Source organism: Antechinus flavipes, chromosome 4 (assembly GCF_016432865.1).
Source record: "Antechinus flavipes isolate AdamAnt ecotype Samford, QLD, Australia chromosome 4, AdamAnt_v2, whole genome shotgun sequence".
Taxonomy (NCBI): Eukaryota; Metazoa; Chordata; class Mammalia; order Dasyuromorphia; family Dasyuridae; genus Antechinus; species Antechinus flavipes.
This window is the reverse complement of record NC_067401.1, coordinates 48,645,685-48,789,863: the sequence shown is the minus strand read 5'-3', so window position 1 is coordinate 48,789,863 and position 144,179 is coordinate 48,645,685. Positions and strand designations below refer to the sequence as shown.

The 144,179-nt window shown below is 38.1% G+C and overlaps 4 protein-coding genes and 1 long non-coding RNA gene across 13 annotated transcripts in view; 1 reads left to right on the top strand and 4 right to left on the bottom strand.

The window, feature by feature from the left end:
* Positions 1–13,212: 13,212 nt before the first annotated feature.
* On the bottom strand, positions 13,213–43,787 carry AMPD1 (adenosine monophosphate deaminase 1). 2 transcript variants are annotated; one of them, XM_051992958.1, is made up of 16 exons: positions 43,687–43,787; positions 36,859–37,039; positions 33,772–33,937; positions 31,178–31,343; positions 28,434–28,653; positions 26,983–27,112; positions 26,319–26,513; positions 25,927–26,058; positions 24,864–25,027; positions 24,414–24,540; positions 22,510–22,673; positions 21,447–21,567; positions 20,691–20,864; positions 17,217–17,327; positions 13,606–13,774; positions 13,213–13,453 (listed from the first exon to the last, which is right to left on the bottom strand). In XM_051992958.1, the coding sequence occupies exons 1-15, from the start codon at positions 43,706–43,708 to the stop codon at positions 13,616–13,618; spliced, it is 2,232 nt and encodes a 743-aa protein (XP_051848918.1). In that variant the 5' UTR covers positions 43,709–43,787; the 3' UTR covers positions 13,213–13,453; positions 13,606–13,615. The 2 variants fall into 2 exon arrangements, with proteins under 2 accessions (XP_051848918.1, XP_051848917.1); XM_051992957.1 differs by lacking the exon at positions 13,213–13,453 and having other exon boundaries at positions 13,588–13,774.
* On the top strand, positions 22,681–24,403 carry LOC127559284 (uncharacterized). 4 transcript variants are annotated; one of them, XR_007953098.1, is made up of 4 exons: positions 22,681–22,951; positions 23,220–23,491; positions 23,628–23,764; positions 23,900–24,403. It is a non-coding gene; the product is annotated as an uncharacterized LOC127559284 (long non-coding RNA). The 4 variants fall into 4 exon arrangements; XR_007953096.1 differs by having other exon boundaries at positions 23,220–23,560; positions 23,696–23,764; XR_007953097.1 differs by having other exon boundaries at positions 23,220–23,560; positions 23,628–23,695; positions 24,035–24,403.
* Positions 43,788–62,136: 18,349 nt separating the features above from the next.
* Positions 62,137–70,425, bottom strand: NRAS (NRAS proto-oncogene, GTPase). Of its 2 annotated transcripts, XM_051992953.1 has the most exons (7): positions 70,330–70,425; positions 69,988–70,115; positions 68,534–68,712; positions 67,012–67,171; positions 65,781–65,904; positions 65,322–65,365; positions 62,137–65,223 (listed from the first exon to the last, which is right to left on the bottom strand). In XM_051992953.1, the coding sequence occupies exons 2-5, from the start codon at positions 70,096–70,098 to the stop codon at positions 65,785–65,787; spliced, it is 570 nt and encodes a 189-aa protein (XP_051848913.1). In that variant the 5' UTR covers positions 70,099–70,115; positions 70,330–70,425; the 3' UTR covers positions 62,137–65,223; positions 65,322–65,365; positions 65,781–65,784. The 2 variants fall into 2 exon arrangements, with proteins under 2 accessions (XP_051848913.1, XP_051848912.1); XM_051992952.1 differs by lacking the exon at positions 70,330–70,425 and having other exon boundaries at positions 69,988–70,184.
* Positions 70,426–70,608: 183 nt separating this feature from the next.
* Positions 70,609–125,464, bottom strand: CSDE1 (cold shock domain containing E1). Of its 4 annotated transcripts, none has more exons than XM_051992947.1 (21): positions 125,356–125,464; positions 109,036–109,443; positions 100,253–100,408; positions 98,300–98,498; positions 97,677–97,786; positions 97,215–97,307; positions 96,521–96,618; positions 95,595–95,676; positions 94,661–94,789; positions 94,441–94,566; positions 93,335–93,547; positions 87,846–87,986; positions 87,578–87,742; positions 81,857–81,964; positions 80,552–80,727; positions 80,167–80,279; positions 78,644–78,763; positions 76,027–76,205; positions 75,690–75,853; positions 72,290–72,422; positions 70,609–71,907 (listed from the first exon to the last, which is right to left on the bottom strand). In XM_051992947.1, the coding sequence occupies exons 3-21, from the start codon at positions 100,397–100,399 to the stop codon at positions 71,860–71,862; spliced, it is 2,544 nt and encodes an 847-aa protein (XP_051848907.1). In that variant the 5' UTR covers positions 100,400–100,408; positions 109,036–109,443; positions 125,356–125,464; the 3' UTR covers positions 70,609–71,859. The 4 variants fall into 4 exon arrangements, with proteins under 4 accessions (XP_051848907.1, XP_051848909.1, XP_051848908.1 ...); XM_051992949.1 differs by having other exon boundaries at positions 100,253–100,371; XM_051992948.1 differs by lacking the exon at positions 97,215–97,307.
* Positions 125,465–132,426: 6,962 nt separating this feature from the next.
* SIKE1 (suppressor of IKBKE 1) overlaps positions 132,427–144,179 on the bottom strand; it is a 23,301-nt gene continuing 11,548 nt past the window's right edge. The window contains exon 5 of the mRNA XM_051992951.1: positions 132,427–134,484. Within this exon, the coding sequence (XP_051848911.1) occupies positions 134,383–134,484 (102 nt within the window). The 3' untranslated portion in view covers positions 132,427–134,382. The remainder of the gene's footprint in view (positions 134,485–144,179) is intronic.

Genomic DNA, 144,179 nt, shown 5'->3' with positions numbered 1-144,179 from the left:
AATAATCTCGGAGGGGAAGACCCTCAAAGGTTTCTGGGCAGAACAGAAACAATCGCTAATTTATAGTCACTCCAAACAATCAGGGCCCAAACAATGACCAAAGGAGGCTTGGGCTGGGATTAAAAACATAAAAACAGCCCAAGCCCCATCTTCGGGAGGGCCCTTTCCTGATCCCTGCAGAGGTTACTGCCCTTTCTCCCAAACTACAACACACACACACACACACACACAATACACGTAATAAACAATACACATGTGTACACACATCTGTGCGTGTGAATTTGTACATGTGAATGTGTATTGTAGGAAGCTAAATTTGAACTGAGATTACACATCACCGAGAAGCTAAGTGACTTCCCCTATAGTGACCCAGCCAGTAAATAAATGGCAGAGGGGACTGGGACCTCCTCACTTAAGACTGCTCTCTCTACACCTTCACACTGTCTTTCCCAAAGACAAATACTATTATAAACTGGGCTGGTTTTTTGTTTATTTGTTGTTGAGGCAATTGGGGTTAAGTGATTGCCCAGGGTCACACAGCTGGGCAGGTTAAGTGTCTGAGGCCAGATTTGAACTCAGGTCCTCCTGGCTCCAGGGCTGGTGCTCTATCCACTGCCCCACCTGGTCACAATAAACTGTTAAGAGATCCACATGCACCTCCTCATTTTACACCCTAGGAAAGGAATTCAAAAGCAAACTGTCTTACAATGAACTAAGGATGATCATTACAGGTGTTACATACATGTGTGTGATTTATATACCTGCGTGTATGTTACAGATGCACATACAAATAGTATATATGCATATATTATGTACACATGTATGTAGTAGTATTTATAATATATTTTTTGTAAATACACAGAGACATGTCCACACACACAGATTGATTTGAGATTTACGAAGCATTTTACATCCTTTGTCATCTCCGGACAACCTGTGAAGAAGATATTTCAAGCACTGATCTCCCTGAATGACCCTACCCCTTGACAGCAGTGACCGTTTCTCGCCTTTCTTTGCATCCTCAGCACATCGCACCCAGTAGGAGTCTCATAAATGCTTACCAACTGTCTTGATTTCTCAGCACTTTAGGCCAGTTAGTTGAAGACCATGAGTTGCAGAAGTGCAGAGTAGATACTGACCGGGGATGATAAAAGGGAGTTTCCTCACCAGGAAGTTCTCTGTACTAACAGAATCCTGTGCCTGATCCTATTCTGTTTCAGAGATGAGGAAACAGGCTCAGAAAGACTTACCAACCTGCTCATGGTTGTCCAACTAGTTAGGACTCTATGTAGAATTTGAACCCAGGGCTCCCAGACTCCAAGTCTATCTACTTTCCCTACTATATCATATTCTCTCCCTGATAAAATACAAATATGAAATTGCACCTTTTAATTTCTAAAAAATTCAGTTTAATTTTGCTGGAACAATTTCTTGTTCTTGAATTAAATTCACTGTAATGACCTCTCCTTTTGAGAACAAGCAGATTGTTCTCCCTCTCATCCCTTTCTCCACCTAATCTTCAATCTCTCAGTAACTACTGCCTGTGACTCCTACTGCCCTTGCCGCTCCTATCACCACCGCTAGTTCTTGTCCAATATTTCTCCTCCTCTTCTCAGCAAAGCTCCTTGAGAAATTCCTCCACAAAAGTGCTTCCACTTCTCCCCACTCACTTCCAAACCTCTGCCATCTGGCTTCCAGCCCAGCTTCAACACTCAATTGAAATTGCTTCTCCACCTAACAATGAGCTCTTAATTGCTAAATAGAAGGGCCTTTCCCTCAATCCTTACTTATCCTTCCCAACCCTTCCAGAACATCTGACCCTGAGAGTCACCATCAGAATGCTCTTTCCTTTCTCTCTCTTTATGGATCTCTTAGTGTTTCTCCTATCTGACTGAACTTTCTCAGGATCCAATGCTAGTTTCTCATTCATGTCACATCCACTGACTGTGGACATCCCCCAAGCCTCTATCCTGGGCTTCCTCCCCCTTTCGCTCTGTACCAGGAGTTCTTCTGCAAGTCATATATTTCAAAGTAAGAGACCTAACTGCCAAACTGCCATCATTGACAAAAATGCCATGTTTCTAGAGCCAACAAATATCTGTTGGCAGCACTCATCCGAGATAAATAAATCTTACCAAAAAATTAAACATATAAATGTTTATACATTTATCTCCATATATATCATCTCTCTATATAGTATAAACACACACATTTATTTTGTGTGTATTACTTATTTTATTTATTAAATTAAATTTTAAGTATTTATTGCTTAATGTGTTGTATTTAACATATTACATAAAATAAATATATTATAATAATATTAAACATTAAAGTATTTATTACTTTTTGTATTTTATATATTATATTTACATATATTTTAAAAGTAGGGACTACCTAGAATTGAAAAGGAAGAGAAGACTGAATTATATTTTAGAAATGTATTGTATCTTTAGCAATCCCAAGCTGTTGTTTGAAAAACAAAACAAAACAAACAACTCCCCCTCCTCCCACCATATAACAAAAGACATATTTTTATCAGCACAGTTTTTCCCAGTGATGTTCTATCATGGAACAAATCATGAGACACCATAATTTACAAAAAATCAAAATTTCAGGTAATGGAGAGACTCAAAGTAAATGCAGGTACATTATCAATAACTACTTCAGCAAGCGGTAGAAAAGATAAAATCCAAGAAATATGCAATCTGGAAAAGAGATGACTCGGTCATGACAAGAAGAAAGGATGACAGATGGATAACCCAGACGCCAAAATGCTACCCATGAAATCCTAAAAATATCTAAAGAGTATAAATTCAGGCCTGTGTGTATTTTTATTTTTTTTAAGTCAAATACATTAGCAAGACTTGCACAAAATGGGTTAAGATCAGCATCATTGGAGGGAACAACCAAACTGTCACAAATCCATCTGACTATTAGATTACCCACCTATAAAATATTTACTCTACACGTCCTCTATGTCCAAAGCAAAGTATAAATAGTAAGAAATACTGGTAGAAAAGACCAATGTGGTTTTTTTCCCCCTTTATGCTAGGTGATATTTTGGCCCCCCCCCTTTTTTTTAAACGATGTAAGTATCAAGTCAGTTTTCAAAAATTAAAAACAGGCCTTGTGCACTGGAAAATGGAAGATTTGGGAGCAGAAGGGCCCACAGCACAAGCTGCCAAGAACAAAACTACTGCACATTTGCCTGCAAAAGCCAAACAATGACTGTTCTCCTGAAAATTCATCTTCACGAGACAGCTGGGGTTGGCTCCACCACAGCAGATACTTGATGACTTTCAGCCCTGTTAAAACTGAGTCATTCCATGACTGATGTGCATTGCTTTATTCCAAGGGAATGGCTTGTCTCAATCTCCTCAATGATTAATGTGACTTTTATGACCCAGAAAAAGATGGAATAAGACAGTTTTAGAAAGAGAGATACTGTAAGGCATTTTGTGGTCTATAATACTTCCCTGACCAATACTGTTTTACAGAAGTATCGTTGCTACGTTATAACTTTCAGTAAGTTGTACATTTCAATGGTAACATTCTTCCACTAATGGTCCACATAATAGAATATTTCTTTTCATCAGGACTTCCCGACACTCATAATTCCAGTCCCTCTCCTAGCCCTACATCCTGTCACGTAGTTGGAGCTTTGAAGATGGTTGGTGATCAACTGATCTAAAGTATCTAAAAGTAGATGTCTTGGACTGAAGAGCTAATAGACTAAAGTTAAAAACTGAAATCATATGTTAGCAGCAGGAATCTTAATATTTGTGGGTACTTTTTCCTCCCCCTTCAGATTTCTTATGTCTCTCATTAGATATGCAAATATATATATATATTTCTGCTGAGGCACTTGGGGTTAAGTGACTTGCCCAGGGTCACATAGCTAGGAAGTGTTAAGTGTCTGAGACCAGATTTGAACTCAGGTCCTCCTGACTTCTGAGCTGGTGCTCTATGCCACCTAGCTGTCCCCTAGCTAGTCAAATATTAAAGATCCTTCTTTCCCCTCTCCAAAAAAAGTGCACCTTTATGCATTAAACTACACTCTCACTTGTGTAAAGTCATTTTTTGTACCTAGCTTAACCTTCCTACTAAACTTTACATTCCTTGAGGAGAGACATAATCTTTTTTTCATTTTTGTATTAAAAAAAAAAAACAAGTTGGAGGCCTAGCACACAGTAGGTGTTTAATAAATGTGTATGGCACTGAATTGATAAACAGAGAAAAGGGGACAGAAGTGCAAGATGAAGAGGCTTTTGTATCACATAGATTTCCTCAGTTAACAACTATTAATTTATGATGATGTATTTAACATGTATAGGATTGCTTGCCATTTAGGGGAGGGGGTGGAGAGAGGAAGGGGAAAAATTGGAACAGAAGCAAGTGCAAGGGATAATGTTGTAAAAAAATTACCCTGGCATGGGTTCTGTCAGTAAAAAGTTATTATAAAACAAACAAACAAAAACCTTTAAACAGGGAAAAAAAAATGTATGATGATGTTAGAACTTGGGCCAGAGGAGAACGTTTGGAACGTTGGGAAGAAAGTCTCTAAGAGCCACTGAGGCATGAAGTTGATTTTTAAACGGCAGAGCAACGCCAGCTGAAGTTGGCCCACGTTATTTCATAGTATTTCAGACTCTAAAGTTTTACATTTTCTTCCAGAAGCACTTGACTTGCAAGAAATAGTACAGAGGGTGGACTGGAGGGGTGATGGGAGATTTGGGGAAATGGTGTGATTACAAGCCCCATAAATCAGGTGGGCCAACAAAAAAAGGCCCTGGAGTGTTGGGGAGGGCAGCCCTGAGTGAATACCTATGAGAACTCACCTCATTCGTGGACAGAAAGATCAATTCGAGTAGGAAGGGTTAGAATCACAGTACTCTACAGGGTGTTACAAGCTCATCTTGTCCAACTTCCCTGGAACAGAGGGCTTGGGGGTTAAAAACATGGGTCAAAGGGAATGGGAGATGACAGGCCGGGAGACTGGAGTGTGCAGGCTCACAGAAGGGAAGAGGAATAAACGATAAGCAGAAGGCAATGTCCTGGTGATTTTACTGGAGGGAAGGGAAGCTTTAACACTGCCCTTCTCATCTTCTCTTACAGAAGGGCAGAAAGCACCAGCCTTGGGATCAGGAGCTTCAGATGCTTCATCCTTCCTAGCTGTGGGACCCAAACCCACCTGCTCCACAAGGACACACAGAAGATATAAGTAGGATAAAGGGGGACACGTCAGAGGGAAGCCATGAAAGGCCTCTTGCAGAAGGTGGGATTTACCTGGCACTTGAAGGAAACAAGGAGATAAGGAGTCAGGAAGGAGAAAATTCCAGGCCCGAGAGAATGAAAGCATCGGCGCTGGGAGATGGGGGGTCTTGTCCATGGCGTAGCCAGGAGGCCGAAGTCACTTGATGGGGGGTCAAGTAGGAGGGGGCAAGGTTATGAAGGGCTTTAAGAAGCGAGCTGGAGTATTTTATATTTAATTCTAATGAATTTGAAGCAATGGACAGACTGGAGGTTGAATTAACTCTCCAATACTGATAAGCTCAAATGAATGTTCTCTCCATGATCCATCTATGCTTGACCATCTTCCGTCCCATGAGTTTGACACAGAGCCTCCACCCAATGGATGGAGGCCCTCCTACTTTCTCCTGCCATTGTAAGGATGCCTGTGAACTTTGCCCTATCTCCTCTTCCTATCATCCCTTTCTTTATGGTTTAATTTTAGTATATTATTTCATTCCCTACCACCCCCACCCCCAGCTTAGAAACAAAAGAAAACCAGTCATTCAACAGAGAAAAATATCCTTATACCTATAAAGTATAATTAAGTTGTAGTTTGAACAAGTCCTAACCTACAGCCTGGGAATACCAGTTTCTTTCAAAGACAAGTACTTTTATCACCCTCCCCACTAGTGGAATAAAGGCGAGGGAAACTAGAGAAGCACCAAACTCCGATTGGTAAAGTAAACAAATTACAGATCACAGCAGAAGGTATAGAAAGGGATAACTATAACTAGTGTTATTTCCAAAGATCTGTGATTTCATAGGTGTGGCTACTCTCCCCACCGACACAGATGACAATCCCTCCACCCTTTGGTGAACCACCTTTGTCATCAGCCTTTATGCACTGAGCTAGGCTCGTCTTCAAAGGAAGAGACGGTCTCCTACACTCTGCTAGCAAGACTTCTGAAAACCCCAGCTGCCTCCCCTTCCTGATGAGGCACAAGAGTAGGTCTTTATTGGAGTGTTATTAACTGGATTGGCTGCTAATTAATGCCATTACATTTTTCATCTTCTATTAAATCATTTAAAAATGCCTTTTTAAAAAACCCATTAAAGCATTTAAAACTTTACTAAAATTATCATTTGCCAAGAATTTTATCACAGTTCTCTCAGTGTGAATGAGCTAAGAGACTCTTGTGTATATAACACCATTTTTCCTCTTAGGTTCCACTACACACAACATTATCCAGGAATCATTTTAAAAGAAAAATTAATATCCCTTCCTTTGTTTCTAAATTTAAGCATTTCTACTGTGACATCACAAAAATTAATATTTCTTCCTTTGTTTCTTCTGTTTGAAAAAAATCCTATTGTGTCCACCACACAAAATAGTAAAAGGTCGTGAGACACAATTATTGTTATTTCCTGGTTTCTGCCTGTGAAACTACTTCAAACACATCCATGAATGTCCCTGATAAAAAGTCCACTACAAATTTCTAATCCCTTCTTGAGTTTTCTTTCTAGCAGCATAGATCACAAATACAGAAACAGTCTAAAACATGTTAGCATATTTGGCTTTTTCCCTTTTTGGTGGGGAGTGTAGAACTCGATAACAAAACTTCTTAAACCACAGATTGCCCATATGGGGTCACATATCTGAATGTGGGGGTCATGGAATTATGATTTGTTATCAGTAACCAAACGGTTCGTATACCTATATTATACACCTCTATACCTGGGGTCCTGTAAACAATTTCAGAATGAAGAGTCATGAGTGGTTAAAGTTCAAGAAGCATCCTCTATAAGCAGCTCCTCTGAGCTCCCAGAGTGGGTGTGAAGATCCTTCCTTATCTCTTTCACTCATTCTGCAGACCCCCAACTATTCCTCCATGGACATCCAGCCAGTCTTGTTGTCAGGGATTTCCAGGTTGGGTCCAGCCTCTGACACCTTCTAGCTGTGTCTGAGCAAATCATGGGGGTGACTGAGCAAATCATGAACATTGGCTCCCTTATCTGTAGTATCTATCTACCTTTTGAGGTTCTCTGTGAGGCTTAAATAGGATAATTTCAAAAGCCCTTTAAAGCACTTTTTAAATGTCAGTTTTTAATTGTTGGCATATATTACACCTGGCTACAGCAAACAACTAATGGAATACCAAAGGTACTTGCTGTTATCCAGGATCTCATAAAGCTATTAGAATGGACCATATCTCAAATAAAGGTGACTGCTACATATGAATATATATTCACTAATTGCACTAATCCCTGCAGGCCTCACTTATTGACTTAGAAAACCACATATTAACATTATCCGATTCCATTATATTTTATTTACTTTGATAACTTTCCCAATTATATTTTAATCTGGTCGGGGTGTTGGATGTCTTTGGAGAGAGCACCTAGGGAGCTTGCCAAACAAAAGGAAAAGTTGTGGTTGAGAACTAGAGTGGGGTGCTCCTTCACAGACTTTGTTTCAATGTTTATTCAAAAGCTTGACCTCTGGCAGGATTTAAAGCCGGGACTTTGCATCCTATTGGCTTGATTTTCTGTTAAGAACCCCAAACCCACCGCCTCAAAATGGTATCTAGATTCTCAGGTCAAGAGAAAAATAGCACCAAGTTAGGTAATCTCAGGAATAAGGCAGCCCGTCAGGGTCAGGAAAGCCTCCCTTGCCTTTTTTCCGCTCCTCCCCGAGTTGCCCTCTCCTCTGCTGAGGGACGAACTGGTTGGGTCCCCGCGCTCCCAGACCTGGTACTGCCGTCTCCCTCACTCTTTGACAAAAAGATCTAGTTCCTTAGGCCATTTGCTGAACCCCAGTGAGAAACCCAAGAGCTTTACGGGGTTTCACCCATCCTTTGCAAAGCTCAGGGAACAAAAGCCAAACAGCGAATCCGTCGGCAACTCACGAGCTGTTTTCTGAGTCTGGTTTTCCACTCGGCTCACGGGCCAGGGCAGCAACACGGCTGAGGGTGGAGGGGAAAGGAGACATGCAACAGGGCTAAGGCTCGCAGACAATCCACCTCCTCGCTCCCACAGCCTGAAGAGCCAGTTCTAACGCGTCTGGGCTGGGAGGAAGGGCGCGCACCGGACCAGCCCGGCGCGCCTTGGCTGTGATGCTGCTTTTCCGGAGCTCCCAGGCAAGGGCAGGGGCAGGGGCAGGGGCAAAGGCAGGGGCAGGGGCAGCGGCAGCGGCAGGGGCAGGGGCAGGGGCAGCAGCAGTGGCAAAGGCAGGGGCAGGGGCAGCGGCAGGGGCATGGGCAAAGGCAGCGGCAGGGGCATGGGCAAAGGCAGCGGCAGGGGCATGGGCAAAGGCAGAAGCAGGAGCAGGGGTAGGGGCAGGGGCAGAGGCAGCGGCAGGGGCAGGGGCAGAGGCAGGGGCAGGGGCAGGGGCAAAGGCAGAGGCAGGAGCAGGGGCAGGGGCAGGGGCAAAGGCAGTGGCAGGGGTAAAGGCAGCGGCAGGGACAGTGGCAGAAGCAGAGGCAGTGGCAGAAGCAGAGGCAGGGGCAAAGGCAGAGGCAGGGGCATAAGAAGGGCAGTGGTAAGGGGCAAAGAAGTGTCAGGGGCAGGGGCAAGGGCAGGAATGGGAAGCCCCAGTCCGGCCAAATGGCATGCACAATCCGGAGTCCCAACAGCACGACTCGTGCTCCAGTTCCTTCTACTAGACCCCCCGGCTCCGTCCTACCTGTCTTCAGCTGCGGGACTGCGAGGCTCCGCTCGGGCCCGGGCTGCTGCGGGTCCCAGCTCCCAGGCAGTGGCTGGCTCAGCTGCCCCTCCAGCCCCCGCCCAACCCCCCGCCCTCGCCTGCTCTGCCCGGGCCGGGCTCCAGGTCCCGCCCTGTCCCGCCCCAGCTGGGTGGCTCCTGCCCCCGCCCCCCGGCTCTGCTCCCGCCTCTCGGGATCCAGAGTCCGGAAAGGACGGCTGGCGGGCGGGCAGCGGTGCACCGACAGCCCCAACGGCCGCTCCGATCTCGCGCCCCGGGCCCGGCGGCCGCGGCGCCTCCGGGTCCCCGCGCCCGAGGTCGTTCCCCCGCTTTAGGTCTGCCCCCCATCCTAGCCACGGAACCCCAACAACGGACCCTGAATGACCCTTTGCGCAATGGAGCTTTAAAGTTTGCAAAGCGTTTCACACTAGTCAGCTCATGTGTGAACATTAATAAAAGCTAACATTTCTGTAGCGCTTATAATGCCGGGCACTGTGCTAAGCGCTTCATAATCAGTACCTCATTTGACCCTCACAACATTTTTAATAACTATTTCACAAAATTAAGGCGAATGCTTCGGAAAACTTGAAACCCCAGTAAATGTGGCACCAGCACTTCCCGGCTGCTCTTGTGGGAGCGCGCGGGGAGTCTGGGGCCAGCCTGAAACAGCGAGGGGATGCAGAGTAACACCTTAGGCTCGGAATCCTGAGGGGGCGGTCGGGGGGCCTTTGATCCTCCCAGCCCCTGGATTCCGCAGCCCCGCCCAGCCGGGTGACACATCCAGAAGGACTCGGTCTGCGTTAGGAGAGGCACTCGGAGGTAGGTAGCATGGCACCGTGCCCGGAGCCGGCGGTAGCCCAGTTTCACCACAGGCTTAGGGCCAAGCATGAGTTGGGCACAGCTTCCCGAGAAATCCCTCTGGAGGCACCCGGCTGCCCCCCGCCCCCATCTAGCTCCCTCACATCTGTTCACTCACAGGCCCCACAACAGAGAAAGGCCAAATGGAAAGGTGTTTGGTTTACAATTAACAGATGGCTGTCACAAAACAGCCGGATCAAGCAAGAACAGCAGGGAGTGGGGAGCTGTTGAGAAAAGCGGGAGATCTCTATTTCTAAAAATAAATGTGGCCCATTTATCACAACCCAATCAAAACAACACTTGAATGAAAATAATCTGCGCCTTCTTCATGAAAAGCTGGGCGCAGTGACAAGTCTTCCTTAAGAAGGAGAAAGCAGATCTTGAGAGAATGAAAACAAACAAGGTCTAGGATGGGATGCTATTGGAGTTTTCTCCTAGTTACCTAAAAGGAAATTTTGCACCAAAACAGTTTGCTTTGGAATCTACTCCTATGAACTTTGCATTCAGGTGGTAAAGAGGAGATTGAATGTCAGATACCTATGGAAGATGATGAATCTCTCTGAACCTCAGTGTCTTCCTCTGTAAAAATGGGATGAATACTAAAGTTCTCCCCAGCTCCAAATCTAAGAAACCAAAGGCTGGATGGGGTCTCTGGGGAGGCAAGTCTTCTCTGAATGTGTCCTGTACTGCCCTCTCTTGGGTAAAGCAAAAACATTCATAACTAGGAAAATGAATACCTCCCTCCTTTTTAAGGCTAATTTTGGAACATCTCATTTGTGACAAGTTGTATTAATTCAGATATCAGGAGAGGCTTGGGTATAAATAAGTCCTCAGGATGAAGGAAATCATCTTCTCTAAGGAGGAATAGCAGAGTTGGTCCTATAGGTCACTAAAATGTCAAAAACCACATGGAGTGGTTTAGAAGGCACCAGCAGGACCTTCTAAAAACAAAGTGAAAAGGTCACACCTATGTTTAAAGGTTTCTTCAGAGTCTGGAGAAAGAGGCAAGAATCTCCTCTAAATGTTTTCTATCAGAAATTCGTTTCCACCCTGAGATGGAGTTCTCATTTTGGAGTTAGTGAATGTATAATATCAGAGGCTAGAAAGCTGTGTCTGACATTATAGAAAAAGCCAGGGGATTTCTACAATAGAATATAGTAAATCAAACATTAGGAAAATATCAGAATCAGACAGATGGATGTGACAAACAAATATGACCCAAAACATAAAAATTGATTTAAAAAAATTTAAGTACTCTTAGCCAAAACAATAGAAATTGAATGTCATGATAGTCTAATGACCAATTTTGGCTCTAAAGAAGAGATATGTGAAAGGATATGTCCTCTTTGAAGAGATGGAGGAGGTAGAATAAAATGTAATGTCATATTTTTTTCAATATGCATATTATAAGTTTTGATGCATTAGTTTACTCTATTATGAACTCCTTGAGGACAAGGACTGAATTTTCTTTTATTTGCATCCCCAGCATTTAGCAAGGTGCCTGGTACAGAGTAAATAGTTGATAAAATATATCTTGACGTGTGAACCATTCCTCTCCCCCCCATCTTTAAGATTTATTTGTTATAGGAGATATCGATGGGAGGATGTCGTATTGAAAATCGTGGGTGATTTGAAAACAAAAGATTGAAATAAAATGTATTTTGTTATTCAATCATGTCCAACTCTTTGTGATCCCAAGTGGGGTTTTTGGGGGCAAAGACATTGGAGTGATTTTCCATCTCTTTGGGTTCATTTCATTTTACAGATGAGGAAACTGAGGCAAATAGTATTAAGTGCCTTGCCCAGGATGACACAAGTAGTATCTGAATTCAATTTGAACTCAGATGGGCTTTTCTGATCCCGGCCTGGTACTCTATTCACTGTGCTACCTCGCTGCCCAAATAAAATGTATGCAAAGTATAAAATTGTAATTAAAGAAGATACTTCTGGACCTCCATTTCACAAATCAAGGGAGAAAAGCAGCTTATTCACAAGGAAATTAATACAAATAACAACTTGTAAAAAATGCATGAGCTCTTAATAGAGAATGAAAGGCAAGTTGAAACAACTCCAAAGTCCTGCTTTATACATGCTAAACTAAGAAAAGTAAATGAAAATGGCTGTGGGGAAATATTTATTTATATTTGACACTAACAATTGATTCAGTCTCTAGTAATTTCCTAATTTGTACTTAATTTAAAAAAATCTATTTACATATCCCTTTGACATGAGAATTCCACTTTGGGGAAATTTATGGGACTCCTAGTATGGGAATTTCCTGCACTAAACCAGATTTTAAACCAGTGTGACTTGAGGACTAAGTTCTAGGGCATTTTTGTAAGGCGTAATCAGGAGACATGACTTATCAAGAATTAAAAAGACATTTAAGTGAAGTCTTTGAAGTCAGATTTTCCTGACTCCAAGTCCGGTACCCCATCCTCTGTGCCAGCCTGATTGGGTACAATTTGTGTGTGTGTGTGTGTGTGTGTGTGTGTGTGTGTGTGTGTGTTTTGGCTCATTTGGATCTTTGATATCCATAGCTTTGGGGATCTCCCAATGTGAATCCTAGCTGCAAATTTTCAATTCATCTTTAAGTTAACATTTGACAGTAAGAAGTGACTTGTCCATGAAAATACAGCCATTATATGTCAGAGGCAGAAAGGGCAGCAGGCTGTCATTTGTACAAAATGCTTACATCTGAATTCTTTAAGATTGAATTTAACCAAATAGCCAGATGGATATATTAACAAAATGAAAAACCATGTAACTATGAGAAATGTGGGCTATGCTGATGCACGTAAATATGTATATGAAATAATGTTAAAGGGAAAAGAGTAGCTGGATGTGATGCTCCATGCTTGTAGCCCCTCATACGAAGTAGGCTGAGGTTGGTGGATGGCCCTCATGAGTTTCCAAGAGGCTGTATTTCTGGACTTTTTAATGGTGCCCTACATTCCATGAGTGGCCATTGTACTTCTGACTAGGGTAAGAAAGGGAGATCCAGGCTCAGAAGAAAAGAAAAGAAAGAAAGGAAAAGGAAAAAGAAACAATCCAGAATACTGTTAGGGAAATAATATCTTACACTATTCGAATCTGTTTTTTATGTAAATTAGCAAAGAAAGATCGTAAGGATGTTTGTAGCAATTTCAATAAAATTTAAACAAATTAAAAACCCACTTAGAAAAGAAGGATTTTAGGCTCTGCTAATCTTGGATTTGAGCTATTTTTTCTGCCAGTTCTATTTATCCATCCTACCAGTAGATGGCAACACACTTGTATGTGTGGAAAGGTAGCTATGGAAATAGAACACAAAAGTGCTTCATTTAGTCCCTAATAGTGACATAGAACCTTAATTTAGTCAATCCAATAATTTTTGGTGCATTAGTAGAGTTCACTATCACTGCAGAAAGAAAATCTGTGGATGAATTTTTTTGAAACAAGATTTTATCATTTATGAAGTAAATTGTCTCCCAAATTATTTTTTACAATAATTATAAATATTTCTTTTGTAAGTTCAGATTTTTGCTCACTGGATTTTCTTAAAGGAGGCACACCCACATTGCACTATAAATCCTGTTTCATAGACCAGCACTGACAACTTGTCAAAAAGATGACTTTTCATGGGTGATACTGGAATGGGTGGAGTATTCTTGGGTAGATTTCCTAGTCAATAAATAGAAAACAGAATTAAGAAGAAAATTATCCTTCCAATTAGAAATTACTTTTCAAGTCTTGTTTCTTATTTTTCCAGAGAAAGAACAGGCAAGCACCACACAGAATCTACATACGACAAATGATCCAAACAGAATACTTGCTATATTTATTTTAATCTGTTGCCTTTAGACCCTCGGCAATTAGGTTGAGTTCATAACACCAGGTTTCAAAGCGATAGGCCATTCGGATCTGAGCCACATTGGTTTTCCGGATGTCATTTCCATCAGGGCCTTCCTCAAGATAATTATCTCCGAGAAACTTAGTTTTCTCCTAAAAGACAAAAGGAAGCAGAATGATGGCTGTTTATTAGCCCCTCGATATTATTGTATAATAATTACTTCCTCCACAAAATCCTTTCCTTCTACTCTCCCCTGGCAACAGGAAAAAATAAACCTTTAAAAGGATTCATCCAGTGCTTCCAGGAGGGCCTGATGAAAAGTTTTGGCCAAAAGGCATGTCCAGACAGACAAAACAAAAACTTGCATGCAGTGGTTAGACAGGATTTACTGGGCCACTTCTTCCCTTGTGTTACATCAACCCATTTATATAATCTTTCTTTGGAGACTTCAGTGCCCTCTTTAATGATCTAACTCCCTGTCTTCATAGCTTCTTGAACTCTGCACCTCCCATGACCTCCATCTCCTCAACTATTTTAGCCCAAGTAGCCATCATTCAAACCTTCAAGATTCTGAACTCTGAATTTTCCTTCTCTGACCCTAATTTTCTGTCTCTCTACTTTTCCCACTCCTTTCCTCCTTCCATTTCTATTATATTTATTTCTTTAAATTTATTTACAGATTTAAAATTATAAATAAATTTTATAAATTTATATTTATGTCTTTCATTGTGACCTCCAGGATTTTTCTTCCTCCTTGTTTTGTCAATCTATTAAATCCTGCTCTGGCTTCAATTCATTTCCCAACTCATTCCTGACCCTATAGTCAGCCATTTCCACCTTTGAATCTTCCTTAAATTTCTATTGATCTTGCTCTGCTGATTTTAAATGGTGAATAAATCTTGTCAGCTGCTTCTTTTGTCCTCTGGCAGTGGACAAATCTTGATGGAGGAAATCAAGAAACCGTGCTGATGCTGTTCAATACAGATTTACTTGATTAACGTCAGCTGGAATCTAAGTACTACAGAGCAGTCCTTTTATTCATCTTCTATTAAAATAGAATTCATATTCTTCATATTCTATTATACCACACAATTCCCATTATCCACCAAGTTTATTAAGCACTGGGGATACAAATGCAAAAGTTACTTGCAACCCTCATTTCTCAAAGTCCCAACTCCATTTACCACATACGTGAAGAACATTAGTTGTTAAGCCTGGGGATCTGTGTTCAAATATCAGCCCTGGAGAACATAGGACAGAGTTTTCTAATCTCTTAACTGAAAGGATGAAACTACATAATCTCTAAATTTCTTTTTATCTCTAAACTGGTGATCTTCTACCCCACATGACAGGTAATTTGACCTCTGACTTTATTGAGATGAATTCCATGTGATTTAAACTCCCTGAACTCCATAACCCTCTTAAAATCTTCATGAAGCCATTTGTCCTTCCTTCCACCTGTAACTTAAAGCCTACTTCCTTCCTTTCCCATGGTCTTGCTCTCTCTTAGCTGGCTTCTTTCCCCTTCCTAGAAGCATGCCTAAATCTCCTGTATCCATTCCCAAAACACTTCCTTCCACTCTCCCTCAAGTCCTCATCTTATCTCTTTCCACCTCATCACTACCAGACTTCTAGGAAGAAGTTCTCTCTGCACTCTCTGCACTGCCCAGAGAGCAAGAAGCTCCGGCTTCTTGCTCCCTGGTTTCAGTCTTTCTGTCCCATTAAGAGAAGCTTTCTTGAAGGTCATTAATGACTTTCTTCTCTCTAAAGAATAGTGATTTTCCTCAGCAATAGCATTTGACATTGCTAACCAAACTAAGTAGGGCTGTGGATACACTGTTGAACTTGGACTCAGAATAACTCTTGCTCAATCATTTACTAGCTTTGTAACATTGGGTAATTCATTTATTTTCTCTCATTGCTTGTTTGATCCTCAGTTTCCTCTTCTGTAAAATGGGAAGAAGAATACCTATAATAAGAATGGTTGGGAGGCTTAGATGAGATCATGTATGTAAGTAGTTTTGATAACTTTAAAGTGCTATGCAAAAACTGGTCATTATTATTTCATTGTTGGTAAAAGGTCTGATTTTTGTCTACTTAAATTAATCTTGGGTGGTTGAATTTGTCTCTTAATTTCTATTTCAGGACTTTGATTAAGGTTGGGGTTAGGGGAATTAGATATCCTAAAATGTCCTAATCTGGGCTCATCTTCCTTTCAAATCTTGCATTTCTCCCAATTTTTTCATTTTTGCTGTTGACACTCGTAACCTAAAAGTTACTTGTGATTCTGCCATCTTCTCCCTGTGTATCTAAGTAGCTGCCAAGTTTTGTTGATTCCAACTCTGTAAGATCTTCCCCTCCTTCTTGGTCCTGTTGTAACCCCTACATTTCAGGCCTTTATTTTCTCTTGCGCAGATCATCATATTAACCTCCTAACTGGTTCTCCTGCCTCCATCTAGCTCCATTGCTAGTTGTGCAAGTTGTACACCATAATGCTTTTTCAATCATCTTCCTAATGGACTGCTCTCGTCCTATCATTCAAAGTCTTCTGGGGCATCCCTCTCTATTCTGCCGACCAGTAGGAACTCCTGATTTTGGCATTCAAGACCTCCCACAATTAGGCTCTAATAAACCTTTTCAGTTCTATCTTATCTATTCTCTACTCTCTGTCCCTTGTTCTTGTCTTACCTTCTTCTCCCTCCATTCCCTCACTCATGCCATTCCCCCATGCTTGGAATGGTCACCCTATTCTTTGCATATGTTGAATCTATTCGAAGATGGTAAATGCTTTTCAATTCTGGTGAATATTTAACAACTTGGCTACCTGGAGGAAAAAGCATTCATGGCATGCCTTTAAGTTTAATTTCCATTATTAACATTTTCTGTGGTATTTTCTTATTATAGACAATCAATAAAACAATAACTCAAACCCTGATTTGTAAATACTCACAATGGAAGTTTAACTATTAGGACTCACAGATTCAAGCTGGCTGCGACAAATCTTTGAATAACAGAGGAAGCAGAAAGGTACCATGGGGAAAGTACTGAACCCCAGACTAGGAAACAACTAGTTTTGAAACCTGCCTTTCATACTTCTAGCTAAACCCACTTAACCTCTCTGTATCCTTATCTGAAAAGTAGAAATAATCATACTTAATAAGTAAGAAAGTTTCCTTATCTATAAAGTAGAAATAATCATACTTGTAATATTTCCCAAGATGGTTGTGAGATTCAAATAAGATAATGGATATTATGTGCTTAGCACAGCTAAAAGTGAGAGAAATGTCGATAATGATGGAGATGAAAGTGGCTTAGCTGCCACCTCCTCCAGGGATCTTCCTTGATTCCCCCACCCCCAAACCCTCAGTGGTCAGTCCCTATTTATAAATTGCTTGGACCTTTCAGATTTATAACCTCTCTTGTGGTAGAATTATTTGCATCCATGTCTTTTCTCTTCCTATTAGAAAGCTCATTAAGAGGAGGATCTATATTTGTATCCCCAGAATCTCCGCCATATTTGGTGAAGTAAATGGAAATTTCCCATCATATACAAATTTGTAGAAGTGGACATTACTGAAAGACAAGCAAACCTACCACGTGGGACAATCCACATTGCAGGACACTATTTCTTGCCACTTCACACATGTCACAGGTGCTCAGTTTGAAGACCTGGGCAGCAATAGCATATTCTTCCATCAAGGGCTCCTGAAATCATTTACATACATGAAACAAAATTTGCATGAATTACCAAAAGAAATAAACACATATCCTGCACAGAAAGGGGAAAAAAGAACCATGGCAAAATTTTGGGATGTTAAATAAAATTCTACAAGCTCACCTATAAAAATTATCTCAAGAGATATTACTAAAGTGCTTAGTACAATGTATATCACATAGTAAGTCCTTAATAAATGCTTTTTTCCTCTCTCCCTCTCTACTTATAGAAGTCATCTTTGGGATGACTTTAGTAGCAGACAGAACCACGGGGATGATATGTCCCTCATTGTAATCCTGCATGATTTTGATTTCTTTCTGTTTGAAGACTTTTCATTTTGTGCAGCTTTGAGATTATGAATACTGGATATAGCCACATTTAGTAAAAATCGTGTTCTTAAGTTTTTATAGCTCAATATATCCAAGTGATTCTGGTCAACAATTTTATCTGCAATTATGTTCCAGTTTCCCTACAATTGGTTGTTGATTTCTCTGGGATCATTTTTAGTCCATATTTACAAGAATGGGTATTTATTATTGTTAGTTTATTAAAGATAGTGATATTCTTATGTACCAGATTGTGTCTTAATAGGTGCTAATTTTTCAACCTGAGGTGGTGTATTGTATAATCTCTATACATTTTCCTTGTAGTGTGTAGGTTGATCAGTGTTAGGTCTCCTTAGAAATACGTCTCCTGCGATTTCTGAGGGTTAGGCTGATCCAGAATTGTTAACATAATCCATCCTGAGTTGTAGGCACAAATCTGCATGGAAGCTCTTGATTCAATGCTTCTTTTGATATGTTTTTGCGCATTCACTCATGGAGAGGTTTTGATTGGATTGTAGCCTTTTCATGGACTTCATTCAATCATACATCATTTTGGGCCTATAAATCCTGAACCACGTGCCTATTATCAGCCTACATTATTGGGGAAGTGGGGAGAGGAAAGGGAGGGAAGAACAAGCATTTGTGAAGTGCCTGCTCTGAGCCAGTCATTGTGCTAAGAGCTATACAAAAATCATCACATCTGATCCTCATTTGATGTTGCCCAATGAAGGGATGTCCGTTCCCAAAGTATTTCTTTTGTAAGTTTTTAAGCTGTTTATCATAATTATTGTTGCTGTTACTTGTCACATGTTCTGAGAACATTCAACTTCCAATGGGGGCATTACTACTTCTATAGCTTTTTTAGGAGTAATGAACCATATATTTCATTATTATAATTCTTACTTTCATTATTAAAAATCATTCTCTTATTTGATGGGATTCAGATACAAGTATCCTGGAATACATTTTGCAACTTATTACACAGATGTACAATTGCTTTTTATGAATGGATAAAATGATCATCATTATTAATGTGGGTATTTCCTTCATTGTTGCAGACTCTAACTTACCCATACTTTTTTTTTGGGGGGGGGGGGCGGGGGGAGGAGGGCCACGAGGCAGTCAGGATTAAGTGACTTGACCAGAGTCACATATCTAGTAAGTGTCAAGTATCTGAAGCCAGACCTGTAACCTATACACAGGTTACTATATATTCTTGTCCGTGTTTCTGGATATCTCCCTGTAGGGCGTTTTACAACCTGCAGGGTACTAGTGCATCTAATGAAAATCTGTCAATAATAAACCTTTTTATACTGGGCTGGGCTGGTCCTGAATGGGGCTGTGATATGGCATTTAACTTGAGTTGAATGACAAAAATAGCCAAAAAAATGATGAACTCAAAATTGGTATAGTTGCAAAGAAACGGGCATTTTAATGGTTGGTGGAACTGTAGGTTGGTGCAAATATTTGGGAGAGCAATATTTGAGATGCAATAAAAGTAACAAAACTGATCATATCTTTTACCAGCAGGTTCCTTTAAGCAATAAGCATATGGTCTTAAGTTTCTATGACTTCAATTGAGTCGAATTCAACAAGCATTTGTTATACTAAAAATATTTTAAAATGTATTAAAATATACTCAGAGATACAAAAATCTGGCAACAACTTATATGTTGAACAAATTGAAAATAACTGAGAAGCTCATGTATATGAATGATATTATGATAATATAAAAATGATACATGAAAGTGAGAAGTATCTGTGATCCCACCAATGCAGAGAATTCTTAGTACGGGAACTTCTTCCACTAACCTATCTATTTCTTACTACTTATAAGTCCCACAGATTTATCTGAGGCACAGAGCAGTAGGTGACATATAGAGCTTTAAGGTTTGCAAAATGCTTCATATTTATTATTTCAGTTGAGTTAAGTGGCTTGTCCATGGTCAGAGACAGGATCTGGACAAGGGGTCTGAGAGACAGCATAGCATAGGATCCAGAATCAGGCCCCTGGATTCAAGAGTCAGGGGAACCATGTGAATTTGAACAAACTATATCACTTCCCTCAGTCTCAGTTTTCTCATATGAAACATGGGATGATACCATTTCCCTTAGAGTGTAATTAGGATTAAAAATACTATATGAATATGAATTTATTTTTAATCTAAGTATTTCTAGTTCCAAGCCCAGCACTCTACCCACTACATTGTATTATCTCCATAAAAAACAAACATGACAAATATAAAAAATCAAGAAAATATAGGAAAATCTACATGAAGATCATGATCCCAAATAAGGTCAGTGGAACCATAGTTGCAGATATAAGGACTATAAGTACATGGAGAGGAGGGAAGGAAGGAAGGGAGAGAAGAAAAAAAGGAAGGAAAAGAGGAGAGAGGAACAAAGGAAGAGGGAAAAGAAAGGAAGGAAGGAAAAGGGGGAAAAGAGAAGAAAGGAAAGGAGAGAGAAAAATGAAAGAAAGAAAAAGAAAGGAGGAAAGAAAGAAAGAAATGTAAAATGAAAAAGGAAGAAAAAAGAATGGAGAAAAGAGATGAAAATAAAGGAAAAAGGAAGGATGGAAAGAAAAAGAGAGAAAGAGAAGAAAAGAAAGAGAAGATGGGGGAGTCGAATGGCAGTTAACTTCAGAGAGACTTGAAAGAGACCACAAAAGAAATGCATTTTTTGTTTCTTATTGACTATTAATTAATTTGTCTGGTCTTCACCATTAAATGTTAAGGATCTCATTCTTGATTTTGCATGTTTATTTACTTCAGATGTTAGTTATTCCTATAATTAAAAATGTAAAACATTCTGTGTATGATGCAGTAGAAAGAATGCTAGTTCTATAATCAGGGGTCTGTGTCCAGCTCCACCTCTGATTCTGGGCACGTGACCTGTGTTTCCCCATCTGTAGAATGAAGGAGTTGGACCAGATGGCCTCTGAAGTTCCTTCTAGCTCTAGATGGAGGATTCTAGGACCAGACACAAAGGGAAATGGTGGCCCCCACCAGCAACTCATCGCTCTACCTTGGTGAAGTGGAACTGCATGGGGTCATCCGTAGAGAGGGAAACCATCAGTCCTTTCTGGAGGAAGTCGAGAAAAGGATTCTTGGCGTATTCTAGAAAAAGGCTGTTGTTACTTAGAGGAGACATAGCGATGGGAATCTGGGCTAGGAAAAACAGATATTGTAGTACAGGACTCTAAAAAGCAAAGAAGAAAAAAGACATGTGAGTATAATTTGGTGAAAATAAAAACCATGGATTTTTGGTTAAAACCAAAGAAGGCCCACTTTCATCTTTAACATTCAATAAAACAACCAGATTGGATTCCTCTTTCTCTTTCAGGAAATACCTTTCACAATACAGTAACTTCAGCAAAGCACATAGCACAGGGCCAGACATCATAAGCAATGAATGCTCATTCCTTCCCAGATCTCCACCCCCAATCTCGCTTCCTCCCACCTTCTGGGCATTTAATGAAGTAACAAGTCAAACCCATGTGGATACTGGGAAATAATTCTCTTCTGTAGGTTTTCTGAGCCAAGCAGATGGCTCAGATACATTTTCCCCCGTACAGGAAGGCTCTGACTCCCAGAAAAAGGTATGCTAATGCAAGCCACGACAGGAAATAATGGTAAAAATTAGACCAGAGCATGTGAAAGCTCTTCTAGATTCTCAGCAATAGGATCTGTTTGGGATGCTATAGAAAGAAAAATAATGATTTCCGTAACTCCCCTCCGTGAAAACTTCAGCAGCTACCCCTGAAATGCACCTCCAACTCACCTTTTTCAAGTTTAGGCCGTGAGAGATATTATCCGCTGTCATGAACGCTGTCATGAGGTGTGTGAGGGCTCCAGCCTCCCCACAGTGAGGACGAAACAGAAATGTGTTCATCCCTCGGGCCCTAGAGAAAGAGAATCACCCTCTGGATTGTGGACTAATGATAGGACATCATCAGAACCACAACTAAGGCAAAGTGGCTGGGGTTTTGCTCTAGAACACCATGTGGGGATGGGGCAACTGTCCTTTTGCCTGAACTTGCCTCTGGCCTGAACCCTTAGAAGCAGAGGAAGTCATGTCTAAGGAGGAGAAGGAGAGCAGAAATAGGGTCATGGGACCAAAGGGAAGAAAAGTAAAGGAGAGGGAGGGGAAGGGCTACCTTCTCTCCCAGAACAACCGTGCAGAAAGCCAGCCCACGGCAACTACTGCCTCCAGATGAAACTGCCCTAGCTTCCCTGATTCCTACTCAGGGATCTGCAAGTTGTTTAATGTTTGTCTCTATTTCTGTGCTGAGCAGGGCATGCAGTAGGTGTTTAATAAATGCTTATTGGTTGTTTCATTAATTGGAAACTAGACCGTCACAGTCGATCAACAAGCATTTGAGAAGAACTTACTTTGTGCTAGGCTCTGAAGTAAGTTTTGGGGACACAAAGAAAGGCAAAAAGTAGAAGTCCCTGCCTTCATAAAGCATACAGTTAGTGCATTCTAACAAATGTTGTTGTAAACTGCGTTGGGCACAGTGTGATTTACAATTAAGTTCAGAGAGAAAATCAAGATGGAGATGATTGAAGACCTTGGTTAAGTCCAGTTACTGTAAATCATAACCTTAATTTTCATGCTTCTTCAAAAAACCATCACCTCAGTGGCGCAGTGGATAGAACATCAGCCTGGAAGTCAGCAGGACCTGAGTTCAAATCTGGCCTCAGACACTTAACACTTCCTAGCTGTGTGACCCTGGGCCAGTCATTTAACCCCAATTTAACCCCAATTGCCTCAGCAAAAAACAAACAAAAAAAGAAAATGCAGGAAGGAGAATCTGCCAAGTCCCTCCCTCCCCAGCACTCACTTCCGCAGGTTGTTGAGCACCAAGAGGTTCGCATACATGTAGTAGGTGTAGTACGTGTAGGACGGATTATTTGGCATCGTCCAGTCCTGGGGCTTAGGACTTTTAGAGGAGAACATGTGGCCGCTGTGTTTGGACTCATCGTCTACACTGTCAAAGCCGGTGATCTGCCAGGGCCAATGACACAAAGTGATTAAGAATTTAAGCACCTACTGTATACTGAGCATCCCAAATATAAGGCAAAAAGCAGAACACCAGTTCCTGCCCACTATCAGCTTGCCATCCCCGGGAGAAAGCGGCAAAGTCTATAATACATACATACAAAGTCTATAATAAGTAATGGTGGGGGAAGTAACTAAGGGTGCAGGATGAAGAAGGAATTGGATGAGCCTTTATATAATGAGTAATGGTGGGGGAAGTAATTGGGGGAGGGGGGATCAGGAAGGTCTTGGATGAGTCCTTATATAATGAGTAATGGTGGGGGAAGTAACTAAGGGTGCAGGATGAAGAAGGAATTGGATGAGCCTTTATATAATGAGTAATGGTGGGGGAAGTAATTGGGGGAGGGGGGATCAGGAAGGTCTTGGATGAGCCCTTATATAATGAGTAATGGTGGGGGAAGTAACTAAGGGTGCAGGATGAAGAAGGAATTGGATGAGCCTTTATATAATGAGTAATGGTGGGGGAAGTAATTGGGGGGGGGGATCAGGAAGGTCTTGGATGAGCCCTTATATAATGAGTAATGGTGGGGGAAGTAATTGAGGGAGGAGGGATCAGGAAGGTCTTAGATGAGTCCTTATATAATGAGTAATGGTGGGGGAAGTAATTGGGGGAGGGGGGATCAGGAAGGTCTTGGATGAGCCCTTATATAATGAGTAATGGTGGGGAAGTAACTGAGGGTGGGGGGGATCAGGAAGGTCTTGGATGAGCCCTTATATAATGAGTAATGGTGGGGGAAGTAATTGGGGGAGGAGGGATCAGGAAGGTCTTAGATGAGTCCTTATATAATGAGTAATGGTGGGGGAAGTAACTGAGGGTGGAGGGGATCAGGAAGGTCTTGGATGAGCCTTATATAATGAGTAATGGTGGGGAAGTAACTGAGGGTGGGGGGGATCAGGAAGGTCTTGGATGAGCCCTTATATAATGAGTAATGGTGGGGGAAGTAACTGGGGGAGGGGGGATCAGGAAGGTCTTAGATGAGCCCTTATATAATGAGTAATGGTGGGGGAAGTAACTGAGGGTGGGGGGGATCAGGAAGGTCTTGGATGAGCCCTTATATAATGAGTAATGGTGGGGAAGTAACTGAGGGTGGGGGGGATCAGGAAGGTCTTGATGAGCCCTTATATAATGAGTAATGGTGGGGGAAGTAACTGGGGGAGGGGGGATCAGGAAGGTCTTAGATGAGCCCTTATATAATGAGTAATGGTGGGGAAGTAACTGGGGGAGGGGGAATCAGGAAGGTCTTAGATGAGCCCTTATATAATGAGTAATGGTGGAGGAAGTAACTGGGGGAGGGGGAATCAGGAAGGTCTTAGATGAACCCTTATATAATGAGTAATGGTGGGGAAGTAACTGGGGGTGCGGGTCAGGAAGGTCTTGGATGAGTCCTTAAGATGAGATGGAAAGAAATCTGAGGAGGGAATGAATTCCAGACTTGGAAATGGGAGATGAAATGTTAGGTGCCAGAACAGCCTGTATGGAGTCTGTGAGACTACAGGCCCTATGGCTGAAATGCAGACGTCCATCAGGCTCCAGAAACAGGCTGGAAGCAGACTGAGGGGCTTGAAAGGCCAGTCGGCGAAGTCTGACCACAGCAGATCTCTCGCTCTCTCTTGTTCTGGCAAAAACGAGCAGCCGACAACATCCAGACCTGGAATAGTTTGGGGGGTGTCAGGGGACAGGCTTACACGCTTGAGAAAGATGCTGAGGTCTGGGTGGGCCTGGGGATTGACAGTAGCCTCAAACACCGGCAGGAAGATGTTTTCCAGCATCTTACCGAAGTGTGGAAGGAAATTCTTAGAGCGGAACACGTCGCTGTGGATAAAGTGACGAATACGTGAAGGCTGGAGCCGAGAACACGGGTGGAAAGAAGGTCTTCCCACGGGGGATTCATCTGGCGAGCATGCACCGGTTCCGGACCAGGGAGGACCCGGGGCAGGTGGGCGACGCTTCTGGGGCCCGAGGGACGCGGGCCGTTCATGCTCCCTGTTCTTGGGGCCCCTCTGGGGCAAAGCGCAGTGATTCGGGGCATGGTTCGGCTAACGGGGATTAACGGGGTCGCTTCCGCAGGCAGGCGGGGGGCCGGCGTGGGAAGGGGCAAAGGCGGCCTTTGAGGGCGGGGTTTGGCGGACACATACTAGATTCTGGGGACCTGGATCATCCAAGTCATGTTGGGACAGTTGATGCGGTTGCTGACGAACCAGGCTGAGAGCTTGGTCCACTCCTCAGGGCTGCGGCCATAAATGGACAGCCGGGGCTCCGCGTGCTGGTACTTGGCGTCCTCCAGGTCTGCACCTACTTCCTGCAAGGCCAAAATCCGGGACACTCTCTCAGGGCAAAAAAGCAAGGACGGGGAGCCAGGCCTTCCCTCAAATCCCTAGGGCTTGGGCGCTGAAGCAGAAAACTGAAGCTGAGAAGGGCGGAAAAGATACGGGATTAATGGATGTGGATTAATAGGATTAATCGGAGTGAATGGGGATTCAGAGCAGATGAAGACCTAGGATTTCAGCCCTGGATTTATGATTCCGTGATCCAAGAAATGCAGAAAGCCTGAGGAACTAAAAGGGTTATAAGTCTAACGGACCTGCTTTCACCATTACTCCCCGGCGTGGGGGTAACATGAGGGCAGTGAGAGAGACTGATCCTGCCTCTTTGTGGGGGGCTCCCCTCCGGGCTCCAGAAAGGATGTGTATCCAAGTCCACTCTCACCCCTGAACAATCTGAGGGGTTGCAAGAACATTTCCTCCAAACAGAAGAAAATCTCATATTTTTCAAAACCCAGACCACCAGGGCTTCTCCTTTAAGCCAGAATGGCTGCATGAAAAGAGATAGAGACATAGAAGGAAGGGCCTTTCCTGTGTTATTTATTGGATTAATGACTTTGGACATGACACTCAACTATTCTGAGCTCAGTTTCTTTATCTAAAAATCTGTGATAATGATTTATTCCCTACTTACCTTGTGGCTTTGTAGATGAGAGAGAGAGAACGTACATGGCAGTGCTTTGTAAACTATTAAGTATTATATAAATGCAAGGTACTATGATTATTAATGGCTACTGAAGTGTTTATTAAGTGCAAGCTATTATTATTATCATCCTCAGTAATGGCTGCCCTCTCCTTGATTCTTCCTCAGCACTAGACTTTGGCCATATGGATAGACCACATTATCTCCCTAGAGACCTGCTTGCTTCTTTCTCACCTTGATGATGGTAGCAAAATATTCTCCATTAATGTGATTGTCTGTCTTCAGGTAAAGATCCCTTAGTTCACTGGCTCCTACAGGATTGTACTTATCATTGAACTTATCAAAACGCTGGAAGGTCTGACGACCCTGGGTCAGGAAAAAGAAGTGATATTCAGCTGGGGGCGCAGAAGGATTCATTTCTGAGGGGTATGGCAGGGGTGAAGATCGAGTTAATGGGTTTCTACCAAGAAGCCCAGAACATGAGGGCTGCAAGTGAGTTCCCAGAATAGCCAGGTGTGCTCCCAGACCCCACAGACAAAGGATGGACCCGGATCCAGAGGATCCTAGGGGAGAAGGATCTGGGGAGAAATGTGTTCACGCCACGATGGGTCACCCTTCCAACCTACAGCATGAACATCCAGAGAATCGACCGTCAGGTCATAGGGATGCATGTTCAGTTTAGTGAAAAGTTCCTTCAAGGTCAGAGTTTTCTCCTTGGTGCTATAGACCACTCGGTCAGCATCCACCTGGTAAGACTTCTTAATGAAACGCAGCAGATGTTTCTGGTTCATACAGGCAGCTGCATGGATATGAGTATCTACCTATATATTAACAGAAAAAAATAACCATCATCTTCTGGGCAAATCTTCTATTCAATCATAATAATGAACATTTATGTAGTGCTGTAAGTGCTTTCATTTGATCCTCACAATATTTCCATGAAGTAGGTACTATTATTATTCCCATTTTACAGATGAAGAGCAGCTAGGTGGCACCATACTGGATCAGTCCATTGCTGATATTTCCCCCCCCTCAACATGGGCACACTGAAATCTCAATTCAATTCTTTTTTTTTTTTTATCTTTTTGGAGGCAATTGGGGTTACTTGCCCAAAATCATACAGCTAATGAGTGTCTGAAGTAGAATTTGAACTCAGATTGTCCTGACTTTGGTGCTCTATCCATTGTCCACCTGGCTGCTTCCTCAATTCAGTTCTACTATCAGGAGTTCTTAGGGTTTTTTGGGAAGCCATGGAGGGGCCCGGGGCTCCCAGAATCCTCCCTACTTTACCTTCCTGCAGTTATAGAAGTCCCGATGGGGGTTGTTCTTCAGTTCCTTTAATTCATCCATCTCATTGAGCATTTCATGGACCTGAAACTTGGATGATAGGAACTTCAGGCGTCGGTGGGTATAGGTTTTGCTAACAAAAACCAAGATGAGAAAAGTATTATCGATTATATTTTAAAATTCCAGCATATCTAGATATTATTTAAAATCTTCAAGATCTAACTCATGAATAAATGAGAAAAAAACATTCTTACAGACATTTCCATCTATGTTGTGTCCTGTCTGTTGGAAGCACTGACTTGGTTAGAGCACAATGCTAATGATGGATCTGGGCCATGGTCTGAGAGTTCACTTCCTTTTGAGAAGCAGCATAGTACAGCGATCTAGTTTCAGCTTGCTAAGGAAATTATTGCCTTTGTGACTTTGGATGAGCTGTATAACCGATCTTGGTCTGAGTTTTCCTCCATCAGATAAAGGTGTTGGCCTGGATGACTCTTAAGGTACCTTCCATCTATGATCCTGTTAGTCTTTAAGTTTTTATTTTTCAGAAAAGGAAGGCATGCTAATGTCACACAGAGTCATAAGTAGAATGGGGCAACTGTGTCTTTGTTCCAGGAGGCCATATTTAAGAGTACTGATAGAGCTAGCATTTTAGCATTATAGAAGTACTGGAGCTTGGAATCTTTTATTTTATTCTTTGTTCTGGACCTCTGAACTCACTGGTATGGGGCACTTCCTATGAAGGCCTCCCTCTATTGATGTTGTTATTGTTTTTTTAGTCATGAGCATCTCTCCATGATCCCATTTGGATTTGTTTATTTTTGGCAAAGATACTAGAGCAGTTTGCCATTTCCTTCTCCAGGTCACTTTACAGATATGGAACCTGAGGCAAACAGGGTTAAGTTACTTGCCCAGGGTCATATAGTTAGTAAAAGTCTGAAGCTGAATTTGAACTAGAGACCCTCTGCTCTATTCATTATATCACCCAGCTGTCCTCTCTCTACCAATACAGATCTTCAATTTCTCTGAAACTGAAGGAGTCTGAGAGTTGAGATCACCTGGTCACTACATCTCAGAAACAGGACCTTCCCCCAGCTTTTCTTGTGAATACCTATTGTACCACTCCAACTTTCTAGCACCTCATCAATAAGATTAATTAGGTAAGACAGGAAGTTACCAGGTGCTAGAGTGAACTTACCTGAGCCACCTGCTCCCAGCCCTTTGGTTGTCTCTCTTACTGAAGGACAGGGTACTTACTGGCTTTTGTCCCTCCACAGAGAACAACTTGAGTTATTGGCCCTCCATACGATTTGTGCCAGTGACCCAAGGGCAAAGATTCCTACTTACAGCTCAGATAAGATAGATGGAGTGGGCATTGCGCTAAGTGCTGGGAACACAGATGGGACTGGGGAACATTTTTGTAATCAGGAGATGTCTAGGTGAATTACACTTACACAGGTCCTTGGGCAATTAAAGCGAGTAAAAAATTCATATCATCTAAGAAAGTGTCCAGATTTGGATAGGGGAGAGGTACAGGCTCCTCTTTGCTGGCAGCGGCTTCATTAGCATAGCAATAAACAACACCATCTTTCATCTTGAAATGATAACCCAGGTTTTCAGGAAGATCATCTTTTTGGAAAGGGTCTTCTCCTTTCTTCGGGGGAGGAGTAAACACTTTTTAATGAAACACACATAAAAATATACCATCAGCATTAATGACCATGTAAGAAAGATCATGAGATTAAATAGAGTAAAGTCTCCTTTGTATGGACCTCATTCACTCAGAATTTGGTAGTATTCAGATCAAAGTTGGGTGAAGATGACATTCAAGTAGATATGAAAAAAGAATGAACAAAGTTATTTTTTTTTAAATTGTATTTTACCTATTTAGGAAAATAATTTTTTTTGGTTGTTCAAGCACTTCAGAAAGACCTATTTAAAAAGCACTGATATGTTCATTACAAATAATTTCTATATATTCATCAGAACATGTCACAAAGGACTGGTTTTTTGTTATCCTATCAATTTAATGTATACCTTTGAAATTAATAAAATTATCTTCTCAAAAGTTCAGATTTTTAAAACATTTTAAATTAGTTTTCCTCCACATTCATTTAAATTAATAAGGTTTTAGCTAAAAGGTAAAATATTATAACCTTCTCTAGTTACGATATCTATAAACATCTGTTCCTACTCCTTAATTTAAAAATTATTTTTTTTCAGGGAAGGAATCTTCTGTTTAATTTTATTCTTGCCCAAGGGATGTTTCCAATTTCAGAAACTGACATGATACAATTAACACCATAGAAAGAGATTTAAAGATTTTAAAGTAAGAACCTTTAAACTTTTTCCAGTTTTAAATGTTTCCTTTTCAGTGTTAAGTATAAATATGCATACATTAGCTTCTTTATAAGATTATATTATAGTTAGAATTACTAATGAAGATTCATGAAATAGAAATTATTTTGGAAGATAAATTTTAAATTTCTCTGTCCTATACTGTAAAATCCTATGGGAAAAATTACAATCTTTTGTGAATAAAATTATAAATCTATATATGTATATATATACATATATATATAATCCCCTGAAACAAAAGACCTCATATAGTAACCATGAAGAAAATCAATGAGTCTTTTTTGACTTCAAGCCCCACACTACTCCAACTACCATTGTTATTGTGTGGGTGTTCAATCCTATCAGACTCCTCGTGACCTCTTTAAACTTTGTCCCATTGGGTTTTCCTTGGAGCAGATCCTGGAGTTATTTGCCATTTCCTTCTCCAATGTGTTCCCATTTCAAAGATGAGGAACTAAAGTTAATTGAAGTTAAGTGAAGCATCACATAGCCATTGAGCATCTAAAGCCATGTTTGAACTCTGGTCCTCCTGATTCCAAGGCCAGTGCTCTATCCACTAAAGAGAGGTACAGGGTAGCATTAAAAAAAAAAAACTATTAAGTTTTCAAAAGTCCCATTCTTATATCTCTTAAGAAAGATCATAGTAATAGATGTATCTCTGTTAAAGACTGAGAGAAAAAAACTAATATGTTAGAAACCAATAAAAAAAACTTCATTGTTAGAAGGAGACACAAAAAAAGGAGTTTGTTTAAATTTTTCATCAGAAAGTCTGCAGAAATATTCCAGGTTGGGACAGCTAGCTGGTGCAGTGGATAGAGCACCAACCCTGAAGTCAGGAGGACCTGAGTTCAAATTTGGCTCAGACACTTCCTAGCTATGTGACTCTGGACAAGTCAGTGAACCTCAATTGCCTCAGTGGGGGGAAATATATATATATATTCCAGCTTGGTCTCTGCGTGGGATATCAACAAGTGGTTCTAGAGAAAAGTGAGTAAATTAATTAAATGACCTTTCACGGTCTTTCCTGACCCCTGGCTATGATCTGTCAAATGTTACTGGGGCTCAAAGCCTATTTGCATAAGACTCCCTTCTTTGGTGGGCACTGCTCAGTGTTCCCTAAGGAACTGTTGAGAAATTACAATTTCCACCAATGAGAAAAGTCTTATCCAAATGAGTTTGAACATCCTGGCTACATAGGCACGAATGCCTTGGAGGATTATTTAGGAAATATACCACATTTTGCCAAATGTCATTTCTCATCTTTTCTTGAGATGTACTATACATTGACTCCAACATACTGATGTCATTTTGTTTCTTTTTGAGAATGAAGGACGACAACCACCAAGGGAGATCCCTGAGGTAGATGGAATAGGAACACATCTGACTGGAGGGCTGGTTCCGTGAGCCTAGGTGACTGGTACCCAGACAGAAAGCTTTTCTAGTTTATAGATGTCCATAGTTTATAGAATTCCTACAAGGAATATGGCTCACAATTTAAGATTTGATTTCAATAATGTAATTCAAGATGAATTTATGACTAGTATCAGCTAAATCTAGTGGTTTTCTCTTCCATACTCATTGAAATAATACTTAACATTATAGAATAGGAGGTAGAGCTCTGGATTGGGGATGAGGGAGGCCTGGGTTCAGGTCTTGCCTCTGACACTAACTATATGATGCCATGGTCGAGTGACAAAATCTCTCTGAGCTTAAAGCAACTTTTCTAATCCTAAATATATGAAGTTATGGATGGTTTTCAATTTGCAGGTGAAAAGAGGGAGTTCTCACATGGACCACATCATGAATCCATGGCATACTGACACACAGGAGAATCAGGTACCTGGATAAAAGCTTTCATCTGCTTTCCAATGAGTCCCTTCAATGTTCCTTAGATACTTGGAAGGAGTCTTGGGGAACCTCTGAAATGACTGCTGCATATATTTTTCCCGTATACATAGTGCCCGGTACAAACCTCTGCAGACTTCTTCAAAATCTTCTACTGTAACCTAAAGACAAAATCTCTTAGTATTAGGATCAAAGCCCCATCCAAATTGGGAAGTAACCCAGAGTGGTGTGCTAGTAAATGCTTAACAACTAACTTTTGGGGCTGGGGTGAAGGGTGTGAAATGAAAGTACAATACACTTTTAGTTTAGTTTGTATTATTAACATTTTTTCTATTAATTTTTAAAGTCTGGACAGTAAAACAATAAACGAATCCCTGATTTGTATCATTTGCTGATTTCCAGGGTGTAAATGCTCATATTGCAATTTTAATAGCTTTCAGAAGAATAAACTCCACATACCCCTGGATATAGGTAATGATTGTGTTCTGAGCTTATTCTTCTGCTAGTGTTCCCAGTCAAAATCTTGGCTACTTGACTAGTCCATCTTTTCTTAGTTCTATCCTGTTTCAGCCTTCAGTCAACCCTATATTGTTTGCTTTTCTCCCTCTCTTGGCTCCCCCATCTCTTCTGTCCCCTAAATTCTGTTTGCCTTTTTCTGTCTGTCTCTTGTCTCTCTTCCCTTCTCTTTGTCTCTCTCTTTCTCCTTTGTCGGTCTGTCTCTCTCTCTGAATGTCTTTATCTCTGTCTTTCCTTCTCTCCCCTCCTCACCTTTATGATTACAAAACTAAGATGAATCCCTTTGTCTTAATTCTCTAATATTCTACACTAGTTCAAATGGAACAGAAACTCAATCAATTAACAAGCATCTATTAAATACCTATTATATGCCAGGAACTGTGCTTAGCACAGGAGTGAGACAGTTTCTGGCTTCAAGAAGCTAACATTTTACACTCCTGTTTTTCAGAACAGTATACTCTTTTTATCATACTATTCTCTTTCTCCATATAGGATTCATTAAGTCCCTAAGACATAGGTCTCTATGCCTTTACCTTCTTTCCTATTAATCCATCCTCACACTTTCCCCATTCCACTTTGTTCTCTGGTTCTTCTTCTCCTTTGTGGGAGACACCTGTTTCTAAATTTATAGGATTATGAGATCATAGCTTTGGAATTGAAAAGGACCTTGGACATCCAATCTAGCCTCCTCATTTTACAATTCAACTGACTGAGACTGTAAAGTTACATGAATCCATTTAGCTGGACTTTGGAGATCTTGAGTTGGGGGATCTCTGCTTCCCTAAAACAAATCTACTCTTAATCGCTTAATTCCATTTAACTATCCCATATAAACCAACCAAATTCATCCTTGCCCCCCAATCTTTCTTCTCCTCTATGAACAAACAGTATAATGGGGTGTGTTTCATCACTAGGACTCCCAATTATCTTTTGTGTATGCTCCCCTGAGCCTAATAACAAAGAGTTACATGAGAAGAGGCTTTGGGGCTGGTCATAAAAACTATATTTAGAGAGGACACTGGCTGCTGAACTTTAGTTTCACCAATTTGCTGATGGTGATCGTCTAAGTGACAGAGATTTATTAGTAGGGCAACTGTTTTGGGCTGCAGAAATAGGTCAGCTTCCTTGAGCCAAGAATTCACCCACCCTCACATCATATTAAATTCTGTTCCAAGTAGCAAATGTTTTAAGCATCTCCAGCAAAACAAGGGAGGACTTTCTGTCAAGGAACAGAAGCTTCGATTCTCTCTCTGTCTCTGTCAATTTTTTTTTTTTTTAATCCTCAGCTCATCCGATTTCTCTGTTTTCTTTGGAAAGTTCTCTATAATGACCTATATCCAGAAGGGTAACCAGCAATATTGTGCTTGGAGTAAGCACTACAAAATGTACTCAGAACAAGCACATTCAACATGGGGAGGGAAATCTCAGGAAGAGGGCTTGGACCTTGGGCCACATATCTCACAAGTGAGAGACTCCAGGATATCACCTTTTGTATGAGGGAAAAGCAAAAGGAAGAGACAGAGAATCACATCTATTAAGTGCCTACTATGTGCCAAATACTGTGCTAAGTGCTTTCCAAACATCTCATTTGATTTTTATTTTGAACAAGATCCAAGAAAACTTTTAAGTTTTGTTGGTAGGAAGTCATGACTGGGTGAGAAGTCAGACCCAAACCATTCACTCACCTATGGTCAGGTGTTTCAACCTATCTCTGGCCCCATATCTCAGTGCTGCCCATTCCTATCACCCCCATTCTTGCATCATGTCTCCTTGCCAGAATCAGGTTGCTTGCTGCTCCCAACGGGATATTTTTACTTTACTGGTATCTGTCTATAGTCTTCTGCCAGTCTACTCTGTAGAGCTGCTCCTACCCAGTTTTCTCCAGGCAAATGAATGAAGATATGTAAAATGTTTTGAAAAACATAAGACATTACTCAGCTCTAAACAATACCACAATATCATGACCCAGAAGTAGAGCATCAGGACAGAAAGGAAGCCAAAGTAATAGGGACAGGAAAGAAAGGGGAGCTGGGAGAGAAGCACCAAGGAACCCATGAAGAAATATCAGCTTACCCCAGAGGCATAGTCTCCTGTGATCTGTACTCTCTGGAAATCTGGCACAGTTTGATAGACTGGAGATGAAGAAATATACTCCTCAATGTTAGACAGTTTGGTTGATGATGTTTCACTATGTGGAATGGACAAATTAACTGTCTTCCGGCCCCGGAAACGCTTCTTCCTATTCTTGGAAGAAGAAAAACAGTCTCAGCTTGCTTTCCTTTCATTAGAGACTCCACTCTGGCAAGTCTAAGTTTTTCTACAAATATTCATTTTGAGGCAAAAATCATAAAACTTAAAATGTGGGAATGAAGTTGGTTTGGCAGTCTCTAGCTCTCCAACTTCTCCCCAATCTCTTAGGCTTTGTCCTTGATTCTCCTCTTGTGTCTTTCCCTTTATGATCTCATTTAATCCTATGATTAAACTTCAACTAGTTAGTCAGTCCACAAGAATTTTTTAAGTACCTACTATGTTCCTGAAACTGTGCTAATCTCTGGGAATACAAAGAAAGGTAAAAGGTCGTCCCTGTCCTTGAGGACCTCACAATCTAATGGGGAAGACAATATGTAAATAAATATGTACAAACGACTACATATAAGATTCAGAGGAAAAGAGCTCACCTGCATATTGAAAAAAGATGGACAGAGCCAGATAATAATACAGAAAATTATAATACTCATAAAGAAGATGAGATTGTATATTGTTAGCCCCCAAAATCTGAGGATCATCTAAATCAATCAAGTATATCTTGGTTACAGAAGAATATCTGAAAACTTCAGCTGATGAAGTAGGATTAAACCCAGTTGTAGGTTGGGAATGGAATGTGATAGGAGACCGTGGTCCCCTGTGACTGTCATAGCCTAAGCTATTTAGCAGCTCAAAGCTACCTTTAACTGCCACTGATGGTAATCAATGACCAGACTAAGAATATCAGAACTATTACCCCAGTGATTAATCTTAGATGCATGAAGTAAAAAAAGGAGTTGCTCACAGACCCAGATAGTTCTGTGATAACTGACTGAAATCAGATAGGTTTTACAACTGCTAGAAGCTCACTGGAAGAGTTGAATGTGAAGAAATGTTTGAGCTTATTTCTCTCAAGCACCATTTATAATATAGCTTGAAACACGGAAACATTTCAGGGATACTTGTGCTACCTTATATTGTCCACTACAGATTAAAATAGAGACAAGGGGAAAGATAGCCTTTGCAGTCCTTTTTCTGAAACCTATGCTTAGATAAAGAGTGCAACTCTTTCTCAGTACCCTAACAATGATATCTATGTGTTAAAAGACCTGGACACTACTTCCGCAAGGAAGCAGTTTTGCTCCAAAAGAGAGTTGTGAGAAGGGGAAGCAGATAGAAGGGAAGTAATTGTGTCCAGCAGGTGGCACGTGATGGACGGTTTCCAAAGAGAGCTAGAACATCAAAGCTGGCAGTCCAGAATCAAGAATCATCCGGACACACAAGTTATCCTACGCAGAGATCTTCCTGGTAGGTTTCTTTGTGTGTTCACTCTTTCTACAGGTGGTTGTGGGAGAATGTGACCCAGGTTTTTAGGTGAACTTAGTCAATCAGTAGTAAATGTTATACTTATTATCATCATTATTATTATTTTGAGTTCTTGTTTAGTTAATTTTTCATATTTAAGAGCTAATGGTATTATCATGATTTAGTATAAATGGAAGCACAACAATGAGGGTTCAGGAACTATAGAGGTAAGTAGGACAAAAGTACTCCCATCCTCCTCCTGGGATTCTTCCCAGAGAGAGGACCCTGGGAAAGTTTGTGTTGTAGTAATATAGTCATGGCTGTGACTATAGTCCCCTACTCCCACTTTGGGGCAAAAAAACCCCAGACCTGCTATCATGAGGACATTTTGGAGACAAGTAAGCTTCCAGAGAGAAAAAGGAATGAGTAAAGATGCTGTACTAGGTTCCACATCCAATCCATACAATTTCTTTTCCCCTAAACTTGTTCTGCTGTCTACATTACATCTGCCTGTGGTACTATCATTAACTCTGTCTTCCATGTCTTCCATTATTCTAACCTCTTCCTTACTTCACATTTTCAATCAATATATTTTTCCTATTCCTTCCTTCTTCTTTATCCCAACTCCTACTTCCCTTGTACAGACCTTACCACCTCTCCTTACAGAATATAGTTACATAACAAGCATTTAATGAGTGTTAATTGATCATCTTGGGTTATTATCATGATTTCTTAGCAGGTCTTCCTATCCTTCATACCGCTCAGTCAGAATCATCTTCCTTATGAATATATTTAATATATAGTGATTCCATATCTGTTAGTGGGACTCTCCAAACCCTTCTTTGCAATCAAGGCCCTCCACAATATCCATCACTCTCTTTTTAATATTATATCATCTTACTCCCTTCCACAGATTCTATGTTTCAGTTAAATTAAATTTTGTCTATGAGGCTTCCTATATCTTGATTGTTCTCCATCTCACTCTTTACTTACCTTATCCATCCTTCAAAACCCAATTCAAATAGAGCTTCTCCAGGAAGCCCTCCTCTGTTGCCCCATTTGTCAATGACTCTTTTCTTCATATAGTAATCCTGTGGAATGCGCTTACTGTGTAAAATTACATATTACAGCTACCTTTGTTTCTGTTTTTAATCTTTCCTAGGTTACAACCTATACAAGAGCAGAGATCATGTCTTAGCTAAATTTGACATTTTCTCTAGTCTTAGCATAATGTTCTGCATACAAGAAGTGCTAATAAATTTTAATTTTTGTTGTCATTGATAAGCTCTGTGGAAGAAGAAAATGAACTTGAAAATGTTATCTCAGCCCTCAAAATGCTTAAAATCTACTTTGGGAAATATTTACCTATATTGCTATGAATGTGTATAAAAATCAAATGATCAGTACAAGATAAGTCATTAAGTGTCTGTCTTGCTTAAAGAGATCTTCTAGGTACTTACAATTCTGATTTAATTTGAAAAACAATCCCTGACTTCTAGCAGCTTACATTTAAGTAAATACAAGTAAATGCTCTGTTATTTGATATGCAAGTCCACCTATCCGTTCATCAAATATTTATTAAGCTCCTACTATGTACAAATCACATTTTACCTCTTTCCTTCAGTGGTGATGGATAGGGTCTCCAGGTGAAATATGTGTTCTTGCATCTCTCGTAGAGAAATTGGACAGATCTCATCGACATCGAATGGTGAAAGCTCATGGCGGCCTCCCTCATTTTTGACTTCAGAAGCAAAAACTTTTTCTGCAAAGCTTCGTGTTGCATCATCCATTGCTTTAAAAGAAGTTTTCATGTATTAATGTGGTACTCTCCCAGAAATCTCTACCCTTGGATGTTATGAGAATGGCAGAGATTCTGGAGCACCTTCACTGGGGCTGAGGAGGAGACTGGTGTCTAAGGCATATATTTGGTTGACACAGAATGGCATCATAGGTCAAGAAACTAAGAGGTCAGGGTGTTTGAAAAGGGAAGAAGTTGGAGTGGAGAAAAAAGATTAAAAGGCATTATTTCAGAGGAGGAAGAATAAGCTGGATGTCTTTAAATAATAATAACAAAGATCAAGACATCAGGGAGTGAACTTTATTGGAGAAGTTGTTGCTGAATATTGGTGGCAAAGAGAGGGATTGAATATAATACTGGGAAGTACTAGAAGGGACTTTAGAGATCATGTAGTTTTATATCATTTAAAAATGGGGAAACTGAGGCTGAGAGAAATGAAATGGCTTTGAGCCAGGATTCAAAAACGATTTCTCAAATCCTAAATACTGCATTTTCCCTCTGCTGTACGGTAGAGGAAAACTCTTCAGGGTCCCGTGGAAAGAAAAGAAAGGAGAGGAGAGTGACAGGGAGGACTAAAGCTGTTTAACCAAGAGAAGGGAGGAGGCAGTCAGTGCAGCTGGCAGAGAGCCCCTTCCTTCCTGATCCTTGGGCCAGGAGACACCTGGAGGGAAGAGAAGTGAGGTGGGGGAACTCCATTCTGCCTCAGTGGGAAGGGGCCCTGGGAAAGAGTATGACAGTTTTGCAAACTTGGGGTGAACATGGGAGCAGTTGGAAGGAGAAGGTGGTTGAGCACATCCCCACACAGACTGCCAGATAGGAGGAATAATGCAACACCACTCCCATCTTCCCTGTTGGCATCCAAGGCACATTCCTCCAGACACCCTATGCTAGTTCCAAGTCTGGTCATGGTGCAAGGCAAAGGAATTGTTACAGGGGATCGACAGCTTTCTGCCTGGGGCCTGAGTATACTCTCTACTGTTAATATTCATCAATCCTTTTAAAGCTGAGGTACTTTTCTATGTACTACAGTTCACAGGCTTTTAAATCTCAAAAGTATTTAAGAATAATCTAATTCAATCTTCCCATTTACAGATAACCTAATGGAGGCCCAGAGAGATAAACAGTATAGTCCAAGCTGGAGACTGAACTAGAACTTGAACCTTCTGATTTGGGATTAGGATGTGCCTAATTTCCTTGGGTTCTTAATCCACTGGGGCTCCTCCACTGTGAAAGATTTGAAAGTTGCTGATCAGGGGGCCTCTTGGCAATTAAATTTGGTCCTTCCTCCCTTTGTTCCAGATGGGGCACTCCTGGCATTCCTCAGCCCTCAGCACACTAGGGATGGACTGGGTTCACCGTCCAAAACTCAGAGCCAACTTCTCTGTGCTGGGTACAGACCTAGAGGAGCCCAGAGTTGGGGCTTTATGCTAATATTCTTGATAGGTGACTTTGACAAGTCAATTTCCTTATAAAAGACTTGATTTCCTCATTCTTAAAATAGGGGAGGAACATTAACTTTGCAAAGGATAAAACCAAGGTCCCTAGCAATCAGATCTGATGGATAAAAGGTCCCACAAGATGATAATTATAGGCCATATCTGTACTAACTGATTTTGAAAGGTCTCATGGCTTGTGCTGCTTGAGATCTACAATTGACTTCTCTTGTGGGATCATACATTAAGAACAATATACTTAAAGGCTTTTAGAGATCATCAATCCAACTCACTCATTTTACAGAAAGGGAAATTAAGAACCAGAGTGGTGATATGTCCAGTCCAAGTTCACGCAGAGGATTGGAACAAGGTCCTTTGGTTCCAAATCCAAATCCCTCCATCTGTTTATTTTCAGTTTTATTCATCCCATTAATAGTTCATCAATAGCCAGGGACCTTGGTGCTTGAAAGGCTCTATATCAAACCTTTCTTTAGAATATTTTCAATAAATTGCTGCTTCTGGTAGAGGTGGGTAGCAATGATGAGAATGACAGACAGTGAGTTAGCTGTTATAACAGATTATGGAGAAATTGCCCTCACAATGAGTAAGTAAATGATAAAAATGGCCAAGGAGACATACCTCCTAGCAATGTTTATGCAGCCCTTTAGGAGGTTATAGCAAAAGAGCCTAGGAATGTTATATAAAAGCCTACTTATTATCTGCTTTTCCACTTTCACTTCTAATTTCTTTGTCCATTAATTATAACATTCAGTAGAGAGAATCAAATCATATTCAAATAAATGAAGAAAACAATGTATTTGAGGTAGTGGTAGACAACTTGCATTGGAAGGTATCAGCAGAATAATGGGTCCGTGGCATGACAGTAACCAACTCTAGCTTCACTCACATTTATGTTCAGTTTTGATCTGCCCTGTGGTCACGGCCAAGTTAATAGAACAGATCAATGTTTTGGCTGCATTTCTATAATCTGTTTATTTCATTTTTTTTTCTTTGTAGTTTCTCTTATAGAGAAATTCCAATGTAGAAATTCTTTTTCCTGATACATATCCAGCAATTCCTCAATAACTTATAGTCTTAAAGAGTTGCCTATGGGCACCAAAAAGGCTAAGTGGCTTGTACATGGTCCCACAATCAATGTCGGAGAGAGGGGTTGAACCTAGACCTTCCTGACTTTGGGGCTGACCTATCCATGTCTGTCTGTCTCTATCTCTGTGTATCTCTGTCTCTGTCTTTTTTTCTCTTTGTCTCTGTTTCTATCTCTGTCTCTCTGTCTCCATCTTTCTCTCTTCTTCTCTGTCTTTTTCTTGCTGTCTCTTTGTTTCTGTCTCTGGATCTCTGGATCTCTGGGTCTCTGTCTTTCATTGTCTCCCTTTCTCTGTCTCTGTCTTTCAGTCTGTTTCTTAGTCTTTCTCTGTCTCATTCTGTTTCTGTCTGTGTCTCTGTTCTTGCTCCTTTTTTGCTTTCTAAAGCTCAGCAATTTCAGGCATTGAAAAAGTTTCCACAAATCCAAGCACAGCATGCAGAAATCCCCAAACAAGGAGAAAACAGCTTGCAATTTTTTTCAACTCTCAGAAAATACAAAAGAAAGTAGATTTAATGAAAAAAGAGAATTTCCAATAGGTTTCCCCAGGACAATGCAAATCCTACCATATCATTCCAAAGCACATGCAAGTTGAACAGGAAGTTAACAGATATCATGGATGTGGTATGGGACATTAGTAATGTGGTGCAGATGGTTTCTCATGCTGGAGTAGTGCCTGAGTAACAAAATTTCCTGACATAACAGAAATAGACCCTGCACAAGTGTCAGATACCAAACTACACTTTGGGCAGTTGTTGATCCTTCTCACATAGTCAGCTCTTCCCTGACAGCTATACTTATAAAAACATTTCAAGTTCAAAGATTATTTTACACATCTATATCCATAGAATGATACTCTAGTCCAGGGATCCTCAAACTTTTTAAATAGGGGGCCAGTTCACTGTCCCTCAGATTGTTGGAGGGCCAGGCTATAGTAAAAACAAAGACTTTGTTTTGTGGGCCTTTAAATAAAGAAATTTCATAGCCCTGGGTGAGGGGGATAAACGTCCTCAGCTGCCCCATCTGGCCCGCGGGCTGTAGTTTGAGGACCCCTGCTCTAGTCTATGGCATTAGGAGAAACTTAGCTATCCTACTAACAATCACTAGAAGGTCAAAAATATGGTTTAACTGATAATTTTTTTTTATGAACTTAACTGATTGTTTTGGTGGATTATACACATGATCTTAGCCTTGTTTTTTATTCAACAACTTTCCTTTCCTTTCACAAATAATTCTAAAAGAGACAGTACACTGGCTATAGGATCCTTAGAGAAAAGAGATCATATTTGATTCAGCAATCAGCATCTCTACAGATGCTCCAAACATGATCTCTATAGATTCAGGATGATAAGGTTATTTTTCAGCAGTAGTTATTAGCAAATGAGTGAAATTAGTATGCAATATGGCAGAGTTCTGAATCGATCATTTGAGAGCCATAAGGAACCTTAGTGATCACTTAATCCAACCAGAGAGGTCTAACATCACCCAGCTATTGGCAGAACCAGGATTAGACTCTCAGGCCAGTGCTTTTCTCACCAACCCACAAATCTCTTAGCTTGAGAAACTGAATTATAGGGCTACCACCTATATGGAAATTCTTAACTTGGGAATAGTCAGTTTGGAAGGAGATCTCCAGTAACGTGCTCTAAGACTCTGCCCTTGGTCCTGTGGAATATTGATTTTTTTTATCAGTAACTTGGTTAATACATACATAGCCTGTACAAGAAATTTGTGACTCTAAATTAGAAGGTGTAGGATGACAGTCTGAACAGGCTCAAAAAAAAAAAAAAAAAGCACCTTGATAGGCTAGAGCATTGGGTTAACTGATAAGATGAAATTGAATAGGGATAAGTAGAAAATCATTTACTTAAGTTAAAAAAATCATCTCCACAAATACAGGATGGAGTTAGTTAGATAACAGTTTGTCTGAAAAAAGATTTGGGGAAGAGGGGTGGGGATTGGAGAGGCTGCAAACTTAATGAGTCAGCAGTGCGATATGTCAGCCAAAAAAGGTCTGGGGCGGTGTTAAGAGAGTTCGAGCTTTCTGGGGCAAGAAAGGAAGAGACCCTCTCGTACTTTGTCTTGTGAAGACCCCACTAGGAATATTATGTTCGATTTGAATGACGCAGATTAAAAAGACACTGACAAGCTGGAGGGTATATAGAGTGACACTTGGGGGGGCGAAGGGCTCTGGACCCATCCCGTGTGAGGAGAGGCTGCAGGTTTAGCCTGGAGATCCAGAGGCCCATGGTCCTTGCATTCTTTGAAGAGGATGAATCTTATCCTGTTGGCCACTGGAGGGCAGCACCAGCAGCCATGGGGCAAAGTGACCAAGAGGCAAATTTAGCCTTGATAGTGGGAAAAAAAAGAAAAAACAAAAAAAGCTCCCCAAATTAGATACATTTAGAGGCGGGATGGCCTGCCTCAGGAGGCAGTGTATTCCTTCTTTTCTGAAGCCTTCGAGAAAAGCCTGGATGAGTCTATGTCATGAAAAGTAAGAAAAGAGTGGAGGAGAAATCTTTCTTTACTTTCATCACTTGGGTGAGATGATTCACTATAAAACAGATCAAATAAAAGCAATTTGCAACTAATATTAGTGGAGAGCTAGTTAAGATGGGACCCAATTCACCCCTCTTTTATGTCTCTTATTTTAGATGAAGATGGTTTCACTTTGCAATATCAAATCCATCTCCCAAGCAGTTCACTTAAAATTTTCCATTTTAAGTCACTTGCAAAATATCCTGAAAATTAATGCCATTATTTGCTACAATTTGTGATGATTATTTTCTTTAATACAACTTGCCAGCTGCTGTTTTATTTTAAGTAAGGAACCAGTGTAACACTGATGAAAAAATACCCATGATCCTGAATCAGGAGCTTGCAAAGGCTCATTCATCCTGTTGGGACTTCAAGTCAAGGGGGTAGGGATGGGGAAGAATCCGTAATACTCACGTTTTTCTTTAGCTGTTAGAAATAAAATAAACAAACAAAACAAATTGGTATGATCAAGTTATAGAAATCACAATTAGCGTGGTCACTCATTTCTTTGGAACAAAGACCCGGGTAGATTGGTACAATAAAGAATAGTGGAATTTACTCTTGCTCTTTATTTCCTCTGCTTGTTGCCAAATTGCTCCCTCTAGACAAATCCCCCAAGTCTTACTCCGATGCCTCAGCGTAGCACATAAGCAACCCTGAGTTCTCAACTGCCGTGCCAGAGGAGGGTAAGCTCTGGAAGGTGCTGCCATGCTAGAAGTACATCCCAATAACAGGCTAGGTCTGCTTTTGGAGCACCAGCCTCCTAAGAGGGGACTGGGAGGCTCCTCATCCCGTAGGCAGGCTAGCTTCTTGGGATGAATCCATTGGCTGTGGCAACTCATGAAATGAAAAAAAAAAAACAACACAACAAACCATTAAATAATTGTAGAGTTCCCTTAGAACATGACGATCAGGAAGCTGCTCATCATCCATCTCTTCCTCTTTAATCCATCTCTTTAAATATCCCCCTTAGACCTCCATTAACCAGTATAGGCTAATTTTCCCACCATCCTTTCAGCCACTTGTACTAAAGACATAATCATAGAATTGGAAAGGGCCATGGAAGCCCTCGTTCTGTCTCCTTATACTACCATCATAAAATCACAGGGTTAGAGTTAGAAGGAACCTTTGAGGTCATATAGTCCAATTCCCTCGTTCTATAGATGAGGAAACGGAAGCCCAGAGAAATTAAGTGACTTTTTTGTGGCCATCCAGCACTGAAGTGACAATGACTAGAAGCCCATCCAGGTCTCTTGGGGCCACATCCAGGACTCTTTATTCTGAAAGCACACAGTTTTCTCTAACTCGAGCATCAGGCAAACCTGTGTAGGACATCTGGTACCCGATCCAGCTCTAGTCCTGGGATTCTCAATCACTCTTGGTCCACGCTTGGAGCACATGCTTTGTCCTTTTTCAAGGACTTGTTTGCCCTTGCAGCCTATGTTATCAGAACAATTGTTGAGCACCCAACTCGAAGGTTATCAGAGCTATCATGAACAAGTAATGGAAGATTTTTAAACCTTATATCAGTGCAAAGCAGATTCCTTGGAGACCCTTGGCTCACCTACCTGGAATTTTGAACAGTGGCATTGTTGCTGGGGACCCTGATTCCTGGGTAGCACTAGAGAAAGGCACAGCAAATGGAGGGAGGACAGACTGAACCCTTTAAATATGCTGACATTCATTTTAGTATTTTGTCTTGCCTCCTGTAACCTGACCCTCTACTTCTAAAAGAAGAGGGATGAGATCTGGGCCTATTTAAAGAGTTAGGCAATTGACAGAGAAACAGGTGAAGTGGGAGGATCTCTCTGACTTTGCTCTGGTGCCTGTGAATGGCTAAAAATTAAGTTGGATTTAGACTACAAACCTACATATTTTTTCCCACTGTTTAAATGTGCTTTGAATGTTTTTTCCCCTTTTCTGAGTATTTTAAAAATATTTTTATTTTATTTTAATATTTTGACTTTATATTTTAATATTTTATTTTAATAAAATCTTTCACATTTCTGAAAAGTTTAAGATAACAAAATTCAGGGTCCTAAATGTTTTCCAGCATGAGAACAGGTCACAATGCTAGTTTGTGTGTGTGTGTGTGTGTATGTGTGTGTGCCAATATATTCGCTGGTCTTTAAAGTGCATTCGGTTCTCATTATAGGTGTTCTGTCTTGGCAGGAACTTCACTTGGCAAAATCTTTAGTATAAAGAAAAGAAATTTGCCCCCCAAAATAACATTTCCCAACTGGATAGAATCATCTCTGCTATAAGGATTAAGAAAGGGTGCTCAGCTTGGCAACCGTTTTTATTAGATACTCAATTCAATCCAATTCACATTTATTAAGCATCTACTATTAGAAGAGGTGCTGGAGGCTAATATTTGACTTTTATGTAGCCCTTTAAGACTTCAGAGTGTTTTACAGGCACAATCTCATTTGATCCACACAACAACCCTGTGAAATAAATGCTTAGGGATTGATTACCCCATTTTTATGGATGAAAGGATCAGAGAGATATTTGCTTAGGGTCCCACTCAAACCCAGACACCAAGTGAGATGCTTTTCCCACTAAATGACAGTCTTAGCACTTTGTCAAGCTGAGCAACTCCACACAGACGTTAACCATCAGCTTAACCAACAGTTAAACACTGAATTGACAATAAAACTCCCAAACTAGGCACAACCTGCTAATTTGTTGGTTGCTATTGGACATTAAATATTTTCTGGACAATTCTCAGTGGCTACCAGGGTGACCCATAGCTTTACATACTGTACATACTCCTTTCATGTCTTCAGTTGAACTCATGATCTTTCTACCTCCTGTCTTCCCTCTTACTGTAGAGGGCACTCCCACTCCTCTTCCCACAGGCTCACAGACTGAACCATCCTGGACTCCTCACTATCTCACCATTTCCCACGCCCCTTCCAATATGATGTTAAGGCTTTTTGATTTCATCTTTGTTATATTTCTCAAACACGTTCCCTTCTCTCCTCTGACACCATCACCACTCTGCTTCAGTACTCATCACTTTGCACCTGGACTATTGCAATAACTAGATGAACCTGGGCAAATTGCCTAACTCTATTTGTCTCGATTTCCTCAACTGTAAAATGAACTGAAGAAGAAAATGGCAAACCAATACAGTATCTTTGCCAAGAAAACCCCAAATGAAGTCATGAAGAGTCAGACGTGACTGGATTGACTAAACAACAAAAGAACAAGAAGTCTCTCCCCACTCCATCTTCCTTTCAGCCTCCAAATTGATTTTCCTAAAGCACTCCACAGTTATATTCCTCAAATATTTTCTCTGGCTCTCTCTTATACCTGGAATTTCTCTGGGAATAGTAGAACATAGTTTGTGGGTAGGTCTCCACTGAAGTGGATAGATGGGTTCTCAATTCTCATGCACATTTTCAAAATAATAATGCTTAAGTCAGCCTTTATTTTACTAAACAAACAGAAGGAAGAAAACACAAAGGTTTTCATGGTAGTCCATAATTAGTAGATGGTTCCTTTCTCTTCAGAGGTCCCACCTTCATGGAATCATCTTGCGGCTTAGCATGGTCTTGAAAGAGAAATACACTTAAAGTTGCTAGAGTGGCAACTCCCTCTAGATTCTAGTAATCATATGGTACTGCCTTAAGTGTGTGGGCATTTAGCTCCTGAGAAGGAAATGAACTTGGGGATCCCTGTAGAAGCAATTTCTTTCCTATCTGACCAGTATCATGTATTAAGATATTAGGGAGAAACTCCATTGTCCAGCGCTGAGGCCCAGGAAGTAAGCCATGATCTGAGTTTGTCACATAACAACAATCCTTTGTGCTCTAGATAATTTCAGCCACAGCAAAGTCCTAGAATTGGGATTTATGAATCTTACTAATTAGCTTTATTTCTTAGGGGATCCTGGTCTCAGAGCAGAAGCTACAGCTGACAGAAAACGATCAATCACATCTTCTGACATTCTAACAATTCCTGTTCTTGTAACTGCTAAGTGAACCAAAGCAGGTGCTACCCTCCTGTTCCTACCATGCTAACTTTGGTTCTCTACCTCCACTGAATGATCACAAGGCTCAACACCCCTTAAGGCTTGAGACAATCAGAAAGCTCAACAATTCTAATAACTTTGAGACAGTTCATATGTCCTATTGTGGGAGCTGTTTACTCAAAACCTAAAAATGATTGTGTTGTAATTCTACCTTTTGTGGTTTTTATGCTTAAAAAACCCTTCCCTGCCATAAGCCTAATCCCTTCCTCTCAGGCAGCCCTTTGCTTGTAAGCATTTTCCTAACTTTGAAATTAAACTTCTATTTGATTCTTGACTCTCCTGTCTTTAGCCTGCTTTGTTTGGCTCTAGTTGCCCACAGGTTAGAGGCCAGTTCCATCCTACTGACACATGGTACCACCTGTACCAATGATTCATTGCTGTACCAAATTCATATTTTAATTTCTCAGCATGGTGGCTTGGTCCTATGTTGCTCTTATATTTTCAGGCTGAAACTCCTCTCTAGGAGTTCTGTCCAAAAACTCCTCCATCACTCTCAAGAAGTCTAGATTCCCCAACTCTCCAGGACATCAACATTATCCAGGGATAATCCTTCTTCTGTCCATGAGATTGGCCATGTAGCTCTACTTTCTGGGAACCGTGTAGTTGAGAAACTTTGTCCTTAGCTCGGACAGTCATTAGTGGCTGAGCAATAGCACTGAGCAATAGAAAAGTCTTACAAATGAATAGGCTTTTCTCTTCATCCACAGGTTCCAAAATCTCTCCAAATAAGGGCTGAGTCTGTGACAATCCCCCTGGCCTTTTAAAATAAGCTAGTATTGAGATGGGGAGAGGGACAGAGACTTTCCAACTTTCCATTTGCTTCACCCTCCATGACCTTTACCCCCAGCCCAGTTGCTTGTATATATATTGCATATAGTTTGTGAGAAAGGCAGCAAGGCGTAGTGGATAGAGATATAGAGCTACAAAGAGCTGGGTTCAGGTCCTGCCTCCAACACAGACTGGCTGTGCGACCTTAAACAAGTCACTTCTCAATGTTCCAAGCAATTCTATATGACAGTAAATTTGCAGAGAAGGGACAGATCTGCATTTATAGAGGGCATGTCCTCACTTGTGCCAGGGACATTGGCGGTCCAGTTCTTATTCCTATTTGTTTATGCATATGTATTCTTGATAGAACAGAAGCTCCTTGAGGGCAGAGATTGATTTGATTTTGTATGCATCTACCCAGAATCTGCCACAGGGCCTAGTATGTTGTAGATGTGTAATAAATTCTTGTTGACCGATTGAATATTTGTTGTAATTTCAAACTTAACATGTCTGAAACTGAATTTGTTAGTTAATAATTATACTAATAATAGCCCCCAAATTAACTCTTCTTCCCCCTAACATTTCTATTCTTGTTAGGAAATCAATCATCTACACACATACACATACATGTGTGTATGTATGTAATGCATGCATGTATGCATATTCCCCAATTACATGTTGAAGAAACTTAACATCTGCTTTTTGTAAAAAAAAAAAGTTTTGAGTTCCAAATTCTATCCCTTCCTCTCTCCCTGTCATTCCCCTTCCCTGAGACAGTAGGCAATTAGAAATAAGCTATATATTTGCAAATATGTAAAACATTTCCATATTAGTCATTTTGTACAAGAAGACTTGAATAAAAGAAAAGAATGAAAGAATAAAAGAAAAATTATGAAAGTGAAAAGTAATATGCTTCACTCTGCATTCACATAGTATCAGTTCTTCTCTGGAGATGGGTAATATGCTTTACCCTTAGTCCTTTGGGATTGTCTTAGATCATTGTATTTTTTTTTAATTATTAAAACTTTTTATTTCCAAAACGTATGCATGGATAATTTTTCAACATTGACCCTTGAAAACCTTGTGTTGCAAATTTTCCTCTCCTCCCTGCCCCTCCCCAGATGACAAGTAATCCAACATATGTTAAATATGTTAAAAATATATGTTCAATGCAATATATGTATACATATTTATACAATTATCGTACTACACAAGAAAAATCAGATCAAAAAAGAAAAAATGAGAAAGAAAACCAAAGGCAAGCAAACAACAAAAAGAATGAAACTGGCCTGAACCACCTTGCTGTTGAGAAGAACCGCGTCCATCAGAATTGATCATCAGATAATCTTGTTGCTGTGTACAACGTAGATCATTGTATTGCTAAAAATAGCGAAGTCATTCACATCGAACAATGTTGCTATTACTGTGTACAATGTTCTCCTAGTTCTCTGCTCCCTTCACTTTATATCAGTTCATGTAAGCCTTTCCAGGTTTTTCTGAAAACATCCTGCTTGTCATTTTTTATAGCACAATAATAGACACAACCATATATTACAGCTTATTTATCCAGTCCCCAATTGATAGACATCCCTTTGCTTCCAATTCTTAATCACCCCAAAAAGGAGCAATAGTCTGGGTTCCAGTGCTGTCCCTGACATTGACTCATTGTATGACCATGGACAAACCACTTTGTCCTCTGTGAACCTCAGTGTCCTTATCTATAAAATGGGGAAATTTTCATCGATAGTACTTATTTCACAAGGTGGTTGAAGGGCTTAAAATAAATAATGTCTGATAATGCTGTGCAAATATCACAGTGCTAAACAGGTTACTATTCTCTCGGGCACCTGTGCTTAGAACTAAGCCTCGCAGAAACACTGAGATCAGTTTGAAATGTCCTAGTCTCTGACCTCAGTTCACAAAGTGTGCGCACAGGGTGTTCCTCTCTCCCTGACACAGTTAAGTTTCTCTTGGTCCTTGAAGTTTCAGATTCTTAAGGCTATTGTGCTGATGTTTCTTGCAGCTTATGTAGAAAAGAAACAAATGGTTGCAAGGCCAAGCCTGCACAGAAAGAGACATGATAAAACAAAGAAAGAAGACTTCTAACACATTTCTCCCACAGGAAAGTACATTGAAAGAGATTTCAATGATAGTTTTACTGTTTGAGAGATACTTATAAAATTCTAGCACAAAGACAGTTTTCTGTCCTCCCCACCTACATCTGATACTTCTGGCTTGGAGAAGGGGTTGCAGAGCACTTACTTCTTCTGTGATTCTATGTATCTCTCTCTCTCCCTCTCCTCTTCCCTTCTTTTTCTCCCTCTTTCTGCATCTCTCTCTGCCTCTGTCTCTCTCCCTCTTTTCCTCTTTGTCTCTCCATTTCTCTCTTCTCTCTCTTTTTCTTTCTCTCTCATCTGTCTGTCTCTTTCTTTCTATCTCTGTATGTCTGTCTCTCTTCCTTTTTCCCTTCTACCCTAAAAAAGTGAATTTACTCTGAATTTGATTTGGAAGAAGCATTTTCTCTCTCCCTTTGAAAGTTTTCAGTTTTTTTGAGGATTAGATCAAGATCATCAATGCATTCTATGAAAAGCAACTCCAAAAGAGCTTGGGTTTGTTCCTTTTCCGTGGAAGTACTTACCATGCAAATTGTGTCTTCACTTCTGTCCCCATCTATCTTTTTCTGTGTGCATTCTTTTGTTTGCCATGAGCCATGACCCTGTTCATCACTCTTCTGTGAATGCAATTTCTTAATATTAGTGTAAGTTAGTGTCAAGGTAGGAATGTGGACCTAGATTTCATTTACCAGATGAGGAAACCCTCTCTACCAGTCCAGGCTGGCATCTTCTTTGAGACTGATGGCCTTAGAGCTTTACCTAGAGTATTGAGAGATGAAGAGGCTTGCCAAGGTTACACAAAGTTGTTAAAGCTAAGTCATGAATACAAAGTAGCTGTCTTATTTCTATGAATGATGCTAGATACATGGTATCTATATCTGTATTTGAATCCACATCTAACCTATATTTAAATACCTATCCATCCATCCATCAATCTAATCTAAATATCTATCCAGATACATCCATCCACCCATCTATCTATTTATCTATCTATCCTACCTAAATATTTATTCATATATATCCATTTATCTATCTATCTAATCTAGCTTAACATCTATTCAGATATATATCCATCTATCCATCCATCCATCTAACCTATCTAAATTTCTTTTCAGATATATGTATCCATCCATCCATCTATCTATCTATCTATCATTATTTCCAGATCAATGTACATTTCATTTCTATGTGTTAATGAACTGTCTGTGGATCAGCCAGCACTAAGTCTTTATAGATCTGAATTCATGATTGTGAGGGGGTATATTTGGTTAAGTCCATATCCATTTGGCTCAAACCCCAAAACTACTTGTGAAACTGGGCAAAATCATCTTGGGTCCACATATTCAATAACAACCTACAGAAATCTAAACAAAATATAACATAATGTCAGTAAAATCAAAAAGAAAGAAAGAAGAAAGAAAGGAAGAAAGAATATTAGAAATATTCTAATGGAAATTATCTCTCTATCCTCCATTACAGAGATGGGAGATCCATGAATGTCAGTTTGTTGGTTATTATTGTTGTAGCTTTTGTCTTTTCCCTCTTCTTTTTTTTACATGAGATAGCTTCCTGAAAAGGGGAAGGGCACAGGGGGAAATTGGAGTGATATAAAAAATGAATGATATTTTAAAATATTATTTTTTAAAAAAGAAATCTTTTCATCTCCCATTCCCTAAATGAGTGAATTTCTTCTGTTTGCTTCTGTAGCATAGCCAAGAGGTAAAATTCTTTTTTTAATCCAGGTTTCTTAACTAGAGAAAACAGCATAATATAGTAATGGTTCTATTAACTCATTCTCTGATAATTTGGTGACATAAGCTGATGACAAACAGATCACCAGGGTGTTTATCTAGTCAGTTCCCATAGACTCCATGGAACTGGGAATTACTGCAGTCCTCTTGCATAGTTTTGCTTTTCTTCTTTCTTCTCCATCTCCTCAGTTATGATGACAATCCCTCATCCCTAACACAGTATTTAAGCAAGCAATCAAATTTCTAACCTATGTCCTCAGGCCTTGTGGTCCCATGAAAAGGGTACTTCTGAATGAGATGGACTTCTGTGTTTCTTCCCTAGCACATTATTAAGTGCGGGCTTCTTCTCATTTAATTACTCTTACAACGTATTTAAAACTCCTGTTTTCGGAGAAGGGCCTGTGAGACATGGATATGACGTGCTATAACATTTTATTACCAAAGATAAAAGATCTTAAGGTTAATGAGATTTTTAGAACAGGTATAAAAGAGGCATTTTTCTATGGAAGAACAGCTAAGAGGTATGGGGGGGGGAGGGCACCATTTTAAAAGAAAGATCCCATATCTTACCCCTTTCAGCTTCCTCTTCTGTAGAAAGAGGGAGTTGGACTACATGACATGTACAGTTACTTCCAAGTTTAATATTCACATTTTGTGCTCATGAATGCCTTCAAGTGCCCTGAACTCCCTAAAAGGAGGCCTAAAAGGTCTTCTGGTACTTAATGTTCACTTTTCAACCTTTTGTAATTTGGTTTCCAATCCTATCACGATTGAAACAATGGTTTCAAAAATTACTAGTGATATAATGCTGCATTTGGAGTGAAAGGATGGATGTTTGAATCTCAGCTCTGACTACCCATGTGACCTTAGGCAACTAATTTAGCTTCTCTAGAACTGTTTCTTCATCTCTCAAGTGGGGAGAGGGCAATGAATGACTTCAAAGCTCCTTTTCAACTCTAATTCTACAATCGTAAGTCAATCAATAAACATTTATTAAAAATGTTTTGGGTCCCAAGCCCTATGCTAAAGCTAAGTATACAATAAAAAGCACAAGACAGTCCCTATCCTTAAAGGAGCTCACAGTCTAATGGGAGAGACAACAAGCAAACAAATAACATATAAGCTATAAACATATAGTATACACACACACAGAGTTTACATATAAGGTATAAAAAAAAGATAAATAGGACATAATTAACAGAGGGAGGATATTAGAGTTAAAGGAGTTGGGAAATGCTTCCTGTAAAAGACAGAGTTTTAGTTAGATAAAGAAAACACGGGAAGCCAGTAGGTATAGACAAAGAGATAGAATGGTCAAGGAATGGAGAATGGTCAGAAAGATGGAGTGTTCTGTTTATGGAAGAGCCTCCAGGAGACCAAGGTCACTGACTCAGAGACTATGTGTTGGGGAGTAAGATGTAAGAAGATTAGAAAGTTAAGAGAGGGTTATGAAAGGCTTTGAATGCCAAAAAGAGCATTTGGAAATTTGATTCTGGAGACCGAGTTTATTAAGTTTGTTATTTAAGAGCATGTGTGTATATGTGTGTGCATGTGACATGATCAGATCTTTGCTTTTAAAAAATCACTTTGGTGGCTAAAGGGAGGTGGATTGGAGTTGCGAGAGCCACAAGGCAGGCGGATTTACCAGCAGCTATTGTGATAGTCCAGGCATGAGGTGTTCTGTACTAGGTAGCTAGGGATGCAATAAAAGGAAAAAGGCAGTCCTGGCAAGTAAGGAACTCATAATCCAGTGGGAGAGACAACAAGCAAACAGACAAGGGGAAGAATGTTAGAGGGCAGAAGGGAACATATTTGAAATCAATAGACCTTGAAAACAGAGAGGATGGTGTGGGATCCAAGATGACTCCTAGCTTGTGAGCCTGAGGGACTGGGAGGATGGTGGTGAACTCTACAGTAACAGAGAAGTTAAGAAGAGAGCAGGCTTTAGAGGGAAAGATAATAAATTGTGTCTCGGACATATTGAATTTAACATGTCTGCTTGACAGTCAATTCAAGATGAAAGATTAGAGGACTAGAGGTTATTAGAGATTGATAAATTTGGGATACATAAACCTGAGAATCCTCAACAAAGGTCTTGGAGCCAACAAGGAGGCAAGGAAAGATTGAAAATAGGTGAGAGTGGGGATGACAGAGGAGGAAAACTGTTGGAGGAAATGGGATAGAATGGCATCGACTTTTCAAGTGGAAATGTGGGTATGACTTGGTAAAGCGTAAGGCTCTTCCTGTGAGATGGGGTAAAGGAGGAGGTAGAAGGAATCTGAGTAATATGAGAAGAAGAAGAGGGGAGAAGAGGGAGCTCACAGTAAATAACCTCAGCTTTTTTCTCTAAAATATGAGACAGGGTTTTAAGTAAGATGGTGGGGAGAAATATCCATGGGAGGTTTGAAGAAGGATGAAAATATTTAGCAAAGTCCCTGCAGAGAGCAGAATAATGAGTTGATAAAATTTATGTGGAAGGATTTCCTTGCTGCATTGAGGGTCTGGTTGAGGTTATGTAGCATAAATGTATAGTGGATCTAATAAGAATGTTGTATAATTTTCTCCAGCTACATTAATCAGCACATGTATAGGAGAAAAGGTGGTGATCAGTGGGTTGAGGCTTAGCAGGATACTATTGGAAATATGATGAGATTCCAGAGAAAGGGACAGGGTAGAGTTAAACTGGTTCACCAAGATGGAGAAAAGAAGGGAGAGTGGCTACTGTAGAGAAGATGACCTGAGAAAACTACAGGGCCAAAGGTTTAGTGGTCTTGGTGGGGATGAACTATAAGGTTTTGTAAGGGAAGGAAGAGTCAAGGATGGAAAGCCAATAGCTCATGGTCAGATGAAGGAATTTTGGAATTCTTTGAACATGCAGGTGGTACATTTGTGACTGATGGTAAGATAAAGATACGACCATTTTTTGTGAGTGGAGGAGTAGGTCATGACAAATGAATAAAAGTTGAAGAACTGAGTAGTTAGGATGTTTAAGGGAAGAGTCAATATACATGTTGAAGTCTCCTAAGTAAAAAAGGCAGAAGTTGGGAAAGAGAAAACAAAAACGAGCCAATTATTGAACTTGTTTAGGGAAGAAGGGGAGATACCCAGAGGTGTGTAGACAATAGCTATCAGGATTTTATTTGGGTGGCATATAGGAATAGAATGGACCTAAAAAAAGGAGGGATTACTGAGTGTTAAGAGGTAAAAGAACCTGAAAGTGGCAATGGGGAATAAGGAGTATTTCAATTCCCCTGTCTCACCAGTAAGTGAAGTAGTATTAAAAAGATTAGAAAGGGAGACTGTGTCAACAGAGGAGAGCCAAGTTTCAATGATTGTCAGAAAATGGAAGGAAAAAGAAGTATATTTATGATGAGAAGTTTGTTGCCTATGGAACAGGGATTCCAAAGAGCACAGTGGTGTTTGGTGGGAACTTTGGGATGGAAGGATTGAGGAGTATGGGGATAAGAAACTGGGATTTGGGGGACAGGGAATAGGGCTTAAATTATGACTTACTGAGGTTAAAGAGAAAGTTGCTTCTGAAACAGACTCTCCAATATAGAACTATGCCCAAATGTCTATCAAACTCTGCATATCCTTGATCTAGCAGTGTCTTTTCTGGGCTAGTACCCCAAAGAGATCATAAAAAAAGGGAAAAGAACCCACATGTGCAAAAATGTTTGTAGTAGCCCTTTTTGTAGTGGCAAGAAAGTAGAGACTGAGTGAATGCCCATTAGTTGGGGAATGGCTGAATAGGTTATGGTTTATGAATGTTGTAAAATATTCTATAAGAATATGATCACAGGATTATTTCAAAGAGACTTATATGAATTTATGCTAAGTGAAGTGAGAACCAGGAGACCATTATACACAGCAACAAGATTATATGATGATCAATTCTGATGGATGTGGCTCTTTTCAACAATGAGGTGATTTAGGTCAGTTCCAATGATCTTATGATGGAGACAGCCAATTGCATCCAGAGAAAGCTCTGTGGGGACTGAATGTGGATCACAACATAGTTTTTTCACTTTTTTGTTGTTTGCTTTTTTGTTTTCTTTCTCATTTTTTCTCTTTTTTATCTGACTTTTCTTGTGTAGCATGATAATTGTAGAAATATGTATAGAGGAATTGTACATGTTTAATTAAGAGGAGGGAAAGGGAGAGAAAAAAATTGGAACACAAGGTTTATGTTGAAAACTATCTATGCATGTTTTGAAAACAAAAAGCTTCATAAAAAAGAAAAGAAACAATGACACTCCACATTATGATTAGGGGATTGGGTTGCTTTGTGCTGGTACAGATAGAAATGTCAGCATTGATCCCTTAGCAGCTTTCTCTCAGAGGGAAGGTCTTACCCCCTTATGACCTAATGATTAAATCCCATGCCGCTTCCTTAGTTGTTTGTGTGTTCTCATCTTTGTTGATCCCTCTGCAGCAATTGGATCCCCTCCTCTTAGGTATTCTTTCTTCTACTGATTCTCCCTCTGTCTTCTTTGACTGCTTATCTCAGTTTTCATTAAAGACTAAAGCCCCAAACATGAATGCCCAGTGATGTTCAGTTCTGGGCTCTTGTCTTTTCTTTAACTTTTTCCTTGGTAATATCATGAGCATTTATAAGTTCAATTATCATCTCTATGCAGAAAACTCTTTGGTTTTAATATATACTAATCTTAAAAATAGAATCCTAACATATACAGCCAGCCCTGCCTGTGGAGCTCCAGTATCATATCCCCAACTATCCACTGAACATTTTTCAACTGACTGTTCCATAGATGTCTCAAATTCAACACATCCAAAATAGAACTCTTTATAAATGAGATGAAAGTTATTCAAGGGTCCACTGGTTAGATCACTGCTGTCAATCAATGTGAATCAACAACACAGAGATAGTGATCGGAAGTTTTACTACACTCAGAGCAAAGGCTCCACTAATGATATATGAGTCAGTGAGCCCAGAGCATTAACTTATATAGAATGTGAATTCATAAGCAGCAGAGAAAAATGGAATTTTACACAAACCAGGAGAGATAAAGGTATACATATCTAGGAATTAAAAAGGGGAAAAACAAGGACACTTGCCAGCTGATCAAAAATGGAGCTACAACTTCTTTCCCAACCTTGATTGTGCAGGTAGTTTTCAGGAACAACAATGGAAGCTCAAAATAGAGACTGGGGGCATTGTCTTTTTATCACAGTGACACCAAGAAGTCTGAGTCAGAAATTCTCATCCTGTTTTTTTTCTCCCAAATCCCTTTTCCTAATTCCTCTGTTTCTGTTGGGTAGTGTCATCCTCAGTGAGATTCCATGTTGCTTGGAGAATCACAGAACTTCTGCCCAGTCCATCTTCTTCAGGGATCCTTGGACTTTTAGATTTGGCCCATAACTGCCTTCACACAATAAGGGCTAAGAGAAAGTACTACTTGACTGTTCTAGACAAATGGCTCCGTGGGCTTGTGTACCTCGTCATCATTTGGGACGCTTCCCAGGGGAAGAAGCTGCTTTCAGACTTGGGGATGCCATCTGTTGGGGAGTGCCTGAGCAGCACTGTGCAGTAGGAGAGCTCATTTAAAGTCAGAGGGCTCGGGTTTGAACGCCAGCTCAGCTATTGTTTAGCTTAGGCAATTCACTGAACTTGATCTTTAGTTGATTCATCTCTGAGATGAGGGCCTTGAACTAGATGACTTCTAGGGTCTGGTCTAATTAGGAAACTGAAAATTGCATGTCATGGTAAGAAAAATGCCATTCACCTCCTTTTGTATTCAGGAAAGAAATGGATGTGCCCTATTGGCCAATTTGTGAAATTTTGTGGGCTTTTACTATATTAATTCTTTCATTTTACTTTCCTGTTAATAATCATTTCCAAAAAACATAGAAGCCAATCTCTCAAAATATATCCTTTTCCCATTAGATAAATGACTTTATTTCCTGTTACTTGAAAGGGATTGTGTTCAGCAGTTTGCATTCAGCACAATTTAAGGCTGGATAATGCCAGATGTCAAAGTAGTTTCTGAAAGCGTGGTTCAACCGGAGCCTCCCTACTGGGCACATTTCTGGAAGGAGTGGAGAGCTGGAGGTGACCAGTCACCTCCTTTCTGCCTGGATTCTCATGGAGGTGCTGGGTCCTTTACACGGCAACACAAGACAGGTTGCAGCTGAGGGAGGGTTATTGGGTCTGGTGAGGGGCACCCCAGCTTTGGGAGAGAGGTGCTACTGGGTCCTGTCCCTGGCTGGTCTTGCAGTAAATTGGGAAGGTCAAAAGGGAGAATGATGACAGAATAAGCCTGTTTGGCAGGCCTGTGGCCGGTTTTTCAGTAGGAAATTTGACGTGACTCCTGGGGAGTCCACCCCAGCCGTAGGAGCACAGGGGTTGAAAGGCCATAGCTTCAGTTCACATACTACACCACAAGTATTGCATTTCATCTTAATCTTTGTATAGTGAATGTCAAGCTCCTCAAATTCCCACATAAACCAAGAATAACCTGCTCTAAGTTCTGAATCTGCCTTGACGGCTTATTAAGCTTCATCTCAGCAAGAGATATTGATACTGCTTATGTAAAGAAAGCCTCAAGTGTAAATTTTTTTAAAATGATGGGTGTTTAGTCATTTACATTTTTGATTAATCTCCTAGCTCCCAAGTAATCAGTATTTTACTGGGATGATTTTTGGTCTATCTTTTAAAACTCTTCAGTTTGGTCCCAATCTAGTATTGCAGTGAGGTGGTTCATGTTTAGAATGTTGGGTCTGGAGCTGGGAGGGTCCGAGTTCAAATTTGACCTTAAAACACTTGCTAATAACATGACCCTGAGCAAGTCACTTAACCTCTTTCTGCCTCCATTTCTATCTATAAAATGCTTAGCACAGGGCCTGGCAAACAGCAGGTGCTTAAGAAGTGCTTGTTTCTTTTCTTATACATTTTCCTCCTTCCTTCACTCAGTGATCCAGCCAGACTGGCCAAAGTACTAAATTCCTTGCCTATGTGCCTTTTCTTTGGATATTGCCCATGCTTAGGAAGTACTCTCCTTACTCTTAGGCAGGGAATTTCTGGCTTTGAGAGGCTCAAGCACCTTCTTTTACATGAAAGCTTCCCAAATTCCAACAATTATTAGTGCCCACTCCAACTACCTTCTAAATTATTTTGTATTTATTCTGTATACATGTAATTTAAGGTGTACATGACCCAAATTTATCACACACTTTAGATCCTATTATTTATCAGACATTCTTTTTTCCATCTCAATGAATTCAGTGCCTGAATCACTGTTTTCCTCTCCACCACATCCTTGCCCCTCTTGTCCTCAGACTAAAGAATTTTAGCATATAGATACTTCCTTAAGTGCCTTACCTTTTCAATTAATTAATTGCCATGTCCCATTCCCACACCTCACCTCAGCTATCCAAGATAGATGGCCATACTATTGATGTTGTGTTCTACTTCCATGTTCACAAACTCTGGAATTCCTTTACTAGGTCATGACCTTTTATAATTCCATCCTTCCCCAAGTCTCACAACATTTAACTCTTTCTTCTCTACCATGATCTTGACATCCATTCTTTCTACCATTCCATTCTTTTCCAGACTATGATACCTGCACTTGTCTATATTCTCCTTTCTTCCCTATTTTGACCTATCGGTGAATCAGTTCAACTTTACAAGTATCATTTACCCTTGAATCTGTTGCCCCTCTGTTCTATCGCTGATAATATTTTGCTCAATCCCCATCCTGGATTATTCCCACCATCTTCTATTCATGTGCTTTTGAATGTAACTGGAGAAAAATCACAAAAATATGTTGATTCAGTCTGTCATCAATTTCTGTAATCCAATCTCAATTGGGCTCTCAATGCCACAAAGCAATCATTTTACTCATCTCTAATCAATTTACTATATCCCACTCTCTACAGTAGCTATTCTATAATGTCTCATCTCTCCTCCAACCATCCCTGAGACATAATCTTTTACCCTCTACATGGCAGACCTTGCTCCATACTTTGCTTAAAAAAAAAAAATTAAAGAAACAAAAAACATGAAGTGTTTTTATGAGAACTACCTTTTTCCCCCTCCTCCTTTTACCTCATTCCATCAGTCCTTCCTGCCCCACCCTAAATCCACTTTGGATTCGCCGAGGCCAAATTTCCCACATGAACCCTTAATCCCTTCCTATCTTACCTTGTAGATTACCCCACCATTATCCCCCCCTCCCCTTTCTAATCTTCAGCCTCTATTTCCTAGCTTCTTCTCTGCTGTCTATAAACAGGTCTATGCCCCTTCCCCTTCTTCTCACTTGATCCAACCATTCCTATTAGCTTTTGCCTTCATCCATGTCACAGCTAACAACAGCTGTTGCCCTCGACTCCTGAGCCCTCTTACCATTTCCCTCTACCTCATTTGATCACCTCATCTGCTGTCATGGGTCCAATTGCCATCTCTATGCAGATCACTGAATATTCTAATAAGCTATAGTCCTTCATCAAGAACTGCCTAGTGGACATTTTGAACTCAAAATATCCCAAACAGAAGTTGTATTTTCCTTGAACCCTACCCTTTCCACACTTCGGTTAGCAAAGAATCCACTATTTTTCCAGTCACTCAGGCTCATAACCTGTGTCATTCTTGATTCACATGTAGTCACCAAAATAACCAATCTATCAACAAATCTACCTTCCCAGCATCTTATAGATATGGCCTTCTTTCAATTTAAATAACTAACACCCTAAATACAGGCCTTCCGCATCGCTCACCCGGACATGCAATAGATTTCTAAGTGGCCTGCCCGCCCCATGACTTTCCACTTCAATATCAAAACTCCATTCAGTTTGTTGGTGATTTTCCTAATGTGCAGTTCTTTATATATCAAGCTCCTTAGTCTATAAACTTCCGTGGCTCCCTATTACCTCTAGGATCATATATAAACTTCTCAATCTGGCATTTAGAGCTTTTTATAATCTAGTCTTGATACTTTGCTTCCACTCTACAATCCAGTCCCACTTCATTTCTATTTATGTGCTACACAGCGAGTTTGAGAACTATTCTCATTCCACTACAAATTTCTTACAGCAAGATAATTCTCTCATACTTTCTGACTTAGCTATTCTGCTGACCACGGCACCTAGTTCAAACCTTTTACATCCTTCCTCATGCCTCCCACCGCATCCCTTTTCCCTCTCCAATGAGGTTCTTGTTCTGTACTTCAGATATCACTTATGTCTTTCCTCACAATCTCTTTTGCTCTTCTCATATGGAAGCAGCTCTTATCAAGGCAAACCCTTCTTCATGTGCTCTTGGGCCTACTCCTAAGTAAAGGCTATCATCTCCTATTGCTGAATCTATGATTTTTGCTTTATTCATTCACTAGGACCACCATGTATATCAGATTATAGAAATACAATGCCTAAAGAAAAGATTTCATTTTTTTTCCCATTGGATTTGAAACAATTTCAAGTATAAAAGGAATTCTGTAAAAGTACTGTCTTCAAATAAAAATTGTGTATTCATTTAAAGTTTTTGCCCTGTACTAATTTTTTATGGATCTGAACCAATATGGAACCTGACATGGGAGAGATTTTTTTCTGTAATATCTGTCATAGACATTTTAGATAATCTCAAAGTTCAAACAGAGGAAATATTTTTACAAGATGCATTACTACAAGAATGGAAGTGGCTCTAAGGTTTATGGATGGGACTTATAAATCTTTTTTAACAGATGTAGCTCTGAAAAGTTTGTTTTTATAATTTAGTTCTCCAATTCCAATTCTTATAAGAAAACTTTGGTGCTGGGATAACTTGTGTCCTTTGTGTTCTAGCTTACAAAGCTAGTGGTTTTTTCTGCTTGTTATCCTGGGCAGTTTAACAAAAGGCTCAATAAGAGATTCTCTTCCCATTCATACTTATTTATGGCTATATCAAATAACATGTAGTTGGGTTTGGTCTTCTAATGACCTTGAGGGAGAGCACACTGGAAGAGCAAATAAAATGTCACAACAGTTTTGATGGAATCTTAACAAGCTCCTTGAGCTGCTTTTTTACCATTCATTTCCCTAGTCCAACTCTTAGTTTTTATTCAGGCAGTCAGAACAGCAACTGGAGTTAAAAGAAGGAAAGCTCAGTCTTGAAATTTTTCTAAAATTTTGGAGAGGGTCATGAAGACTATCTAGATCCCAGCTTCTTAAATGGTAGCTTACAACCCCATATGGGATCTTATAACTAGATGTGAGGGTCACAAAATTATGATCATAAATATTTAATTTGTGTGCCTATATACCAGGGTCATGTAAAAAATTTTTGGATGAACTGGAGTCACAAGTGGGAAAAATTTAAGAAGCCCTGATAGGTCAATCCGTTCATTTTATGAACCCATGAAAGTTAAGCTATTTGCCCAGGATTACACAAGTATAAGTACTTAGCAACAGAGACAAGATTTAAAACACATAGACTAAAGTTGGTGAATTAACAGTAACCTCAGTTACTGATCTGATATGCAATTTAAAAACCACATCCTAAAACTTAATTCTCCTCACATAAACTTTCAATTCAAAAATATTTCTATCTGCCTTTTCTTATTATCTGTATAATCAATGTTATTTATCAAATGGACTCAAAGTAAGCTTTCTCAGCACAGAGACTCCATGTTTGAATCAATGCCTTCTATGCATAAAGTAGGGACATTTGATGAATTTAATTTACAGTCCAATTCATTGACAGGGGCATCCCAGGACGAAAGACAGCCTTTGCTTATAAGGCTTCAGTCTCTGCAAGACTTAATGGATTCCAGGCTCCTCAAGCCCATGATGTTGGGTGTTTTTAAACCCTGTAGTAAATCCAGACTTGCGTACATTGCAGGCACTTAAACAGCTATTAAACTGAGCCCAGTTACAAGGTGCTATGTGGAAACATTTATTTTTAATTGGTCCTATACAAACCCTGAATACAGAATTAAAATTTTGCTGATGATTTACAATTATTCTATTAGTATAAAACATCTTGTGTTAATGGGTAAAAAATGAATTACACCAAAGTAATAACTCATAACCGTTATATAGTTTTAAAATAGTAATTCAGATCTTTTTAAAGACTGTATCTCCATCTCACCTATTCTGTAAGCACAAGGGCTATCATTATTGACTGGCACGATGGATTTGATTCCATTTCCTTGCCCCTCTTTAAGGCAACCTGCTTCCCTAGCCCACAGAAGAGAAGTTACCATATTGAAGCCAGATTTAATGTGGATACTCCTTCAGCATAGCGCAATGAAGCTATGAATTCTCGAATGCAACACCCTCACAACCCACTCCTACAAAATGTATCAAGAACTATGATTATCCATTATTGTATTAAAATAGAGAAAAGGATTAATAACCAATGAATTTCCAGTTTTATTTTTTTTAAAAAATCATTTAACAAGAACAGTAACCAACTGTAAATTCAAATGAACAAAAAGTCTTTAAGATGGATTAATTTACAATAAAATCTTCAACTTAAAAATATTAGTCCTTCTGTTTAGGACCAAGGAGACCAATAAGCTCCAGTTTAAACAGCAGATTTGCACAATTAATATATTTTCCTGCATTGGTGGCATAAAAATTTATGTTAGATAACTCCTAATGAGATAATGCCCCATTTAGGAGTTATGCAAAGAACAGTCACAGGAATGACCTGAAATCCCCTTTCCAAGGTCACTCTTGAATTCTGTCACCAGTTATTTGGAAATCTGCATGACAGATACTTTGACATGGAAAATACCACTTCGAACCAAATAGTTCCTTTGGAAAACAAAATGATATGAAAAACATTAGCCATGTGCTGGTTAGAATCACAGACGATTGGAACTGGAAAGGTCTCTAGAGCCCAATTCTATCCTCACCGAGGCCCAGGTCACATAACTCCATATTAATTTAGTGATAAAGATGAAAAAATAAATTAAAAATGTTGTCAGTTCCAAAGATAAACCACCAAAACTTAATATTCACCCCAGAAAATGTCTCTTTCTTCTTGTGATTCTTTAGTTCATATTACTAAGTTAAACTATCTAATTTTTTCACTTGTTTCTTATGTCCTAAGAGCCAGACATGCTACATTTAGTTTTAAGGATTATGGAAGGCTCAGAGGAAAAGAAGCCTCCCAAAGTTAAAATAAAATTAATTGCCCTTACTGACATTCAGAAGAGGCATAAAGAACCCCCAAATTTCCCATGAATGTATTGAATGTTTTAAAAAACCCATCATCTCATTAAGATTAAAGATGAAAGAATTCACAGCTTTAGGACTGCACTTAGGATCCACTGAACAAAGAGTTGCAAATTCTTGTTCTCAATTTTACCTTTCAGAAGCCCCATATTATGATGCTTTGAGGATAGTGCTTTATTATTAAGATTTTAGGCTAAACTGTTTGAATATAAACAGCACTTCATAGAAACATTTATGGAGTAAACACTGTAGCCTCAGCCAAACAGGATACTCCATCTTCATACTCTTGAACTCAGAACCTGTAACAGCAAAAATCAGCTGCAAAAGAATATAAAATTTATGACAGCTGATTAAGTATTTATCTTGGGGGAAGCTGAAGCTAAGCTCCGAAAATTCAAGATTACTGAGAGGAGGCCCTAACATCCATAAACAATACTTTTAGTCTGAATAACTCAGACAGCTTGACTTGCTCACAATAGTTAAGTTTATCACCTCATCCAGCCAAATATCACACCTAAGTTTAACAAGGATCTAATAAGAAAGCATCCCTAAATCTGGATTTTGGCCCAGTTGAGACCAAGTGTGCTTAGGACATAATGAAGAAAAAGCCAACAGAATGAATGATACATATATACCAGGAGTATGAGACGCTATGGCTCCCAATGGCACACGGATTGTTCAGTTTGTCTCACATTTTTAAGAAAAAGGCCATTACATGGTGGACTGATAGACTATTCCTCAACCTAATCATAGGTAATTCATATAGTACAATAACTTCTATACTCTGTCCTCCAAAAGGAACACAGACCTGCATAATCTCAGAGTTGCATATACACAGATGTTAAAATTGGCTGGAATTAGGAGTGGTAGTCTGTGGCTCTGGCAGAGTTTCTCTCTGCATGGCAATAAATGGCTAGCATTACTCTCAAACCTGTGATCCTGGTCTCATTAGCACCATACTCTAGCCAAGTGCACTAATAACTAGCTAGCTCAGGATGGTAAGGCACATCCTATCCCCCCCAAAACATGTATAACAGTCAATAATAGCCAGATGAATGTAGTGAAGTTGGCAAAATAAAATTTAGATGCTAATTATTCATTCTGTTAATATATTGCATTTAACACTTGAAGATCATTGGTTGCACCTTTTGAAGAAAATCTCACCTAAATTATTATAAGGCCTATACAACTATAAATATATGATCCAAATTAGCATTATGATGGCTGGTTGCTTAAGTACTTACTTTTTTCTTCTTTATAAGAATAAAAGCTAAAGGAAATATCGACTACAAACTGCATGTCCAATTTGTAGACAATAATTTGGGGGGGAAGGGGAAAAAGTGGAGACCGAATAAAAAATAAGAGAAAGTCTTTCTAGTTTCAGATTTCTCCCTGTAGATTTCATAAACAGGTCACTAAGAAACCAGACCCAGCATATCTGAGATGAAGATATCAGATATCACACATGCCTGCTTGCTTATCCTACTCAAGTGGACTGGACATAGACATCTTCTGATATTCATCTTAATGTGTAACGGTTTATGAGAGACCATCTCCTTTTAATGGTTTCCTCACTGAATAAAACAGGAAAATTCTACAAATCACTTCTAAGAAAAAGGCACTTCATTAGGAAAAATGTTTCTAATTACATAGAAGTAGAGGAGAACCAGAGTAGACACAAAATTCAATATTTGCAAGAGGTACTATATAGCTGAGATTGGAGTTACGTTTTCATATTTGTGATAGGAAGAACAGATGCCAGGTTAGCATATGTAGCAGATAACATCATAAACAAAACCAGAGAGTGACATCAACAAGTTTTTCATAACATTGCTCCAAATATTAACAAAGGTCCAAGTTCAACATTAAAAAAGAAAAATCCTCAGCAAGTGGTACTTTGGAGCTCAATATGCTGTTTTCAACAGTATTTCAACAGTTTGGTTCTCTGTTTCAGAGCATGAATTTCTTTTCAAATGAAAAACCTAGAGAAGAAAAACCACAACAACCAAACAACCCAGAGAGAAAAAGCCCAGGGAGAAGAAATACTGGTAAAGAGAGGTGCATTTCTCTGGTCAGACAACCAAGTGAGGAGGTAGTTGCTCTGAGAACTTCTCAGGTAGAGAACAGACAAGAGAACACTGTGCTCATCTACTACTGGACACTGGGACAGTGGCAAGGGGCTTCACAGGGAAACTGAAGATGAGTATTTAATACTTCTCCTCCAGGTAAGTCAGGACCAGGGTGTCAGTGCAGCTGAAACAAAGACAGAGTTTATGTAAATAACAAAACTGCAGCAAAAGAGGAAAACATTTAAGTGGTTGCCAAACAACACATTTCCATATCTGTCCTACCTCAAAAAGTGGCTCTTTTCTGAAGATGAAATTCCAAACTCCATCTATTAAAGGGGGAAAAAACCCAAAACAACATATTGCTTAGCTATCATCTATAACGTAGTCTACAATTCTTCAACTCCTATGCAGCACCAAATATATGTGTCATATGTGTATTCCTGCTGTTAACACTGTGAAATTATAAAAAACTCAGATTTATGTCTCAAATATACCTAAGTTCAGGGGAAAGTTCACTACTACATAAGATGCTTCATAGCTTTAAAAAACTCATGAAAACTGAGAATTAAAAACTGCAGTTTAGAGAAAATTCCAAGTGAAGAAAATAAAAGAAAAATTTTAAAAGGCAAAGCACAGGTGATATGCTCAAATTTCCCATGGCCAGTAAGGCAGTTTCTGAGATGTTTAGTGTAGAAAGGGAAATAATCCAAATGCAAATCTTAACAAAATTTTAATACTCACTTGGTTACATGACTGAACATGAAAGACCCAGGCAGCCTTGAGTTCCATCATCGCTACTGTTGAGTTTTTTCATGCGGTACTGTCTTATTTCTCTTACCAGTGTGTAAAAAGCATCTTCAACACCCTAAAAAAAAATGTCCTCATCAGTGATTTTTTCATTCTATATTCATCTCTGTGAGAGAAGGAAGCAGGGCTTCTAATATTGATATAAATTTTCCTTTATTGTGGTGGTTCCTGGTAAAAGTGTTTCAAAAGAGGAATGCTCTAGTGCTCTGCACATGGTAGGCACTTAAGTATATGATGAACTGAATTGAAGATAGCCTAATATTTCAAAGTGTCCAAATAGGAATTTTCAGGATAATAGGGTAAGAACTAAGTGAAGACTTCTGTAGCAAAAAAAAAAAAAAAAAGTCAAAGGGAGGAAAGGATGATTGTTGGGGTAAAAAATTCCTCTTAATTTGAAACTCCGTTCTGATGGGTTGAAGTATTTTCATTACTAAGCCATCTCTATATTCTGCAATAAAATGAGTTACAACTGTTATAAAGGGAGAAGAAAAAACAATTATCTCATTGGTTGACTGAATTCCCTTTACCCAAGCAGGTTGTCACTTTTTCCATATCTTTCAGTCCTTAAAAGCTACAGAAAGCTTGCTGAGTCCAATGACCTGTTCAGGATATAACAGCCCAAATGGGTCAGAGCTGAATTTGGGCCTTCCTGGTTTTGAGTCAGACTCTCTATCCTCCACACCATATCAAATTTTAATATGGCGTATTAATATGGCCCATCTGGCATATTAAAGCAGGTGCTAACAGCTCTTTCTGTAAAACTCAGCTATGCTTCCATTTTAGTCACTTGTCATCCATCATGAAATTAACTCAATACCAAAAAGAATCAAAACAAAATAAAAACTAGATGTGACAAAGATTGGGAGAAGGTGCAAAGGGGAGGGGAAGGGATGGAGGTTAGAGTCAAAAAGGACGCTGGGAAATGTGACTGGAACTTAGATTTCAGGTAATAATAATGATCTGTTCTTAAAAGGAGGACTGACATGCAATCTGTAGTGAGAATGCTGCTAGATAAGTTAAGGGACCTATTCCATTATTCAAACATCATTCAAAACTCAGATCAGTAAACAAGGCTGTGATTCGCAATTCCTGTACCCTCAAATAATCCCCTTGTACCATCCATTATTTGGCCAGGTTAGAGATGAAGAGAAGGCCCCTCTTGTACCTGTCTGGTCTTGGCTGAGGTTTCAATGAAAGGAATTCCATAGCTCTTGGCTAGTTCATGAGCCTGTTTTGTGTCAACTGTCCGTGTTGGCAGATCACACTTATTTCCCACCAGCACCATAGGCACATCATCTGAGTCTTTCACTCGTTTAATTTGTTCCCTAGATAAATGGAATAGGTTATAACAGAGTGAGAACAATCCAGTCTTTACTAGAGAAAAAGTGCAGATCAGGCTATAAAATATAGCCAATTTAGATTGTGCTTTCACCATTAATAATAAAAAAAAAAATTCTCATTTCTACTCCTACAACTTCTGCCAGTCCAGGTTTCAACTTATCAGGTTTCCTCCAAAAACACTGTATTTTCTGATCACCAAGTGACTACCTGATACATAGCCCACATATAATCTATAGTGCTACTGTGAATATAAGAAAACCACAAGAGAAAGCTCCTATTCTCAAGACTTTATAGATAAGGAGTCAGGACTAATGCCTTATCTGAGAGTAACCACATAACTGAGTTGCAAGTAACACACACAGATTTACTACAATAGGAGCTTAGAAAAAATAAAGATCACTGAGTGGAGCTGTACTGGGATATGTAAGGAAAGCTTCAATGTGCAAGCTGGGTGAAGTATGGATGAAATTTGAAAATACAGACAGGAGAGGGGAAATTCTGAGGTAGGTGAAGATGTGTTCCAGCAGTCCCCCACGGTTCTCTAAGTATTTGTCCAGGAGGGCCCACAAAATACTATGTTAGGCACGGGAGGAAAAGAATTCAGGGCTAGAAGCAGACAGGAAGAGTATGAGCACTCAGCTGGGATTCAGGAGAGAGTTCTACTGGTCCTGATTGTGACATTACTTAGGTATGTGACTTTGGTCAAGTCACAGGTGCCACTGTCCTTAGCTTTTGTTAGAGTGAAAAGGCTTAGATGATTTCTGAAGTGTACAAAGATGCAAGCTCTGTTCTCTGCCTTCTGCTTGACCTAACTTCATTCTAACAGACTATGTAAACTCTTTCAAGGAATTGTATCCCTAATGCCTAGAAAAGTGCCTGGCATATAGTGAGTGCTTAAAAATGCCATTTAGTTTTATCAGTTGTCCTATTATTTTGCTCCTGAATCTTTTTTTTAATTAAATTTTCCAAAGAACATTCCTGAGAACTGGCACCTGTGCTTAAAATCTTGACATTACCCAGGGCTCTCCCTTTCCTACTCTTCACCAGCTAGCTTTGGGTTCAAGTCCCTTTGGTAGGATCTGTGTACCCTGGCTTGACAATTGTTTGATTTAATATTTGAGAACACGCTAGAGGCAACAGTCAAATCCTGGAACACTTCTATTATGCCAGAACAGCATCAATACCGAGTATGACTCTCAACAATCCCATTGTTTTTATTTGTTCTGCATGTAACACGATGCTTAAAGCCACTCCTTGGCTCTTAAATAACACAAAACCATCTAAGTGAGCCCACCACATGGAACAGTTAGATAGCATCTCTCTAGAATAAGGAATGTTCCTAGTACCTGTAGAGGTTAATGTCTGCAAATGATTTGCTATTGTTGATGGCAAAGACACAGAGAAAGCCTTCGCCTGTCCTCATATACTGGTCTCTCATGGCACTATACTCTTCTTGTCCAGCTGTGTCAAGTATGTCCAACAAACAGGTCTCACCATCAATAACCACTTGCTTTCGATAGGAGTCCTAAGGAAAATAAGTTCAGTTTTTGTTTAAAAACATAGCCACAGAGTAGAATTAATGCTGTTGCAAAAATGAATTTTTGCTTTAGTTTTCAAAAACACATTTTTTAAAATTAGGTTTATTTCTTGTAAACAGTTCATATGCATCAATATCAAGCAGCCAACCTTTAGTGTCAAGGCTGCTGCAAAGAGAAAAATTATCACTTCGATAAGACAAAGATATTCTCAATGGCCCAAGAGGGAGCTCTGGATAGGCTGAGGAGAAAAAAGCAAACTAGGTTCATGTAGCATTTTTGGTAATTATGCTTTAAACTCTGTTTAATCAATTCAGAGATTCTTAACTCTACATGTATCTAAGGCTGGATTGGAGTCTTCAATTCCTGTTTAGGGAGCATATTTGTATTTTTCATTCAAAATCACACGCAGTGTGACCCTGACCAGAGAAAGGAGGTTGTGGCCAGGAATGATCGAGGGAAGGCGGTCCCCGTTTCAACAATGGGATCCAAGAGACAACATACGAGCCAGAGAACAATTTCTGTCCGTAGTCCTCCTCTCTTAATCTTCCCTTGTGAGGGGGGCTAGATGAGAGCACATCCACAAAAGAAAGTTCTAAGGGACTGCATTTTAACAGTTATGCCAGGACCCGGAGGGGGGGAGGGCAGGAAGGGGGCGGGAAAGCGAGGGAAAGGGGAGTTCTGATATTCTTGGAATTCTGTCCAAGCCAAATGCTGAAAGTACTCGGTGCCGACTTGACCTGGGCTCCGGAAGGAGACCTCCCCCCTCCAGCCCTCCACCGTCTCCATTCCCTCCATCCTGGACACCTTTAGTTCTCTTCGGGGCGGAATGCTTTCCTCTTCCAAGCAGCAACGAGCCCACTGGGCGCTGCCGGAGCTTCCCAGGCTCAGGCGGGCACAGAAGCAAGCCCGGATCTCTCCTGGGTGATGACACCGACGTCAGCTCGAGGCGCTTTGGCCGAGTCTGGAGAAGCCGCGTTCCTTACAAGGGCCCGCAGCGGGCACTTGGCTGATCCGCGCTCCGGACTAGCTCTCCAGGGCGCTTTCCCCAGGGACCATAGTATGAGCGTTCGAGCCCGAGATGGCCCGGGACCGGGAGGAAGAGCCAGGTTCGCGCGCCGCGCCCCAGGGGCTACTGCAGGCGGGCTACCTCTCAGGCTGACACCGCTCAGAACGTATCGACTCCAACGCGTTCTCGCCGGGCCCCGGCGGGGGTTGGGGTGGGAAGGGAAGGGCGGCGCTTGCGTCCCGACGGCGGGTCTTACCTCTATCGTGGGATCATATTCGTCTACGAAGTGGTTCTGGATGAGCTGGATGGTCAAGGCGCTTTTCCCCACACCGCCAGCTCCGACCACCACCAGTTTGTACTCGGTCATCTCACAGCAGCGAACACCTGCGGTGCGACAGCGGCCGAGTGGGCGACGGGCTCCCCGCTTCGGCTCCGCGACCTCGCCCGCCCCGCCCGGATCCCCCGGTCTTCTCCCGGGGCCCGGCCCTAGCTCTTGCCTCCCGCCCGGCCCCGAGGCCTTTGTCCCGCGCCCACTAATGTTAATCAACTATTTTCAGGGATTTAGGCGGCGCTCGGGCTTCCCGTTCTCGAGCCCCACCTCAAACCCCGCCGCCTCAACTTCGGTCGGACTCAGCCCCACAACCGGTAAATGTGCCGGAGACCCCGGAACCGCCATGAACAGCCCCCACCCGGGGAGCGACTTCCGGCCCCACCCTCTACGTCATCAGTCCGCACCGACTGAACCGCAGTCCCCGCCCCGGCCACGTGGGGCCGCAGCCGGCTCGGTCACGTGCGAGCCCCACCCAGTCCCCTCACTCCTTCCCCCTCCCCTTCCCCCTCCGGCGTCTCGATAATGAAAGCGCTGGGTGGCTATAGGTTTTTTGTCTCAAAATCAGTAAAACTTTATTCTATTCCATTCTTTCGCCATTAACAGAAAATCGGAGAAAGCAAAAAGTGTTTCGTGTTTACAAAGATAAACGCGGCCTCGTCTCTCAGAGCAGATCATAACTTCAAAACGGAAGGGGGAGGGAAGACAAGGGTGCGGCGCCCCCCACCCCCGCCGGGCAGGCTCCGGCGCCCCCGGCCCGTCCTGCCTCCGGGGCCCGGGGCCGCAGAGCTGGGGCCGAGACCCTGGGGGCCGCCTAGCTCCCGGGGGCGCGTCGGGCAGAGCCGCCGGGCCCGGGCACTCGCTTACAAGCCCTGGGCCCAGGGCGGCTGCTTAGAAAGAAAACAGGATTCATTTCAGGCACAACTTTTTTTTTTTTATTTTTTTTTTGTTTTTGTTTTTAAATCGGTAAAAGAAACTGGGGTCTAGAAGCTGCAGTGTCCTAAGCAGCAAGTTTGTGCATCATCCTTTTGTTTTTTAAATATGTTTAAATTACCACACACTGATGGCACACCTCATCCGAATGAAATTCTGCACCATACATACTAATCATAGTAAAGTTATAAAAAAAAAAAAAAAACCCTTAGATATACTCTGGAAGATACTTCTCACTGAAATCTAACAACTTCGCTAAGTGGACTGTGACAAGATTATAAATGAGATATGAAAAATAACATTTTAACATTTGGCCATCAACTTAAGGAAATGGTTTGAATGCTTACACAAATTTTTAATTTTTTAAAAAAGGTAATATAGTCTACCCTCATATGGTCCTCAGAATTAAAGCATAATGAACAAGAAATAACAGGAAAAGAATGCAACTGAGAGCTAAGGCAGAACACCTTGTCAGAAGTAATGAAGGTAGAGTATACACTAAATATCAAGTGCAGAATTTCATAAGGTCGACCAGATAACTGTCTATATTTTTCACTTACACAGGCGAAGTAGTTTTGCAATTACCAGTTGCGTTAAATGCACCAAATAAAGCTTCTAAAATTGATACTATAAGGCGCCACCTTAAGTTCTCCAGGCTGCAACTGTGCATAATTTTAAAATGGTTTTCTTAAATTTATTTATTTTTTTTTAAACATAACATGAGGAAGGTGTTAAAACTGGTGTAATAGCTCCATAGAATAAGTATTCCAGATTTTGGGAGGGATGAAGAGGGAGATATTCAGAACCCTTCACCAGAACCCCCCCACTTGATCATATCTGATTAAGTGATGTGCTTTGTAGATGGGGTTAGTCAATGACACCAGCTTGACGGATCTTTCTTTCTGCACCAAATCCCTGTAAAGAAATAACCTTCATGATTAATTGCAATTTTTAACTGTTTATGGTAATTTTATAACTAAATTCATAAACTACTTGCATGCAAGTCAAGTTTAAAAACTCAAAAATGTGATAAATTTATAGTTTTGGCAACTGGGTTCTTCCTTGTAGAGTCTGCACAAAAATCAGCTAACTAAATTCTACTTTAACAGCAGTTATTGTGTTTCTATGAAAAACAAATTCTATCCAATAAGAAGCACAGTGGGCCAATAGCCCATGTCACCATGTGCTCAATGATCTTCCTGCCTAATCTCAGATTTTTATATTGCCCAGCAAGACCATGGAAACCACCCCAAGTGCTCTGCATCTAAGCTCCCCAAACCCTGACTTAACAGCATACCATTGAGTTGTCTGGTCCCCTTGGCTGACGAAGAACCATTAGGCGAGGAGCACTGGCATCGTCTAGAGTGATGCTCTTCAAACGATTGACCAATCGGTCAGGACGTGGAGCTGCAACGGCCTTGGGGCCTTCACTGTAACACATGGTCAAGAAATCAGAGGAAGCAAGTCTTGGTGAAAAAGCAGCAACTGTGCCCCCAGAAGTACACGTACTCCATTCTAATTGTGGGATTGTTTTTATTTTAATAATGGGGAAAATTTAGCCAGACAAAAAATAGTGAGAAGACAAGTTTGGATCAAATTTTCCTGACAAAGAACTACAAGAATCGTTGGGCTAGTGTTCTTAAAATGGAGTTTATGAACTTTTAAAGTATTCTGGTCAATGTATTTCAATATAATCGGTTTCCTTTGTAATTTTACATATTTTGTTTTATTCATTTAAAAATGTTGTTCTGAGAGGGGATATATGAACATAACAAAAAGTCTTTAAGCCTTAATCACTGCTCTGTATTACAAGCAGGGAGACAAATTCCATACAAGTAGAAAGGCAATGAGGAAAACAGGGCCGCATAGACACAGTGCTGGGCCTGGAGTCAAAAAGTTTCTTTAAGAGTTTCTTTAAGAGTTCAAATCTGGCTGGCCTCAAGTACTTACTACCTGTATGATCCTGGGCAAGTCATATAACCTTGTTTGCCTCAGTTCCTCATTTATAAAATGAAGAAAATGTCAAAAACCACTCCAGTACTTTGCCAGGGAAATGCCAAATGGGGTCACAAAGAGTCAGATGACTAAAATGATTAAACAACAATAAAAGAGATAATACAAGTGAAAAGTAATAGAAAAATGTAAGCTATTTACTGTTAACAAAGGTAATCAAAGCTCCATCTTTCAGACTAAATTACAATCACAAATCCCCTCAGGTAATTCTTGCTAAAATAAGAGTTATATACTCTTTTGGAAAGAGCGCCTCCCCTAACAAAAAACTACTATCAAACTCTTATTTTTATCGAGAAGATTCATGAAACTATTAACTATTGAGTTGACGATGGGGAAAGGATAATTGGAGATTATAAACAAGAAATATAGGCAATGTGAAGAAATAAAAACAAATAAAACAGGCAATAACTAGTAGAGTCTTAAAATGTTTTATACACTTGTAAAAGATCATAGGAACCTAAACTGAGATCTGGCAAAGAACTAAGATCATCTGGTCCAAAACTCTTATTTTAATAATGAGGAAATGAATGCCCAGAAGTGAGGTGATTTGTCCAAGGTAATATCAAAGCAAGGTTTTGAACAACCCTGAACAGATATAGAGGGTATAAGTGATAGTAAACCCCCTTTAAGATCCATTCCCATGTACCTTTAAAGGCTTATTCCACATGACTTCCCTTTTTCTCCACACCAACTTTCAACCCAGCTGGATGACTCTCTACCCTTCCAATCCTGTGCTCATCTCTCTCAGTCTCTCTCAACTAGGATGAAGCTTTTAATTTCACTTCCCCCTCTATGTGAGCTCCGATGTCATCTCCAGCAGGCCATTCCTGTCACCTTCCCAGGAAGGAAAGCTGTTCTAAGTGCTTTCCTTCTTCCCATTTTTCTCCCATTTACTTGTGTACAGGTTATATACTTGAGAAGAATTTCTCTCCCAACAGAATGCAAGTTTCCAAGGGCAAAAGACCATTCCCCTTGTCTTTATATAGCTAATATCAGTTTCCAGCAGATAGGAGGCACTTAATAATTTCTGAGTAAATTTCATTCTAATAATGAACATACTCCAAGATGCTGTCCAGGGCTCTCTCACCTTTTTTCTGCATCTTCTCCTTGAAGAATTCACTTTTTTAGGTACTAATATTTCTTTCCAGACAACTTCTAAATCCATACACCCAGCCTCACTCCTGAACAGCAGCAGCTCCACATCACTGTTAAAGATTTTGAACTGGATATTCCATATGGATATCCCAAATGACATGGTCTTCCACTTTGACCTTAAACCTAACCTCCCAAACTCACCTATTTCTTGAGGACATCACTATTTTCCCAGTTTCTCAGATTCATAACCTAAGTATTATCCTACATTGTTCACTATCGGCTCATCTAGCTTAGCCAATTGCCTGTTTCTTACCACTTCTAATTCTACCACACCCTCCCATCAGCCCCCTCTATTTACACAGTGCGCACCCCTTGTTCCCCCTATGCTTCCTTTACTAGTTGCCATAGAGATTTTCACTGAGCAGAGGTCTGACCATGTCACTCTCCTAATAACATATTGACTTCTTGTCAGATTCAATATGAAATAAGCTTTTATTCATATTTACCTTTCTAGTCTTCTGACACTGTACTCTCTTCTACATACTCCAATCCAATAACACACGTAGAAGGCCCTCCATCTCCATCTCCTTCCCCCCAAAGCTTTCTTCAAGTCTCAACTAAAATGCTCTCTTCTGGAAGAAGCCTCTCTTATGCTCCTTTTAATGCTTGTGCTCATCTCAAATTTATTTCTGTACATGTGTACATGCATACATACTTATTTGCATATTATTTCCCCCATCAGATTGAGAACACCTTGATGGCAGTGATTTTCTTTGCCTTTCTTTGTATGCCAACATGTGCATAGTGCGGTATAATAAATAATAGTTAATATTTATACAGCACTTTAACCCTAACCCTAACCCGACTCTAACCCTAACCCTAAATGCGCGCTGCCTCCCGACTCCTGACTCTAACCCTAACCCTAACCCTAAATGCCTCCCAACTCTAACCTTAACCCTAACCAGACTCTAACCCTAACCCTAACCCAACTCTATCATTTGAGCCTTCTAACAACCCTAGGAAATAGGTGTTTCTATTATTCTCATTTTAAAGATGAGGAAACTGAGGCAAACAGGTTAACCAGAGTTACAAAACTAATGTCTGAGGACAAATTTAAATTCAGATATTTTTGACTCTAGGCTGTGTTAATAGACATGATACCATTTAGCCAACTATAGTAGGCACTTAATTTGTCTAGCATTTTAAGCTCTTCACATCTTAGTCCTAGCTTATTTTTCTAATCCATTACACGTTACTTTCCCTCAGTATACTAAGGTTTTCTCTCTCTCTCTCTTCATTGATTCCTTTTGCATGGTTGGTCTTGCCTGCTTTTCCTTCAATACGTAGCTCAAGCATGCTCTTAATACACCAAGCCTTTTCTAATCTCCCAAATGCTAAGAACCCTAACTATATTTTGTATTCATCTTGAATACATTTCCATTGGTACATAATGTCTCTGTCAATATTATGTAAGCTATTTGAGGATTTTTCTGGTTATGGATTTCTAATACTAAACACATTGCCTTGTACACAGTAGAAGTTAATAAGTGTTAACTGAATGTAAAGACCTAATCAAAGGAGACACTCACCAGACTCGCCAGACATTACAGGCACTGCACTTGCCAGTACGCTGATTAAGAATCACTGAGAATTCCACCTCATCTCCAGCCTGTAGCTCAATGCCATCCTGAACTTCCTTCACATGGAAAAAGAGTTTCTTGCTATCTCCCACCTCATAGTTAATGAAGCCAAACTGAAACAAAAAGCACATCACATAAGAACATAATCTCAGGCCAGCAAAGGTCTCATGAAACGGAGACCCAGAGTAAGAGACCATAGTTTAATTAATACAGTGAAAAACATCTACTATCTGGCAAATAAAATATTTCAAAATACATCAGATCAGGATTGGAATTTATATTTTACCTGATCCTTCACACACTCCACAGTGGCCCGGCGCAGGGGTGTGATGTTATAGGCCATTGTTTGTGCATTCTGACCCAGGACACACAACTGGAATTTGACACTTTCCCCCTTCTGAAGGCAATCCCCTTTGTTAGCCATCCCGATAATGCCAAATGGATAGACCTCACCTTTCATGTCCCCTAGGAGAGAAATTCAGAATTTTTTCACTTGTTAACAATGCTGTAACTTTAAGCATATTCATAAGACCTATGTTTTCTAAATAATAAATTTAAAAGAATCTTTAGAATTGGGGCAGCTAGGTGGTGCAGTGGATAGAGCAGCAGCCCTGAAGTCAGAAGAAGCTGAGTTCAAATCTGGCTTCAGACACTTAATACTGCCTAGCTGATTGACCCTTGGTAAGTCACTTAACCCCAATTGCCTCAGCAAAAAACAAAACAAAAAAATACCTTTAGAATTTCACACAGTAAAGCTATTTAAACCAAAATGTTAAACCCTGCTAAAAATATAAGCAGAATTGAAAATTGCCAGCATTTTACTAACAAAGGTAAACTTCTTTTATTACTATTATACCTTAGAAAGTCTTGCTAAGCAGGGTGAGTGCACGCACAAGGGAAAAAATCTCCCTGTGTACTTTTTCTGGGGTTTGTACAAAAATGAAAGAAAACAGGAATATGTTAGGCTAAACTGAAGGAAACAAAGTTTTGTGTACTTAAATAGTTTTCTGTTCTGCACTGTTTAGCCTGAGATTGAGAAAATCTTGGAGTCCCTTTTCAATATTATAATTCTGTCTGATGAAAAATTCAGTCTGATGGAAAAACATAGCCAGAAACAACCTAAATAAACATGTGTGTGTATAGATATCAAATCAGAAAAAAAAAAAGGGAGACTATTTGGTATTATTAGTTCATTGGATAGTTATGTTCAACTATCCATCTCCCTCTGCCATTTAAGGCATCCATCACCCCTTGTCCACTTCTCTACCAGTTTGCAGTAATTTTATTCTTTAAAACTCTCCTAATGGAAAAACAACACATGGAGACAATCATTCACTTAGAGAGGTGGAAGTAGGCTCGGACTCCTTGGCAGCCCATATGTACAAGGCTACTTGTAAACCACTGCCTCATTTTAGAGATCCTGTCACCTCAGGTTCTTGGATGGGAGCAGAGGCCTGTACTGCTGAAGATGTCAGATGGCATGAATGGATCCAAATGGAAGAAAATTAAGGTGAACTGAAGATCCTCAGTTCTGAAGTAGGGGAAGGGGGAGGACACACAAGGAATTAAGTCTGCTGAGATTAAGAATAAAGAACCTTAATTTTGTCATAACATGATACCAGAACATATTTATGCCATCAACAAAGACTGTCAACATTGAGGCTACTTAAAGATAACAGAAAAATTATGAAAATATGACATAAGTATAAAAATAAAAATTATGTGAATTGCTTCTAATTACTACATACATAAATCATGAAGTATCACTTATTGTAATGTGGCACTAACTTTTGTTCATGTGTTCATGTTGCCTTTGCCTTTTTACAAGCTGTATTCGACCATGTCCCCCCGTTCCAGTTTGTAACAGTCTACTCACAACTTGAAATAACTTTTTAAAATAGGAGAATCCTTAACCAAAGATGGAATAAGAAAGATTAAAAAAAAAAAAAAAGATAATATACTACATCAACAGGTAAGGCAATTAATGTATATAAACAAGCAGTTTCAAAAAGATTTTCAAACTATATAATAGACGACGTGAAACTATGCTCTGGGTCACTAAAAGTAAGAGAAATACAGAATAGTTCCACCATCTCACCTTACCCCTTGTAACAAGACAGGAACAAATGATACTGAAGGGGCAGTAGGAATACAGGCACACAAATGCACTGTTGCTGGAATCGGTAGGGGTCGAATTAACTTACATTTCTAATTATAAAGTAGTTAAGCAACAAAGTGACTGACAATTCAGTCTTTGATTGAGAAATTTTAGTACAAGATAGAAAAAGAGGCAATGTTTATTAAAAACATTCACAGAAGCAAAGAATGAAAATAAGGTGGCTGTTCATCCACCAAATGGAAAATAAGCCAAAAAACAAAACAAAACAAAACAAAACAAAACAACAACAACAAAAAAAATAACCTCTACGAATGTGAAGGAATATTATTGTACCAGTGAAGAGAATTGTGTAAAGATGCATATGAAGTGGCAGGTAAGCAGGACAAAGAGTGTATATAAAGTTACTATTAAAAGGTGACTAAAAAGAAGCTGAATTCTGAGAATTGGGAAAAATCAGCCGAGAAAACAAGAATGCCAAAAAACAGCCCCATCTTCCTCCAGAAAGAAAGCAAAGGTCTAACCAGACAGAAGTATTTTTGCTTGTGTTTGTCACTAGGGAAATGACAAGTATAACGAATAAATGCAATGTATCAAAGATAACTCAGATTCTAATTTGTTCTGATCTTTCATTTCAGAGTAGCAAGATTATATAAGGCATCAATTCCCTTGTTCTCTTCAGTTCAGCACATGAAGTAATCTGAGATGGCTGCAATAAACATACACTAGCTAATATTTTAAAACTTGCAACCACTCATATGAGGAATGCAAGCAGGGAAGCCCTTACCCTCCTCCACGATCTCAATCATGCCTTGGTATTCAGTCTGGGTTGGATCCACACTCCTCAGGGGGCGGATGACTTTACCCGAGTAGATGGTTGGATCAGCTTCCTCAGTCGTGCCATTAACTATAAAAAAATTAGTTCCTATCAGATCAAAAAGCTCCACAGATTTACTGCAGTTGTTAAATATGGGAACAGATATCAACCAAGAGCAATAAGCTTTATTTGGAAAAGGAAGTTTTGAGACACAAAGTTCTAATCCTAATTTGACTGCTTCAAAATCGAGACAATTGCAAAAGTGATCTTAATCTTTCGTATAGATCTAATCCAATTGATAGATAAAAAATTAATCTAATGTAGAGAGAACAGTAATGTTATTGCTTTTGCATAAGAATAAGGTACCCAGAAAGTATTCCAAGTACAGCTTTTACTAATTTTTGACAATCACCCTTAAGAATAACAGTATTTGGCATTTCTTTAATAGATTTTATCAAGAGACAAAGGAATTAAGGGCAGCAGGTGAAGGAAGAGAAGGTTACTTCTTATAAATGCATCTAGAAGCACCAAGTGTTGGAGTGGAGTCATAAAGACTTTGCTTCCACAAAGAGACCTAACTGAACTTCAATTGACAAATGATGGAGAGAAGAACAAAGAAAGAACACTGGTAAATGAATACGAACTATCTGCATTTTTGTTTTTCTTCCCAGGTTACTTTTACCTTCTGAATCCAATTCTCCCTGTGCAACAAGAGAACTGTTCAGTTCTGCAAACATATATTGTATCTAGGATATACTGCAACATATCTAACATATATAGGACTGCTTGCCATCTAGGGGAGGGGGTGGAAAAATCGGAACAGAAACGAGTGCAAGGGATAATGTTATAAAAAAAATACCCTGGCATGGATTCTGTCAATATAAAGTTATTATTAAATAAAATAAAATAAAATATTTTTAAAAAAATAAAGACTTTGCTTCCAAGGTATATACAAGATGTGGGACACCAAGGCTAAGGCATTATACCACTCAATGCCCCTGGAACACTTATCTAAAGACCAAATCAAATAGGTAGCAGAAATGCAAAAGTTGCATAGACCTTTCCTGTCAGACGGAGTTCCCTTTGTGATAAAATTCCAGGTTTGCCAGTCAAGCACATATTTTTAAAAACAACTTTTTTTGCTCTCCACAGTCTAAAGGTAATTTAATTTCTGTATTTTATCAAATAACAAAGTAAAAGGCTTTTTAGTAGATAAACAACTTTGCTCTGTTAAAAGAGCTTGCATGAAAAGGAATACCAATAGTGAGATGAAAGGACCTTATGTTCCAGCAAAGTTACTTCCTGGGTCAGTAAGGAATATTACAGGAATAACCATGAAGCTAAAACTGTAATTTCCTGTTAAAAGCTTTCCCTCGCTAAGATGGGTTGGGTGGATTGAACAAAATCTTACAAGTTTCCCCCAAGCCATGGTGTTTATTTGCCTTCTGAATCTACCAAAACTAATAGTTGAGTTACAGTCATAGAATCATTACCTGAGTGTGTTTTGTTCACCTTTTCCGCACTGACTTTGTTGCCTTTGCCTTTTGACAAGCTGTATTCGACCATGTCCCCCAGTTCCAGGCTATCGACATCACCAGAGAACTCACTATTGGGGGAGCAAACAATGTTCTGAATTAGTATCAACCATAAACATCCCTTGTAGGAGAAGACAACATTTACTGGAATGCAGCACCTTCCAAGGTCCACAGAAGCCAGTACCTAACTCAATAAGACTGCTGACATTTACATAGTCCTTAAATTAATGAAGCATTTGATATGAAATGTGATTCTTATTCCAAGGCAAAGAATCAGACAAGGAGAACCAGATAATCCCTGAAGTCCCTTTAAGTTCTAACATAAATAAAAGGAATTATTTACCTGTAATGGAAAAAGATTTCCTTATCATGATTGGCTGTTTCAATAAATCCAAAATTATCCTTCAGGGTTGCCACATAACCCAAGAGCCTCTTGGCATTGGAGTTACGACCTAAAAGTCGGACACAAGTTGCTGTCTGCTGACCAGTCCTCTTTGTTTCACTTACACTAAATTCAACCTATGAAAAACAAGGATGTTCATGAATAATGAACCACTTTGGACATATCCAAGTCACCTCAACACAAAGTTGAGATCCTTTTGCAGGTTCCAAAGGTTGTGTTCGCTCTTCTGCCACTGCGTTGTCAAGGAAATTTCTTTCAAAAATTAATTCTTGTTTCTCCTAAAGCATAATCCTTTAGTTTTTCCCCACAACATGATTTCCTCTCTCTGATGGTACTTGATGTGATTTATGATCATCACTAGGCCTACCCCTTCTGAGTACCTTGAGCATCATTCAAAATCTCTGTGCTTCAGAATACAAAAAGACCCTTTTAATTCTTTACTTCCATATAACAGTTCTGTTACTTCTTCCTGGAGACCAAGAACACTAAGTGTCCTCTAAGAAAAACTTTCAATTCAGGAGCTTATTCCACTATACTGTCAAGAATACAGTTCAATAGTAAAGTTCATGAAAGTAGGGACAAACAAACCAAATAAAACTTGTGCATGACAGGCAGATGAATGGCTACTCTTGGAGAGGGATAAACTTATAGTTAGCAAGTTATGGTGTGGCTCTCGCCTAGCACTTGGCTCAGTTTCTTATTTTGAAGCTGAACTGGTAATTTGATTGTATTTGATTGGAAGAAAACCAGTTCTCTCTACTTGAATGAAATCTTGCCACTAAATGACTGTCACTTTGAAATCAATCTTCCCTCTCTGCTTATTTCTTTCTAAAAGCCAGAACTTTAACTCCAGCTGCCTTCACACTTAGAGAGGGGTATCTCTGTAGCCTCTTCCTTTATTTGGTGATTTCCTGATGGAATTGCCATTCCACTCAAGGCAAGGCCCAGATCAGTCATATTCACTTAACTATTTTGTAAGATGGCATCATTTGCCAGCCATTTGTTAAAAGCTTGGGAGATTTATATATATATATATTATACACACATATACATATATGTATGTGTGTATGTATAGTTTTTCTTTTCCTTTTACAACAAAGCCAAATGAAAATTTAGAGCTACAAAAAAGAGAAGCCTTTTTACTTTTGTAATGCTTCGTGAGTAATAAGACATGATTAAAACACCAACAACATTCTTCTAACATGTTTAAACAGTCATCCCTTAAAATAGTAAAGATGTCTTTGCCTTATCTCCTATCTGAGGAGGAGTGGAGCCTTCCAGATCCTTGGCTTGATATGCAATGGTCAGTTTCACCCCACAGTCATCATACACAATAATTCCATCTTCAGCCTCCTAAAACCAAAAAAAGTACCATGGTGAGATTTGCAAGATACTAACGGGGAAAAAATTAGTGATGGGCTATAAGAAAATAAGAAGCTTGGCTCTAGATTTTTAGAGTTCTTTAAAAGACTGTTGGCATTCATCTGGATAAGACAGGTCTTGTCTAAAAACAGGCTTAACAAATATTAATGGAGTTTTTTCAGTAACAGAACATTCTCTCACATTTTGCTATTTAGGAAAAAATATTTTAAAAACAAAACAATAACAACATGCTCACCCTTGTCACCCCCAAAGTGGAAATCCCTTTCCATCCCCTTCATCTACTGATTAGCATTCTTCAAGGCCTAGTTCAAGTAATATTTTCCCCATGAAATATTTGAAACTAATCGTTTACAAGGCATTGTGGGTAGGCACTGTGGCACATATTTTAGTAGTTTAAAACATAAATACTAAGACATTTTCAAATTAACACTTCATAATTATCAGTCACATAAATATGGTACCTACCAGTACAAATGATAACCCATCCATGCCTTCTCATCCTATGCAATTGTAGTTCATGTGCTTTTAAAAGAGCTCCATAAAGAATACCAGAGTAAAACCTTTTTTAAAGGTCATTTAGTATTTTTATTGCTATCAGTATAGTTAGCCCATCTCTTCTCCCTTATTCTTGCTACCTAGTTGGCCCATTTCCTTTTCTGTAAATACATGTCCCTAAGAATGCTAGTTCTCACATCCAAATATATTGTTTATAGCTCTAGAAGGCATAATACTCCTCAGTAAAATTCCAAAATGTATCATTAAAGGGATAAGTGAACATCTAGAAAAAAGAGCAATGATTAAAAAAAGGCAATTAATAATGTCATACCAGGCATGCCTTCATTTTTAAAAATGGGGTCCCTAATATGGGAAACAAGGGAATGTTAGTTTACCTAGATTTTAACAAAGCATTTAATCAAGTCTTTCTTGTAATTCTCATGGTGTTGCTTAGAACTGGATAAATGGATCCAAAGAGTAATTACTAGTTCAATATCACCTTGGAAATAGGTCTCCAGGACAGTACCCTAGAAAAGTATGTATGTTGCTGTGCTTTTAACATTTATAACAGCAACTTGGATAAAGACACAGAACACACACAAAATTGCAAGAGTCTGACAATCTAAAAACATAGAAACAAATTATATAACATGGAATTGGGTTAAATGCAAAATAGAGTCCCCCCACAAATGAACATCATTAATACAACATGGGGAGGGAGGAAAGAAGCATGGCTAGACAGTATTCAAAAATTTTAAAGGATTACAAGATAATTTAGCTCACAGTATCACATGGTAGTAAAGATTCTGCTTTGAGAAAGGGGGCAGCTAGGTAGTAGATAGAGCACCAGCCCTGAAGTCAGGAGGACCTGAGGTCAAATCTGACCTCCGACACTTTACACTTCCTACCTGTGTGAGCCTGAGCAAGTCACTTAACCCCAATTACCTCAGCAAAAAAATAAAATTAAAAAAAAAATTCTGCTTTGAGAATAGAATAGATGATCACTGGTATCCTTTTCAAAACTGAGATTCTTTCCATTCTGTGATTCTACAAATTATTCTTGGTAGGATACTAAAATATATAATTATTATCTTCCTCATTCATTTTCCCATGTTCTTTGGAACACTTCCAGTTTTGATTCTTCTGAAATCATGGTATTCTAGGATTGACAGCTATATAGCAAACCAGGAGAGCGATATTAAAAAAGTGGTTCTTCTACCATTTTCAATCCAGCTTCATTTAAATCCAAAGTCCCGCCACTGCGACTCCCTCTCCATGTCACTTGTCCCTGCCAACAGCCCTACTTCCATGGAGAATATGAATAAATATGGCAACATTGAGAACTGAGGGCTCCAAAATCAATATGAACAAAACCCAGCATAACGATAGAAGCCAAGATATGAGTAAAAGTCTTTACTGAATACCTGTCTTGTTTTAGAAAAACTGTAGATTACGCAATTCAAACAGATTCTGTCATGGGAATATCAAGGGGAAATCGAACTTGTGCTTTTCAAAGATGCTGTCAGTATCCATAAGATCTTGGAAATTAAAGTTCACAAGTTGGATGGCAAGTTGATGCAGTACTCTGATATACAACGCAATTGGGGTTAAGTGACTTGCTCAGGGTCACACAACTAAGAAGTATTAAGTATCTGAGACCACATTTGAACTCAGGTCCTCCTGACTTTAGGACTGGTGCTCTATCCACTGTGCCACCTAGCTGCCCCTGATATTCAACTTCTTAAAAACAATCCAACTATTCTTAAATTCTGGGCCCAGCTCTTCAACTATCTACATTGCCATGCTAAAGAACATTGGGCTCTTTATATTCCTTGTGTCGTAGACCGAGCAGTGACTCTCACTAAGATGATGACTCTGCAGTAATCCACATCTAAATGTTGTCTGTAAAAAAATTTGTCAAATCTCTTTCTCAATAAAATCGTGTTTCCATTTAAAGAGTGCATAGGATGTTCTTATACTGGCAAAACCTTTTAAGGATCACATGTCTCTGTTGGATGCTTGGCTCTTGTCAGGCACAGACCATGTATTGACAACGCAAGAGAAGAGCTTCTATGGTCAATGTAGAAATGCTGTCTATTTGTCTATTTGCTGATCTTACAATTTTACCGGTAAATTCTTTGTGGGAAAATATGGGACAACTGCATCTCACACCAAATACTTTATAGTTTTATTGTTCTACTTCTTGGTTTATTTTTCCAACATCTTCCTAAAAGTGTTCAGCAAATGAATTTATATTCTAAATTGATAATGCCATACACTTTCATAAGGTCTGACATTAATGGCTTATGTGTTTCAGTATTCTTTTGGCTAGTGACAAATATCCATACAACTTATCTTTAAAAAAGATGACCAAATCAAAGTCCTTTACCCATTTTCTAGGATAAAAACCTTGTTTAAATAAGTTACACCAGGGCTACTATTATTGCACATAGTATCTTCATTTTTATTCAAATTTGACAGTGATCTGAATTTCTGGCTTAATTAGTTGAAAGATAATTCTGACATTCAGAAATAAATTCTTTCACTGAGAATCTACTTTTTTTGGGAGCGGGGCCAATGGGGACAAACAGGAGGTGAATTGTGGTGTTCTTCTTTAATATAAGTTTCTTGGGGAGGTTTTCTGGAGGCAGTCTTAGTATCAAGTTAAAAGTAATAATCACCCAAAATGCAGCCAGCTGATAAAATGCAAATGTTTTATTTTCTCCTTCCAAAATAGCCCAGTTAGTTTTTCTTAGAGGCCTATCTTTCTCCTTGGTTCTAAGAGCTCTTGCAGCTTTGTCCTTGGCTTCTGCTTCTGCTTTCTTCAGCCTTCAGCCAGCACCAAGGTAAAAGTTGGAATGAATCTTTCTTGCCTCCGAGAGAGAGGGCTTCTGGCTGAACTCACCTGACGCTCCCCTCTCAATCTGATTCAGCTGAACTTCCCGAGAGAGCCTCTGTCTCCTTCTTATATATGATCTCCTCTGAGAGAGTGGAATTATGGGTTTCTCCCAGAGTGCTCTCTGGCCCTAAGAGCTTCAAGGGAGGTGTGAATTCGGATATCTCATACTAAACCTGAAATCTCCCAAGCGTGTGAACTCCAATGAGTAAAGGTGTGAACACAAGCATTGTTTCTCAGTTCCACTTAGTACCTTATTTCTTCTGGCCCATAACATCTTATAAGATCAGATCAATCATACTGAACCATGCTAAATTAGATAATTATTGTCTCTATCAACTCTAATGACTTAATAGTTTGTAAAGATTCTAACAGTGAATAAATGATGTTTGACACTTGCAATATCTAGAATCTTCCTGAGATATTCATAATATACAGGAATGAAGTATCTGAATAGTTTACAAGCCTTTGGTTTATCATTTACTCCTCTGATAAGTCCCAAGACTTTTTACCAACACATTTTTCACCCTTTCTCTGCCAACTCTTGGGACCATGACATCAGGGGAATGACACCATGATGTGAACCATAATAGGTAGATTTAAGTGAGGGATGCTATGCAAGGTTACCTACCTCACCTTTCCCTTCAGAGTAATCTGAGTCCAGCGGCAAGATACAAATCAAAACCAAGATACACACACATTGACTGAACTATCTTGAAAAATTACCAGAACACTATTTGAAGATAATTTTAAAACTGCATGATCTTTAGTATTATGTCCTCCTGTTTCTGCCATTTTAGCATCAATAAGGAAGGAGTCCCCACAAAGAACTGAGACCCATTTTATACTTCCTTTAACAGATCACCACAAAATATCCATCACTTAAAACTCCTGACTGTAGGTTGAAAAGTCTCTTTCCCTTCTTAACTGGGATGGTGCTTGTACAGCAGCCTATATTCAACATCTTTACTGCTAGGCAGAATATATCAGAGCTCTGTTGCCATATTGTAAGATCCCAGGGATAACATCTAAGGCCAAAAGGCAATGCTAAAATATGTCTTTTGTGGATAAGTAACATTTATATAGCTTAGGATACTAACAAAAAAAAGGGAAGGTCTCTCCTCTGACCAACAGCAATTACTTGTTGTACTACCCACTTACTCAACAGTCTTCTATTACCGAGGCAATCTAAGCAAAATAGTAAACATACTCTGCTTTGTAATTTTTAAAATAATATTTATAATATGCATAATAATGTATAACATTTAATCTCATCTCTCCCAAAGAATAGATAATTCAGAAACTTCAAAAGTAAATGTGTCAAATGCAAAAATGATTGTAGCAGTCCTTTTTGTAGTGGCAAGGAACTGGAAACTAAGTGGATGCCCATCAGTTGGGGATGGCTGAATAAGTTTTAATAAATGAATGTTATGGAATATTATTTTTTATAAGCAACAGTCAAGCAGGATGATATCACAGATGCCTGGAGAGATTTGCATGAACTGATGCTAAGTGAAATGAGTAGAACCAAGAGATCATTGTACCCAAGAGTAGCAAGATTACATGATTAACTCTGATGAATGTGGTTTTTCTCAATAATCAGGTCATTCAAGCCAATTCTAAAAGACTTGTGCTGGACAGATCCATCTGCATCCAGAAAGAGTGATATGGGGACTGAATGTGGATCACAACATAGTATTTTCACCTTGTTTGTTGTTTTTGTTGTTTACTTTTTTCTTTTTGATCCAATTTTTCTTGTTCAACATGATAAATATAGAAATAGATTTAGAAGAATTACATGTTCAACCTATGTCTATGGGAAGGGGAGAGGAGAGAAATGAGGGAAAAAAGTTTGGAACACAAAGTTTTGCAAGAGTGGATGTTGAAAATTACTTTTGCATGTATTTTGAAACTAAGAAGTTATTAATCAAAAAAAAATTTTTTTAAGTGTCAAATTCCTTTTGCTGTTCTCTAGCACTAATTTCACCTATTAAGGAAAAAAGAAAAAATTTCCCCTAAAAATTACTTCATGGATTCTGATAAAAAATACTAAGAATAAAGTATTCAAATTAGGTAGTATCATACTACGTTTTTTTGTTTTGCTTAACATGACATTATTTTGAAAAGATGTGCATCTTTATATCTTCTCTTTATATTTACAAAAAACAGTTTATCCAAATGTGGAGAGTTACCTTTTCTTTGCCTTTATTTGGACTAGTGGTTTTGGGATTGGCAAAAGTGGCTTCTTTCTCTACAGTGCCAACAAAGCGGTGATCTGAATGGGTGTGGAATGAAACAGTGCCCTTAGGAAGCTTTTTAATCCGAATAGCATGATTTCTTTGGGCAGACAGCATATCCTACAAAACAAGAAAGGTTTTTTTGGCTCATTTTAAATAAAACTTTTAAAGGCAGATTAAAAAAGACCAATACTCATATTTTCTCAAAAAATGTATTACTCACAGGAACCACAGTAAACTCTACTTCATCTGAAATATGGAGCTGGTTTCCATCCAGAATTTCACTGAAGTGAAAGAACATGCGGGCATCACGATCCACACACTTAATAAACCCAAAACCATCTCTCATGGCAGCAATTACACCCTAGAACAGAAACACACAAATCAGTACCAGGAGGCGATTCAATCAATAAGCATTTAATTCCTATTATATGCCAGTCCTATATAAACAAAATAAAGCCACTGTCCTATTTCTGTCAGAAGACATAAGGACAAAAAATAAAAACAAAATGCAAGGTAATTTTGGTAAGGACTGACAACTGGGGGGCCAGAGAGGAAAGTTTCAGGAAAGACTTCATATAGGCTATAGTTTTGGTGGTGAACTTTGAAGCAAACTAAAGATTATAACAGGCTAACATGAGAAAGTACATGTCAAGTATACAATACAAATAATATATAAATATACTTGTACAAAAGACACTTAAATGGAAAAAAAGCAAGAATACCAGTTTGGCTAGCCTAAAGAATAATGTGTAATAAGAAAAATAGAAAGGAGCTTGCTTATTAAGGGCTTTCAAAGGCAGAGAAATTTTCTATCTAGTCTTAAATGTACTAAGGAATAGCTAGAGGAATGTGAACAGATCTTTAGGAATATATCACATTGGAAGCTATGGGTTGGAATTGAGAGAGAATTGAGGCAATAATATCAATTTAGGAAATTATTTGTAATAGTTCATAAAAGAGGTAATGTAGACCTTAACTAGGATGGTAGCTATGTGAATGGAGAGCAGGGGAAATTTTATCTGCCAAATATGAAAATAAACTAAACAAAGATATGGCAACTGATTTGACACATAGTGAAGGATAAAGAAGAGTAAAAGAATGAATCCAATGTTGTAAATCGAAAAATGTGATGTTCTCAAATAGAAATGAACAGTTCAGAAGACAACATTTGGGAGGGAGGGGATACAAGAGGGAAGAATGAGCTTTATTTTGAATATGTTGAGTTTGAGATACCTATGAGACACCTAACACTTATGATGCCTAATAAGCAACATGATTTTCAAGCTCTGGAGAGAGGGTAGATATATGAATATACAGACTTGGGAGATAATTATTCAGAGATCATATTAAATCCAGGGAAACTCAGAAAGAATCATGAGGCGATAGATATAAAAAAGAGCTCCGAACAGACTAGAGGGAGTACAGCTCCAGTCAGGGTTCACATGGATAGCAATTCCTGTCTGCCTTCTCTCGCAACAACAAACAAATAAATACAATAGACTTGTTAGGGTCAGACTTCCTAAGGAGAAAAATTATCACAGAAACAAGAATGGAGACATTGTTTGGGAGAGGGAATTCCAAAAAAGATACTGCAGTCAAGAAAAAGGGGCTAATTCTTGGGTTTGTATCCCAAAGATATCATAAAGGAGGGAAAAGGACCCACATGTGCAAAAATGTTTGTATAAACTTTTTTCGTGATGTAAAGAATTGGAAAGTGAGTAGATGCCCATCAATTGGGGAATGGCTGAATAAGTAGTGTTATATGAAAGTATTATTATTATTATTATTCTATTAAAAATGATAAACAAGCTGATTTTTAAAAGGCCTGGAAAAATTTATATGAACTGCTGCTGAGCCAAATAAGCAGAACCAAATTGTCCATTAATAGCAAGATTGTGCCAATGATCAATTCTGAAAGACTTGATTCTTAGCTGTCAATGATCCAGGGCAATCCCAATCAACTTTGGATGAAAAATGCTATCTGCACCCAAAGAGAGAACTATGGACATTGAATGTAAATCATACATGCTATGTTAACTTTTATTCCGTTTTCTTCTTTTTCCCCCCCTCTCATAGTCTCTCTCTTCTGTTCTGATTGTTCTTTCCCAACATGATTCATAAGGATATGTATTTAAAAATTGAATGTATACTTGTACATGTATAAACCGAAAAAAAAAATTTTTTTTAAAGAAAAAGAAAAGGGAGGTTATGATACTGGCAATTAAGAGAACATTGATAAATTTTGTCAGAAGCAGTTTCAGTAATGAGATAAGGCCAGCTTACAAAGGACTGGGAAATGAAAAATGGAGGTAGTATTTTCAATTTATTTACAAAAAGAGAGATAAAGAACAACAGCTTAAGGGGATGAGAAGGTCAAATCAGGGATTATGAATGAGGGAAATCTCATTGAATAAGCCAATAGATAGGAAGAAACTTAAAATTGTGGGTGAAGGAAGTAATATTGAAGGCATCCTACCTGCCAGAGGAGACAGGATAAAAGAGATAATTAGAAGGGTTGTTCTTGGTGAGAAGGGCCAACTCTGCATCAGATAGTAAAGGAGGAAAGAAAGGGTGATCAAGAGGTTTAATAATGAGGTAGCAAGCATCAAGTATAATGGAAAGTATTGGATCCTAAAGTCAGAACAAGCTTTAGTTAAAATTCAACTTCTATTACCTACTAGTTGTATGTTCAGATATAAGACACTTAACATACTGTGAGCCTATTTTCTTAGCAATAAGATGAGGACTTGGGAATATTACTAGTAATTTTCAAGGTAAATGTAAAGCACTCTGTAAACTTAAGTACTATACAAATGTCAATTATATAAAAGAATAACAACAAAGAGGAGGTACCCTTTTATTTAGGAACTCTGTAGAGTCAAATGTGAATTTAAAATGACTGAGCGAAAAAATTTAAAGCACTATATATACATTCCCAACTTTAATTCTTTCAACAGAAAAAGTCTAATGCCCTTTTAACAGTTTTTTTGTTTTTCTCTTTGAAATGTTATCTCTTTGGCAATCGCATATTACATAAGCTGGTAATAAACATTTGTATATATCTTAATAGTTTTAAGAGCTTAATTGTCTATCAGAAAAGGCTTAAGCATCTATTTTCATTAAACTTGTAGCACTCTAGTTACAATCCAATTGTCTTTTCTTTTACATACACTCAAGAAATATATCATGCACAAAGATAGTGAGAGTCAACTTAATATTTATTAAGCCCCTACTTTGTGCCAGGCACTGGGCTAAACACTAAGGATACAAAGAATAGCAAAAAAAAAAGTTCCTGCTTTCAAGAAGCTCAGAGTCTAAGAGGATGACCACAGGCAAACAAATATGTACAAATAAGCTACAGAAAGGATAAATTGAAAGTAACTTTAGAAGGAAGGCCGTAAGTCTCCCCCTTTCCCCCCAAAAAAAGGAGGACTAGAAAATGTTTTTTGAAGAAGGTTAAGACTTTAGCTGAAACCTGACAGATGTCTTTGAAAATGCTCAAGGAAGAAGATGATTCATCATATTCATGGAATAGCAAGGAGGTCAGTATTACTGGATCAAAGTAAAACCAAGGATTAAGAAGGAGCTAATGGAGATAATGGGGAAAGGTAGACACCCCTGCAACTTTTCAAGTTGCATAAGGTGATGAAGGCCAGGACGGTGACCAAAGTAGAGAAATGAGTGTATAAGATTTTGCAAAGTTGTTAAAAACAAACAAACAACAACAACAACAAAAACACAAAAAACAAAACAGGACTTGACTGCTGACTGAACATGAGGGAATGGAAAGGGGAGTGAAAGTGAAATGATGACAAGGAAGTCAAGATTGCAAACCTGAGTACCTGGGAGAGTGGTACCACCCTGACAGAGGAAGTTTGAAAGGGAGAAGAGTGAGTTTTGAAGGTAGAAACTTTTGGATATATTGAGTGCAGAGATGGAAAAATAGAAGTCAACAGTGAGCGCTGGATAAGTAGATCTTAAACTCATATACAGAGATGGTACTTGAAACCATAAGCTAATAAAATCAAGTGAAATAGTAGAGAAAGAAATAGTACAGAGTCTTAAGGGACCTCATTGTTAGCAAGGATAACATTGATGAAGATGAGGCAAGAAGGATTGAAAAGGAACGCTCAGGAGAGGATAACGTCACAAAAAGCCAGAAAAGAAAGTATCAAGAAGTTTGGGAGGCTGTGAACTAGAAAAATTGTGATACTCTGTAACAATAATAAAAAAATTTCAGAAGGGTAGAGATAACAAATTCAGTTTTGAAAATGTTGAATTCAAGACACCCACAGGATATCCAGTTTGAGATATCTAATAAATGGAAATATGAAACTGTTAAGTCAAGTGAGAGGTTAGAGCTAAGTAATTAAGTCTGAGAATATTCAGCACAGAGATTATAATTAAATACATAGAAGATAATAAGGTCACCAAGCAAAATAATACAGACGAGAAGGACAGCCCAAGACAGAACCTTGAGGCAACCCTCTTCATTAATGAGAATGACCTAGATGAAAATTCTGAAAATAAAGTTTGAGGGCAGAACACACAGAGAAGAACTAAGATGGAGCAATGCCATGAAAACCTAGAGCAGAGGAAAATATCAAGGAGAAGAGGGTGATCAATAATTTTAAAACTACAAAAGAGATCAAGGAAAATGAGGCTCAAGAAAAATCCATTAGGTTTGGCCATTAAGAGATCATTAATAATCTGGTGATAGCAATTTCAACTTAATCCTGGGTTGAAAAATCACAAGAAGAGACTGAGAGGAAGAAGAGGCATCTAATTTGATGGTTTTTTAAGGAGTTTTAACATAAAAGGGAGGAGATATCTAGGATGATAACTACCAGGGATGGATGGATCAAGTGAAGGTTGTGTAAGAATGGGAGAGATATGTATGTGTGTAGACAGTAGGGAAACAGCCAACAAACAAGAGTGATCCAATATTGCTGCTACAGTAGGGATGATAGCGACAATCTTGTAGGAGATAGTTTAGAGCAGGATGACTTATTCATAGATAGGGGTTTGCCCAAGAGGGCAATGAATGAAGGAGACAGTGGCAGAAATCATCAGAGTGATATAAGACAAAGAACAGGCTAGAAAAGAGATCTTTTTGTGAATAAGCACTGAATTTTTCAATTTTTCCACTGAAATATCTAGTGGAGAAAGACTTGGCCTTGAACTCAAAGACCACTGGGTTCAAGCATTTCTAAACATGGTAGTTAACCTCTCAAGAGTTCTACAGTAACGAAGACAATAAAGTATAAAACAGATCAATATTTACTTTGGTAAATGAAATTTTTTTTTACAAATTCTCTTTACCAAAGAAATCATATCTAGTCCCTGCCACTTCCTTAAAAGTTTCCATTACATGACCGAATCATCAAGAAATTAAAACTGACTACCATGGGAATTTGGAGCGCTGTTAAGACATGTCTGAATAAAAATCTGTAACTTGACTATTTTTAACTTTACTAACCTTCATTGTAATTAATCTTGTACCCAAGAACCAGCACTGGAAAAAAGAAACTAAAAAGCTAGAAGGAACTTGTATTTAACCCCAACTTTGGTTCTACTGTATTTACAAGATGCTTCAAGGTCAAAAGTATTTCCCACACAAAATTTTAATGTTACCATGAACAATTTCAATGAATTATTTTGACAGCAAAATAGATAGTACTTGAAAATTTAAGAATAAACAAAACTTGCCATTTCTCTGGTTTCATTAGTGCATTGAAACGTATTGGTGAGAACTTCTATGTTGGTTGCTCGTTCTAATTTGTCACGTCGGTCTGTTGAAATATTAAACCTAACATGGTCACCTTCCAGCAGAGTCACCTTGGATTTTGTATCTTTGTCTCCAAAAGGAAGTTCTTTAGGAATCACAAAATCTACTTTGATGCGTCCAGGCAATGGATCATTCTAACAAGAAGAAAAACATTTTAAATTGCAATTCTCTTCATCATTTCTGCTTCAAAAATCAAAAAAAATGATGCAAAACAAAATTATTTCTAACAAAATGCTGTTATTTTGACTGTTCTGGACTGTAACCACAACACAATCATAAAACTTTATCAGATACCTAGGTATTGTTCTCAAGAAATTTTAATTGAGCTTCTGTCCCTTAAGTTTCTAAATAATCTGACCTAAAAGAGTATTGTTAATTAAGTCAAATCATTTTTCCAAGGCAGAATTCTGAGACTATTTTAGAAGTATAGAATAAGTAGAAGATTAGTGAGAAAAAAGCTAGAAAGAATGCATTTAAATCCTTCAAATGTTTACTAATTATGTAATTACTGGCAAGTCATGACCTCTCAGAGCCTTTTTCCTAATCTGCTGAATTCAAAAAATTGTAATACTATCTATACAACCTACCTCATGGGGCCATGGTGAGACATATTAATGTATATGTAATCAAATTATTTTGGAGACATGCTGTTTTCCATTGCCAAGGCCCAGCAAGAAGACTGTGCCCTGAGTTGGATATTACAACAATCCTTTGCACTCACCCTATGGCAAAATGTATTACTTAGGCCAATACCAGGTATTCTTTGAGGGATTTATGATTTTCATACTAATTGGTATTTATTGGAGTATCCCAATTTTCCCGAGGACCTGAGAGTGAAAAGTAGCCAATACACTATGGCATAAAGTGCCTTCAAACCTCCTGACATTAGCAATTCCTGTGCTTGTAACCGGTAAGTAAACAGAAACAGTGACTATTTTAATCACCATTTTATTGAATTTAAAATGTATAAAAGTGTGTAAAGTGTATAAAAAAAGAAAAGAAAAACCTATTAGCAAAAACTGCTTACCTGATTTTTATTAGGTACTTTTGGAATAACTTTGGTTACGGTTCCATCAAAATGTTCAATGCTGATATCTTCAAAAATAACTGTTCCTTGAGGCAGTAGTCTGACATCTGTTGCAACTTCTTTACCCTGTAATTAGAAAAGAAAAGCCTATAATGTAAATAATTCTCAAGAAACAAAGAGAACTATTATCAAGAAATTGAAATTTAAATAATTATCTTACATTTCTGTCTTTGATTGTGAATTCCACATCATCTCCAGGCTGTAAGGCTTCTAGGTCACCCTTAAATTCACTATAGTGAAAGAATATCTCCTTTACAACATCACCCCTTTCAATAAAGCCAAATGCTTCCTAAAATGAAAAACAAAATAGTTAGCATTATGTACTAAGATATTCAATTTTTTAGAACATGGTATATCAAAATAGAAATATTTTGCATTCTGCTATAAAGTCTGATATAAAGGCTATTAATCAAATGGACAGTCAACTCTGGAAAGGCCCATTATCCAAGAAAATAGCTTCTAGTCAGCACTTTCAATTTTGCTTTTGCTGGACAGGATCCGAGTTAAACATGAAAGATGAAGGTTCTTAGCTTTTTTTTTTTAACATCATGGACCAGCAGCTTTAGTATTCTGATGAAATTTAAGACTTCCTGCCCAAATTTTTAATGAAAGCAAATGCTACATTTTGGTTTATTAGTTAAGAGTTTTAAATTAAGTTCACACGCTCCCAGAAATCTATTCTATTCAAGGACTCAAGAAAATGAAATCAGTTTATGATGTAGGTGCATTCTCTCTCTTTTTCATATAGATAGTATACAGATATATATAGATATAGACTTTTTAATTAAGTGAATTGAGGAACACTGAAGAAGGAAGTTGGAATATTTGAGTTCTAATTTTGGTTATGCTAGTAACTATTTGTCTTTGGGTCAATCACAACCTCCCTTGTTTTAGTTCAGTTATATAACAAGTGGGTTGGGCTGGATGGACTTTTAAGGTTCTCTTCAAATTCTAAAATAAATAAAAATGTGATTCTTTTCCATTCGATTTTTAAAATAATAGTAAAAAGCACATTTACAAGTGGGAAGAAATGAAAAAGAAAGAAAATAAATTTTAAGATCAAAATAAGTTTCCCCTTTCTCTGCTATACCTACCTTCATGGCACAAACTACTCCCTGACAGCGAGCTTGCTTCTTTTTCAACAGCATAATATTGCGAGCACTTACAGCACCAGTACTAAAGAAGTAGGTGAAGGAAAAAAGAAGGAGCTAAAACACAGCATTTATGTAAGACATGCACTAGCATGAAATAAGAAAAACAATGTAAAATAAAATATCTGTGGTTTCATGAGGATGGCATATCAATATAATCACAAAACTTTTATCAGCTAACCCCATATGTATTACTGCATCTAAGAAAAAACTATTCCAAATTCCCATGTTTTAAATACTGGGCAGGTACAAACCACACGATCAAAAGAAGAATTGCTAAACATGAATTTCATATTTTGCAAACATCTCTTTAAAATAAGCCCCTTTTAGCTGATTTCTTCCAACATAAGATCTGAATTAGAGAGACAAATACATTTTTAAAAAGCAGTAAGGTAAGATAAAGTTTTGAAAATACTATTCATTCAATCATTATTTGATCAAATATAAAATTGAACCAAGGAGCTGAAGTTGGGAAGGGATGACTCCAGGAATAGGTCTGATTTATTCTCTTTTTATTTCACAGAACAGGGAGTAGAAATTAGACTTATCAATGCTACAAAGAATTTAATTTTTTTCCACCTGTTAGCCCTTATGTAAAATGAGACAGCAAGACACTTATAGAAAATGAGCAGAAAATGGTTTCTTAAGCCAGACATAATGAAATAGGTCACCTAACGAACAATATTTTCCAACAAGGCAGAATTATTTGAGGCTCTATGGCACTAACTTGTTTGACTCTAAAAAGGTAAAGGTCTGCAAAGAACAACTTAAAGAATATATTCTAGAGCAATAAGTTAAAATTTCAGAAATTTTCTTTAAAAGAACTTAATAAAGTATTATTTAATGAAAAATATTCAAGAAGAACTTACTGTTTATTTGTGTCAATTATAAAATTTATCTTATCTCCGGTTTCCAGCTGAGCATTCCCTTCCACATCTTCAGGGGTGTAAGTCAGATAAAACACTTCCTGTGAATGAACACACTTGTATGACCATATTTGTGTGCTACTGATGCGCTGTATATTGACTTTCTTATACACTTAAGACATTGGCATTTAAGCCAAGTTTCTTTAGGTATGATGACAAAAAAAAAAAAGGAAAAAAAAAAAAGCAAAGCGCTTTCTTCACATAAAAACACATTTGTCTCCAGGGTGTCAAAGGCTTTCTTGAGTCTAAAGCTGAGCAGCAGTCAAACTCCAAAAAGTTTAAACACATTTGGAAGCATTTGCCCAGAAAATAAATGTAGTTAAAAAAGAAAAAAATTTATGTAAGACAGACATACTATTACTGGAGTTAGTGGCTAATATGAATTATGATTCAATGACAAAAAAATTTTTTGATTAGGAAGTATTTCATACGATTTTTGGAAGGGAACATTTGGGCAAATTAAGAGACTTGGAAGTTCTGTTTATTTCTGATTATCGCACTTGAAACCTTTCAGAAACAAAATTTCAAACTGATTTGAACAACTGCAGCTTAAATTTTCTACTTTGAATTTAAAAAATATGCTTATAGATCATATTGGTGGATCAAGCAAAAGTTTAAGAAAAATACACAAGATTACCCCATTACGTTCGTAGCATACACTCCCTGTTGGACTCTGACCCGGGGCAGCTGGAGATTTACTCTCTAAGTTGTGAGGAACAGCGCACACAACCTACCAGTCAAAAAAAAAAAAATTCCATTGCTAATCATTTCAGGAGCAGCACTGTGCAACACAAACGGAATCTTAATTGCCTCTACACTATATGCAGGGATGCATCTTAGTATGATCCACAAGAGGATATTATGCTGCAAAGTTTCAAGCTTACAGTTTGAGGGTTAAGCAAAAACCCAAACTGAGCCTTAACGAGATTGGTTGGTTTGGTTTTGTTTTTTGGCCAAACAGAGGTCAAGAAACACCAATGTTCTCAATAGTTTATACAGCTCTCTTGCAATACAAAAGTGAGGGGTGGGGTGGGGTCCTTCCCTTTTCCATAAAGAAGGAAACACACACACACAACACACATAGAATCAAGCCACTAACTTGTCCATTAATTCGTTCTTCTGGTAGGATTTCTGGTTTAATCTTCACCAGTTTAACAGCAATAGGTTTTCCAGTCCGCCGGTCAGATGATACTTCAAATTCAACATCATCTACAATAAAAGAAAAATGTTTTTCAAGTTTGTTTACGTATAGCACAAAAGTCTCAGCTAAATTCAATTGTCTAATGCCTCATGGCATATACTATTTTAACTAGAGCAACTGTTTTGTAAAGGCACTTTTCCCTCTTACTCCTAAAATGAGCCAAAGTACTTAATTTGTCAATCATTTTTAGGAAATATCCAGGCAGAATGGAAGAACAAGAGAAATGAAATCATGCACAGGGCAGGATACTTATTTCATTTCAAAATCATTTAGAATATTCCTTCTGACAATCTTTTTAAAAAGCAATTTTCACTTTATATAACTGTTAGAAATGTTGTATCTCCCAAGTAAATCCTATCTCGATCATCTACTATGAAAACTATACCTCTTCGTAGTTAACAAAGAGATCCAATCAAACCAAGAATCTGCCATCCCTCCTCTAACTCTTATATCAACAAGTACTTAGGAAAATAGGAGCTAAAAGTATTGTGAATAGAATGCTCTAAGAGTTGACAGATTACCTCCTACTTTTAGCTCCTGCAGGTTGCCATTGTACTGTGAACAGTGGAAGAAAAGTCTAGCTTGACGTTCTGAACACTGAATAAATCCATAAGAGGTCAGCAGTTTTTCAATAACCCCAGTTTCACGCAGTGCTGCCGAAGTACCATTGGGGTACCCGTTGTGTCCATTGTTGTGGAGAAGGTTTGGATCAAAGCTCATCTGTTTCAAAGAGAAAAAAAAAAGATTCAGTACAACTAACTTTGCATATTTCTCAATATAGATAGGTTCATATAAATTGAGTACACTTCTTTAAAAACCATAAACAAGCAAGACAACGATGATCTAATTTGATTAAATTTTATAGGCTTCCATTTAACTGATAGTTCCACAAAAAGGTAAGCAAAGATCACAACAAAGATGTTAGTAGTATTAGCTTAATAATGTGTCTCTGGTGATGAAGTTTCAATCTCACTTCAGAGACAGCTCCTGTTCTTATTAAATGTAGATTTTCATGCTCTCCATGAGATTGCTACAATTCATACTATATAAAAGAAAATTCTCATAAATGTTTAGTAAAAGGATATTAAGTTACTGAAGTACCTAGCAGCAGCTATCAATGCAAGACAACTTAAACTATTGTTTTTCCCATGAGATATATTTGTTCATGCCCAACAACATTCACAGAGACTTTTGGAAATGTCTAATATAAATTCAGATTTCAAAGTTTATTAATAATGGTAATTTTATTAATGGCTCATAGACATGCAACTTTTAAAGGTAAATATTCAAATCAGTGAAGAATGAATTGAATCTTTTACTGACGACTTCATTTCAAAACAGAAAACTGAAGGAACACATGCATTATAAGGAAAAAAGAAAATTAAAATATCTAAACAATGACTTTGTAATACTACAAAACCCTCTCAGTATTATCACACTATTAGAAAAACTGCACAAGAAAAAGAAGCATTTTTCCACCTAAGACAAAGTTTAGGTGAAATCTTTTTACTTTTAAGAAAATTTCATTATATATATATGTGTGTGTATACACACACACACACACACACACACACACACACACATATATATTTCTAAAAAAAAAAAAGTTTCATCTACTTGTTTATCAGTTTCAAAAAACAGCCTAGAAAGTTTTTATTCCATTATCACCTTTTACTTCCAACACCCAAAAAACAAGCAATATAAAGTCTTAGAATCTATTTTAAGGCTTCAAATGTAGTACTATTCTATATGTGAAATCCTACAAGACAATTTTAAAATATTTAAAAATCTGTCAATTTTGTCAAGGCAGAATTGGTTCTTTAGAAATTTAAATAAAAACCCAAATCAAAAGATAAGCCAATTGAATGAATGTTTTAACTTAAAAAAAAAAAAATCCAAAACAATCCTTTTATAAGTCAAACTTAATAGACAGAAAAACCTAAGTAGGAAGTATGATTCCATTGGAAAGCTAAGCACTATTAATGGAGGGAATTCAAACCAGATTAAATGGAATGCTACTGATCCCAGGAAAAAAAAAGGAATTATATCTCCTTTGTGTCAGTACCTTCTCTAGGTGAGAGACTACTAGGGGCATAAAATATCACATAAGGTTTCTGTTACAATTTGGATACAAGGAACTCATATAAACAAGAAAGGTCAAGCAATGTGTACAAGAAATGATACAAATCAAAACATGCTAAGCTATTGTTCTCCTTTCTCCTCTGAAGGATTTAGGGGGAACTCCATCACAAAACTAATTCCTTAAAAAAAAAAAAAAAAAAAAAAAAAGACATTGAAAAGTAAAACTGAAGGTTAACTTGAATTCTAGTTCAATAAATTGAAAATTCAATCTTAGTGCACAATGCTTAGGCGTTAGAAAGTGAGTTTGATGAGATATTAAAAAAAAAAAAAAAGCCCTAAAAAACCATGCTATTTATACAGACTAAACTGAGACAGCTACTTCCCTGACTTACAGATCTCTGATACAGGGGGGTCCTCTTCTGCTTTTTGGACCCCGATGAGGTAGAGGATGAAGATGAAGATAAAGGTAAAGGAAGAGAAGGACGGGGAACTGCAGGAGGGGGGAGAGGATCTGATGACACAGTAAAAAGGTTCTCCATCTCAGACAGCTGTGATAACATAGTACAGTGTTATAACTATAATCGACATTATAACAATTTGACATATTTAGTTCACATTGTTATCTTTCTAGATTTTCAATGAGGTCTTTTTGGCTAACTAAAATCTCTTCTCAGATTGTTTTAATGCAATATGAAAAGAAATGACTGTGTTGCTCTAATAACTCTCTCATTTAAAAACTCTTAAGATTAGCTTCCAAAATCCAATCTTAACTATTTCTAAGTTTCCTATCTCAGTATTTATTAGAACTTGGGGAGTACAGAATCTTGCAATGTTCAAAAGTTTTAGATTTCTTTATACTGTCACCAGTGGTATTTAAACCCCAACTTCCAAATTCTACATGACTTTTAGGTGTGAAAATTGTGGTTATCCAAAGAACTTAAATATCAATGTTTTAGATTCCCCCTCTCTCCAAGAGGTGGCAGCAGCTGGGAGGCCTTAAGTCAAAGTAATTAAGTGTATACAAAAACAATATAACAAAAGTATACATATATAACAAAATTAAGTTTCATGATACTGAAAACTTACAGTTGTATATTTAATATAAGGTATGGTGGTGCTTGTTTAAATATTATTAAACAAAGTTTGAATCACAACTATTAAGTAGCATCAGTCATACTTAACCAATGAAATACTTTCCATTTTTTCTGAAGCAGCCTAATTTAAAACATTAGCTTCAGAGATAGTTTTATTTTTTTCTTTTAAAACTCTGCACCTAATATAGTGAAGAGCATTTATGCACATTGAAATATAAAACTGAACTTACGACTTTTAGCCCTCAGAAAAAGTGAAGAGTTGGAATATAGAAAGGAGGTGGCAGCATGAAGTGCTCTCCTTCCCCACCCTCCACCCCCAAGCTTCTAAGAAAGGGAAAAAAGGAAAGAAACTCACCATAAAATCATCTTTCCCAAAGCACAAACAGGCTTTTAACCCTCTTATTTGTTAATTTTTCAAACTGTAGAGTACAAGATGTCATTATTACACCTTACTTTCACGTGATACAGATAATAATGTGTTTGGCCTGGAATCAGAAAGATGTGACTTCAAACACTGCTTCAGATCCTTATTATTGGTGTCACTGGGCAATTCATAACCTCTGTTTGCCTCAGTTTCCTCATCTATGATATGGGGATAATAACTTCTCCCCAGAGGGTTATTATGAAGAAAGAAAGAAGGAAACAAGCACAAGAGGATTAGTTAAATACCATGGGATGACTAGCCTAGAGAAGAGCAGTCTCAGGGGCATGTGATAATTATCTCCAAATACTTTGAAAGGCTATTCTCAGGAAGAGAGGGTCAACTTTTTCTGCTAGGTCAGAACAAAGTGAGTAGAAGTTACAAGGAAGAAAAAATAGTCACTATAAAGTTTGGAGAGCACAACATGGCCCATTCTGACAGACAACAAGAAAAACTGGTGTTCCAGAATCAGATATAGATAATTTTCACATCACACATAACTAAAGAAAGACCAAGAAATGCTATCAAGAAAATTGAAAACCATTAAAAAAAAAAAAAACAAAAAACAAACAGCAGGTGGATATTACTAAATATAAATAGAATCCTAAAACTTTAGAGCTGAAAAGATGATTTGGTTCTACCTGGAAGGAATAATTTCTTATAATGTTACCAAGCCTCTAATGGAATGTTCCTCTTTTATAAGGCAGTTACTCACACTTGATACCGCTGATTAGTAAAAAGTTAATCCTTAAATCAAGCCAATACCTGACTCTTTGTAATTTTTAGTCCTACTCTTCCTTTCCAGAACACTAATAGGTATAATTCCTCTTTCCAAGACCAGCCTTCAAAAATTGAGATAACTATCATGTTCCATGCCATCTCACTTTTAACTCTACTTTCCTTCTCCAGGTTAAATATTCTTAATTGCCCTAAATAGTCATCAGAGGGCACGGTTTTTAGGACAACCTCTCTCCCAACTGTCCTAGTTAGTCCTTCAGTTTGTCAACAATTCTCTTAAAATGTAGTGTTGAAAACTAGACACAATTCTCCAGAAACGGTCTGCCCAGCAGTGTGCTATACTCTATGTAACACAGCTCAAGCATGCATTTTTTTCTTCTTTTTTTCTTTCTTGGCTCATACTGATCAACTAGTGTGGTGTGGTGCAATTTGGATTCATAAGACCTGGTTCTAAATACTAGCTCTCAGACTTACTAGCTGTGTGACCTTTAGTAAATTACAATCTCTTTGCACCCATTTCTTAATTTGTACAATTACAGAGATAAATTAGATGATCTTCTAAGGTTTCTTCCACTTCTCTATTTTATAATCACAAAATCCTAGATGTGAACCTTTGTTGTGATTCTACCATGATTAACTATCATTTCTCATAGAAAATTCTAATATCTTCATCTCTTTAACTTTCCTCTTCCTATCTCTTTTGCTTCCACACTTCAAAAATTATCCTCTCTCCATCACATGGAAGGCAGAGGTGATTCAACCTAAATTTAGACCTCTCCTTTTCTAGTTTCCTCCTCCTACTCCAGCAGCATCCTCCCCAGAATTCCAGAGATAAGGCATTTATAAGAGCTGTAGAAGAATTCTTACACGGAAGCCAGACTATGGAGATTGAGGTGATTATATATAATCTAGGCTGCCCCTCAACCAGACCCAGGCTCTTTCACTCAGGTTAATTTCTAACTTTCTCTGAGTGTCTCCACACTTTCACCCTAATGCCACTTCTTTTTTTTTTTTTTTGGGGGGGGGAGGAGGGAAGGGGATAAAGGGGCTATAAAAGATGAAATCAACATTACAATAGCTTCTATGAAAGGTTGTGGGTCAACTACACAAACCAGTCTTCACAGTGCTTTACCAAAGCATTTTTCCTGGCCACCACTCCCCAGATATGTGAAGTTTTTCCCCAATTAAAAGCAAACTTCTTTTCCCCCAAGGCTTAGTATTTGTGTGTTTTGTTTTCTTAATTCATTCATTCCCTCTTAGGACTTCAGTTCCCCCCAATAATAAAATTAATTTGGTAGAGCTAGATAGTCCCTTCCAACTACATTTTTTCTAGTCATCCAAGACACTAAAGCTAATAGTCAATCTAACCGACACCCTTCTGGGGAGGGCACAGCCATTACCTCTCTTAATGATCTCTCCCAGAATACGTGCTCCTTCCCATTGTCCTAGGGCAGGTGGTCCCAATTTGTAAAATGCCTTCTGCTGTTTCTTTGAACCTATCCAGTGGTCCCATTGCTCCCTTTCATTAGCAAACTTCTAGAAAGTTATCAACACCAGGTGTCTCTCTCGTTTCATTACCTACTTAGCAGACCATAAACCTTATTGTAAGGATTGCAGAGCTTATCTAAAATAATCTACTACACACACACACACAAATGGCCTTCCCAAAGTCAAATGATTTCTCCATAATCTCATGCAAAAGGTTCACTATTGTAAGGCTACCAAAACTGCTGTAAATCAGTGACCTAATTGTCGAATACAATACATACCCTTCCACCACCCCAAATTGTCCTCCTGACTAGATACTCCCCAATTTTAGGGGAGTTTCATATTCTCTTTTCCTCCACCTTCAAGTATCTTCTAAATATCTTACTTCAACTAGGACCCTAAACTCAGTAAGTCCCATTTATAATCTTCCTTTTCCCAATTCCACCTCTGTTGTAAAGTGGGTGAGAATGCAGTTCAAATACAATCTCAAGATACTTACTATTAACATGGTTAAGTGACTTACAGATTAGTCTTAGTTTTACATTAGTTCATTTTACTCTTCTGCTATAGATACATTAACCTAACAAACTGGAATATTCTCTGCTCTCAAACAAATTAGGCTTTCAAACTAGGCTTTATTCTCAGTCTCCAATATCTAGGATGACCTTTTTCTTCATTTTTACCATTTTTGGAGGCCATTTCAAATGCTGCATCCTCAAAGACGTTATCCCTATGAATGGCAATGATTTTTCTCAAATCTAATAATAGTCTATTTGGCAACTTTAATATACTTAAGTAACAATCCGTATATACCTGTGTTGCTTTTATGTTTTTTTTTTTTAAATAAACCTTAAGACCTCTAAACTATTTTATTCATTGTTTAGCAATGTTCTGCACAAAATTAATTCTTTTTAATATTGTATTTTAAGTTACAATTGTGTTTAAAAATCTAAATAAAGGACCTTTAAGTCCTGTTAAATCATACCTTGCTGGCTTTAGCCTCACTTACAGCCTGAAGTAACTTGGAATGTCTGATATTTACCACCTCCTTCTCTCAATCTTATTTTAAACATATTTTTATCACTTTAGATAAAAAGGACAGCTTAAGAATTACCTCATAGTATAATAGGTAAAATTTCCATTCAGGCCAACACAATTTCTTTGCAATGATATTTAGACAGGGTTGTTCAACTATTTATCTGCAAAGTGACCTTAATTATATTATCAACCCATACCATTCCAACCCATATCCATCCATCTTCTGTCCGAGATCGCTAGTCTTCATCCAGTACTTGGGCAAGATTAAGATATACAACCTTCTACTACATTCCTCTGATTGCCTGATAGCAATATATTATTATTATTATTATTTTTTGCTGAGGCAATTGGAGGTAAGTGACTTGCCCAGGGTTACACAGTTAGGAAGTGTTAAGTATCTGAGGCCGGACTTGAACTCAGATCCTCCTGACTTCAGGACTGGTGCTCTATCCATTGTGCCTTCTAGCTGTAGCAATACTTTAAAAAGAAAATAAGTTTACTAATCAATGATGAATTTTTCAATGAACTTATGTTTGTTCCCAATGATCCCTTACTCTTTTGAACCGTTTTTCTAATTTCTAATCATCTCCTATTTCCCAAATCGAATGGCCTTTTCACAACCTCAATCTTTCTTGATCACTTCAGCAGTCTTTGACACTGTTGATAATCCTTTTCTCCTGGGTTTTTTCTCACTAGGCTTTTGTGACACTGCTGTTTCCTGGCTTTCTTTCTACCTATATGATTGCTCCTTCAAGTCATACCTACTAATCCTAGGTGTCTCAACAAGGTTGTTCTGAGGTTTCTTTTCTATATTTCACTTGAGAATTTCATCATATTCTATGGCTTCAATAATCTTTCTGCAGACAGATTTTTCAGATCTACATGTCCAACCTCTCCCCTCATTTCCTGATTTGCACTTCCAACAGCCTTTTAGATCTCAATATGCCTATAGCTCACATTTCTTAAAATTCATTTAAACTTTAAAAATACAATTCATTATCAATTCTCCTAAACTCTCTCCTTTGCAACTCCCCAGTTACTGTAGAGGACACAGCTATCCTAGTTGGGCTTATTATAATCTTAGTGTCATCTTCAATTTTTTTCACCCTCACTCCAAACATCCAATCAGTTTCCATGTATTCATTTATTTTTTTACTTTCCCAACATTTCCTTGGAAATATTCTATTCTCTCCACTCACATTGCTGTCACCATGATGTAAGCCTTCACTTCAGTCCTATAGACTACTGAATGTTCTCTAGGCCTCAAGTCTCTTTCCCACTCCAATTCATTCTTCACAAGTTGAAAGCACCTTTTTGAAGTGCAGATCTAACTAACCCTGTAACCCTCTTACTCAAACACTAGGGAGTTCCTATTATTTCCAGGGTCAAATATAAAATCGTGCTTTGATTTTAAAACCCTTTAGAACCTGGTGCTCACCCACCTTTCTTGTCCTCTTATACTTTATTTCATCTTTCAAGCCCTCTACACTGATACATACTGACCTTGCTGTTCCTTCAATACATCATTTTTTCCTTCAAACCAGGCTTCTTTTCCACCAGCTGTTCTCCACACCTGAGATACTCTTCTTTACCTCTGCCTCTTGGTTTCAAGCAAAGTATTTTCCAGTGTCTTCCCTCATTACCCAAAGCATTTTTGCTTCGAGATTAGCTCCCATTTACACTGTATGTCATATGTATATTTGTTTGCATACTATATCCTCCACGAATAACTTTTTGAAAATAGACATTGTTTTTGTTTTTGTATCAATAGCCCGTGGCACAGTTCCTGGCATATGCTAAGCATGTAATAAATGCTCATTGACTAATATAGTGTGTCTCAAAGATAACCAATAATGATTCCATAATCCTATCTCTAAGTTCTTAATATAATATTTCTGGGCCTCAGAACTCAAGTAGTCATGGGATTTCTAACTATTTTCATTCCTATCTTAGACTTCCAATATTTTAATAAAATTTTGGCTTTGTATGGCATTGAAAATTTTTTTTTCTCTTTGGTGATACACAATAGGAATGGATTTACTCTACTTATTATCTGGCTTGGAACATTATACTGTTTTGCCAAATTACCAAGTCTGTGCCTATCTTGTTTTCCTGACACCATTTAAAGAAAAAATATGATTCCATTTTTATTTATCTTTTTTCCCCAAAGCAGTGGCAAACTTTGAATTTTAGCCTTCCTCAAATTCTTGTATTCTTCCTTCCTTTTATTTCTCATTTAACTTTTAATATATGATTTTTTTATAAAATGTCTCTATTAATAACAATTATTTGAGCTTTTTTAGGCAGTTTTCTTTTTTCAGATTCCCCCAGATCCCTTCTTTAAAGTATCATTACAGCTCTACAGGTATTTAAAAAGGAACTGAAAGCAACTAATGAGATTATATGTAGTCCATCCCCCTTCTTTAGAAACATGGAAAATGAAACTCACCCAGATAGACTAAATGACTTGTCCAAGGTAACACAAGTAGTAAGCAAGGAACTGAAATTCAATCCCAGGTCCTCTAATTCAAAATCCAGTACTCTTTCCACTTAACCACACAGTCCCCACCTCTCCTTTCCATAGCTTGGTGCAATCTATATACTATGTAATATTTTAGTTTCTAATTTCTCCTGTCCAACCTCTGGAAGTGAAAAAGCAACAAAACTAGGTAACTTCAAATAAAATTTAAGTAAAAAATTTAAATAGCATTTTTTTTTTATGGTTACAGATAAGTCAAATGTAGGTTGAAAAAAAAAAGCAAAAATAAGTAAATGGTAACTGACAATTTCAAATAATTCAAAGATAGTCATTCTCTCTCGATTTTTTTTTCTGAGCTCCTTAAAGGAGTCATTTCTCATATCACATCATTTTCAGACTCCTTATTACACCTTACTATCTACTCTTATGTTCTCTTAAATTTTGGCACCAATATTCCTCTTTAAAACATAGCATCTAAAATGGTACCAATTCTACAGTCACATTTTTATTTTGCTCTTGCAAACTACCCTCAAAAAATCATTAACATTTAATAAGCTACAGACCAATGAGGCCAATTTATCCACAGAAAAACTGTCAACATGTCCTTTAAATGAGGTTGAGGGGAATGCCATCATAATGTGTTGATATAGTAGTATGTGTAGTAAGCCAGAACTCTGGAAAGGATACTTGAATCAAAGACAGCAAGGTGCTTATAGTTAAGCACCTATGCAGTGTGATTGATGGGATAATAGTTCTCCAGTTAAACATATATTTAATCTGAATCGCTCCAGTTGGCATATACTTAGTGTAATATGGTGATGTAATAATGCTCTACAGTTGGCACATGCTCAGTTACTGAGGTTTTTAAAGGCTGAGAGAACTGGTTATTGGGAGTCTCAGACACAAAGACGACTCTGGATTCCATCTTTGACTAGCCTCATGGTGGTTCTCCTGCCTTCATCATTTCTCCCATCCAGAGATCCTCCAGAAAGCTAGCCCAGACATTACAGTATGGTTTAGATAAATAAAAGAGGCATGAAAGGACTGCCCAGAGAAACAGTCCTCACTAGATGTAAATAAAGAACCTAGATTGGGGATAGGAAGGCACTGTGGCAGTAGAAACAACCTAGATACTAACATTTTCATAAAAAGGTAAAAAATTTATCAAGATGTGTCAAGATAAAAAGTAACCTACAAAACAGTGCAAATGTCTTTGAAATATATAAAATCTACATCTTTCTTGGGGAGCACATTTTAGAACCAGAATATTAAGCAAGGTAAACATCAATCACCTCAGCATTTACAGATCAGATTTGATGCCATCTTCAAGTTCCTTTGCATCAAATTTAAGGTGTCAAGTGAATCTGTCCTTTAAATCAATGTCCTTATCATTGTTTCTGTGCTTCTAAACAAGTAGACCTTTCAAAAAATTCAGGTCATCCAAGTACCCATAAGCAGATAAACCTGAATCTATTATGAAGACTAAAAAGTGACCCCTCTCCAGATACCCCAAGTTCTTTAATATAAAGTGAATTAGCAGCAATAATAACAAAATGAGATTTTGCTCTTGAGAGACAAATGCATCCAAAGATGTTTGTCTGCATTAATACTAAAAATGCCATATATCTATTACAGTTGTAGCCAGAAATGTTCTAACTTCAATTAAAACTGATGGGGGAAGAAATCCAGAGTATTCAGCATAGGCAAAGTTACAATAAAATAGCCAAGAGTTGATCAAAGCCACCAAGCTTCACAAAAATTCTGGAAGGAGATATTTTTAAAATATAGATGACCAGATAAAGGCTCAATGTCATTAGAAGACAATTCTGAGTAGTTTATTTAGTACTGAATAATTTTCAAAATTTGCATTGAAATTGCTATTTGGAAGATCAATTTAAGTGCTCTTTATGAACTTACCTCGCAGTGATAATCAAATATTGCACTTTCAGTAGTATTTGCTGATTCTTCTTTTTCAGCACACGTTTCAAAGGATGAAAATTTCTAGTATATTTTTTAAAAAAAAGAGAGAGAGCGAGAGGAAATGATCTACCAAGCTAATAAGAGATCCGACTGCTGCTGCAGCGGGCAATCAATCTCACAGTACAGCACTGAAGAAAAACAAAGACTACTAGCAGCGTTGGGAAGTGCTCTTGTGAAGCTGTTGAGTAGGCACAAACTTCTTGTTTCAGATCAAGTGTTGTGTCTTCAGCTTAAGTTTACTCTTCTTTGGTCTTGTTGGTTGTTACAAACGAGGCGTGTTCCTTGCCTGATCTGAACTTGAAGCAGCAGTTTCAGGTGGTAAAGTCTGTTCTGTTACACTTCATACTGGGGAAGAAAAGAAATAAAAGCAAGAGAATCAGAACAGCAAAAATGGATAAAGCTCCCATCTACACTAGACTGAGGTAACTTGGAAACAAATTCTTGATATTATCTGGATGTTTCTCCAGATAAACAATTCTCTTTAGAATTTCAAACAATATATAATAAATCATCTCTGGGATTCTGAAATCAGGATTTGAACTTCATGTGGTACAAGTCCGTGCTCTCCAACACCATTTTAGATGCCACTAAGAATAAAAAAACAAAGTAATCTTCCATCTTCAGGACTTTCAACTTTTATGAAATAAGGAACAGTGTAAAACACAGAGGATCTGAAAAGAAGCAAAAGACAGTCCCTGCCCTCAAGGATCTTACAATCTAATAAGGGAGACAACATGCAAACAAATACATAAAAATGCAAATTATATACAGGATGAGTAGGAAATAATTAACAGAGGAAAGGCATCAGAATTAAGAAGAATTGAAGAAAGCATCCAATAAAAGCATAAAGTAAGCTAGGGAGGTGAGGTGGAGTGAAAAGGGAACATTTCAGGCACAGGGGAAGAACCAGAAAGAATGGCCACATGATTAAGATGTGCCAGGCCTGCAGTTAGGAAGACTTTTGACTTTATCTTTTTGAGTCCAATTCTGTCCTCAGACATTTACTAGATACATGACCCAAGTTACAACCCAGTTTTCCTCAATTTCCTCATCTGTAAAAAGAGGTGGAAAAGGAAATGGCAAACTTTTCCATTATCACTGTCAAGAAAACGCTAATTGGAGTCCCAAGGAGTTGGACTTGATTGAAATGACAATCAACAATGGATTTAGAGCAAGGGTTCTCAAACTACTGCCTGTGGGCCAGATGTGGCAGCTGAGGACATTTATCCCCCTCACCCAGGGCTATGAAGTTTTTTTATTTAAAGGCCCACAAAATAAAGTTTTTGTTTTTATGATAGTCCGGCCCTCCAACAGTCTGAGAGACAGTGAATTGGCCTCCTATTTACAAAGTTTGAGGACCCCTGATTTACAGGAAGGAAATGACGGTAGGAAACTAGTCTAGTCAATTAACAAGCATTTATTAAGTGTTTACCATGTGACAATTTCTGTATTGAATGTTGGGGGAGATAACTTACAAAATGTCAAAAACTTCAAGATATAAAGAATTTAAATGCAAAGTAATCTCAAATAGAAAGGACTACCAGTGAGAGTCAGAGAAATGGAGGAAGGAACAGGAAGGACATCTGGTTGGACTTGGGCTAAGTTTTGAAGGAAGCCAAGAGATGGAGGTGAGGAGAGAAAGCATCCAGTGAAAAAAAGCAGAGTTGAGAGAGGAACTGTTGTCCTTGAAGAAGAGTAAGGCCAATGTTGCAAAACACAAAAGCAAAATGAGTACTACAGCTTAGTATTCCATAAATCTAAAGATCTCCACTATTGGCTTAAGACAAAAATTGCAAAGCAGTCTGGAAGACAAGGTATAGACAAATATCTCCTATCTTATGCAAAAATAAGTTCCAAATGGATATATGACTGGAAGAGTAACATCAGAAATAGATTAGAGAAACAAATTAGAAATTATTTAAGGAGGCAGCTAGGTGGCGCAGTGGATTGAAGCACTAGTCCTGAAGTCAAGAGGACCAGCGTTCAAATCCAGCCTCAGACACTTAACACTTCCTAGCTGTGTGACCCTGGGCAAGTCACTTAACCCCAACTGCCTCAGCAAAAAACAAAACAAAACAAAACAAAAAAACAAAACAAAACAAAACAAAACAAACAAACAAAAAAAAACCCAATTATTTAGTGCATAATCGATTCTAGGTACTTGTGTCAAAATATGACTATATGAGTGATAGAGAGAACCACAAAAAATAGAATGGACAACTGATTATATAAAATTTCAAGATTATTTGCACAAACCCAATGTAGCTAAATTAGAAAAGCAGGTAAATGAACTGATCCCTATGGCCAGTCCACCAAAGTGTTTCTGCCTTTGTATTTTAAAATAAAACTCCCTTTAATTTTTTTCTTCTAGAATCTTGCCCCTTTTATCAGGATGAAGGCCCCCAAATATAAATTTTCCCTTTAATCAATTTGTGGAGCTCAAGTAAGATTTTTTTTTTGGGAGGGAAGGGGGGAGAAAGAATCACTTAACTCTGTTTGTGGCAGTTCCTAATCTGTAAAAAGAGCAGGAGAAGGAAATAGGAAACTACTCCAGTAGCCAAGAAAAGAGTTTGACAATACAGAAAACAATGCTACAACAAATGTTTTCACCTCCCCCAATAAATTTGATTACAAAATTAAACTAGTAGGATTTTAAATAATTCCAGGTACATTTCCCTCCCCCTTAATTCAATCATTAGATAAAGGCACTTAAGTAGAAATTTAACAATTGACTGTAAACAAGGCAGTTTTCTTAGATTTGGTGTAAATAATTATGCTAAAGGTCTTTAATTTAATTTAACCTTTAAAGGTAAAAATTTAATCATCCTTTCTTTTTCCCCCACTTTTGTTCTACTAGTAGGGTAAACATTTTTAAAAACATCCAGGTGAAACCAAGTTAAGAAAACAAAGGAATTGATCAGCACCTGAGGTGATTTTAAAGGATCAAAAAATTTTATGAAAAGGTTAAAGGACTACCATGAATCTTGTGAAATGAACAAAATGATAATCGGCTCAAAAATCAAGCTTTTTACTATTATCATTATATGAAATGATACCATGATATGCTATGCTATAAGATTATAAATCCAGATTTATTTTGTTTGGCATTTATTCTGAAATTGAATTATAATGTGGTCTCTAAATTTAAAGTATGTTACATTCTTCTATTAGGATAATTGTGGCAAAACAGAATTCAATGCAAAATACATTTGCTATCTGGCATCAAGACGATATGCTAGAAAATACACTGACCAAGAAAACTTGAGGTAAAATTCAGTCTTAGAAATCTATTAGCTGTGATCCATGTGCTCACTTTTCCTCATTTGAAAAACAGGATCATGGAAAAGCATTATAAATATTAGTAAACGTGAGTATTCTATATTAGTCTTGAATGTAAATCAATATGAAAGGCCAAAAGTGATAAAATGAACGATTTTCTATGTAAGGTAATTTGAAAAGGCACTCTACTGAATCGATGTCATCTGACTGGTAATAAGTGTGTTTTACTGTTTTAAATAAATGTTAGCTTTTAAATTGAGATTGACAGTAACTCGCTATGGGAAGAAAAGTTAATCCTCTATACTGAAACATATTTAACATATATAGTACTCCTTGCCATCTAGGGGAGGGAGTGAGAGAGGGAGGGGAAAAATCGGAACAGAAGTGAGTGCAAGAGATAATGTTGTAAAAAATTACCCTGGCATGGGTTCTGTCAATAAAAAAAGTTATTATAAAAAATAAAAAAGAAAAGTTAATCCTCAACACTGAAGTTTTCTGGGCCTTTCTACTTGGGGCAAAGTCAGCCTTGTTGACCATGTGTGGTAAAATCCTGAAGTACTAAAGTTTGCAGGGAAATTATAACTTTGCTTATGGTGAAGAGTGAGTTTCATTTGAGTTTTAGCTATCACTTATGAAAAGTATAAAACTATCTGTTAATAAAAAGTACTCTGAAGTTATATCTTTGAACCGAGTAACATTAGAATTTAGATTCAAAGACATATTTTTTATTTTAGGATTAGACTATATAGTTCGATTTGCTATTTTGGGGATCTATAGCAACCAGAAATTTCTAGGGGTTTTGAGCCAACTTTTATGTGTTCACTATGAAATGTGAAACTCTAGAATGATCATTATCTTATAAATGAAAGAAATGAAATGTCTCTATTTGCTCATTGTCAACTGTTAAGAAAACATAAGAAAATGGCTAATATTCTAGCCCTAAACTGTGAACAATGTAAAATTTTGATCTTTAGAGATGAAAAATTGACTATAATATTATTCTGCTGTTTTGATTTCAGGTATAATTAACAGGATTGCCATTTTTCTAACAGTACACTATTCAAAGGGAATGTTAAGTGAAAATATGGTCTGAGAATTGCTTAATCTCCCTATCTCATGCCCCCAGAACCAATGACTTCGTGAGGTGAAGACAATCTTTGAGGGAACTGAATTTAAAGAAACAGACATATATGAAGTCAAGCCTGACAAAGTCATCAATCAGCATCTCTCTTTTTAAGAGAGAAAATCAAGACAACTGGCATGGCCAGGATGTGTAGTACATGACTCTGGTGTCTTGCACACCTGACTCTAGGTGTTCCACAGTGCCTGTTTCAGTTGCCTTCATGGTACTGGAACAAACTGTTTTCACCTGCCCATTCTGGGAAGAGTAGTCATCCTCCTAACTGACCAACAGGCTTGAGGCCTGTCTATTTTCAACCTGGCTTAGCCTGTTTGCTGAGGCAGTTTAATAATGGTGTGGCCACCAAGCATATTCTAAGAGCTCCTTGGATGAAGAGGCAAGAGTTGAATGAAAAGTGGACACTAAAAGTGGATGAGGAGCTCAGAAAAGCACTTAGAGCAAGCCTTATACTAATTTTTTTGTGCACAGGACTCTCAGTGAGGACTAGATATTCTGAGGGGGAGCCTATCCACTCATGGAAAGAAACTATATTGGAGAGGAGAGAATAGATGAAAGTAGGGTCCTACCAAATGAATAGCCATAGAATAACTATATTGAATTACCAAAGAAAGTCCATAGGCTACAGAAATGTTGGGAGAGGGCAGAATTTTTCATGTGCTAAATAAAATATCTGGGTTTTCTCTTGTATGTTCTCATGGGCATGATGTGCTGTTACATTTATACTGCCTTTTTTGGTGCAAAGAACTGAACCCCAAGCCAACTTTCACATTTACAGGCAAGTGACTGGGATGTGACAGTTGAAGACAGAGGGACTGATCTGGGTCTAACTGTGGGGCTGCATTGGGTGAACAGTCAGCACCATAATTTTGGGGGGACAGGGAATTAATATATATGTGCTGAGTCAATGATCCTATTCTTCTAGACTTATTTGTCTTCAGGTATGCTCTCATTCCCTTACTTTTTCCAGTCACTGGATAGCCAGCAATCAGCTGTTCATCCTCCATTCCCCCACCAACTCTAATTTTATCTCTTTATGGCACTCTTCAGAGGCAATGGGCCCATCCCCCAAGGACTAGTTCTCTTGTGTCCAGATAGCCAAGGCATTTTTGTCTTGATTTAAAAAAAAAAAATTCCTTTTAGTTTTTAATAAAAAGAAAATCAGATTAACTGGAGAATAAACATTTGTATTATGTTTATACATAATAAACATTTTGAGGAAAAGGTAATTTCTCAAGGGGAAAAAAAATACAACCTATTAATAGCCAAATGAAAAATATCTTCTAAATCACTAATTAGAAAAATGCAAATTAAAGCAAGTGGGGAAAAAAAAAAGCAAAAGGACAAATGTTATAAGGGATTGGGAAAACAGGACTTTAATGCACTGGCAGGGGAACTGTGTAATTTCATAAGCTGGACCCTTTATACCTTTGCCCAGCAATAGCATTCATTATGAGGTCCAAATCAATATAATCAAAAGATTCAAGAGAAAAAAGATTCATATGTACAAAAACAATTTACAGCAACTCTCTTGCAATGGCAAAAAAAAAAAAAAAACTAATGTGGTGCCCAGCAAATAAAAAATGGCTGAACAAATCATAGTATCTGAATATGATGATAAACTCCTGAGCTGTGAGAAAGCATAAAGTGACTGGTTTCAGAGAAACCTGGAAAGACTTGTATGAACTGATACTAAATGAAGAAATAGAACCAGGAGAACAAGTTACACAACACTGTAAAAACAAACAACTTCAAAAAAATCTGAGTGACCAACCAGGATTCCAGAGTACATGCTACCCACCTACCTCCTTCCTGACAGGGAGGTGATGCACTCAGGATGCAGACCGAGATGTATTTTTTTGGAAATGTGTTTTGCTTAACTATACACATTATTTATTACAAGGGTTTTTGTTGTTGTTTTCAGTGGGAGGAGGGAGTCTAGAAGGGCAGGAGAAAAGGTGGGTTTTTAATAGGAAACAATTTAATTATAAGATCAATGTTGATGAATCATATAGACAATATATCAATGAGTCTCAAGTGTAAGAAAACTGGAAAGATAGGAAGGGGCCAGCTTTAGAAGCCAAAAAGATTTTATGTTTGATCCTGGAGGTAAGAAAAAGCAAAGTTTCCTAGAGGAAAGAGGCTTGGTAGACAGGGTTAGAAATGCATTATTTTAATCAATCTATCAATGAGAAATAGTGCTTGTTTTCCAATGGAGAGGAGCTAATACATATTAATGATAAAAATATTCCTATACCATGCTTATACAAATTAATTAATTTTTAAAATGGGATAAACGATTTATGATCCAATCCAAGTGCTACTTCATAACAAGTGGCAGTAATGTAAAAAAGGAAACAACTTTGAAAAACTTCTGAATTCTGAACACAGTGACCAATCACTTGGTCAATTATCAAAAGAATGATAAAGCATACTATCCAACTCTAGGAAGGTGATTAAAGCAGTTGGTCTCAAGGTTTTGGTCTTTAGAAACCTTTTATATGCTATACTCTTTAAATGACTGAGGACCCTTCACCAGAGAGCGTTTATTATTTCTGTAGGTTATCTCTATTGATATATGCCACATTAGAAATCAGAACTTAACATCATTATAGTTTAATGTAGTAGATCCTAGGGAACATTTTGGGAACTACTAGGTAAGAGTACATTATAAGACATGTGTTTTCAGATAAAGCAAATTTCTTGATTTGTTTTGACTGAAAGGAGGAGTAATAGGAGTTTGTAAGAAATCAAAGTGGTACAGAAAGAAATAAAGGAACAAAAGCCTCAACAAAACATTTTTATAAAAACAGAAGGAATTGATGATGGGGACACAGACAAGCAGAATAGTTTGCTACTACCCAGGTATAATAATACACATGCTTAAAAACTGACATCAAAGTTGAACAACAAAATTTTGAGTCTGGATTAACTGAGAAATATACTGCCAATGAAATGAATGGAGAGGGCAGCTAGGTAGCAGTAGATAGAGCACTATCCCTTTAGTCAGGAGGATCCGAGTTTAAATTTGGCCTCCGACACTTAACATTTCCTAGCTGTGTGACCCTAGGCAAGACACTTAACCCCAATTGCCTAAAAAAAAAAAAAAAAAAAAAAAAAAAAAGAAATGAATGGGGATTTGACAACAGTAAGAAAAGAGAGTGAGTTTGGAATTAAACTAGAGGACTGAGGGAGGAGCGTAGTGTACCTGACAAGAATACTAGATTCGCCCAGACAGACTGATGAGAATCCTTCATTTGTCATTTACTAGCTATAAAATTTGAGGCAAATGATATTACTTCTAAGACTCATTTCCTCACTTGTAAAATAAGTACAAGACACCAAGTACTAACCAATAAAGAACTGTGTAAATAAGAGAATTTTTTCATTTCCCCCCTAGACTACACTCTCTGTACCTCTCCTATTCCAAACCAGCCTTTATACTACCATCAGCAAGTTTTCATACAGACAAATAAGGTCATTTTTTTTCCCTGCTAAAATATCTTTAGTGGCTATAGGGCAGAATATAACTTGCTGAGAAAAATAATTGATTTGCCCTAGCATTCACTCTCCTTGATAATCTGGCACCACCTTCCTATCTAACCAAATGAGATATTACATGTAAAGTGCATGTAAATCGTAATGTGCTCTCACTCTATGTGTGTATGTATGTGTGTGTGGGTAGAAATATACACACACAGACACATACACAAGTATGTATATATGTAATGTATAATATCCTCCTTCTTCCAATCTATATACTTGGACATACTGTGACCAAATTGAGTACTTCTCTGCTTTTTGAATTTTCCTATTTTCTCCCAATTCCAATCCTTTGTTCACAATATTCTTTTTATCTGGGATATTTGGCTTCCAACAATGACTTCCTACCCTTTGTTTAAAGCCCAATTGAAATGTCACTCTTTTTTGAAGTTATCTTGGTATAGAACACTATTTTATAACTAGCTTGTATAATTAGATGTTTATTAGTTGCCAGTGGCTTACTCTTGAATGCTGCTAAATTTCATGACCATATTGGAGTTTTCTATCTTTTTTCAATTTCTAGGCACAATGCCCTGCCCAAAGGTGGTATTTAATTCTTGTAATCTGCCGACATACACTATATGTATTCTTAAGGAAGCTAACTTCAGTTCTTTACAGTCCCTGCTAGTCCAAACAGTTTTATTCAGGGATGGCTTTCCTTCTCCCTGAAATACATATCACAGTCCAATACAACTCAATGCTATTTCTACTTTACCCTTTCTTAGTCTTATCTCAAAAGTGAAAGGGAAAAAAAATTTCTTTGTAATATTTGGCATTATCTGAAAATGTTACATCCTATTCTGTAGCATAGTTGAGCATAACATTAATCCTCTGGAATTGGATTTAGTCAGAATTCAAGTCTTTCAGAGCTGTTTTCCTTATAATAAAAAATGATTTTCCTAATCTGGCTCACTTTGCTTTGAATCAGTTCTTGTAAGTCTTCTCAACTTCTCTTTGGTATTTTCTTTCTTTTTTCATTCCTTTTTGAGAATAGATTTTCCGTTAGAAAACACGTTGAAGGCATTCCTCATTATATAAATGAGGAAACAGATCCAAAGTTTATGTAATTTATTCAAAATTATATAGCAAATAAATGACAGGACTTGGATTTGACCACAGATATGTAGACTCCAAATAATATCATGTATATCACACCCACTATGTGCCAGGCACTGTGTTAAGCACTTTATAAATATCTCTTTGAACCCCACAATAATCTCAAGTGAAGAGCTATTATCATCTCATTTTACAGATGAGGAAACTGAGGCCGAGTTAAGTGCCTTGTCGAAGACTTCACATCTATTAAATGTTTCAAGTTATATTTGAATTCAGGTCTTCCTGACTTTAGGCAAAGTCTAACCACTGTCCCATTTGGCTGCCTTTAGAACAACCAATGCTCTTTTCACTGTAACTTTTCACTATAAAAATCATCCATGTCCAATTCACATAGAGCTTCTCCCCTCCACTGAACTATCAACGCTCATTTTCTGTATCACATTTTGATATTAAATTATATGATGCTTTGCAATTTTAATTAATCACATCATGTTGACATTTTGTCTCCTTAGTCAAATGCCAAGCTCCTGAAAAGCAAGGCTCCTATTTCTTTCCATCCTTTTTAACTCCACATTGTACAATACAGTTATATATACTTGGCAAGTATTTATTATATTCCTTTAAAAAACAAGGAAAGACACAAATTTAGTATTTGTGGACATGGTACTTTTCTTGATATAAAGAAGCTCTCTTCCTTAGGTTCAAGCATTCATAGAGTGGCTTGCTCTCTGACCTTCATTCAAATTTTAAAATAACATCTCAGAGCTTACTTTATTTAAATGTTATAAATGTGAACTTCCCATCTTTTAAGAGTTTGTCATTAACTTTTTCTATATAATATCTTCAGTATCTAATAAGATCAACTTAATATTTTTTTTATCCAATATTTTCATGTTGACAGAACTTTTATTTAGGAATCAAAGGCATTCAAAATTGCTCTGTGGTAAGAGAACCTATTTAACAAAAAAAAATTTGAAGAATCTCATATTCTGTTTAACAAGATATGGGCTACATAAAAAGTGCCCAGGAATCGATTCTGTTCAACATTTTTGGAGGCAGGAGAAGCAATCAGGATTAAGTGACTTATCCAGGGTCATACAGCTAAATAAATGTCTGAGGTCACATTTGAAGTCAGGTCTTCCTGACTCCAGGGTCAATGCTCTACGAGTCTTCTCTAAACATTTTTATTATTTATTTGAACAAAAGCCTATGCAGCATGTTTTTCATATTTGAAAATAATGTAACAGAACTGGAATAAACCTTGAAAATCATTTAGTCTAACAGAGTAGATGAGGAAACTGAGGTTCAGAGACAGGGAAATGTTATCCTGAGGAGCATGAGGAAGCCAAAAACCCAGTATGGGTCTTCTAAATCCAATGCTATTTCTAATACACTCAACGGTGTATTGACAGAGGTTAAGATCCTGAATGATAAATAAGCTATAATAATGGGGGAGGGGGAGGCATTGAATAAGATGACATTTAATATGAATAAATGCAAAATATCAGTTGCACAAATACTGGCACAGCTACAGAAAAACCACCTGAAGGTTTTAAAGGACTGCAAACTCGAGTCAACAATGTTATATGACAGGCAAAGCAGCAAACATGTCTACATGAACTAGCTGAAAGATCTAGGGGTGTTTATCTTACAAAAGATTTAGGAAAGACTGAACAGCTGTCTTCAAGGGTATAGAGGGAAAAAAATCTTACAAAACAGGACTGGCCAGAAGAGAATATGCATCCTCCCTCAAGATCTCGGTAGCACAGAATTCGAAACTGAAGAAATCTTAGCACTCAACTAGGCCAATATTGTAATTTTACAGAATAGGAACTGAGGCATGGAGACATTAAGTGTCTGATCTAAAATCTGATGTGTAATAAAAGAGCAGAGAGAGGATTTGAAAGCAGTCCACTCATTTCAACTCTAGCACTCTTTCCCTGTAATAACGGATGTACCTCTGAAAGGAGCTAAATATCTTAAAACCTGAACTCTGCTTGTTAGTGAATGTTGTTTAAAAAAAAGAAAGGAAAAAAAAAGGGGGGGAGCAGTAATCCAGGTTTAGTATGGATTAGAATGGTGATCTGTTTAACTGTAACCCTAAAACATGCAACAGCTAAGGCCAAGACTATAAAATAGAAAATAACAACTGATAGCCTGTTAAAATCTTGAATAACCTGAACTTGGCTAACTCAATTTGGGGTGGTGTTATTTGAAAATTTTCCAAACAGAAATAAAAGACCTGAAACCCAAGGGCAGGATTAATACAGAACCAATCTTGGGCATTAGTGAAACTTGTTTTGTCTCACTAAAAATTCACTAAGCAGTACATTTACTAATTTTTACCAAGGGAATGGTTTAATGTTTTATAGCATCTTCATATGAGAATTTCTTTGGCATTTGTCTTTACTGGATATATATTTATGCCAATATAATATCAACCTTCATCTGCCACAACTATTTTTTGTTTTCAGTATTGTTTTATAAAACTAGTGTGGGGCTCCGGACTTCAACAGTGACTGAACATAAACCTACACAAACACTATGAAACAAATAAGAGAAAGACTATGTACTTGAAAAATGTTTTAGTAGCATTATGAGCTTATCTATATATCCTAGCTATCAACCCATTTTTCTTCTCATTAAAAAAAGATATTCTGAAAACTATCTCAAAAAACTTTCCCCACTATTATCACTTTTTAAAGAAATTACAAGTTAAACTATTTGAATCAAAGCAAGATATATAGAAATATTTTGTCTTTAAAAAGATGACTAATTCTACTTTCTTATTAAGCATAACCCCAGTTAATTTAACCTTACTATTTGGAGACTATTCTGATCATTTGTACAGTAATCACTTAGGGAGAATTAATCAATCAGTCTATAATCCTTTCTGGCCTTAAGACAGAAAGTTGGACCTCCTTACTTCCAGCCCCCTTCATTGATTGGAGGAAAAATCAAGGAGGAAGATGCAAATAGATAATTATTTCATCTAGTTTAGGAATTTGAATTTAGCCAAACAATAGGCCAACAATCCAATTAAATGAAACATATCACCCAGGCTATAAAGGCCTCTCACACTTTGTTCAGACAAAAGAAGTTCACAAAAGTAAAAAGATACCTTGAGGAGGATGAGATGATAACACCACTGATGGAACAGTTAACTGAAAAGGCTTTCCATCCCCACTCCAAATTTTTGAGAATAATGATACTTGCTATGAACACTTCAATTGTTGATTTTAGAAAGGCTCCTTTCACCCCAATGAAAAAATACTCCTTACAAATTAAGTGGAGAGAAAAGAATTACAGTCAAAAAGCAAGATGGAATGATCAATTAAAACTGGATTTGGAAAATCAGATAAGGAATTCAAATCTCAAATCTATCACCCAATTATAAATTATCTGAGCAGGTCACATGATAATAGGATTTACATATTATTTTAAGGTTTACAATATACTTCACATATTAACTCATGTGATCCTTATAAAACCCTGTGAAGTAGATGCAATTATTTCCATTGTATTAAAGATGGGATAATGAAGTTTTACTAAGTTAACTGACTTGCCCAAGGTCACCCAGCTACTCATCTAGGGTTGTGTCTTAACTCCAGTTTTCCTGACTAAGTCCATTTCTGCTGTGCTGCCTAGCTGTCTCTAGACACACTGACTTAGCTCTCAAAAAACCCAAAAAACCTTTTGATTACTATTAGCTAATTTCATATAAAAAACAAGTTTTTTCTTTTTAAACTGGCTACTTATTTGAAGATGTTATGACATGTAGAATGAATAGATGACAAAACGATGTTTTTTCAAACTCAACTCTTGAGAGATCGCAAAATGACAGTAACATATATATGTGTGTATGTAAGTATATATGTAAAATAAAATTTCATTTGGCAAACTTCAAAGACCTTAACAAATTTTATTCAAGCCTCACAACAACCTAGTGATATAGATGCCATTATTGCCATTTTACAGTTGAGAAAACTGAGGCTGGATGAAGTGATTTATCCATGAGTCTTAGAGGAATGCTCAGTGTCATCAGTGTCAGAGAGATAGGAACTGAATCCAAAGTCTTCTTAACACCAAGGTCAGCACTATCCATTACACCCCACATATACTCTCTGAAAGCAGCAGTAGCTTCAAGCACTAAGTTCACTAGTAGTTTTAGAAAGATTCCATTATATTATTCTTGAAACAGTTAAAAAAAAATACAAGAAATATTGAACTGTGAGAGATAGCATGATGTAGTAGGGAAAAAAATAACTGAATTCCAGGTTCAGGAGACCTGGAATTGTATCCTGTCCTAAATACTTATTAGATGTATGGCTCTGAACAAGTCTATTTACTGAAACTTCTGTTTCCTCACTTATAAAATGTGAATTACTCACATTATCTCTCTCAGAGGAGCAAATAAGGTCCTGTCAGTAAAGCAGCTTTTAAATCTTTAAGACTCACAAACTTAACATGAAAAAAGTAAACTGAGAATTGGCATACTAATCTTTTATACAGGAATGAAAAAAAATTGGGTAAAAAGACTGAGTCAGTAGAATCAAAGAAGCAAGTACACAAATAACCAACATTTGTTGTACAGGCTATGAATGTAAACCTAAGTGTGTTGTGGAAGAAATTTTTGGTCACAGATCAGAATTTTTTAAAAACAATATATCAACAGTAAATTCACATTTGAACACAAAGATCGATATTTCTTAGGTAAAAAGGACATCATATCCCTCAAATGACAGTTAATTTACAATATTCTTAATTTAAGACTCCTTAAGAAATATATAGAGCCCTGGAAATTTCTAAGAATACTTCAAGATAGGTGAACAAGAACTAGGGGAATAAAAGTCAGTTAAGTAGAAATAGGAGGAAAGTGAAATAACAAGGAGGGAGAAATTGTTTAGCCTTATTCTGATCAGTATAACAAGATGGGAATTTCTATTAAAAAAAAAAAAGGAACAAGCTGAATATAAAATGTATCTCACGGGAGAAATTTCGCCTCTTACTAGAAAGCAAGCACTACTAAAGTCAGTTCACTTGACTAAGCACTCATGTGTGAGAGAACATTAAGGGAATCAGGAAACCTTAAGAGATGGTAAATGAGCTGGGCATATAGAGGAAATCTTTCAAAAAGGATTATTCTCTATGAACTTAGGTCCCTCCAATTTGGTGGACTTTGATTTCTTATAAAAGGTATCTCATACCATTGTTCTTAACCAACTTTTAAGTGAAGATAGGAAAAAGAAGTAGATAATGAACTTTTAAAAATGTGCTTTAAAAAGTGTTCTTAAATACGCATATTCAAAACTTTCAAAAAATAAAACATAAGCAAAAGAATACATCCAAAGAGTTTTTTTCTCTATCTCAGTTTACTCACTCAAAATTATGTGCAGTTATGGCTTAGAGCTTTTTTGGATGGTAGTTTGGACAAAGTGAAATAAAACCAAGGTAATTTTTTCTTTCCTCTGGATAAAATGTAGCTGCACCTTTAAAATATACCGTTTAGAGGCCAAACAGTTGAAGAAAAGGAAACCTATCGTCTGGGTTTCACTCAGATACTTTACTTTTCAACTCAGTTGCTATAAATATCCATCCTAAAGCTAAGTGTTCAGAGCAGCTGCATAACCAAATACTGTGACACTAACATGCATTTCTGTAAAGGCTCAAAGAAAACAAAAAGAAAACATAGCTAGGGGGATGGGGGGAGTTTTTCGGATGTGGGGATATTTAAATCTTTGATTAGTTCCTAAGGACACAATTACTGCATTTTTCAGTATTTTATGGACAGTTTGTCCATCTTCTAGAATATGTGTGTGTGTGTGTACACGCACGCACGCTCGCCCTCGCAGGCGCTGATGAACAAAGTTTTACTACAGGGTACTATCTGAAGTAGAGGGCGTCATTCACAAGTAATAAGACCAGTATTTAGGAGGTCCCATTTCTACCTATTTTTCCCCAACAATTTCCATTCAGAACAACTTAAGAAACATCTAAAGCTCTCTGAATAAACACTTACATCGGTCACATGCTATCGTTTCTTTACGTGCACTCCCCAGACCCTATTTAAGTGGGGACAAAGTCTTTTAGAGACACTTTGTTACAAATTAGTTGCCAGAGATTGGCCCGGGCTAAGTTTGCAGAGAATGGGAAAGTGAATTAAAGAACCTCTCGGAGTACTGCCCAAGCCTAAGAAATGTTTTGCTAGTTTGGCCAATATCCGCGTTCTAGCAAGGAAAACTACAAACACAAGAAACCAAGGCTCGGGACGATTTCCTGCTAAGAGGAGCACTAGGGGAGGGGCCCTCCGAACGCCGCCTGCCCCCGCGGAGCTCCAAGCTCTGAGAGACTCAGCTGCGGGAAGAATGACGAAGCTAGGCCGCTCTTGCACAATATGGGCCGCATTCTTGCACCACCACAGCCGCCGCCAACCCTAAACCCCAAGTGGGGAGAATGCAGAAGCGCCCCCCGCACAGCTGACAGGGGCGGGGGCCACGTGCCGTGGAGTTCCGGTGGGCCTGCCTAGGCCCCAGCCAAACCCGGGAAGTGCTCCGGAGGAACGGGAGGCATTTCCCCTTAAGCCACCCCAGTTCACTGCAGGAGGGTGAGGGGTGGTAGAGGCTCCCTCACTCGGGCGGGGGCTCCACCGCCACACAAAGGGAAGGCACCAGCGCCGCACTGCGCTCTGGGATTCGTAGTTTGGTCCCCGGGTGGGTACAAAGCCGGGAACGGCTAAGCCGGATCCGGTCCGGTCCCGGGCCCCATTTCAGCTGCCGCTGCCGCTCCCAGTCACACACAAAGGACCGCGCCGCTCCTCCCGCCCCTACCCGCCGGGACTTGTAGTTCCAGTTCTTAGGGCAGGCCGCAGAGGGGGGTGGCAGCTGGACTACAGTTCCCAGCAGTCTCTGCGTCCGAGCCCCGCACCCTCTGCCTCCATCTTGGCTGCGGTCGGAGCCTCCATCTTCACCCCCCACCCCCACTTTTGCCGCCCCCTCCCCCCGCCCGACCCTACCTCCCTAGCCGCAGCTCCCCAGCTCGGTGCGTGGTCCAGGCGGTTGGGCTCCGAGCGGGTGGCAAAGCCTAGACACCGAGCTCAGAGAAACGGGAGGTACCTCCCCCCTTACAACTCTGAGGGGTACCCCATTCTCGACCCAGTAGTCCCTCCCTTGAGTCGTAGTTTGGTCCTCTGTCCGTAGCCCGGTACTCTCCCACTCCCACCTGGGTCCCGAGGTCATACTCACCCCAACAGCTCAGCGCCCCCTCTCCAGCGCCGCCATAAGCAGCACGGCCCGGTACGTAGGAATAAATCTCGCTCCTCTCGCGAGAGTAGCGAGCTACGAGCGCGTGCACGGGGAGGTGGAGAGCCTTCATGCTACGCTTGCGCAAAGAAGCCAAAAGACGCCCATTTGTCTGTCTGTTTGCCCATAGTTAAGATGGCTGCGACGGACCTTCCCTTTCCTTCCCTCCCCTTCCCTCCCACGTGCTGTAGGAAGTCACCTCTTGTTTACTCAATTCGCAGGGATGCTTCAAGGGGCCTTTCGGCTTTCCTAGTCATCGCCTGCTTCGTCACGTGTAAGGCTGAGAGATTAGGGGTAAAGCCTTGGGCACGCCAGTTCCCCGGCGGATCCGGGAGGTCAGTATGGAAAGCTCTGGCATCTGCGCCGGGCCCCAGCGGCCGCGGCCGCTACCTCCGCCACCCCAGGGTGAGCTAGGAGACCTTCTGTCCGCAGCCCATTTGTTCTCCCTGAGGGTTCGGTACCGTTCTGTTCACCTGGTTCGACCCGGTCAATTCAGGCCGGGAAGGACTGACTTAAGGATATATTGGTGGCCTTGGTGAGTAAGACCAGCCCCCATCAGCGGCTTGAGATATATAGTTTAGCCAGGAAAAGTTTATTTACAAAAAGGTTCCTCCCTGGAGAAATCAAAGGAAAATGAAAAGGCAGCCGCGAGTGCCATTCACTGAATCGACCATGCGTCGCCAAACTGCGGGTCATCGCATACTATTGGGAGGCAGGGGCGTACCTCTCTACCGCAGACGCGGAAATGTAGTGTTTTAAGAACCGAGACCAAGAAGTTTTCTTAGAGTTTGGCCAGGGGTCCAACAGGTGTGTTACTGAGAAGCGATTTAAGGTAAAGGGGAAAAAAACAGCTATAAACACAGCAGATCGTAAGTGACTCAGGAAATCGGGCTTGTTCTATAATTTCCTTTCCTGTCTCCCAAAATCACGTTTGGAAAAAAACAAAAAACAAATAGCAGAACCCAATGTGAACAAACTTAAAGCAAGTTAGGCGGGTACTAATAATGCCCGTGGCAAATGTTACACTATGGTTATTTAACTTTCAAACAAGCCCGATGAGAATTCATTCTGCTGTCTATCCGATATTCACAATTTAAACATCAGAATTCAATCTGAGACCCGACTCTTATCCCCAACCTACTAGGAGAGCCTCTCCCTTGGTGAAGTACACACTTTTGACAGTTCTGCTTAGTACTGGGATAACGCAGCGCGTGCCTGAGTACATGTTTTTTTTGGGGGGGAGGGGGGTAGAAGGGGAGAGGGACGGGATACTTCATTGGCCAGCCACCGGGGATACAAAACCCAGAGGCAAGGAACTTACATTCTAAACGGGCCTCGGAGACCCCAGGCACAGAAACCCCCTGAAAACAAGCTGTGTGCAAGATAAACCGCAGATCATCACCCGAAGCAAGGCTGCATAGTTAAGGGCAGAAAGTGGGATTTTGGCTAGGACTCCAAGGGGGTCAGGGAAATTCGGAGGACCTAGGAGAAGAGAGAAAGAATTGTAGGGATGGGGGAGAGCCTGGAAAAAATGCCAAGTGCCAAGAGATGGAATATCTTTTACATAGAGCAGTAGGGAAGCCAGTGTCTGAGGTTTATGTGTGCACATACTTATCTATACACACATTTATATACATACATATCTATGCAGAGTAATGTAAAGATGAAAAATACAAATGAGTTAAAATATCAAGTAGTTTAGGAGGATCTGTGCTAGCAGCTTGGAAGAGGTGCAAGAAAATTTCTGGTAGAACGTGATATTTGAGGTGCATTTTTAAAAGGATTCCATAATGCAGAGATGAGGATAGTGTATGCAGTCCTAGGGAACAAGTCAATGCAATGCTGAAACCAAGTGTTATATATGAGGAAAAGAAAGAAAGCTAGTTTGGCTCTATCACATTGCAAAGAGAGGCTAAGGGAACCTTTAAAGCCCAACAGGAGCCTAGAGACAATAAAGGGAGGGTGACAAAGTTAGATCTTTACTTAAGAGCAAATGACTGGTGGCAAAGGGGAAGATGTCCCGAAGGAGGGAGATTTTCCAGCCAAGAAGATTAGGGAGGGGGCTGGTGCAATAATCCAGGGAACAGCTGATGAGGATGGTAGCCATGTAACTAGAAAGGTCAGGATCAAGAGGGAGAAAGGGCAAGACTGAATGTAAGACATGAATTGGATATGTATGGTAAGGAGGGAGGTAATCAAGGATCATGCTGAGGCTGTGAACCTGGAAAACTAAAAGAATGGTGGTGCTTTTGACAAAAATAAGTTTGGAAGAGAGCTGAGATTTTTTGGGCAAAGATAGATTCTGTTTTGTACATACTAAGAATGAGAAGTATCTGGGACATGAGCTTGAAACTTCAATGTGCAGAATGTAAACATTATTTCAAAGCAGCTATTTTGGTCCCTTTGTGGAGGCCTTAAATGGAGAACTTCACTTCAGATAGGTCTAATTCTGGACATTCTCATCTTACGTTACACAGTACAGAGACAACTGCCTTGGGCTCTTCCATTAGAAACAAGGTCATGTGAAGCAGGGCTAAAAGTAGAATCAAATCTGAGAGCATACATTCTCAAATATCAATGTAACACACAGTGGTTCCAAAACAAATTATTTCTATCTTTTTTTGAGAATTGTTTATAAGAAAGAACCTTTGACATCATCATCATTCTGAAGATATCTAAATGTCTTTTTAGGAATTTAGGTTAAGCTACTTCAGTAAAGGCAGGGACAGAGTATATTAAATCATAGATCAAGAGATGTGAAGGTGGCAGAGTTCAGAGGGATCATTTTTAATCTAGCTTCTCATTTATAAATGGTGAAACAAGGGCCCCATGAGACTCAGTGACTGGCCAGTTGACATGGGTCCTACAGTTCCTCAGAAGCAAAGCCAATATTTGAACAGAGATCCCTGACTCTCAATCTGATATTTTTCTACTAGACTATAGTTACCTTTTAACTGTATTTTTCCTAAAACTGTGTCCTTATGGAATGTTATCTTGACAATTTAGAGATTTTCATTTTCTTTTTAAACAGATATATCCTGTATATTTTAAACCTCTGATTTGGGGAAATTTTATTCAGATTAATTTTAAACCTGAAAAACATGACTTTATTTACCTATGCAAATAATCACAAAATCATAAAATCACTGATTTTAATTACAACATACATTTTAATACTATAATATTAGGAAAACCACCATGATAAAAATTTATTTAAATGATTTTATTTAACTAAAACAATAAGCTCAAAATATTTTTAATGCATTATGGACAATTTCTACATGTTACAGAGACAACTGGACTAATCCTAATAAATCTCTCAACTATATAACACCCTAATTGATAACCTTAAGGCACATATTTGACTATATCACTTGTCTGCTCGAGAAGCTTCATTGGCTTCCTATTAAATATACAGATGATTCTGGCATTTTAAGCCCTACGAAATCTGGCTTCAGCTTTTTTTTTTTTTTTTTTTTTAAATGTCATTCTTGGGGGCAGCTAGATGTTCAAGAGTCCCAAAGACAAAAGACTACCCCACTGAAGACAGGAACACATTGATTAAACTTGTCCTTCCCCACTAACATAAGCACAAAGCCCTGGGAATAAAATGACTGCTCTAAAGTTTATATTCTTCTGTATGGATACAAACAAATGCAAAGCAGTATGAAAGTTAGGAAACACAAACAACTGTGGAATGGGGAAAGAATCCTCTAAAAAGAATTCTTAGAGGAAAAGGTAATGGCAATAATAAAATTTATATAGTGCTATAATATTTTCAAAGTGCTTTCAACACATCATCTTATTTGAGCCTCACAATATGTGACCTTTAAATTACAGATTTAAAAAAAGGATCAGAAAGTATGACTTTGCTTTTAGAACCATAGCAAGGAGATAGATGGCAGAGATGAAAGCAAATCTATATGAAGTACCTACTATGCAAAGTGTGAGATAGAGAGTGCTGGTCTCAGAAAGATCTGAATTCAAGTTTCGCCCCATGCAGATGGACTTTTGGATACCTTTAACTCATATTTCTTCTCATTGTATTATTACCATATATACTTAAGACATATCCTTGCTAGAGATTTTCTATCTTTGTATAAGCTCCTTTCAAGTAGGTATTGTTTTTCTATTTGGACATTTGAGGGTTTTAGCTTTCTATATCCTCAGCACTTGGCACAATTCCAAACACATAGGAAGTAATTAATAAACTAGAATTTTTCACCTTGAAGTGAGAAGGGCAAGAGGAATGGGGGAAATTGTCATTATAAATGAAATACAAAGAACGACTTATTACAAAATATAAGTATGCTCCATAACAGCTTCTTTTCCATCTCGATAGCCCTAAAATCTGATATCGTGTTTAGTACATAGTAGGTGCCTAATAAATGTTGAAATGAATTTTTAGTGGGAGGATGAGATATAGATCAAGGACACTTTACTTTCTAAGGCAAGATTCAAATCAAGTCAGGTAGCTTTGCTTTTAACATCTCTAGTAACAATTTAAAGCAAGCAAGATGCTGGACCAAGATTTTCACCCAACAATATCCCAGGGTAGCTCAAAGCCTCAGAACTTCAAGGAGCCTTGGAGATTACCTTATGCAGGGAATTTTAGCTATTTGAGGCCTTCTCTGGCAGTCTGGTAGGATAATACAACACTCTCAATAACAAAGTCCAAAGTACATACATAGCAATTTCAGGAAGGTGTTAATTTAACTGATGGAGCAAAAATCAGGAAAAGCTTCAAAGAATTGATATCTGGGCTAAAATTTTAAGGAAGCAAGGATTTCTACAAGAGATGAAGTGACAGTGCTATATTCCAGGCATGAAGCTCATTTGTACAAAAAGATAGAAACAGAAGATGCAAAGTCACATGTGAAAAACCCCTAGCCAGCCAATTTGACTGGAATAAAAAGTGTATAAAGGGAAGTTAATAGAAAATAAGATTGAAAAAGTGGATAGGAACCAACATAAATGGAATCTATTTTATCAGAGTCAGCAGCCATTGTGAAATTTGAGTAATGGATTTAGGTGGTGGGATGGAATGATGGGTCAAATCTATACTTTTGAATTATTGATTTCAGCAGCTATTTTGTGAACAGATTGTAGCAGAGAGACTACTATAATTCTAAGCCTTTTGTAATAGTCAAGATAAGAGGTGATGAAGATCTTAACTAGAAAAGAGGCTGTGCATAAGCATGTGGAATTGATAAGGCTTGGCAAATACTAGGACATAGGGCTTAAGGAAAAAACTCAAAGATGTCACCAAAGTTTAAGAGCTTTTATGATAGAAGGTTAAGTTTGGGAAGAAAATATTGGGTCTGGTTATGAGCATGTTGAGTTTGAAATGCTAATGGGACATCCAGATGAAGATGTTCAGCAAGCAGTTAGCATTATGTGGCTGTAGTTCAGGAGAGATGAGGGCTGGATATATATATTTATAAATGATATGCATAAAGATAATAGTTAAGTTCATGGGACCAGAAGAGATCAGACACACAAAAAGAGGACTAATTATAGAATCTTAGGAAAAACCTATGGGTGTAGAAGTTGGGAGGGATGGAGATGGAAGATTAAATAACAGGACAAAGGAGACAAGTAAAAAAACCATGAGTGCTCTATCATAGAAGCTAGGGAAGTTGAAGTATCCAAGAGCTAGGGGTGGGATAGTGTTGGTAATGCAGAAGGATCCAGTAAGTTAAGTACTGAAAAAAGGCCATAAAACCTAGCAGTTAAGAGATTATGTTGGTAACCTTGAGAGAATAATTTCTGTTGAGCAGTGGTTGGAAATCAGAAAGGAGCAGATGATAAGTGGTAGGAAAAGATAGAGATGACTAAATTTTTAATGTTATCTATTTATATAAAATAAATCTCTCAGATTGTAATAGAAGTCCTTGAAGGCCAGAGTTGTTTTTGCTTTTTCTTTGTAATTCCAGTACTTGGTAGGTAGTGGGAAAATCTTGGCTTGTTAAACCTACCTTTAAGACCCATTTCAATAGCATCCATTTTCATAGTATTTCCAAGAATTACTAGAGGATCAGATTTGGAGTCAGGAAGACTTGGACTGATGTCCTGATCCTAACATACTCATATTGTATGAATGTGGAGAAAATTACTTAATCCCTCAGTGGCTTTAGACAACTCTCTAATATAGTACATTTCAACCAGGCTGCCAATCTGCATCAATGAAAGGAATTTTAGACAAGGTATTCCCCATGTTTATGAAATCACAAGTCGAACACTTCAGTCCCCTCCCCACCCCAAAATTTTGATATGCCCTCATTTCCTATAAGTATTGATCTGTCAACGATAGTGTACCAGTTTACAACATGTGGTCAAAGTATACATATCTAAGACAGATTTTTGGATCTAAGATGATCCAAACACTTTGTTAGAAAATCAGAATTCTTCAAAACGTTCCAAATTCAGATCATTTCAGGCAGTTACTATATGAGATACGCAATACAGACTGTGTGCTGACACTGAAGAAATATATATTTTTTTAAACTTAAATTTTTTAAATTTATAAAAAGGAACATCCATTTTTTAATATAACTCTATTAGTCTGGATATTTGTGGGAAAATGGTAAACTTCAAAAATTTTTGTGTGCTAATGGACTTCTAGAAAATTTAACAGTATTTTAAACAAGGGGTATCAGAAAAGAATAGATTTTCCTAAACAAAAGTTTCAGGCAAACCTCCCATATGAATATAAAACAAAGTGAGGCACAGTCACAAGAAGTGGCAGTTTTTAAAGGCAGGATTATCTTCACAGGTATCCAATGTGGACCCTCGTGTATCCCACATTTTCCAGTTTTACCCACAAAGATATACTCATTTTTTGTATTCGAATACTAATTTGCCACAAGGAGATTGCCAAATGGTACCATCATCTTTATTTTTGTCTGGCTTCATCATTTCTATTATTACCCTCTTAAACTACATTAAAATTAATTTTCATATATTTCTCATGTTTAAGAGCTGAAAGCACTGTAAATTACTTTCAATCAGAAACACATTTTAAGACTTTTATTTTATTTTTTAAAGGGGAGGGAGGATAAACCACTCACTGTACAGATTTATTCAACCTGAGATGTAAAGAGCTATTTCAAATGGCTCCAATAGTAAAAGATAGATGACAGAGAACCACAGTGTAGTAAACACCATGTCAACACCTTAACAAGTAACTTGACTTTATGGCAATGAACAATTCCACTAAAATATGACAATAGTCAATTAAAGAAAGAGCAGGGTTACCTATTAGTATGACTCTAAGTGGCACCAATGGCATACTTTAAGGCATAAAAGTTGGACTAAAAATTAATTTGCTTTTGGATAAGAAGACATATTCAGTACAAAGGGACAATAGTGCTTTCAATAAAATTGTATTCAGATACTGAATAGCCAGTTCTCAAAGCATAAATGAGTCTGTCCCTCTAAACACCATCAACAGGAAAAATAAATTAGCATCACTGGGACTCAGAAACACGTGACTTTTGGGGGATATTTTGATCTTGGAGCTGAAGGTAAAGTGCTCTAATGATAGCAATAAAATTCTTTGTGATTGTGCAAAAGAAACCTATCACAAAACACTTCACAATAAGCTCTTTCAGATGATGTACTCTCTGTGACACAAAGTTATGCTGAGTGTTTATGAAGGCTGGACTTCTTGAGCTGAATTTCAAAGCTGTTTGAATACTGCTTCCTAAAGGTGAGTTAAATTCCCAAGAACAATCTTGGGAGTAAGATGTGATAAGGACAGTGGCAACTACAGGGTGGGAAGATAAGACAGTATTTATAAGAAATATATTACCATGAAACATGGTAGAAGAACGTGACTTTAAAACCAAAGAATTTATGCAACAGCATCAAATGATCTTCAAGTTTAGAAACTAACAGGAGACCCTCAAGAAATGTTAAGATACAACACTGTGCTAAAGTATGATTTTTATGGATGGATAAGTGTTTGAAATTGAAGTGGAAATCATCAATCTCCCCAAATGGGAATTTGAATTTATAATTTTTTCTCCACTGAACTTTTAGGGAAAACATCAAGGTGAAAACGGCAAAACAGGAATGTGGAGAACTCCTGTCAATTCATGTGAAAGGTGGGAACTTATAGAACCACACCTGTAGTCAATTTTTTTAAAAAGTTATTAAAAACTGGACATTGAGAGATGCCTTAAAGATAGCTGGCTGACTTCCAACAGATCAAAAATTTTAGGCAGACAAGGTTAAAAAATAGACTTTACACAGTTGTTAGGGAAAAAAATACTTTAAGCCTTTGAACTGAGTACAATGTGAAATATAAGATTAAAAAAAAAAAACACCATGGCTTTAATCACATAACAATTTTACTATCTCTGACACAATAGACTATAATTTTCAAGTATGTTTTCTTGAGATTGGCTATAATAGGTACTCTCAAAATAAGAGTGAGGACACTAGGTCACAAAGCCCCAATTCCTAGCACCAAAGAGTTTTAAAACATTAGGGAAATTAAATGGTACTACAAAAAGATAAAATGCTAGTTTTGCTCTATTTACTCTATTTCCAAACCAAATAGCTCTGAATTGTCATACTTTGTTTGGAATTCCATTTCACTAACTTAAAAATAATTATGATGGCTCATAATGAAATGCTCTACTTGTTGGAGCTATGAAAAAAAAAACTAAGATGGAAACATAGTTTGGAAAAACTGAGGTCCCAAAATGAAAAGTGAAGCAAAAGTCATCTCCTGGAAAAAGAAGTGGAGACAGCTCAATGAAAGTCATAATGCCTTCACCGACATATAAGAATATTTGTAAGAAGTAGACTTTGACAAGCAATCAAGCTGCCACCTGGTACCTTGGGCCCCATATCAAACCTGAGGCAGGAAGATGACAATGAACAGACAACACACACAGAGCAAATAACTACCAATTCCCTTCCCTTCAGGGTACTCTCCAGCAGTTGTTCAAAAGGTGAGCATTATTTGGTGACTTGGGAAGCACTCTCCATTGAGTCTTCCTTCCTCACCTGGAGAGACTCACTACTGATGGACAACAGTTCCCGAAGCTCCTTGTTTTCAAGCTGCAAAACAAAAAGGTGTTTGGACATTTCATCTTTTGTTCCCCTAGAAAATAAAACCAAACACAATCTTTAGGCCCAAGGATTAGGAGACAAATTTTTCATTTTGAAGAAAGAATGGGCTCTAAACAAGGACCAAACTTGAGACCTGAGGGTTCTGTGCCTCCCAAGGCAAAATTAGAAAATGACATTGTATTTTTGACTCCTAGAATAATACCTATGTGCCATAGAAAATAAAAAAATTTAGTGCCAGAGAATACATGCATTATAAAAAAGTGATTTTTAAAAAATACCTCTTGTTCTGCTCTTTATCAGCAACAGCTTGCTTACCTCAGTTTCCTTCTGCTGTTGACATATTAAAATGCTGACAATTCAAATCAAAATTAAGCTTTTTCTCCCCCTTTCTACATTTTTTTTTGAGTTTCCTTCCCTTCAGTTATACTTCTTTTGAGTTAGATGGGACCCAAGATCATCCAAGCAAATCTACTTTGCTAAAACTCTTTAACCTGCCATTCAAGATTTCCATCCTACCATTCCAACCTTATCTCTCAAAGTTGCCTACCATAATGCTATGTGCCAGCATTTACTCCCCTCCCCTCCACACATGTTCTGAGATTTTTATTTCCATGTCTTTGTACAATGTCTAGAGATGAAATAACCATTCATCTTTGCTTGGATATATTCTTCAAGGCCCCACTCAAAGGCCATCTTCTTCCTGAATTTTCTAGTAAGAAATGACCCATCTTTCTTAGGATCTCTTGCTTTTGGATAAGAAGATATATTCAGCACAAAGGGACAATAGTGCTTTCAATAAAATTGTATTCAGATACTGAATAGCCAGTTATCAAAGCATAAATGAGTCTGTCCCTCTAAACACCATCAACAGGAAAAATAAATTAGCATCACTGGGACTCAGAAACACGTGACTTCTGGGGGATATTTTGATCTTGGAGCTGATTTCAGAGCTAGAAGGAGGGATCATCTAAATCAACCCATTCCGAAATCAATTTTGAATTCAATAGCAGTTAAGTACTTACTATGTGGGAAAGTACTATGTTAAGCACAAGGGTTATAAAGACAAAATCATTTCTGCCCTTAAATAGTTTATATTCTGGCTGGGAGAAGGAATATGTCAAATATAAGTCACTATAAAGTAACATGGGAGAACACTAACACTTGGGCTAATCAGGAAGGAATCTCTTATCCAACCTGTGTTTAAAGCTCTACAAAGATGAGGAAACCACCTTTTGAGGCAGTTCATTACACTCTTGGGATTGCTCTAATTATAGGGAATTTTATTCTCATACTGATCCTAAATATGACTGTGAATCTTCCCCTAAAGCCACATAATAGCTTAATCTCCTTTACTAAAAACTATGATTACTAGAAGGCAATTGTCTTATTTCTTCGCAGTTTTTCCCCTTCTCCAAGGTAAATGTTCCTATTTCCTTTAACCAATCATCATTTGACAGTCTATTTTTTCTTCTCAGTGTTCTCTCCCAGGTTCTTAACTAAGTGATCCTCTTCTGTGCCCTTTGCTGGATCATCATTCACCTCCCATTCCCTAAGCACAGATATAACCCAAGTATCTGGCCCATGTGAAGTGTTTAGTAACTGCTTGATAATTATTCTGGACCACTATCTCTTCTTTTTCTATACCCTCTTTCTCTCTCTCAGCAATTTCAGCAGCTCCCATAGATTGAAAATTGGGACATTTGCCAATCTCCAAACGTGGGGTTCAACTATAGTTCCCATTCTCCATAATCTTATATTCAGATATTCTGATTCATAATCAGATATTACAGACAGTAATTCAGCAATCATGTCTACTAATTCCTTCAGAACTGGGGGAGGAGGGGAATGTATTTCATCTGGGCTAGGTTACCTGAATTCATTATGAAGAACAAATTGCTATCTCATTTATACTACTTATAAATGCTTATTATTCATTTTTTCTTTTTTAAGTCAAAAGGTCATTTTCCTCAGTACAGAAAACATTAGTGTAATAAGGACTAATAATTATGATTCCTAATTAAAAAGCTCTGCACCCCTGGATAGCCATCTGCCCTAGAGTCTTTAACCCAATAGTTATTTAAAACAAAACTTTTTTCTCATCTCTAGATTTTCTTAGCCAGTCTGCTCTTCCCACTTACTATATTTGAACTCTGCTTTCATATTTATACCTTGTTACCTGCCCTTGCTTCCATCTTCTATATGAATCTTAAAAATCTAACCTGTTCTATTTGAATCTTAAAAATCTAACTACTAACAATAGTCTCTACCAAGGACACTCATTTTAACTGGAATTTTTGCCTTGGTATTTTTAGAATTTTATTCTTGAGTTTTCTGTTTGACATAGCCAATAGAATTTTAGTCTACTGTCCTATTTTTCCTCCCTTTGAACCCCCTGAAATTTGCTGCCAAAATCTAGGGTGTAGAGGCAGCTAGATGGCACAGTGGATAGAGCACCAGCCCTGAAGTCAGGAGGACCCAATCAAATCTGGCCTCAGACACTTAATACTTCCTATATGTGATCCTGGGCAAGTCACTTAGCCCCAAATGCCTCAGCAAAACAAAAAATCTAGGGTGCATATTAGATTGTGCCCAGCTACCTTTCCTTTATCACAGTCACAATTTAGTGTATCCACCCCTTCTCCTGCACTGCAAGACCTATTTTTACCCTAGAAAGTTCTTTTCCATTGATGAGAGTCAGTTAAGAAAAATTTTATTTGTTGATGCTTCTGCACTTTGAAAAGATGAAATTTTCATTAAGCCCAGTCAAAAAATTATCAATTGTTCTGTTTTTACAAAACGAGAACTCTAGCAGGCATCTAGAATTAAAGTTCACCATCACTACTATATCATGCCTTTGTGCTAGCTAGGCTTGTGATCGGTTTTCCAAATTCATTTATTTTCCTATTTGTTCAGGTGATTTCATATAAAACTTATTTCCTTATTAATCATATTGCAAAAAATAAAATAAAAACAAATGAAGGTATGCTTATTTGCACTCAGTTCATTAGTTCTTTCTCAGTTTATTCTGGGAATTATTTTGGAGCAGTGTATTGATCAGAATAGCTAAGACTTTTGTAGTTGATCATCCTTATAATATTGCTGTTCCTATTTACAAAGTTCTCTGGATCTGCTCATTTCACTTTACATCAGCTCATGTATGTCTTTGCAGATTAAAAAAAAAAACATCCTTTTTGTCACTTTTTCAGTGCAATAGCACTTTATCACGATCATAGTCAAGAGTTCATCAGTTCTCTCCCTGGAAGCGGATAACATTTTTCATGCTGGGCCTTTTAGAGTTGTCTTGGATCATTGTATTAATCAAAGGAATTAAAAGACTTTCAGAGTTGCTCATATTTACAATGCTGCTGTTGTTATGTACAATATTCTCCTCCTGGCTTTGCTCCTTTCACTTTGCATCAGTTCATATACTTTTCCCCATTTGTCATCTATTACAGTATAATAGTATTCCATTATATGTGATAATCTATTGATGACAATCATGCTCGTTTCCTACTCTACCTTATTTGCCTACCCTGGTTTCCTGAATTTTTTCACAATAAATATATCTTTTTTCTTTAACTTTTTCAGGTACCCTCTCCTTTCTCTCTTTCCCCTAATTTTTTTTATCAATTTGAGTGATTTTTTAATAACATGTACCCTTCCAGAATAATATTCTGGTCTTGGGTTTCATATGACCAAGTCTCAAAGATACCTATGAGATCAAATTTGCTTTCTTACATTAGAACCTTGAAGTTTTCATTTTTGCCCAAATTGTGCATTTGAGTATGGACATTTAAGGGTATGGGCCTGGCCCTTTTCTTGGATTTTCATGTCCTGTGAATTAATGGGTGTCTCAATTACAATTCTTCCTCAATAGTAGCTATATTTTATGGCAGAGGTATCATCTAATTCCTGACCTTAAAATTATCAAGTACAGTGGGAAGTAGATTAATAACTGGAAAACTAACAAAATAAAAAAATACAACATAATATAACTTGTGGTTTTTTAAAGGCTATGTGCTGTCTGTAGGGGTTTCTAGTTGAGTCTGATTCAACTGCTCTATGAAACCAACTCAGCTATGTGTTGGGCAGTTTTCTCCCACCTCTATTACTTTTATTTCAGTTTTTAGGCCCAAATCCAAGGCTTTTTTTTTTTTTTACACTATACTTATATGGGGCTTTACAACCTGGCTCCAAATTATCTTGTCTACATTCTATAACATAGCTACCCAACAGGAACATTATAGTTTCTTAAAAAAACACATCATTTTACCTTTTCTCATGCACCTGGAATTTTAACCTATCAATTCCTAGAGAAACATTACCTTTAAGGTCCAACTTACAATCCTTCTCTTCTATGATGACTCTGCTGACATTCCTGGGCTAGCTCCTGTTTCCTTTCCTTTTATCATTTATACAGAGATTGTACATTTTTTTTTTTTTTTTTTTTTTGCTGAGGCAATTGGGGTTAAGTGACTTGCTCAGGGTCACACACCTAGGAAGCATTAAGTGTGAGACAAAATTTGAATTCAGGTCTTCCTGACTTCAGGGACAGTTCTCTATCCATTGAGTCACCTAGCTGCCCCTATTGTAATATAATCTTGTAGTATAATTGCATTATTTCCACATTATCCTTCCTGTGGGCTTATACTTGGCCAAAATGGACTACTCATAGCCTGCCTCTGAACCTTCATTCATGTCCCACTTTTCTAGTCTCCCTATATGTTCCCTATACCTGAAACCACCTTCTCTTTTATCTGTTGAATTCTTTTTCAGACCCATACCAAATATTATCTTTTCTATAAAGTTTCAGCTAATTCCTTATTTTAAAAATATTTTTTCTGTGGTTTTGAGTAACATTATATGCGCTTTGCTTTTATGTGTGGACGTTACACACACACATACACATATGAAACTTCTCTTCCTGAAAACTGATTTATCAACGTTTTTGTTTCTTGATCAGAAAGGATATACTATTCAGCAGTTATGTGATTACCCTTGCATCAATGATACAAATAATATCCCTGTATATAAATTTTAAAATAACGCATGTATGTATCCCACCTCAGATATACACTGCTTGTATGACTTCTAGATAACTCCTTAATAATTTTAAATTTCAAAAAAGTGATTAATTTGCACTAGTAGTTTGCTTATCAGGGAGTTAACTGTATCAGTAAAATCACAGGTCTAATTCCCATCCCTGTTCCTATATATACAAACACACACACACACAGGTTAATTCCATTTTGTATGCAAGTTTTATTATAGTGTGTGTGTACATGCATGCATGTGTGTATATATGTACTGTCTTTGCTACATCACCTCTTTAAAGGCAAGGATGGTATCTTGCTGAATCTGTATTTTATTCTAAGAGAAGCAACATGAAATAGTGGAAAAAGGGCTGAGTGGAGTGTGAGGATAAAGAGTTCAAGTCCTGCCTCTAAGCCATCCTAGCTTTATGACCATGGATAATTCATTTTACCTTTCTGTGTCCAGACAACTCCCTAAATCGACAAATTATGCAACAAATTCTTATCTCTATCAGTACAGGTAGTTTCCTCATACCAATGAATTTACAGATCTGAAGGGAAAAAAAATCTTCAAAACAACTATACTCATAGAAAATCCTTAAATGTTAGTTGAACAATAATTGGTTAAGATCCTGTTTCAACTAGAAATCCAACAATTCAATTCAAAGAACTTTGTTATGAAGCTATTTGCTCAATGTATAGACTCCTTGAAGATGGGGACTACGTTTTATTTGTCTTTGTGTTCACTTTACTTTATACCTATTTCAGGGATCTGTAATTTCATCAACATGGGTATTCTCTCTAGCAGGAAAGATTGCAATTTGTTAGTACTATCAAAGTTTAGATAAAGGGTAGAACATTGAATGCTAGGATAACTAGGGTCAGCTTCATGAAGGAGAAGGGATTTCAATTGGTCCTTGAAGTATGGGTAAACTTGGGATAAGCATTCCATGCAAAGAAAGCAACATGAATAAAGATATAAGTGGGAATGAGCATGACATGTTAAGGGAAATCAGTATAACTACAAAGTAAGGTATATACTGTGAGAACTGCGAAATAAGTTTGAATAATAAGGTTGGGGTCAGATTATACTTGATCTTGAAAGAAGAGAGTTTAGACTTGCCTAAAGGTGGTTTGATAAAAGCAGGATTTAAAAAGGATTAGTCTAATAGCAATATGGATCAATGGAATGTAAAGAGAAAGTGAAAGCAGTAAGATTAGTAGTAGGGATGTAATGAGACTGATTTAGGCCGCTGTGGTACAGTGAAAGAAATAGCTATGAAAGACATTTTGAAATTTGTACTTGGTGACTGACTACATATGGGGACCTAATGAATTAAGCATGAATTTAAAATGACAGGCTAGACTGGACTGTAAAATCCTTGAGGACAAAGACTGCATCTTATACCTCTTTATATCATTAGTACCTAGTTCTATCCTGTATGTAGTAGGCCCTCAATAAAGACTAATGATTTGAGAACAACAGTGTTATTGATAAAATAAGGACAATGGAAGATAGAGATTATTTCAGAGAAAAGATAATGACTTTGGTTTTGGAAATGAGACTGAGGTGATGACAGAAAACACAAGTGAAAACATCAAGGAAAAGTTAGAGACCTGGAACTGATATGGAATACGAAGATAGAACTTGTAGTAAAATGATTAAGGACTTTTATTAAAAATATAGAGAGAAAGAATTAAGAGATTAACAAAAACAACTTTTTTATTGAATTCCAAATAGCAGTAAGGCTTCCTTATTCTAGAAAGTTATCTATTAAAAAAAAAAAAAGTTACACTGCATAAAGGAGCTGCTGATTAAATGAGATACTGTTTTGTACAATAAATTTGTGGAAAAATCTGCATATTAACAAAATATGAATTACTTAATATTTTCATAGAAACATAACTACTGTTCTGAAACATACCAAAAAACCAGTATAAATTAACAAGATTTTACTATGAAATGAAAATCCTCCATTAGTAATGTTTTCCAAACTAACTCAGCCTGTTACCCTTCTAAGGAAAAATAAATCTAGTTATTATGAAGACAAGAGTTGTATGACAAAAGTAAGGAGGAACATTCTGTGTAGGACAGAGAACTATCCTCAAAGCCAGAGATTTGAGAGTTGAAGTCTGCCTATGATCTACATGGGTTGGCCCTGAGTTTCTTATCTCATTGCCTCTGTTTAGCTCTAGGTTAGGGCAATTGCTGAATTATATTGGTAAAAGATACTTCTTTAACAGATATTCTATAAACAAATACAGGCCAAAAACCAAATTCAAAAATCCTTGCACAGGCAGGGATTATGTAACCATTTCCCATTTAACTGACTACCTTATATATCCAAATCCAATTTTATGGGGGGAAAATCAAGTAATTCTTGTTGCCTAGTAATTTCAACTTTGTCTGACTCTTTTCTATTATTTGGGGATTTTTGAATCAAAGATACTGGAGTGGTTTGCCACTTCTTTCTCCAGCTTGTTTTGTGGATGAGGAAACTGAGGCAGAGTTATCTGACTTGTCAGGATCCCCTAGCTAGAATTTGTTTTGAGACTGAAGTCAGGAGGAAGGGTCTTCCTGACTGGAGGCTTGATGGCTGCCCAGATGACTCTTTTACTATATAACTATATAGCTGCATTTTAAGTACTGCTGTACTATGTACAAATCACTTTACAATCATTTCACTTTTTCCTTATAACAACCCTGAAAAGTAAGTACTCTTATTAATCCCAGTTTACAGGTTAGGAAATAGAGGCAGACCGATTAAGTGACTTGGGAATAGTATATTGGAAGTTTCTGAGGCTGGATTTGAAATTCAGGTCTTTCTGATTGCAGGGCCCCATGATCTTTGTCTACTGTACCACAGAGATGAGGATTGTTTTTTATCATTAAGCAATTTGTAGAAATCTTTTTAGTATTTAATCATATGCTATATTAATATTCTTATTTTATTGTTTGTGGTCTATACATTTGTCTTTTACAAGAGTAAAAGTTACCTGAAGACAAATTATACTTAAAACACTGCTTATCCTATCATCTAGTTTGGGCAAGAAATATGCAGTCAAATAAATAATTAACTGAAAGAAAGATAAGTAGAGAATATGAAAGAAATGAGACCTTCAATGTGGATTAAATTCCAAACAGAAACAGGCCTATTTAAAAATCCTTATATAATGCCTGTTTCTAATCCTAACTTCAATCCTACAAATTGTAAACAATTTGAATAATAAGAAAAAAATATCCTTTTAGCTTAACCCTACTTCTGCAGATTTCACTAAAAGAGCTGGATAGCTTCCAGTTAATCTAGTTTCTCCATACTAGCACATTTGTATTTTGAATATCACGATACTGAATTTTTGCTCCTAGCCACTTAAGTTGTCTAAAGCTCTGTTGGATTCCTTCCTAACTCACTGCATCAACAAATCTCTTCTACACTGCATCAACAAATCTCTTCTACCTGACTACTGACTTATTGTGTAATTCTTTTTTCCTTCCCTCAAATATTCAGTGCAGCTTCTCTGTTGCTAAGGCTCTTGGACATTTTCAGTGATCAAGAAAATTTTCACTGCAAAAAAGGGAAACTCTTGCATAAAATAATATATAGCAACTTTCCTTCTGTGATCAAAACTCACAGTATGTTAAGCAGGCCTAATAGATAGAGCCAAGAGATTTCTATTAATCTAATGCCCTGGCAGGAACAGGGGGGGGGGGGGGGGGGAGGGGAAGAGAAAATGGATAGGAAATTGAAAAGTGGAGTTAATTATGCCTCTCTATAAAAACTATTCATTTCCACGAACTCTTCTATAGAAAGCTTCATCCTAAGAGTCATTAAGCCATAAGGACCCTGAGAACTCCATCAATCAGCTTTTATTTTAAAATATTAATTTTTTTAAAATGCGATTAAGAGGTTTTCTGTATTCTGAAGTGTTATTTATATTTAGGGTCAATGTTCCAGTCAAGTTGAACTGGAACTTAATTCTTTCTTGAATAAGTTATCTTACCTTTTTATTTCCATAATCCATAATCTTCAAGGTTCAACCTTCTCTGTGAAACTTTCACCAACCCCTGCTACAAATTAGTGCTTTCTCTCCCTCTTCAAATAGTCCCAGAGCTCTTTCTCTGATTTCTCCTTTGCCCTTTCCTCCCCTACCCTGAATTATACTCATCTATGTTAATATTGTTATTATCCCAGCAGTTTGCTATAATAATTACTTGTACTTCAGCACTGCACAAAAAAGTAACTAGAGAAAAGGGACGAGTCCAAGCAAACAAAGAGCTTCTTAGTGTAACCAAATAAAGGCTACAGAAGCATGCATTCTATAAATCTCTGTATCCAAAGGAAGCAAGAGTCATGGACTGCCATGACAAAGTTCTAGGGAATTCAGAAACCCATAGCTGGCCAACCATTCCAGCCAAAAATGTAGCAGAAGTAGTTTGGCTCTGGTACAAAGCTCTAATTCTGGAACTAAGCCTGGAGTTATTAAAAAAAAAAAAAAAAAAAAAAAAAAGCAAAGAAACTACAAAAGAATTATTGCAGATATATTCTCTCCTAGGTTGGATTTTAGGGTAATAATAAACAAAACTATAAAGTAGAGACAACAGGGAAAAAAAAATGGATTTTCCACAAGAACTACATGAATACCTAGAAG

What these genes read in the sequence shown, in the direction of transcription:
- AMPD1 (XM_051992958.1), bottom strand. Translation starts at nt 43,708, where the DNA reads ATGCCACTGTTCAAAATTCCAG. An exon ending in ATTCTCTGGATGTTCATGCT is followed by an intron (nt 26,059 to 26,318) that starts GTAGGTTGGAAG and finishes TTCCTGACCCAG; the next exon opens with GGTCGTCAGACCTTCCAGCG. An exon ending in GTGCTCAACAACCTGCGGAA is followed by an intron (nt 21,568 to 22,509) that starts GTGAGTGCTGGG and finishes CTCTTTCTCTAG; the next exon opens with GGCCCGAGGGATGAACACAT.
- NRAS (XM_051992953.1), bottom strand. Translation starts at nt 70,098, where the DNA reads ATGACCGAGTACAAACTGGTGGTGGTCGGAGCTGGCGGTGTGGGGAAA. An exon ending in AATATGATCCCACGATAGAG is followed by an intron (nt 68,713 to 69,987) that starts GTAAGACCCGCC and finishes TATTTTCCTTAG; the next exon opens with GACTCCTATCGAAAGCAAGT. An exon ending in GCAGACATTAACCTCTACAG is followed by an intron (nt 67,172 to 68,533) that starts GTACTAGGAACA and finishes CCATTTATCTAG; the next exon opens with GGAACAAATTAAACGAGTGA.
- CSDE1 (XM_051992947.1), bottom strand. Translation starts at nt 100,399, where the DNA reads ATGGAGAACCTTTTTACTGTGTCATCAGATCCTCTCCCCCCTCCTGCA. An exon ending in GAGTAGTTTGTGCCATGAAG is followed by an intron (nt 94,790 to 95,594) that starts GTAGGTATAGCA and finishes TTTTCATTTTAG; the next exon opens with GAAGCATTTGGCTTTATTGA. An exon ending in TGTAATGTCTGGCGAGTCTG is followed by an intron (nt 72,423 to 75,689) that starts GTGAGTGTCTCC and finishes CATGTGTTACAG; the next exon opens with TGAAGGCCCCAAGGCCGTTG.